Here is a 144,179-nt window from a genome sequence, read left to right on the forward strand (position 1 = left end):
AATAATGTTTCATAAAATTTTCCCAGATTAATATATTAAATAAATGTCAGTTTCAAATTGCAGTCTTTCCAGCTTCTTCAGTGTAAATCACATATTAAAATTATTAGACTAAACAAGAAAAATATCTAATATTCAACATGCATTTTTCTCAAATAATTTTGGAGGAAGTGATCACTGATCCCAAGAGATTCAACACACTTAAATGGAACTTTGAAAGGTGTCAAGAGCTGACCACATAATTGAGTCCGTCTAGGAAGTTGTAAACAATTTTCAGGTGACAGGAGTATAACAGGTTGCTAAGATTTGGAAAAAGTGCTCCAAAAAATACAGAAAATCCCTGCTGAATTCATTTTAGCATTGAGTCTTAGAACATTGGCGCAATTCCAGCATGATTGGTCTGCATGACTTTGCTTTACATGTCATGATTACATGGCTGCATTGTCATGTTATATTAAATGCTTTGTCACTAAGAGGTATTATCCATCAGTTATGGTGTTTTTTCAAGTGGTACACAGCAGAGTGGTACAATCTGTACCAATTTCCATCTGACGTGAAGAGAAACTTACAGATATGAATGAATCCAGATGGAACTGTATTTCTCATGTTTTTTTTTATAATAATGGAGTGCACAGTTTTAGAACATGGGGAAAAACTCAATCTGATCTGTACAGAGACAAGCAGAAGGAGAACACAGCAACCTGTGGGGCAATAACAGTGTTGAAAAGGATGGTTATGGGTACTTTAAAAAAGACTATGGGGAGTGATAGAAATATGTTAAAATCATGTATTTTTAGCAAGTGCATTTTTCAAAATCTGCCATGAAGCACGCAGACTTATCACTGATGACTCTTGTTGTCCTTCCAGGGTCTGGGTCTGCATGTTGATGCTCTCTGAAGCACAGGGACTTCTCACTGATGGCTCCTGTTGTCCTTCCAGGGTCTGGGTCTGCATGTTGATGCTCTCTGAAGGACACTCCCCATCTTCTCATCCACAGCCACAATCAGGAAGAACGGAGCTTTCCGTGCCCAATCTAGGGGAGCAATGCCGCTGCTTCTTTGCTTCCAGACTCTTAATTTCCTATCGTGATTTCTCACATGACCTCAAGGGCAGAGATTATAAGATGATAGCAGTGAGTTATGGGAGCAATCACTGGGTGCAGAAGGAGTTGAATTATTTTCATTGAGTTCTCTATGTAAAACAAGGGTTTCTGTATATGTAGGATGTAAAGTCAGAAAATGTGCTGCAGGCAGCCAAACCTTTACAAAAGAGATATAGACTTGTATGAAGTTCACATGACAGAGATACAACCTGAAGACTGAGAAAAAGACAGTATAGAATTTACCACCTGTAGTACCACATTATACATGCTTTCCAACAGACATAAAGCAAATATCAAAATGATTCAAATTTTAGCCCATAAAACATTATCTTGGTTTTACATATGGTTTATAATATATTATAAGTCATAACTTAACCTTGATAAATCAATCGCCCTAAAATCAAATCACGCATGTTCTCAGACTTTAGTGATATTAGGATATTATTCTTTCAAATACATAAATAAAAATATATCTGAAAAATATGAAATATTTTCAGATTTCTCAGCAAGGTTCTAAAATGTACTCTTTAAGAGACTTAGATACAATAAAAATTATTTAAAATAAAGATTAAATTTGTCACAATTTATTCAATGCAAGAGTTTATAAGAAATGAATATGAGTCTTCTCAGGTTGGTAGAAGCCTCCCACAGACCAGTTTGGGTCCTCAAGGACTGGATTGGGGGGAAGACATCCACTGGCCTTCAAGTTCCTTGTTGTGCCAGTCAGGGGGAAGTTATGATGAGCAAATGGAGAGAAATGGGAGAGAAAGAGAAGCAAAATTGTTCACTTGTGGAAAAGGGGAGAATGGAAGACATGAAGGCAATAGGGGTGGCTGATGTGTTGGTCTGCTTGCTACCCTGGGCCATGATGAAATCTGGGTCAGAGCTGCTGCCAAGGGTCACTTCTGGTTTCGTGGTCCTATTGCAGCAATGGTCTGTGTTGACAACCATGGCCTGTGTTGCCACCAGGGGCTACATGAAAGCCTGGGGTCTGTTTCATAGCCCGTGGTCTTATTGGTGTTTGAGGGCCATGCTCCTGCTGGAGTCATGCTGTTCTGAGTGGCCTGTGCCCTCACCTGGAGCCAAGGTATAGTCAGGCCCTAGCTACCACCAAGCTACCACCAAGGGCCATGCCATGGTCTCTGGCCCTACAGCAGGCAGAGTCTGAGTTGATGTTCATGGCTCCTTTGTAACCAAGGTCCCTGTAGTTGCTCAGGGCCAGTCACCTAAGGCCATGTTGGTATCCAATGTCCATGTTGCCACTGGGACTATGCCAACCTGAGTGGACAATGCTCTTACCTAGGGCAGCAGTAACCTCCAGGCCCAGCTGCTGCTAAGGACCCTGCTACTGCAGCTGGAGTCTGTGTTGAAGTTTGAGGCCTGTGTTGTAACCAAATGTCACACAAAATTCAAGAGTCTGGGCCACAACCAGTGGCATTGTTGGTGTCTGATGGTTGTGTCACCTCCAGTGTCCTGCTGATCTGAGTGGTCTGTGCTGCCATTGTGTTTTTTGGTCCCAAGCTGAGGCCAAGGGCCATGTCCTGCTCAGTGGTCCTGCTGCAGCTAGGGTCAGGATTGATGTTTGTGGCCCATGTTACCACAAGAGCCTATAGGAACCATGTGTGATAAAACCAGAAGGCCATAATCTGCCCTTCTGTAGTCCTAGGAAAGCTAACTCTGTTCCTTCATGGACACTACAGCATGAAATCTGGCCCAGACCCTCATCAAATGAGAGAGCTGCTTCCCCATACTTGGGAGAGATGGCCCACTCCTCACCATGGGCATGTGAGAACTGGCTTCAATGGCAGGGGCATAGAAGCTCTGGCTCTGCCCCTCACCTGAGGTGGAATGCCCCAGTGGCCAGGATTGACATCTTAGTTCCAATCCAGGCCCACATCCAGGATGTATTGGAGAGGAAGGAAAGCCAGAGGAATGGAAGGCTTTTTGTTTGTTTGTTTGCTTGCTTGCTTGGTTTGGTTTGATTTTAATTTTTAAAAATTTTCTTTTGGGGAAGATGCTATAAGGGTGAACGGTGGATGATATGGAAGGACAGGAAAATGAGTGGAATTTGGCTGCATGTTGAACAATTCCCCCAAGAATCAATCAATAATGAAATTATGCAAAAAAGGAAACGAGTACAATAAAACATATAAGAATCCCATTGCAAAATCAGAAGGAGGCCTGTGAGAAAGATCATCAGTCTCTTCAAAGATCATGTATATGGCTGCATGTACTTATCCATCAATGTTAATAATTTAATAACAATATTTAGGTATGATCTGCTTCTCATGTTATTTAAATTTGAACTGAATTTGGTTATTTGAGGTTGCAGTCACTTTGATTATGTTGGACAGGCGTCTCAGTATTTCTTGTCATGCATTTCATGTTACTTCGGCATGAACTGGCAGGTTGAGTGTCTGTTATTCTTCAAATCTCTCAGACTTCCCCTGGAACATTCTGACTCTATCTGGATGAAGGAGGCCCTGGGTCATTTCCTGCGAATGCTGAGTTTCAGTTATATTACGTAAGTGACATCTGTGCACTTCCTGTGCTACTTAACCTAGTCATGTGTTGACAGCATCAGGATGTGAAAATGTTCAGGTCCGTTCTGCTTACCACTGCATTTTACATTAGCAACCTTACCATCCCTCCACTCAAACCTCTGATAGTTGTCAGTGACCTCCATGTTGTCATCCGCTTTGGCCTTAGTGTAATATCTGTCATGGGCGATTGTTCCTTTTTGTGATGCTCTAAACTGTGGCATTTTTTTTCTCCCAATAGTGGTGCATGTTTCTGTTGATTTTTTCTTTTCTCATCTTTCTTGTTTCCAAGTCATAACATTCCAAGCCATCTTATCAGCTCAGTGGAGACAAGTAAGCAAAGCCATCCTAAAATCTGACCACATAGACTTGAATAAAAGTAATCAGAGGAGAAAAAATGTTCATATCATTCTAAACAAAGGGTGGATTCATCTTGAAAATATAGTGAAATAAGTACTAAACTCTAGTGCAACCAATGTCATAAAACACAATAGTAGTAGGATATTTAAATATCAAATTTTCTACAATAGATATGTCATCTGGACAAAAACAATGGAAATCTCAGAAGAGCATGTCATTGTATATCAAATGGAGATAACAGTTTCCTATAGAATATCCTATATGAACAATAAAGAATATACATTTGACACAGCAAAACATGGAAGCTTCTATGAAGGAGATACCATCCTCAGAAACTATGGCGGTTTAAACAGCAAAGCCCTCAGAGGCTAATAGATTTGAACATTTGGTCCCTAGTTAATGGAATAAGAAAATATTCAGAAATGAGTCAGGGAAACAGAAACCAAAGAAATACAGATTATAGAATGTTAAGAAGGGAATATTTTAAAAATATTTTGGAAAGTCTAAAAGAAATAGATAAATTTCTTTATTTGTTCAAACTACCAAACTTTTAAACAGAGTCATTACAAAAAAAGAGATTGAAACATTAATAAAAGCTCTCCCACTAAATAAATGTTCAGACACAAATAGATTCACAGAATTGTACCAGATTTTCCAAGAACTACAACAAACCTCTAAAACTCTTCAAAGCATATAAATAGAAGAACACTTCCAAAGTTGTTGTATGAAGCTGTTATTTCTCTTAATACTCAAACCAGGTAAACAAACATATAAAATTATTAGTCATAATAATAAAAAACTTTGATAATAATACAAAAGTTAACAAAAAACTTATAAAACTGTGTTTCTGATATATAGAGATCCAAAAATCCTTACTAACAGTAACATACTGGCAAACCAAATACATATGAAGAAGCTCATCCTTCATGTTCAAGTTGATTTTTCCTGGAAATACATAATTGGCTCAACATACGTACGTAAGTAAATGCAATAAATCTTATGAATAACAAGACAAAAATCACATGATCATCTTGATAGAGCTTTCCCTAATAATGTTATAAACGGGAATAACTATCATCCCCCTCATATAATTGCTCCTCTCTCTCTTCAGCTGGACTCTGAAAGCTTGGTCCAGTGCTTAGCTGTGGATCTCTGCATCTGCTTTCATCAGTTACTAGATGAGGTTGCATGATGAAAACTAGGGTAGTCATCAATCTGATTACAGGGAAAAGCCAGTTCAGGAACCCTCTCTACTATTTCTTGGAGTCTTAGTCATTGTTGTGGTTTCCAGGAAATTTCCATAGACCCAGGTTTCTCCCTAACCTCATAGTGGATTGTTCTATCAAGATATCTCTTTCCTTTCTCTTTCTCTCTGTCCCTCCCACAATTTCAAAAAATAAAAAAAAAATCATCCACTATGATCAATTTGAGTTCATCCTAGAGATGCAGGGATGGTTCAACATACAAAAATCTATTAATATAATCCATTATATAAATAAACTGCAAGTAAAAAATAAACATATGAGCATCTCATTAGATGCTGAAAAAGCTTTTGACAAAATCCAAATCCACTTCATGATAAAGGTCTTGGAGAAATCAGGCATACAGGAAACATATATAAACATATTAAAATCAATATACAGCAAGTCAACAGTCAAAGTCATATTAATTTGAGAGAAACTCAAAGTGATTCCTCTAAAATTAGGAACAAGATAAGGCTGTGCACTCTCTCCATATCAATTCAATATAGTACTTGAAGTTCTAACTAGAGCAATACAATAACAAAAGGAAATCAACAGGATACAAATTGGAAAGGAAAAAGTCAAACATTCATTATTTGCAGATGATACGATAGTATACATAAGTGACCCCAAAAATTCTAGCAGGGAACTCCTACAGCTGATAAACAGAAGGGTGAAGGGCAGATATGGAGGGACTGGGATATATGTGGGTTTGGGGTGCAAGGTGTGAAATTTCCAAAGAATCAATAAAACCCATGTTTAAAAAAAATTGCATAGCATGACTAGTGCTCTTTGTCCTGAAATGTAATCTGTGCTCTACCAAAGAAATATAAACATCAAAACTACTACAAATCCTTCATCTGCAGTGGTGACCTGTGTGCAAGATGTGCGAGTGCAATATTGGTACAAATCTTATGGGATAACCACTAATTAATGATTAACGTGTCACTCCATGGGATGGATCCCATCCCTGAAACTGCCTGGGTGAATAAGAATATGAAACTAGATAGACCTAGTACCCAGGGGAAACCAAATATTTTTTAACTTATTTATTTACTTACTTAATTGTCTACTTTTCTTTTTTAAACCTTATAGGTTCTTAACATATACACTTTAGCTTCATGTTTTGAGTTTTTAATCAGATTCCTGTTTGTTGAATGTTTGTGCCTCTGCATCTTAAGAGCTGCTGAGTTTTACTTTGGTATTTTTTCTCCTGCTTGTTTGTTTTCTCTGATTTCAATTTGTTTGTGTTTTATCTAATTTTAATTTATTTTAGAGCTATTCTTTAGGTACTTGTTTGTTGCTGTTTATTTTAATTCCCTAAGGAGAGATAGATATAGTTTCTGAAAAGAAAAGAGATGAGAAAGACTCTCAGATGATATGGAGGTGAAAACATAATTGTAATATATTGTATGAAAAAAAATCTATTTCCAAAAAAGAATTAAATAGAAAATAAAAAGAATCCTGAATAGTCTCTTTTCCAGGAAAGCTGTGTAGGTGATAATTGCATCTTAAATTGTTTTTATATAAGCAATATTTCTGTAGTTGTGCCTGCTCAATGGAAGAACAGGAGGAAGCAAGCAAAATGAGGGGAAAGAGCAATTAAAATATGATTGATAGAGCACTAGAAAGAAAGTTAATGACTATAATTAGTAAAATAACATGCATGAGATTGGATTTTTAAATGTGATTCAATCAAAAGAATGTAAAATCACATACTTTTTCTTTAGAAATGAAAACTGTAGAAAGGCATTTTTGCCATGATTTGAATAGAATTTAATCTTTAGGGAAAAATCAAATTAATACCTAAGAAAATGAAGCTGTCACATAAATTAAAGTTCTTGTTAAGGACAATAAAGGGAACTCTATGGTTAAAATGTCATAATCAACCTGTCACAAAACTACTAATTATGTATAAGAAAAGACCTCTACAATGCTAATTATGTACAATCATAAATTCAACCTTCTAGACTGTCTTCTCTGTCATTATGCTTTATTGATTTCTTATTTCTTCTTGGCCTTTGACTTGGCAGATACAAGGATTTTTCTACCCAGGTAAAATCATTGTATCTTATAAATTGTAGCAACTATACCTAACTAAAAAGTAGGAATTATTGCACCTCTCTAGAAAACTCTATCATAAATATTATGGGATGTTTTAGGTTTAGAATTCTTTTGGCAGATGAGTCTCTTTTCTGAAGATTTTATGTCTTTTTCTTTTTTTCACAGTGAAATTTCTTTTCAGAACACGTACTCAGAAACATGCGTGAAACCTTCACTTTCTCATATGAGAGTCACAAAACAGATCAGAACTGCCTTCTGTGTGTATTACCAAAGGCCAATTTATCACATGCCACTAAGTAGATTTTATTATCTGGGTGACATCCTCACAATTGTTCCTCATTTCTTCACCTTACTCTTTGAGCTATAGCTTCCTGGTGAATTTGGGGATGTTCTTAATGAAGACATTTGAAAATTCATTCTTTTTGTTATAAGAATTGAGAATCATAAATACAGTCTCACTCTATAAATTATCCTCACTAGGAATATACAATGAATGGCAAATGAGTTTGTTTGGAACTCTTTATAAATTAGATCTTATGAATATATAGTTCTCAAATAGTAGAACATGTACATGCCTTTATGAAAACATAAATAAAGCAACTATAGTTGTTGGAACTACATGTCACACACAGGGCATTTTGAAACACCATGTGCAGTGGTAAGTAAATGCAGTGGATCATTAGACTTCTAGTTGTTGTTTTTTAATTTTTCTGTTATTAAGTAGCATTGATATTAGTCATCAACAAATATTTATTTTATTTTAAATAAGTCAATCATTTGCTTTATGGTGTAGGAGGTCTTTCTGTCTATGTGTTGTTTACATTGGTTAATGAAGAACAGTTTTGAGCCTATGGAAGGAAAGAACAGAACTAAGTGGGGAAAGTTAGGCTGTATGCTGGGAGCAAAAGGGGCAGAGTTGGAGAAACCCATGGAGCCACCAGAGTCAGACATGTTGAAATTTTTCTGGTAAGCCACTGCCACATGGAGATATACAGATTAATAAAAATGGATTAAATTAAGATGTAAGAGTTAGCCAATAAGAAGCTAGAGCTAATGGGCCAAGCAATGTTTTAATTAATATAGTTTCTATGTGATTATTTGGGTTCTGGGCAGCCAGGACAAACAAGCAGCCCTTCTTCTAACAGCTTTATACATGGTTAGTCAAATATGTACTGAAAGAGATGCTTTTTCTCAAAAGATGGTGGTACTGGCTGGACGAGTGTGAGCTAACCTATCACACCAAATCTATTGTTTTTAGAATACAACATTCTGACAATATCTCAGGATACTTACCTACAACCAAAGAATAAATGGCAGGGAAGGAATAAGAATTGCTTGTGTATAGGGTATACCTGCTTTGGGAAAACTAATCAGAACCTCAAAAATATGAATTGTGTATTTCAACTTGCCTTTTTGTATATCATTGTGTCTTTTCTCCATTAGTGTGTGGAATGGATGTTGGGAAGCAACAGGGTCTGCAGTGAGCAACTGTTACTATCTCATGTGTACTTAATGGGTCCTTTGTGGATCATGCCTAGGAATTAGGAGAAATAATTACACCAACTTAACCAACTGTAGAAAAGGGCAGTGGTAATCAAGCCATAAAATTAAAGGAAAAATGTGTCAAAGCAAAGATACCAAAATTACATTAAAATAAAATCCAAATTATGTTATATTTTACAAAATAAAATAGATAGAGTTCATATTTTCTTATTGAGATTCTGAAAACAAAATTTATACCAACACTTTTAATTTTCTTTTCATTTGCTTGTTTGTTTTTTGTTTTCTGACAGGATTTCTCTGTATTGCTTTTGTGCTTGTTCTGGAACCACCTCTTGTGGACCAACCTTATCTCAAATGCACATACATTTTCCTGCCTCACTTTGAATTTTCAAGTGATTATCTCTCCTTCCTGTGAATAAACACCATTGCAGTAATCATGTCACAGTGTAATATTTTGTATCTAACACATTAGCCTTATATTTGAGTGTGTAATCTTTCATAAATTCTATTATTGCTAATATTTAGGTTTATTATTATGACATATGTAAAGATATGTGAATTGTTACTGTGTAATGAGATTTTTCCCTCTACTTAGGCTTCATACAAGTTCATTCAAATACTTAAGGTGAAATAATTTGGATTATATAATTTATTTTTTGTTCTTGATGGTAGTAATGTGTATTATATTATTATGTAATGTAATTGCAAATGCTGAGACATGTTTTGTAATATCCAATAAATATAAAGTACATTAATTTCAATAGAGTATGATTTTTAAAAGAGAAAAAACTAAAGCTAATATGTTATCTAATGTTATTACTGTTATGTTTGTCATAACAATCTTGGTTAAAATGATATATCATTTAGGAAGATGGATCCATTCCAATAATTTCATTACTCTGGATGCTGAATCATTAGAATTGTTGTAAGTTCTAGTCAATTTTGTAAATGGAGACTGCACATTTATTTCCCAGCCACCCTGACCTAAATAATCACAAAAGGCTATATTAATTAAAACACTGTTTGGCCAATGTCGCAGGCATATTTCTAGCTAGTTTTTATTTTTTAAATTCACCCTTTTTTGTTTAACTGTGTATCACCACGGGGCTGTGCTTTACCAGTAAGTCTCTGGCATCTTTCTTCTTTAGCAGTTATATGGCTTCTCTCTGGCTCCACCTACTTTCCTCCTCTATCTCTGCTTAGATTTCCCTCCTTGCTATATTCTGCCCTGCCATAGGTCAAAGAAGCTTCTTTATTAACCAATAATGATAAAATATATTCACAGCATACAGAGTCAATTCCACATCAAAATTTTTGATCTGGCTCAAAAAGCAGCAAGTAAAATATCCACTGAATTTTTAGTCTAAATTTCATGGTCAGAGAGGAGACTATGAGTAAAGATTCTGCATGATAAACATGAGGAGCTGATTTCTGATACCCAGCATCTGATGAAAAGCCTGGTGTAGTGGCTCCAGTGACAAACACAATGAGATCCCACTGTGACATTTCTGGAGACAAATAGTCAAGCAAGTCATCTCTGCACTAGAGCTGCTCTGAAGGTCTGTGCTGTGAACTGGGGGCCGAAGTATGCCAGCAACTCTGGTTGCTATTTAGTCCACAGTCTGTCAAGTTACATCTGTGATACATAGTAAAGCTTTCAGTGCTGCTGAGAAGACTCTAGCTATACACGTCATCATTTGGCATGGAAGAATCAAAGGTAAGAGCTCTGGAGTGTGGTCCACCAGTAACTTACAGACTGGTAATGTCCAAGTCACCTTTGTGTGAGTTAAATGCCGGTGACTATAAAACAGGATACAGCCTACTAAAGTAGAATGTATGCAAAATAACTATTTAACATTACATAATTACAATGAATTAAGTATATTTGTCAAAGAATGTTGTTACTGAAGATTTAAGACATATGTAGCACAGACATCACTTTCAAAGCTTGCCTTCGTAACATTGGTTCCACTGCTCATCCGGGCAGTGAAGAACACAGAGCAATCAGGAAATACAGAGGCCGCAGTTTACTTCCTTTTAACACTAATCCTATTAAATGCAACGAGCAATTCATTTTTCTCTCCATTTGAACTATACAGGTGTCACGCCCCACCAACACCATGTGCTTTATGATAACTGTGCACTGCAAACTCAAGGAAAACAAATGATTTGGGCAATGAACTGCAAATGATTCAGAAATTAGCATAACAGACCGATTTATGAATAACACAGGAATCACACTGTCAGATTGACCGAGATCTTCAATAAAAATTGTCAATTCTAGATTTGGACTTCAGATTCTGGTGTGAAATTTGTGTGAAGATCATTTTATATGTAAAACAACATTTAATCAGTTATATGTCACATTTGGTTATGAAGCAATAATTCGGTGTTCAGAGTCTGATAACAGAATTAACTTGTTTTATTAAAAGATCCTGAGCTTATTCTCTAATATAATCTGAATCATAACACAAATGTTACTCTGCTTATTAATGATGATAATTTAACTATCTTGTTTCATTGTAAAGTTTAACAGAAATTATTTTAATTTGAATACAAACTATTATAAATTTTAACATATAGGAATCCTGATTATTTGAAAAATCTCTTAGTCAGAAAACTAAAACAAGCTTTCCTATTTTGTTATACTAATATCTTAGCATTTTAATTTTGCAATTTTAAGTTCAGTTTGCCTAAATGTTATGGAAACTTCTTTCTTTTTCATAAAGGAAATATAGATAGACAAAATTCAAAGCACAGTTTGTGTGAAATGAACAATATTGGTAATTATTTTCAGTAATTTACCCATGGCCTTCTATTTTCTCATCCATGCACAGTCAAAGGCTGAATTCTATGAGACAGGGTCAACAACTTATTTTTCTAGTATACATCCATCAGTGTGAAGGACAAGCCGTCTCCAAAGGGAAAACTGCATAGCAGCCAATTTCCAGTGCACTGTACACCTTCCATGGGAAATGTTCAAAGGGTGGCTGTGAGAGCTGGCATACCATTTTCTCAAATGTCTTTCCTATAAACACGTGGCTGCTGCCAGAACAAAAAAAAAATAGAAATGTACAATGGAAAGAGAATTCTTACAGTGATTTATCTTAGTTACACATGGGTTGCAAAGTACAGTGGACAAAATACCAGTGCAGTACTCGTGAAAATAATGATTGTTGCCTTCTGAAACTTTAATACTTTGCATGTATTATAGTTTTTTGATGCTTTAAACATTACACATTTTCAATGAATAGAACGCTTCCTATATCCTGCAGTGTTATCTCCTGGTATGTTCTACTTGTGTAATATTGCTTTGTTTGTAGCATTTACAGGTAAGTCTCATTTATGAACCTAAAAACACATTCACATATACATATAAGATTCTCTTCCTGTACCTCAGAAAGATAGTCAGACAGAGAGACAAACATCTAACCACCCACTGACACATGTGATAAGGATTTACAAAGCAGATTTTTAGAGTAATACTTGTTGAACATACATGAGACCTGAGTTTTAGCCTCGATTCTATAACACACACACACACACATACACACACACACACACACACAGATGCTGTTGTCTACAACTAATCCATAAGCAACTTGTGGATTAATTTACAAGTTTGCTACCAGGTAATGGAAGTATATTTTATGGGTAATTAATTGTGCCTGTTTATGACTTGAGGTATTTTAATTTTTCTTACTTCTCTTGAAATCTTCTTTATTTAATAATACATTTAATGAATTTTAAAATTCACTTTAATTTTTTCCATATTGATGTTAGAACATTAATATGAAGAGGGACATCATTTTGAGTGAGGTAATACAGACCCAGAAAGACAATTATCATATGTACTTTTTCATAATTGGTTTATAAACATAAAGCAACAAAAAACCAGCCCACAAATCACAATCCAAGAGAAACTAGACAACAATAAAGACCCTAAGAGGGACATACATGGATCTAGTCTACATGGGTAGTAGAAAAATACAAGATCTCCTGAGTAAATTGGGAGCACAGGGACCTTGGGAGAGGTTTTAAGGGGAGGGTAGAGGCCGAGAGGGGAGCAGAGAAAAATGTAGAGCTCAACAAAAATCAATAAAAAAAGAAGGATCACACTGAGAAAAAATGAATTAAGAACTTTACAACACTCTATTGCTTAAGGTAATTAAAATATATAGGAATATATATTGTGCAAATACCATCAAATTACAGTAGCTTAAGGAAACACGATGTGAGATGATAAATTTCTTGCATTCTATCTGGTAGAAAGTAGAAAACTGTGTGCTAGATAATGTGCAAACTTGGTATTCCTCCCTCTCATAGCAGTAACACAAAACAGAGTGTTTTCTTAAAGTTGTTCTCTTAGGTTTTATTTGAAATTGACAGTGAACTTCTAATGTCTATAAAATGAGTTCTAGAAAACAGGAGACCATGACGCATCATCAAGGATAACAACATTAAAACAGACTGGTGAAGGTTTGTAAGTTATTAGTTTCTTCTTTTAAGAATGTAGCGAACCCGCCGGGTGGTGGTGGCGCACGCCTTTAATCCCAGCACTTGGGAGGCAGAGGCAGGCGGATCTCTGTGAGTTCGAGACCAGCCTGGTCTACAAGAGCTAGTTCCAGGACAGGCTCCAAAACCACAGAGAAACCCTGTCTCGAAAAAAAAGAAAAAAAAAAAAAAAAAAAAAAGAATGTAGCGAACCCATATGTTATGAAAATGGGTGAGGCAATGGAATTATTCAGAACATATGATGACTGAAAATCAATTTGAGGTGTTTCTAGCAGTGCTCACAAATGTTGTGTGTTACATTGTGTGATTTCATTGCAACCTTGAAACACCTTAACTCAGATTATGGATGGAGGTATATGGACTGCAATACTTTTTCTGGTAATACAATTTGTCCTCTTTTAGGAATGAAATGATTACTAAAACAAAGACATTTGATCTGTTCCTCCCACCATTCCTCAGCGTTTAATCATCCAATTAGTATATAATTAGTTTGTACTGTTTTAGGAGGTTTGATTTTTAAATATTTGCTTTCAAAATTGATAACTAGAGTTTCACACTAACTTGGCAAGTCCAAATATCTTCAAATTTCAAACACTTTACAACTTCAATATCTAAAATATCCATAGTCCATCTCTCTCTAAAATCCCCAAATATCTCTAACATATCCTGTCTCTTTGTAATTTCAAAAATTCCCTAAAACACACACACACACACACACACACAAAACAATAGTATAAAAGAGGCTATTAATTAAAAAATAAGGTGATAGGTACATGGGAGGGTCTGGAGGAAGCAAAGAGAACTGGGTAACTGATACAATTATATTTAAATTAGAATGTAAAATAAATTTAAAAATCTCAAAACAAAGCAATACGCAATTATTAAAACTTACTGTCCTTGAGACAAATCCTTTAATTTTTACCTTTATGCCTCGTGTCTTGTCTTCATCTTATTTTGATAAAACATCCTTGCGTATTATTCCATATACAAATGTTTCAATTGGCACATCTATATATTAAGTGAATACATTGGTTTTATTATTTTATTTATTTACGAATATAGGTGTTTTGGTTGCATGTATGTTTGTGTATCATGAGCCTGCAGTGCTATCTGATGCTAGAAAACAGCATCAGATCCTCCTGGGACTGGATTTACCCACAGCTGTGAGAGTGATGTGGGTTCTAGGGATGAAACAGGTTCTCTGGGTAAGAAATCAGTGCTCTAAAGCACTGAGCATCACCCCAGCTGCATTAAGGACATATTTAAATGTGATATCAATATCACTTCAGCAAGATTAACAATGGTTTCTTAATTTGTAGCCAACCTTTAAGTTTCAAACCCTGGATTTTCTTCATTCACATTAGAATATGAGAATAAATACTGTAATTGAGTTGAGATTTTTGTTTTCAAGTTTTACCTTCCTATGAGCTTTGATCAGGGAGGCTTAAGAGGCACCCGTAGCAAGTCAGTCTATGGTCATCGCTCTTGCTTACCCACCACTCTATCTATAGGTAAGGTGCTGTTCCTGAAGACGCCACACACATCATCTGCTGCACGTTGAAAAATAAAGATTGAATAAACCAGGGAGTTCCTTCCTACAGATGAGGTTTCACGGATTTGTAAAGTGCAGTTTGCTAATGGAGAAAAGAAATTAAGGTCTTACTAGTACTGGACCCTGAGCTCTGCCCATCTCTCCCTTCTGTTTCTCACTCTCTTCCTTGCTCTTCTTCCTGTTCACCTTTCACCTTCATCTCTAGTGTGAATTTTGTTTTCTATGGTCTACTATACCTTTACCTTATATTATGGTCCATGCATGGTTTTCATTAATGTTTGCACTACAAATCATTCTGAAACTTACAACCTCTTTATACCATGCTTTCGATGAGTTTCCTACAGATAGTGTGTAATTGACTTCATTATGAAAATCTGTATGCCAATACCAGTCTTTCATGATCTCTGTGTTGCCCTCATTATTGATGTTAAAAACTCACTTCTACTCCTTTCTGTTTTCTGTCTTTTATTGGTTTTAATTTTTCTCCTTTCCTGCTTTCATATGGGTTCCATGAACAAAGTGGCTGATATTAAGGCCAACACTTCCACTTTACTGTGCTCTGTTGTAGTCACGGAGCACTTTGAGTGAAATGTTGAACCGCTAGCTCATGGCCCCTTTCTGAATAGAAAGGGAGGAGTGGATGAGATAGGGAGGCAGAGGTGAGGCACAGGGGAGGAACTGGGAGGAGAGAAAATGTGCTCAGGATGTAAAATATAACAATAGGAAAAATACTTAGACTTTTATTTGACTGTACGAGTCAGCTGTTCCCATAATCCTTTTCTTCTCCCTGTCAACTTTCCCTGTTCTACTCTGGTCCCCTTGCACTATATTTTGCCTCAAACACACTGTGCAGTGTCAGAAGTCACTTGCTCTGAAATATCTATTATTTCTACAATATGCTGCATTATTCTGAAATATGTTGTGTTACTCAATGTATTTGAGTGACATATGAAACAAAAGTCATCATTGATGCAACAAGGTTCAGACTGTTCAATTATGTGGAAGTCAAAGTCCATATCCATACTCTCATGTTCATCTCTGGACAATTATAAGAGTTTGCCGGTGTCCAAAGTAACTGTATCATTTGGTGTTGTTTCTTTCAATGCTTATTTCACTGAAATAATATATAGCATTTTGAAATATGTAATCGAGGATTCATGCATTGATATGCATGTATGGAGTTCTTCACCTAAAAATAAGTAGTATGACCTCTAGAAATATAAATAACTTTAAAAATGAAATTCTAATGTATTTAATAAATATTTTGCATAACAAATTTCCAAATAATGCTTTATGTAAATAGACTCAATATTTTACTAAAAGAAAAAAATCATCCTGGTTTAGTTAGTAGCTGTTTACTGAGTTCTCAATAAATCAAAAAGAGTCAATGCAAAATAATTTAATTTCAAGATATAAATTTGTTTCAGTTTTCCAAAATCTACTACCATGATTATTGAATCTGATGAGGCAGAAGATTTACTTTCCCTGAAATTTCTCCTGTCTTTGAGAGAAGATGGTCATAAATGCTGGTGGATTTGTAAATTTCTGACAACCTGTATTGCATGTTTATGTGTTTGTGTGTATGGAGGCATTAAACTCCAAGGTATAATTGAAGATTTATAATAAATCTAAATACTCTACAATAAGAGAAAGACAATTCAGAGTTGCAGTGAGGGAGGAGTAACTACTTGAGCCATGGAAGACAGATGTTTTCATAAAGAGGCAATCTAACGCAACCAAGAGAGCCCGAGAGTGCCACAGCTGTTATAAATCTTTATTGTCGTCTTTCTTTCCTTCTCCAAAGAGAAATCTTAATAAAAATAAAAGCCTACTATGACATGAAAAAATTTAAAGATGTAACAGTACTTCATACAGCTAAGTTTTGATTTTAAGAGTTTTAAAATTCAATCTGTCATTTTTTTTTCTTTTCTGAGGCATATATTGCATTTAGGTTTCATATACAACTGAGACAGTGAATGTCTCAGGCTATGTTTTGACTGACTTGGCATGCCTCACAGGCCTTGCTGCAGCTGGTTGGTGCATGACCTCATTGTCCTGAGCTACAGTTTCTAGAACAAGGTGACTGATGCTGGCCTCCCTGAGAGAGAGCCAACTGATGGGGCAAAGGGACAGATCTTGGTAAGTTGAGTTTTGTTATGGAAGTTATTTATTAACAAAGAAAATATGAAAACCTGGAAAAAATCTATTTGAATTACCTAAGTTTATCTGAAATGATTTACATTTACTATGCAAAAATAATTCTTATAGATAGTATTTTATATAAGTATTTTAATTACACTTTTTAAAAAAGGTATTGCATTCAACAAAGAAATATATAGTGAATGAAACAAGGAAATTAGGACAAGGACAAAGGAGAACAAATAAATTTCTGCCTCAATAACAATCGCCCACCAATCAAGGCATTCATTTTATTGGTTTATCTTGTGTCAGCTCAGAGCAGTGGTATTAAATGCAGGGTCTCTGACATCTCTCATTTATTATATATCTCTTCTCTTCTCATCTGCTTCCCCTTCTTTTCCTCTTCTCTCCTTTTCTTTCCAAGAGATTATGAAAGAAACATAAAAGACAAATGAATATATGATGGTTGTAACTCTGATGATGGATTATTTCATGTATTAACTTCAATGAGTTCAAAGAGGCGAAGATACTCTAAAATAAGAGGCACCGAGTTTGCTCTGTTGAACATTATACCGGTATTTGAGCAGAGCACAAAGCAAACTGGAGGGGTGAGGTTTGGATGAAAAGGATGAAACATGTTTCGTCAGGAGCTGAAGGTTCAACGACCTATTACATACTGCACAGACAGAGAATTTGAGGATGGAGGTACAGACAGTGGGGCTGGGGACAGATAGAGAGGGGCTATAGAGGTACAAGTGATCTGACCAGGAAATCGAGAAAGGGGACTTCATCGGAAAGGTGGAGAAATTAAATGATGAAGGTGGGAAGTAGGATACACGTGATTCAATTGGAAAAAAACAAAACAAAAACAGGAGCTCTTAGAGCAGTGGGAAGCAGGTAAATACAGAAAAACCAAGTTAGTGGATAAAATAAAAATAAAAATGTCTCAGAAAGCCACAATGACTTGCAATTCATACATAGAATATCAGGGAAAGTAAAATGAATGTAATTACTATAGTATCTAATCAGAAGAACATACATACTATTTTCATTTATAAATAAGACTGATCAATCTTAATCTATCAGCATTTCAGTTTTCCAGTAAGTTTGTGTGTCATTAATATAAGTCTGAGTCTCCTTAAATTGGCAAATTTAAGGCATTTTTTAAATTTTCAATTTCTTTTTTTTTTTTAGTTTCATTTTACATTACATCCACAGTCCTCCCCTCAACTATCCTCCTGCCACTGCCCCCTGAAAACCCTCAGCACCCCCCCCCCCCATGTCAACCAGTGTTGTTGCCATGGGAAATCAACAAAGTCTAGCACATTAAGTTGAGGCAGGACCAAGTCCTTTTCCCCTGCGTTGAGGTGGAGCACAGCATCTCACCATAGAGAATGGGCTATTTAAAAAAAATGACATCATGACATTTGCAGGCAAATGGATGGAACTAGAAAAAACCATCCTGAATGAGGTAACTCAGAGTCAGAAAGACAGAGTATGTACTCATTCAAAAGTGGATATTAGATGTAAAGCAAATGATTACTAGACTACAATTCACAGCTCCAGAGAAGCTAGGTAGCAAGAAAGACCATAAGAGGGAGGGATACATAGATTATCCAGGGAATGACAATTAGATGAGATCTCTTGCGTAAACTGGGGACTGGTGGTGGGCAAGGCATTTTCAAAAGCATTAAGCTATATCCCCCTGTGTTCTTCATTTAAAAAGCAGACTGAGAGTGGTTCCTTTGTGGTCCCACACTAGATTGGGCCCCAGGACACAGAATATAGCTTCCACCATGACGTATGTGACCTTCTGTCTTTCTACACGACCTCTACTTTAGAAGGAAAATGCTGCACAAGAACATTCACCTTTGTATTAGAGATCTTCTCTAATTTGATCAAGGCAGTGGAAAACTCAGGCTGAATTTAGTTAATATTTGCCATTATAAGTTCATTTGTTTCAATGATCATTCCTAAAATAGGCCCAGACAGATGAACACCATTGCTCTAGCTGAAAGTCAGCAGCATAATTGAGCTGTGGTACATAGGTAAACACACACAGAAACGCTAATGAACTCAGATATGATAGATGTGATGTTGCATTTTCTATCTCTTTGACAGATGATCTTACTAATGGAATTTGGAAATGAATACTGCAATGATGACCACCGTGAAAATGAAGGTGACGGCCTCTTTGCGATTAGCAATTTAAATATGCAGTCTTTTCAAAACATCTGTTTCATTTTTTCATAGATAGACAGTTATGTTGGATTGCTATTCTTCCATCAGGCTGAGAAAATGATAAAGCAATGAGACTATAGCTAAAGTTTACCTCTGTGCTGGTTTAATTAAAGACTATTTGCAACGGTAGGCTAGGAACAAAAGCTTCACTTGTCTTGTGCTTAAGTGCAATATCAACTAAAGTTTGTGATTGTGTCATCTTATTAAATATAATGCCTTCAGTTTGCCGTAGTATTTTTACTACATAGTAATATAGTATAATGTACATAAAACAGCTAAAACTTTTTAAGAGTCTGACTTTTAAATTTTTATTTGGAAACAAGTAGGACTTAAATATTATACCTACTTTCTTATTGATATTTGTTTTAATGAATAATTTCCCTAAAACCTACAAAATGTTATTTTCCATATCCTACTATCTGTTGTTGTGTGGTCCAAGCCAGTATCATCTGGTTTTTCCACTAGATGCTGTAAAGCAATCATTTAAAACCGAATGTTGAACAAATGCATTTGTGACAAAATGTATATAGACTTTGAACTCAGAAGTAATTGTCACAGATAGTTTCACATTAGTAGCAAACTAGGACATAGTATTAGAAGAAAAAGTTAGTCTATTGGCTAGATGTATACTTGACAATGTAGGAGGATTTGGAATAGTTTTATGGATAAAGTTTGGAGGAATTAGCAGGAGCCGGGTAGAGAAAGCTATAGTGCTCAGATGTGGCCCAGGCATTCCCATACTAGCCTTGATAAAGCATTTTGCACTGTGCACTCTGAAATGTAACTGAAAAACTTACATCTTGTGAATCTAGAAGACCACACAAGAATGCAGCCATCAAAGGTTTAGAGACCTGGAAAATTTTTACAAACACATTCCAGGGAAGCGTTCTTTCATGGAGTATCCCTGGGATGCACAGGATAGCAAAATTACCCAGAATTCATCCACTAAGATGTTCCAAGTTTGCTGAAATTCAGGTAGGTTCAGATAAAATGTTATCAGATAATGGTATCGTTTATGTGATGCTGGGTTTTCCATCAAGTACAATGTTAGAAATATAATGTGAAGGCACCTTCTGCCCAGATTTCAAAGGGACCTTAGGGATACCAGGTAGAATGCATTCATGCAGAGTAGTAAAAATTTTACAATAAATAAATAAAAGTCAAAGTATTTCCAAACTTTCACAACTTACCATAGGTTGGTGCAAAGTAACATGAAATCAGCTATTAATTAGTGCAATTTTATCTTTACCACACATGTTATTTTGAATATTAAGTGTTTTATCTGACAGCAGAAAAGATCTATACTTATTATATAGCTTATGCACTTGAAAGATATTTTTATCAAAGTCAAACTCTATTAGTTGACAGTAAAAGTGTAAGTTCTTTGATTGGTAGTTGACAGACATATTTATACTCAGAAATACTATTTAATTAGTCTTCAGTAATCCTCCTTATTTCATTTCATTTCCAGCAGAATTAGGCTTCAGAAGGTTGCAGTAATGTAAGCATTTAAAGTGAGCATGCGTCTGCTTAGTTACTGCACCAAGATTGCTCGTTTCAGTTCAGCTAATAGAGTTAAAGAGGGAGTTTAAGTGACACTTGAATGTTCCATGCTCAAAAGTTGTATAATGACTGGTAGCATTACTTAAACTGTAACTCTTATTGAGGGCAATTTTCATAGAATTTTCCGGCATAATTTATAAAGTCTGCCTTCCTTTCAAGATTTCAAGTTTGCTTGCATTTGGAACAGCTGCTGCTGCTGGGTCTAGAACAGGAAACCTTGATCATGTATTGCTTCTTGTCATTGTTCTTCAGTACTTAAATAGGTTCTATAGCTCAAAGGAACAAATAAATACAGAATTTTAATTTAGAACTATTCATGACAGCATAGGTTTTGGAAGTCTAAACTGTGTTAATATTTGGCAACTACAAATTTGCTTATCCTTCAAGGGACTGGTTTAGCTAATTAATTCAATCTGGGACTGCAATGACCTCTAATCAAATCTAAATTCTTTCTCTCGGCAGCAAAAGAATGAGATTATTCAAATAATTGTCACAGCAATGAAAACAGAAAACCAATTAGAAGCTAATAATGAAGTATATCAATAGTAGAACAAATTAGAGAAAAGGTAAATTCTGGTTTAACAAGATTAAGAAGGTTAAACATTCAATTATTATAAATAAAGGGATGTACAAACATGCAGATGTAATATATACAAATAGCTAAAGAATTTCATTAGTCAATCATAACAACCTAGTTTCTTTCTTAAGTGATTTCTCTCAGAATCAATTTAGTCTGCTTCTTGCTACATGTTAAAGAGTTTAAACTGTTTATCTAACAGTCACCATGAGATAAATTTAAAGCAAACTAGGCCCTATATTATAATGTTGTATAGTCCTACATCCTGCCAGATGCAAAAACACACATGAAGAATAAATTAATTTCCTAAAAGTGTCTTGATTTCTTCATGATGGTATTTCTTGTTTTGTAGGGTTATTTAGTATTTTGTACCTTTGAGGAAGTGTTACTACCTCATCACATTATATAAAATAATACTGCATTAAGAAATGCAAACATGCCAGGGTGCCCATGAGTTAAGATTATGTAAAATATGAATTCAAAATAGTTAAGTTAATAATGAAAAATAAAACAAAATAGATATCACCAGTTTTAAAAATTTGTTCCAGTTAACATTTATCTATATCTTTATCTATCTGTATATACATATTTCTTAAGTTAATAACATATTTTATTAGTTTAGTTTATTCATTCTTTTCATTTGCTTTTAGTATGTAAAAACACACTAAACATGTGGGAGAAAATACTAATGTTTGTTTTCTTTTTCTTTTCCTTTCTTTTTCCCAGACAGGGTTTTTATGTAACCCTGATTGTCCTGAAGCTCACTCTCTAGACCAGGTGGGTTTCAGATTCACACACCTGCCTGTTGGGGTCCAGCCCTGACAGGTTCATATGTTCCGGGGTAGGGTTGTGCATTAGAAATATTAGGCAGAAAAAGACAGAGATGCAAAAGAAATAGACAGAGACACATAATTGAGTCAGGAGGGCACCCAGTAAATATGGAATTCACCTATGTTTATTTTCCATATGCTTTATATACTCCTATCCAAAAGGGAGGAAAGAAGGCAAAATTCTGTTTTACTACGATACAAAGAAAAAAAAACAGAGCAATTACCTTTTCAATACTTGAAACATCAAGTAACTATTTTCTGAGTTAAGTATGTTGTTGTTTAGGCAGGACATGCAGCAACCACAGCCTAGGCCAATAATCCTGTATGTAGCCACACCATGGATCAAATATCCTGACATAACGTTGAAAGAGCAAGAATAGGCCTCAACTCTCTGACCTTTGGTAAGGTCGAATGGATAGATCCACCTCCATGGCTCTGACTCATGCCTCTGCCTCCAAAGTGTTGGATTAATGGCCTATGTCACCACCACTCAGGCAGCTAAAGGTTGTTTTTACTGGTCACTAGGCTGTTGTTTTGTTAGTGAGCAATAGAGCATTCTGACATTTGGCATAGTTTAATACTGCAATTACAGATTACTTATACTGTAGCTTGTGCTTTATACTTACATTAATTAGTATCTATTGCTTACAGATTAAAATAAAACAATGTTCTAAGATAGTCACACATGTTAACAACTCACATATTCTGATCTGTTCCCGAGTTTTGTTGAAGATAAGTTGAAAAATACTTTTCTGCCCTTAGCAATGTATTATGACAATTAATTAGAGTGAAAATGTCCTGTGTCATTCAGGACTGTACAGAGAGTCCTGAGAAAGTCATGCTTCCAGATGAACTTAGCTCTCAGTCATAGTTCTTAACTTCACCAGTACTTTCTACTAGCTATGTCATTTTATTTACTTAATGCTAATCAACAAGACATAAACAGTGTATGTCTATTATAATAAGTAGAAACTTTTTCATAAGCTAAGTTAAATTCTTACAAGGAGCCATAGGGTGATAAAATAGTATTGAGAAGGCACTCAGAGAGCTCTGAATTTGGGTCATTCTAACACAAGAATATTCCAGAACCCAAGATGGCATTTGGAGCTCCAGACACCATATTTGTTTTCTATGACAGTTTCATTAAATCGGACTGAGAAATCATAAACACATTTCTAAATGTGTAAATGACCCCTTAGTTCACTGGTTTTAGAAGTTTGATGAACAAATTTTCAGGAAAGTTAAAAATTAGAGTTATAGTGGAAAGGGAGTGAAAATAACTTATTAAATTCAGTCTATGCTTCACTGGCCATCCATGAATATACTGTAGTATAATGTAGAAATGTTAATTGAGTTAAGCAGCAAATGCCTACAGGTTATTGATGTGGGATTCCCCTCTGTATGCTATGAATATGTTTTATTACTATTGGTTATTAAAGAAGCTGTTTTGGTCAATGGCTTCTTAGAGTAAAGCTGTGTGGGAAATCCTAACAGAGATATAGAGAAAAAGTAGGTGGAATTAGGGAGCCACTGTGGAGCCACCAAGTGGCTCAGAGCTTAAGATGTTTTACTGCACTTATGGAGTCATTAATTCTGTAAGCACCTGGAACTAAACTCCAGGAAATCCTAGGTCTTTTTCTGGCCTCCAGGGGCATGATACCCACATGTGTAAAAACTCAGAAAAATACACATAATCAAAGAAACTGCAATTTACACTCTGGCCATAAATGATCAAGGGTTTCTCTGTCTGCTTCCTCTCCAATATTTGATGCCAGATCTCATGAAGATAGTCATTCTGATTGTAGCAAGGTGATATCTCAAAGTCATTTCAATTGGACTTTCTCTGAGGACTAGAATGTTAAAACACAGTTATTGGCAATTCTAGCTCCTTCTGATTATGGTCTGTTCATTTCATTAGTCAATTTATTGATTGACAATATTGTTTTTTCACGCATAATTATGCAGTTGTTTGTAAATTCTGGGTGTTAGCCTCATGTATGAAATGTGTCTGGCACAGATATTCTCATTCTGTCAATGATTTTTCTCCGCTGATCGTTTCTTATGCTGTGCAGACAGGTTTTACTTTCCTATGGTGCCATCTGTTGACAATTAAGGTGAGTCACTGCTATTAGAGTCCCGTGAAGAAAATTCTTGTCTACACCAATGTCTTCATTTATACCTAACACACTCCTATAGCATCTTTAACATTTCAGCACTAATTCGTGATCCTAGAGAAGCTAAATAAGAAGGTGAACCCAAAGAAAAACATATAGTCATCCTCCTGAATATTAACCTTCATCAGGCGATGAAAGGAGACACAAACAGAGACCCACATTGGAGCACCGGACTGAAATCCCAAGGTCCAAATCAGGAACAGAAGGAGAGAGAGCAAGAGCAAGGAACTTAGGACCGCGAGGGGTGCACCCACACACTGAGACAATGGGGATGATCTATCGGGAACTCACCAAGGCCAGCTGGACTGGGTCTGAATAAGCATGGGATAAAACCGGACTCGCTGAACATAGGGGACAATGAGAACTGCTGAGAAGTCAAGAACAATGGCACTGGGTTTTGATCCTACTGCACGTACTGGCTTTGTGGGAGCCTAGGCAGTTTGGATGCTCACCTTACTAGACCTGGATGGAGGTGGGTGGTCCTTGGACTTCCCACAGGGCAGGGAACCCTGACTGATCTTCAGGCTGATGAGGGAGGGGGAGTTGATTGGGGGAAGGGGAGGGAAATGGGAGGCAGTGGCGGGGAGGAGGCAGGAATCTTTAATAAATAAAAAAAAATGTAACAAAAAATGATTGAGGAGCCTGTGATAGCCTTAAGCTCCCTCTGTGTGGCATCTGCAGGTGTCCAGGTTACACCAAAGCAAAGAGAAAGCTTTCTCTTCTTGTTAGAGTTGAGCAGAAGCCGGAGGTGGCAGTAAGTCCCCAGCTCTCTCCTTAAACATTCACAAAAGGAAAAACTGAAAATGTGAAAACCAGAAGCCCCTACCAGCCATGTCTTCCAACAACTGTTTTACAGACCAGAAAACTGGGCCAAAGGTTAATTGACCCAGGTCCAAGCTTCTCCACTCCTTGGCATCTCTCCTCCTCTCTAAATGTGACATTTAGAGACGATGTTCATCTAGGAAGGTTTTGCTGAGGGGATGAACTTGGGTCCCCTGCCACTGAGTGACAGTCGATGTGAAAATGATTTTCTGATGGCTGGTACGCCTTAGCGCAGGTCATTCAGACGGCTGTGAGGGTCCCAGGCCTCCAAGGACCTCTCGGCACATGCAGAAGAACCAGCATTCTCTAAAGACCTCTCCCTCAGCACAAGTGGCAGACACAGATGCTCTGGGCTTTAGCATTAGCTTTGTCATAACAGATACAAACAGTTACAGATAGCCTGGCTTGCTTCAAAAATTGCCACCTGCTGTCTTTTTAAATAAATTATTAGTTTTTTTTAATTAAAAAAACCTAAAAGTAGAAATAACATCTCTATAATTTTTTCAAGATTCTGAAGTCTTTGACATCTCTTTAATTGTGGGCAATTATATTTATCTTGATAATGGAATGATTTCTTAAGTTAATAACCATTCTCTGTATCTGTTATTGATAAGCTTACACTAAATTATACACAATCCCCAGACAAATTCTATCCATTTCCTTATCCATGTTTTTATTTATGTCATTTTCCACATCCTGCTTTTACCAAAGCAGCATGCATTGTGTTCAGTTTTATTGAAGAACAATTTGAGTTTGTACTCAAAGTTGTAAGAAGTAGATTTCTCCTGCCAGAGAAATAAATGCTACAATTATTAGTTTCCATTACTAGAAAGAGGAAGAAAACTTGTACATATATAAAAGATAAGTATCAGAAGGTGATTTCCACATGTCAATATGATATATTTTAAATTTAACAGCAGAAAAAAGTAGTTATCAATTGAGTGTTAGAGCAAAGTTTGTAAGGTCAGAACTTTAAAATGATAGGAAACTTTGGAAATAGCTCTTGGGAAAAAAAAAGAAAGATCGCTGATGGAGGAAATAGAAAATTGTCCTACAATATTGAGGGCAGACATGGGGTTGAGCAGTTGAATTTTACGGTGGTGACAATCTAAAGATTGTGTGATTTACTGTGTCAGCCCCTGCAGCCTTGCCCTGGGAGGAAGAATGTGCCCCTGGAGTCTCCCAAGATGAGTTTTTCCATAAAAGATTGAAAAGCAGGCACTAGGGAAGCTGGTCTGAGGTTCTGTGGATATCACTGTAGGAATGAAGAAAATAGCCACAGCTAGAAAGGTCAAAAAACAAATGAATGTGGAAAAGATGGATATGGAGCAGATACATGCAGATGAAGCACAGGACTCTTCAAGAAGCAAGACAACTTAAAAATAGATGGATGGGAAGAGAGACAAAGGGAACACAGGACATGAAGTGCGTATGTGATGGGCGTGGTCTATTGATAAATAACTAGACCAGCTCAATTCAAAAGATTTTAATAATTGAGGGAAAACTTACATGCCCAAAGATCCCACGAAAGCCAGGAGCGCAGGAAACCAAAGAGGAAGAGCAAGGGCACATGGATGTTTTTATGGGCTTTGTGTTTTTATGGAACACTATGAGCACCATGTGAGTCTTTGCATCTAAAACTGCTTTTTATGCCTTCTCTTTGGCATTTTTAAAAAACATTTGTTTGTTATGTCATATTCTGATGTGTTGGTTTTTGTTATATTATGTTGCATTATATTAGATTATGTTATTATTCCCTTGAAAGCTTGTTTGTTTTTTAATGAGAAAGAGAAGGAGGGTAGATCCAGATGGGAAAGGAGGTGGAGAGGAACTGGGAACAGTAGAGTAAGGGAAAACAATTAGCATATATTATATGAGAAAAAGATTATTTTCAGTAATATTTTAGTAAAACTAGAAAGGACAATTTCATACAAAACATGTTAAAAATACATACCCCATCTCCCAATTCCTTCTGTTAGCACACTTGGCATCCTCCCGTTGCTTCTTCTTCAATTTGAGATATTTTATTTGGTTTGGATTTCTTTTTTACCCATGTAGTCCAGTTTGTGTTGCCAAGCTTGTGTTGGAAGTGGGACTTTCCTGGGTGTGTGGTCAATCAAGGGTCACACTGTTAAAGAAAACTGAATCCCCCAAACCCAGGAACTATTAAATGCTAATAGCCTCTCAGCTAGTGGTGGAATTCCGTGCCCACCTTTCTTCTATGCTGGAGTAGTCTGGTTGAAGCTGGCAACATTCCTGTGCATGCTATCACAATTGATAAATTCTTATGTGCATCTGTATTTTGTATCTAGGCAATACAAGAGTTCTGTGTTTAAAAGCTGTTGACTTGATACATAAAACATAAGGATGAAGTTTCTTACAATGACCCCTGTGCTGAAAATATATTTGCACACATTCTCTTTTTGAATAATTTAGAAATATATTCTATATATAAAAGCAAAGACATTGTCATGAGCCACTGTTTTGTAGTAATTTCTGCTGCAATCCTAACTGTGGCAGGTTCATACATTCCAGGGTAGGGGTGTGAGGGTGAGAAATGTCAGGAAGGAGTAACAGAGATAAGAAAGAGACACAGAGACATAGGATGGCAGGGATAGGGCAACTCCACACCTCTTGTATACTGAGTTCACCCTCTGTTATTTTTCATATACTTTTATACCCCAATACAAAACGAGGGCAGAAGTTACAAAACTGCTTTAACATGACACAAAGAACCAGAACAGTTGCTTGTTTCAATACTTGAGGCATAAAGCCATTAATTTCTGATAAAAGCATTTGATATCTGGGGCAGTGAACACATGCTGGACCAAGTATCCTGAAGCAGACACTCTCTAAGTTAAACTTCCTATTTCAAAAGAGGGAGCAGAATTATGCTTGAATTCTATGACCTTTGGTCAAAGTCATCTAATCTTCCTCTATGGGCCATCTTAATGTCCAAAACAACAAGGAACCACACCCTAGGTCTGAATATCTTGTTTTGTAGCCACACCTGTTGTCAACAACTTTGGAAGAACAAAAATAAACTCAAACTCTCTGACATTCACACAAAATGGAATAGGCTCAGGTAAAAACTTGGAATCCTTATCACATACTTCTAATATAAAGAGCAGAGAATGATGGAGAATCCCCAGACAGTGCAAACTTGCTAGTCTAGGTGATGTGGTTAGTTAGTTTCAGGTTCAGAGAGAGTTTTTCTCAATCAACAGGCTGAGACCCATTGAGGAAGTAGCCTAACTTCAACCATTGAGATGCAATCGTGCTTGCCATGAGTGTCAAATTTTGACAATCTATGAATTGTTAAACTGCATTTACTAATTTTTTGATCAGTGGAATATGATATCTTTAAAATATTGAACACATAATTGAGTAGATTTTATATTTATTTTGTAAATTTTAAATTTATAAAACACAAATATAAGTTCTTATATTTTCATTTTAAGCACATATATAAGTTTTATATTTGCGTTTTAAACACATACAAGCATCAGTATATATGTTAAGTTATAGAATTGCAATAATCTACTAAGCAAAATAATATTTTGAAAATAGTATGAATAAAAGCATTTTGTTGTTGTCTTGGATATATTTTATCTAAACATGGCAAAATAAATGTCTAAAAATATCCTTCAGTTGGTAACAAATAACACCTGCCAAGTATTAATGACATTGTCTCCCTTCAGTAAGCAAGTTTCATTAATTTACTTTAAATTTGGCAGAATGTTTTCTACTGGGAATATGATGGCAGACAGGTAATTCTAAGTCCATCTGCTACTCATAAGTGCTTCTTGAATCCATCTTTGTAAAAATCCATTCATTTGCTTTTGTAAGATTTTGTGGCAGGCAAAATCAACTATTCACATATACGTACACACAATCCCAAATAAAAATTAATTAGAGCCATAAACTACTAATGCCCAAGGGGGCTTAGAAGATTTATGCCAAGGAGCAAGCCTGCTTCTACTTTCATGAAAGAGACATAAATTCAGTGTACAGCAATAATTTTTAGAGTTATATAGACATCTGTCCATTATGGTTCACACTGTACATGGCTCTGCCCTAAATATACATTTCAAACCAGATAGTACATTATTACCACAAAGACACACAGTCTTTATTTCTGTTAATTTTTTGGCATATAATTGATTTTTAATTATAGAAACCTAGCAATTGTTTTAGTAAAAAAAATTGGAATAATCTGTAGCTTTATAATTTAAAGACATTAGTGTTTTCACATTGTTGGATGTAAAACTAGCCATAATCAGGGGCAATATATTTATAATCTTCACTTTAATCAGTTGTTTTTACATTTTTATTGGACATTTTTTCACATAATACAGTCTTGTCGTGGTTTCCCCTCCCCCAAAGTCCTACCGACTGAAATATAAAACTACTGTCTACTTCTCAACTAAAGAAAGATGTTTATATACAGGCAGGTATATAACATACCCATATGCACATGTACTACACACACACACAAGTGCGTACATACACACATTTACATACACATACAACACACACAAATGCTTATAATATTTTTTTATTAACAAGCTGAAACTGATTAGTATTTGTGGACATGATATTTTGCACACCGATATCCCCAAGCCTCTTTCGTATTCATTCAGGTTCCATGTTAAATTGCGCCACCACAATTTCTCATGGTAGTATTTGAAATTATGCTTCTTGATACAGGAACTGGAATAACTGGCCATGCCTGGAACCCATTGCTCTTTGCTTCCACCAAGGAAAAACTTGCTACGGTACAGTTTTACAGCCTTGCTTCTTTCTCTGGATCTTTGCTCTGTTAAAATGGGATCTGTAAGTTCAATGTATTAATATTGAAAACCATTTATATGTGCTGTAACAAACAACTAAATATTTTGTGAATGACAACAGTAAAATTTCTTACAGTTTTAAAAGGGAGAAAACTAATATGCCTTTTCATGACTAAATGTCAAATGAAATTTATATATTGAAAACTGTTTCCTGTCTTCTTTTAGCCAGAAAAGTCCAACATCCTCTCTGCCAAGACAATGACTTTGTATCTTCGCACTGTGTTCATCACTACCACATTTCCTCTGTTTAAGCAGATCCTGGTGAATGCCTTAGGTTCTACTCTCCTACCACTGCTACAGTAACATAGCAACACGACTCCTAATGCCGTTCAGCTACACTCATAGGTCAGTGCCTTGCTTGCCCGTGAATAGAAAAGATTCTTCCTGCAGCACATGGCAACAAACATAGGGACCACAGATAGACAATGTGCAGAGAGTGAGAGACCTTAGAAAACTCAGTCCAAAATGAGATGTCCCCACCAAATCCCTCCCCTTTTTGGGAACAGTGAGACCCCAGATCCTGAATTTCTTGTTTTCCCCTGATCTGAGTGCCTACAGCTGCTCTGAGCACGAGACCTTCAGGAGTTCCTGATGGCAGGAGAGTGGTTTCTGGTGGGTTTGGCTGGGGCGTGGTTATCTCTATATAATCTGCCCCTGAACACAATAAAGGGGGCATTCTTGGGGAATTCAAGGATGACCCATGTCGCTGTCTCTCTGTCTCTCTGTGTGTCTGTGTATTTTAACCTCCAGCCACTTGCCCGAAGCTCAGTAACTGGGTGCCAGGGCACAGAACGCAAACACGGGGGTGCCGTGTGCCCGGCATCCCCTCATGGCTCAGGGAACCAGAATAGGTCAGTGCCATATGGAGCTCCAGCACTGAGAAAAGTAGACAAAAGCACTCATCCCTTACCTAGAAGCTACTTTCAACTGATAACCACTCTCAAATAAAAATTTAGGTTTCACCAACAGAGTCACTGTTAAGGGCAGGACCCATGTCCAGCAGCAGACGGTCAACACAAAACAATCTCAATAGCATTTTTGAGGTTCTCTGTCCCATGATTGTCTTCCCCTGACTGTTGATTGTGGATATACATCTAATTCTCCCAGGACTTCAGAGTTGATCTGAAAAGAGCTCTGCATTTCGCTAGAATTAGCAGTTTTATCCACAATGCTTTATTTCCCCAAATGCAGAGACTCATATGTCCTCTTCCCATCCATGAAAAGAGAGAAAGAAAGAGAGAAAGAAAGAAAGAGAGAGAGAGAGAGAGAGAGAGAGAGAGAGAGAGAGAGAGAGGAAGAGAGAGAGGGAAGGAGGGAGGGAGGGAGGAAGGAAGGAAGGAAGGAAGGAAGGAAGAAGAAAATGAATGAAAAAGACATCAGTTGAAGGTGAAAGAGCATGTATTGCAGTTACCTAGCTATGAGCATCCCTATCATGATGTTCATGGACTCTGTCCCTCTGGAACAGCAAGATTCAAATAAACACTTTTATAACAGACCTTGATTTATCTTAACAGAGCAATATGAATATAACTATCTGTCAGAAATATAGCAAGCTACAACACAACTAATATTGTATTAGAAAAACTGAGGACAATTCAAACATCAGACCGTTTTTCCTGAAATACAAAAGGAGAGTGAAGTCCAAGGCTTAAGTGGGCACATTATGGCAGAAATCATAAATGTTTGCTGAAAAAGCTCTTTGGCCAGATGTTAAAAATCTGTCATATCTTTACTTTCAAGTGTTCATTGCAGTAAGTCACTGGTAGTTCCAGAGAGGGAAGGTGAAGGATATCTCTTCCTTGCCATCACCACGTGGCAGATGAGGGTAAGATCTGTTCTCCCTCCCTCTAGTTTTTGGTACAATGTCAAGGACCAGCCTTGACAAAATCACCTCTTACCAGGGTAGGGGCATGGGAATTTTAGAAATACAAGTAAAAAATATGAAGACACATAAAAATTATAAGACAGAAAACAGAATAATACTGGGAGGGTATTCCAGTGATCACTGAAATCCTAAAATTACCCCATTTTTTTTCCCACAGCTTTTATACCCAATACAAATGGGGGAGCGGAGAGTAACAAAAAAGCTTTATTAACACGATGCAAAGATTAACTCACACAGTCAATCACGTTTTACTCTGAGACTTTAATTCATTAGCATTGTGTTGCCTTGGTAGTGAAGCTTCTCTAGGTCACATATTCTAAAGACCACCCTTCCTCTGGTGACCTCATAGTTGCAAAAGAAGGAGCAGAAGTTGATTTGCATGACCTCCTGTCAGGATGGTGTGGTGCCATCTCAATTTCAAAAGAACCAAGCAATGACATCCTGAGATGGGATGTGCAACTATGCTTTTCAATCTCAGCTCTCTGACAGTCAGAGAAGGAGGAAATGGGTCGGCATTTTTCGGCCTCCACAGTACAGGATCAAAGTTCCCACCCCACCTGTCCAATTCCATCAACATGGTCGCCTCTGCTGTGCTGCCCAGGTGAGGGACAGGGCCTGTTTCTCAAGTGTGGTAGCTCGTGTGGAGCAGAGCCAGCTCTATTGTCTGCTACATGCCACCACATGGTGTGTGTGTGTGTGTGTTTGTGGGGAGAAGGGTCAATTCTGACACTCTCGCATCCTCAGAGACAGCTCACAGACCCTGCAAACAGGGTCAGCTCTACTGTGCTGCCCAGAGGAGATTCGGATCCTGCTTTCCTGAGCTTTGCAGCCAGTGAGGAACAGAGTCAGCACGCCTCAATGCTTTAGCTATTGAGGGTAGGGCCCTCTGCTGGTAACAGGAGCCAGAAACTTCAAAACAGAAAGAGGCTGCAACAGGGCCAAAGACCCATCATGGCCGCTGGTTGAAAGCAGGCAACCATTTCAGTCCGCTCCTCAACACCTTTGCATCTTCATATCTGTGTCTCTCTGAATGGCATAAAACATTCTGCCTCTTTCCAAACTCTACCAGATATTTGCTCAAAGTAATGCTGTCAGATTGCCTGGTACTGCAAGGCACGGTGGGTGGGGCATGGTTTCTAGTATCAGCCCAGATCAGGCAAGCATGTAGATCTCCTTCACTTGTCTGGTTCTAATCTGAATTCTCCACGCCTTGTAGTATTCAATCATAAAAAAAAAAATGCTTTCTGTGAAATAATTTTATTGGATTAAATGTTATTTATAATGCATTAAAAAGTAGTTATCGTACTTCACTATTAAAATCTGAAAAACATAAATTGTCATTATTTTAGAAAATATAGAGGCATTTTTTTCTGTACACAATAAAGGCAATTCTTCAAATTAATAAGAAGATAAATTTAAATCTGGAAATAAAACATAATATCAAGTACGCTAAGTTGAGTTAAGAACTATATAGTGACAGCTAATCAATATAACTAAATGAATATTGATATTTAAAACTTTAAAAATACTTTATTTATGGTTCCCTTGAAGCAAGCTAGACATTTAATTTAAAGGATCAATATACTGTTGTGGAAATTGTATGGTTAATGTTTTATACTTTAAATTCTTACTGTAGTGAATACTCATTTATTTATTGCTTGATGAAGTCATTTATTAGTTTGCAAAACTCTTCCACTTTAAAAAATGGGCAATCTTAAATTATTGATTCCCTTTATGGTAGGGCGTACAGACATTTTTCAGTGTAGAAAAGGAAATCTAGGATAATCTAGGAAAAGATCTAGTGAAGCAAATACTTAGCTTATATCGAACATTCTGAACCAATGTGACAAAAAAAAAAGATTAGAACATGGCAAGCCTGCTGTTCAATGTTTTTTCCTTGCTTTTTATTCTAATATATTGTGCCCTTTGGTATTATAACTTATTTGTCAATAACAACTGTCATTCTTTCAGCCTTTAGAGAGCTTCATATTTTATTCCATTCTGCTCAGCATTATAATAGAGATTATTTACTTTCTTTACAGTTTTTAAATATGTTGACAGCGATTGAAAGGAACCATTGTGTGGATGTTTTCTTACTATGCATAGAAATAAAAGTCTAGAGCATCTAAGTCATTATAATGAATGAGATGCTAATTTTCTCAATCAAATAAAGGGAAGGGAGTGAAAAGGAACAGCTGAGGGTTCCTCAGAGACATTGGAATCCATAGTGAGAATCTGAGGGGCACAGGGCTTGCCAGTGAGTAATCCTTTGCATTCAGTTCTTAGGGTGTTATATAAACAGCCTGGGATTGTTGCCATACAATTTTAGCTCTCAGTTTGCAGAAGAATCATGATTTGGACAAATAAGGACATGCTTATGTTTCCTACTCATGTTATGGTAGCTGATCTTTCATTTGAAAACAAAAATATTTTTTTTTTTTTTTGTTTTCTCGAGACAGGGTTTCTCTGTGGTTTTGGAGCCTGTCCTGGAACTAGCTCTTGTAGACCAGGCTGGTCACAAACTCACAGAGATCCGCCTGCCTCTGCCTCCCGAGTGCTGGGATTAATGGCGTGCGCCACCACCGCCCGGCAAAAATAATTTTTTAAAAAAGTCTTTAAATGATAGCATAAAAATGAATCTTCATAATAATAATTTATTTCTGGTTTTCTTTTCTTTGATGATTTGTTAATAAGTCATCTTTATAAAGTTTTATCTATAAAACACCCGTTTTATTTTTCAAATTTTTATTCATTAAAAGAAAAGAGAAAAATTAAACCCTATTCCACTAAGGTACATGCTTCGGTTCTTGCCTTTGAGTGCCCTGTTTGAATTTCTGCTCTGCCTTCATCTAATGATGGACTGTAAAATGTAAGAGTAAATACATCTTTGCTCCCTGATTGCTTTACATGCTCTTGTTTGCTACAAAAGTAGAGAACGAAGTAGGAAAAAGAGCGGTACCAGAGATCGTGCTAGTGCTATGACAGAACCAAGCAGGTCTGGGGGAGGGGTGTAGAAGTATTTGGAACTCTGTGCTGGAGAAGCTATTAGTATGCAGAGTTGTCCCGTGGTGACTTAGAAAGTAAGTGTGTTGAGAGACATGCAAAAGATGAAGAACTGGCTTGTGAAGTTTGAATAGGAATAGGTGAGACTGGGCCATTCCTATGATATTTTGAACTGAGTCTTTGGTTTCTGGTAAAGGAGAGCTGAAAAATCAGTTACAATTAATAAGAGACCATAAACCACAGAGTGAATGCCTTACTTTATATCCAATTGTTTACTGGGTCAATCAATGCTGGTTAGCTCTGAAAACTTACCTGTGATTAGTATCAGAAAACATCGCTGAGGCAAGGTTTTTAGGGACATGTTTCAGGATCATCACACACCAGGGCTCTACACACTGAGTCTATGCTGGGTCTCAAGCTCCCAGGTCTTCTTGGTGATTTTAAAGAAGTTCTGCACCCTGACTTCTCTGTATAATGAGTATTACCTGTAGTAAAACAAAACCTGTCTTTCTCTATGCTGTTTTTATTTTTCAGGGTTCTGTCATATCAACAGAAATCTGACATCATCTAATTCTGTTTTTTGGGGTTTTTTTTTGTTTTTCGAGACAGGGTTTCTCTGTGGCTTTGGAGCCTGTCCTGGAACTAGCTCTCTAGACCAGGCTGGTCTCGAACTCACAGAGATCTGCCTGCCTCTGCCTCCCGAGTGCTGGGATTAAAGGCATGCGCCACCATCGCCCGGCTTTTTTTTTTGTTTGTTTGTTTTTTTGTTTCATCATCTAATTCTGGTAGGCAACCAGGAAGAATGACAATAGCCTGTACTATTTTGCAGAGCCCTAACAGTTGATTTCTTTTAAACTTATCACCAAGGCTTATGTTTAGTGTCCTATTGCATTTATGGCTTGAATTACATAGCTATATAAGTTATGAGCCTTCAAACCTACCTCACTGCTTTTTAATGAGTTATAAAAAGATAAATTTCCCTGTGACTTCATTCTTTTTTATTTTGGCTAACCTTTCTGCCCCCATTGTCTCCCATTTCAATATTCCAATCTTACAATTATTAAATTTTTGCATAATTAACTCTGTAAAGAAATTTCTGTGCCAACCACATGTTGTGAGTCCAGAAACCACAGGCAAAATAAATAATACCCCTACACCATTGTCTATGTTTGGGTTCCAAATGACAGTTTGGTGTGGGTGTCTCAAGTAGCTTTCTTACAACCACACCTAATTGCTGTGGTTCCCTGCAATGAGGTAATTCACCAGAAATACACAAAAAATCAGAAACTCATGCACTTATGATTAAAATGGTGTTATAAAATGTGTAAATCATGTGTATATGAAATGAAACAATAACTGCTGAATGTTCTGTTTAAAATAAGGGTCCCTTTGCCCTCTTCTCATAGAGGAGAGATAGATCTTGAATTTGAGAGGAAACAAAGTTCACAGCGGGTTCAAACCTTTGACCCCTTTCTTCCCTCTTAGCCTGCATAACACCATTGGTATATGGGCAAATGACTGATTCTGTGTAAAATTCATTTTAAAGTAGCTATGTCTTTTTTCATTATCTATAGACATTTTATTTTGCAATACAACAACTACCAATGAAACTATTTCAATTTGTTTTTCATGGATTTTTATTGAGCTCTTAATATTTCTCTGCTCCCCTTCCTGCCTTTTCAACCCTCTCCCTCACCTTCAACCCTCTCCCAAGGTCCCCATGCTCCCAAGGTCCCCATGTTCAGGAGATCTTGTCTTTTTCTACTTCCCATGTAGATTAGATTTATGTATGCTTATCTTAGGGTCATCATTGTTGTCTAGGTTCTCTGGGATTGTGGTTTGGAGAATGGTTTTCTATGCTTTATGCTTAATAACCACTTATTAGTGAATACATGTGATAATGTCTTTCTGGGTCTGGGTTACCACACCCAAAATAATGTCAAATGAAATTCTCAAAGAGCTAACAAAATAATTTGAAAAAAATATATCAGAAGAATATTTTTGTATTTTATATAATAATAATATTTCAGTTAGCTACCGAAAAGACAAAAACAAAAAGCAATCCATCCACCTAAACAACCCCAGAGGATTAAATATATCAAAAGTTCAAAATGTATACTTTCCTGAGGGAAATGCAACACACTTGCTTACTCACACTAGAAAGGGAGCTCAGGACAGATCACCCATAAAAAATAAAATAAAAAATAGACTATTGCTGTTGCTTTTGTGTGCCTTCCAGAAATTGCAGGGAAGTCCTTATTGTTTAAAACATCACAGACTTCCAATGTGTACCTTCAAGGAATCAATATGTAACTGACTTGGAAGCCTCTACCCTGAGGAATAGCTCTCCTGATATCCATTGTTGATATACAAGTTTTTAAAGGGAGAAAAGCAGTCACTAATTCTACCCAGATGTATTACTTGCAAACCACAACAACAACTAGTGTAGGGGAGACCCAGCCAATCACCTTGCTAGCAGGGGTTGGGGTTCCCTGAGGATATTTTTTACATATAAAGATTGTGGGCGTGCTCCCAGCCATCCCTTCTTCTGCTTTCCTGTTCTCCCTTCTCCGCTGGAACTTCGGTTCTGTGAGTCTTTTCCTAATTAAGGCTAAATATTTTATTATAATTTCCGTCTGCCTTTCATTTACGCTGGTACACCTGGCGCCCAACATGGGACTTTTTTGCGCAGTCCAAGCAGCTCGGGACATAGTCTTAAATTTTAGTTTGAGAGAGCTACACACCCCAATCTCGTAGCCCTCTGCCTGGGTTCTAAAATCACAGCACATCCCTGTCCCGCTACCAGATGTCCCGCTGTTTTTCAGTTCGTGACTCGGGCCCCATCTGTGAAGATATGTTTAAGGTACAATAGAGACACATATTAGGATTAAAAAGAATAAAATGAAAAGTTCTTTATGTCCCTTCTTCTAGATGTTTACTTTTCCTACATTTTTTACTGTATGTCATTACATTAAACATCAAATGAGTATGTATTGTCATGTAGGAGATGTAGAATGAACTGTCCAAAGGTATGCATGTGTCAAGATATAGACTCTTGGATAAAGCGTCTTGAGTCTGAGGTTGGATTCTAGGACAGGGAAGTTTTAAGAATGTTTAGAAATGTGATACAGGATTTTGGTGTTATTGTAGTTGCTGTTGATTTCTATGATTTGAGCAATGTTTCACCTCTCCAACCCAGCTTTTCAATAATGACATCACATTCTTCTAATAGTTGGAAATAACTACTTCATGACTTGCTCACTGCTTATTATAGAAAATCTTCTGTGATTTGTTCTCCTCAAGATTAGATGTTTGAATTTTTGGTCCTTGGAAGGTGGTACTGGTTGGGGAGGTGGTGCATCCTTGCTGGAGAAAACTTGTCACTGGATTTGGATATTTAGCGTTTATAATCTCACCCTACTTTCAGATTACTGTTGAAGATATGATCTATCATGTGTCTGTTCTGGGTGCTCTTCCTCATGCCCCTCAGAGTATTATGGAACACCTCCCTTTGAAAACATGAGACTAAATAAATGCTTTTTTTCTATAAGGTGTATTGTTCATGATATATTATCATTGCAGGAGAGAAGTAATTAGTACATATAATACATAATATTATGGGAAATGTATAGCTTTAGAGGAAGTAAAATTATCAGTGTTTATCAAGGGTTTGTGGGAGTTAACAAGGAGAGAGATTGAGGAGAATATTCAAAGGCATGGTAAGAAATACACTGGGGACACTCTGTGAAACGATGGTGATTGTGTGTTATACCATACAGAAACAAGGAGTTATGTATGGCATTTTTCAGTGAGATCAATAGATACTTTCATGACTAGAGCAGATCCTCCTATAAATTAAGGATGGTAAATATTATGATACATCAGTTGTGGATCAATTATAACATACATACTATGGGTGTACAATAATTTAGAACAGTGAAATCCTAGGAAAGACAGTGGAGGATTGTATGAATTCTTTCTACTTGGGGATCCTTTTCTCTACCAACTCAATGTCACTCAAGAAAGAGGCTGGAGAGATGGATCAGTGGTTTAAAGTACTTGTTATGCAATCATGATGATTGGAGCCCCCATCCCAGCAGTCACGTAATAAACAGAGGCATTCTGGAAATGCCTATAACTCCAGCTATAAGAGATTCGGTATTCTATTTTGCCTACACATGGAGAGACAGTGTACATTCACAAACACGTAATAAATAAATAAACAACTTTTAAAAAAACTGCAATGAAAATAAAGTTGAATTACGAAAAGGTAGGTTTCACCTATATTTACCTTATTTACAGGTAAATCACAGGAAAGCATTATTTTACTTGCCAACATTAGCCACAACATCTATCATTCATTTAATTGGTCTTCTTAAAGTATTTGTGTCCCTGCTTATTTCAGAATCAGCAGACAAATAATGAAATCCTGTAAGAAACGTTGTCATTTCCTTGTTAAACATTGTAAAATGGAACAGTATGCTGGGCTGTAGTCTTGGCAAATCACTGCAGTGGACAGATGGTATCTCATGATCTGCTACACTGAAATACAAGGCTGGCGACTTGTTTGTTATGGATGCTTACTCATCTGTAAGACAGTAATGTCTGAGCGCTTGGCCAGAGCACACCATAAATCTTCCCATCCATCTGGGCCAGCATCCGCCTAAAGCAACATGTTAGTATTTTTTTTTTTTTTGCTGGGAAGGCACGTTCTATTATAAGCCTTTTCAAAGGCAAATTATAGAAGAAAGCAGTGGGATATTTATTAGGATATGAAGGGTCACATATGTAACGATGTTTATTTTTAAGGCAGACAATATTTGTGGTACTTACTTTGTTTTGCTGATGTATATTTCTAGTGCTTATCTTGAAAGAACAATTTTGCTTTGAAGCAGATTCTTATTTGTAGAAATCAAAGCATCTTTATAGTTATGTTAATATGTTTTGTGAAAAGAAAAATCTTTATCAATACCGTTTCAAATTACAGATACATAAAAAGATACCTGGGCTCATTGCATATAAGCTTAATAAATATATTTTGATGTCAATTAATAACAATGTTACATTTAAATAAATTAATATTCAAATAACATTTAGAATTTTTATTTCTTAAGAAATGAACATCCATTACAGTTGAATATTTTCAATTTCTTTTGTTTTTCTTTTGAAGCTATTTTCCTTATTTTGATAGCAATTAATTATAAAAACGACATGTACATATATTAAAATATTGAAGTAGTTTTAATTATTTAACCACAGTGTCTTCTGTTCCTTCCGAAACCAGATAGATTTATTTCTTTAGTTGTGTATTAATTGTGCTGCTTTTTTTTTGAGATGGTAATATTCTCTGCTTGAAGTCAGATGCAGAGCAGAGGCGATTCCCTTTATTTATACTCACATCCTTTTTTTGGCAATTAAAAATGTACCAAATCACTCAGAAAAATGCTGTGGGTTTGTTACTCAGTGTTCTTAGGAGTTCATGCATAAATAAGTGACATTTTAAAGATCTCATTTAAAACGTTTACACAGTTTTTTTTTTTAATCTCCTAGTTTGCCTGACTTTGCCATTGCAAATGAACTATTCATATCCAAATTATATAATTACTAGGGCAACAGCGACAAGGACACAAGCGAGGTCAGTGAAGTTTTAATTAACTCTTATCAGAAAGTAGCCAAGAGCCTTTCAACTGTGGCGTCCTTACGTTATCATTTAATTCCCGTGGAAATGAAGAGAGTGGGCAAACTCACACTTGTCCAAGTCTAAAAAACGCTTTCAGTAATTTTCACACTGCAAAGTCATAAAATTTTACTCAAGGGTAATATTTCAAATGATTAAGAAGGGTGACCCTACCCATGGATGACTTTTGGTGTCATTGAAACCAAAGGCTACTAAGAAGTTGTTCAGACAGCCAACACAGATAACCCCTTCAAGTAAGAGTTATACCTATTATATTTTGTGTCATAATGAAATTAATTTAATCGCTCAAAAGATTTGAGGGAATCCTAAGTATGATGGAGAATGAAAGAGAATGCAAATCTAAAGGATGGGAGAGTGTCTAAGTGTTGTTCTTATTGGTTAATTAATAAATGTTTTGCTTAAAGCATAGTCATAAAAATTTTCATAATGAATGATGTCAACCCTAACACATGAGTTTAGTCAGTCTAAACTATACTCCATTTGTGTGAGTGGTCTCCTGAAGCCTGACTCTGTAGCTAGGCTGTCATACTACTGGAATTCACATTTATCAACCTAAAAATGAGAAAGAAAAACACAACTATACCCAATACCCACTCTCTCCCCATAGTTTCAGAGGTCTTGACTCTCTTTATTTATGAAAGAATCTTCTCCACCATTTATGTTTCCTACCATGTGGGCATACTTCCTATAAGACCCTTCAGGGCCTCATCACCTGTACAGTTCTCCTTACTAAGATACTTTCTCTTTAGCTATTTTCTCCTCTACATGATCTAACCAATTGCCTCTCCCTTTATACTGGGTAAGTAAGTAAATGTCACTATGGAGTTCCTCACTTTGTTTACTTTTCCTATGCTTCAGAGTTGTAACACCTACAGAGAAAGCCTGACTTCCACCAGTCAGGACACCTTTCCTTTCAAATATACAGGTGCAGCCTGGGTTCTGAAAGCCAGGGTACCTTTCCCTCCAGAACTGTAACACGGGTATAGCTTGGCTTCTGACACTCAGCTTATCTTTCCCTTAAGAGCTATAACACTTCCAAGTACAGCTTGGCTTCTGACAACCAGGCTACCTTCAGAGCGGTAGATACACTTTCACTTCTGATGGCTAGGAAATCCTTCCTTCCAGAGCTCTAACACTGACATTTTGGTGCCAAAAACCCAGGACTGACTACTTCCCTATTTATTTACCATTGGTTTTCTTCTGAGTTCCTCCAAGATCTTCAGTGGTTGGCCAAGACCATTCTTACCCCGTGGGACCAAATAGACTCACTAGGCCACCATAAGTGCTACAAAATTGGTGTGAATTTTCACTGACAGCAGAAAAAAACTAGTCTTTGTCTCTTTCTCAGGGTGGAATGTTGCTTCTATGACAACCAGTCAGATATAATAAAAGACAAGATCTGACAACTCCTGGCTCTCCAAATATATAAGACACAACTCAATGCCTCTGTCTAGTGGCTCACTGAAAAACTAATGAAATTGGCTACTACTCTTCTTAATTCCATTTCCCCTGCTTTTCACATTCCTACTAGTTGCATCCTGCCTTATAAACTTCTTGTTTAGATTTCTTCAACAACTGATTCAAAAGATCTCTAATTAGACTTTTAATCAGTTGCTACTGTTGGATTGCTGGCACCTAGCTGTAGAACCAGAGGCCAGAAACTCCTGACTATACCCTTGGTGTTGGAAGTTTTTCTGTATATGTGTTGCTTTTATTGGTTAATGAATAAAGAAGCTGCCTTAGCCTGTGATAGGGCAGAGCAGAGCTGGGCAGGGAAACCTAAATTGAATGATGGGAGAAAGAAGGTGGAGTCCAGAGAAGCCATGTAGTCCTGCAGGAGACAGATGCTGGATGAAACTGTACATGGTAAACCACAGACAAGTTGTGATACACGTATTAATAGAAATTGGTTAGTTTAGGATATAAGAGTAAGCCAGAAATATGTTTAACTGATTGGCCAAACAGTATTACAAATAATATACTTTCTGAGTTATTATTTTGGGTCTGATCATCCACAAAACAAATGTGTTGCCTCCCCCAACATAACCCTAATGGTGAAGATCAAGTTCCTCTAACTTATCAATGATCTGATTAAACAGGAAGTATCCTAATGATAACATTACCCTTGTTTCTTTGCTGTCTGTTTATAAGAAACAAAAAGGGGGCAATGTAAGCCCCTTGAGACACAGAAGTTGTTAGAGCCCATCCATGAGGACCTCTAATTGCCTGGTTCTACCCACAGAATACTCTAACTGCCCTAATTGCAGGAACCTGCTTCCCACCCTATAGAGTAGAAAATCCAATTTCTGTACATGAAATCCCACCAATCAACACCCTGGAAAGCTCTACCTTGAAAAATTCTACCCCTTTCTTAGAGACTGTGTATAAGCCTTGTATCCTGTTCAGTTTACTGCCGTTTCTCACCCAAGAAGAGGCAGCCACTCTACTGTTTTCCCCCTCCCAATAAATCTCTTACCTGAGTTTTGTTGTGCATTGTGACTTTGTGGTATTTCTTGGCTACTGACAGTCACGATATTTTTCCATCCAAGCTATAATGCTTACAGCGTGTGTGTTCACTCAAGTAAACTTACCTTAATCACTCAAGTGTTTGTTTTTTAATCATCTACATTATTTTTAATTTTATTGAATGTTGTAATAAGAGCGGCAGGGCTGCGTCCCGGCACCCGGCCGCCCGCATGGCTAGCTTATGCCCCGAAATAATTACACGGAAACTGTATTCTTTTAAACACTGCTTGGCCCATTAGTTCCAGCCTCTTATTGGCTAGCTCTTACATATTGATCTAACCCATTTCTAGTATTCTGTGTAGCACCATGAGCTGGCTTACCAGGAAAGATCTTAACCTGTGTCTGTCTGGAGTGGGAGAATCATGGCGACTCCCTGACTCGGCTTTTTTCTCCCAGCATTCTCTCTGTTTACTCCACCCACCTAAGGGCTGGCCTATAAATGGGCCAAGGCAGTTTCTTTATTAAATGAAAGTAACTCCTCCATCAATTGAAAATAGATTCTTTTTCTATTATTATAATTTATCTTATACAATAATCTGACCGCACTTTTCCCTCCCTCTCTTCTATATCTCCTCTCCCTCAGATTGATCCCCTTTCCCTCTGGTTTCCTCTTCAGAAAAGTGCAGTCCTCCAAGAGCTGACAGCCATACAGGACGAAAAATAAAATAAAATAAAATAAAATAAAATAAAATATACCGTAAGGCAAGGCAAAAGTCATCATGTGGAGTGGAGCTGCACAAGGCAACTCAATAGAAAGAAAACAGTTCTGAGAACAGGCAAAAGAGTCAGAGATAAGTTCCTGCTCTTACAAGATCCACAAAATGAATCATGTTTTGAGTTGAATTTCCATGTGTATTCTTAAATTCATGTTCAATTTCTAATTTCACCCTCCGCAGCAAGCTTTCTTGTCAGACTATCTTTGATTCCCAACCCTCAAATAATGACATGGAAACTTATTATAAATCATTAAAGCTTTACCTTTAGCTTAGCTTGTCTCAACTTAAACCACTTATATTAATCTACATGCTGTCATGGGGTATCACCTCACTTCCATCTTGCACCTCCTGATCCTCTCCATGTTTCACTTGTGACTCTGCCTTTCTTCTTCCCAGAGTTATTTCTCTGGTGGAAGTTCTGCCTGTATCTCCTACCCAGATATTGGCCATTCAGCTTTTTTATAACACCAATCACAGCAATACATCTTTACACAGTGTACAAATAACCAACAACAACCCTCTGCATTGCACACTGGGGTCCTTGATATCTAGTTTAACAAGTTTCTTGAGTTTATGTGCAGTCAGTGGACTCAATGGTCATAACTATTTTTACAACTATCTATATTCACTGGTGATCACATCATAGTTCTATATCCATCAATTGTCATAGTGTGTCACTCATTCTTGGATTTTTCAGTCTCCTTAAACAACCACTGACACATATATCTGGAGCATCTGCCCTTCAAAAGATAGCTCACATAACCCCACTTCTCAACCAGCCTCTAGTCCCTTTCCCTATGGAATAAATCTGAAGCTGAGGTCAGGCTTTCTTCTACTCGTCTAAGATCTTTTTCTAATACAACACCAGAATACTTCATTAAATATGTACTTATAGCAAATTAATTAAAAGCTAACAGGGAGTTATGTTGCAGAATGAAAAATCAATGATTACTGAATATAAATATTAAGTATATCTGTAGTCTGCACTAAGGTATGAAAGAGAAATCTCAAGGAAGCTTCTTGTGGAGGGAGAACTGAGGGCAGAGATTGAGGTAGAAGTCTAAAGCCCTTTCTCTAATTAAGCACTGATTTTTAATAAACTCTGTCTTTGGTTTCCATGTGGCAAAGATACAGAGTTGTTCCTACAATAAGGAAAAATATTTAAGTTAGCATTTGATTAAGGTGCCGAAGGATTTATCAATATGGTAAAATTCAAGGCATCTGGATCCATACTTGTGCTGTAAGAGTTTGTTGCTATACACATGTGAAATTTCTGCTGGAAAGCTTTCAGTATGTCAAGATCTTAGAATTTCTATTATGACAATGAGGTATGAAGATATTCCAAGCTTTAAGATTAGCATAACATGCTATCAAGTCAACATATTTTGTAAATACATATTTTTTTGACTTGGGGTTAATTCTTCCCCTCTTATTCTATCACTGACTAAGGTTTACACTGATGCTAATCTGTAAAAAAGAAAAACTGGTTGTTTTTGTTCCATACCTATAATCCTAACACTCAGGAGATTATCACAGGGAGGAACAAGAGTCCATTATCAGTTTGTACTCAATAGGAAAGTCCTGTGTCTAAAATGAACACAAAGAAACAAGAAACAATCCCCTACAATGAGTGCCTGGGTTTGTGTAATTAAATATGTCCAAAGGAATAACTGTGAGAAATGAGTTTTATACAGATATAAAGTATCTTAATTTTGGTTTTCTTAAACTTAGAATTAAGCCCGTCAGTGTATGTGAGAAAGGTTTGGAGAACAGGTGAATGTTGTTTAATCTCATGCATGTTTCCTCACTTTCCTGCAGTTACTACAAGATACTGCCTACACACTTCCATGACTTTTCAAAGTCATTTTCTCTGGGCACACTGGTCCCACTGTTGACCTTAGATTGTCAGAGCATTCCTGAATTCTTCTGGTTGATGCTTTTGTTACTATATTTTCAGACAACTTCGTATGTGAATATATATATATATATATATATATATATATATATATATATATATGAACAGTAGGTATTTAAGCAAGAAAGGGTTCATGATCCTGAAAGTGACCATCTTGTGTTCAGGGTGGGTACATCACTGCTAATAGAAAAATGTGAAATGATTCTTTGACATGGGTGCAAAGGTGTGACTGGTTTTTAGACCATCTTTCCAAAATCAGGGGCTACCCACTTGTAAAAGTATACAGCAGTCTTTTTTTTTTAAAATAAATAAGTAGAAAACACTTGCACTTCATTAACTTACTTCAGAAAAAATAGCTTTACCTACTTTTTTTCATGGAAATTACGTTTTCAGGTGGAAAAACACAGGAAAACCTTACATTATTTCTCCATTTTAAAAAAAATTATTGCATGAGGAACTGTTACTATGCAACAGGGCTACATTCAGTAATTGATTGTTGTGAATTAAATGTATGAAATAAGATTGCATGATTTATTTGTTTATGATTATTTAAATATATAGCTGGATAGTGAAATCTTCAAGACTTCAGGGTTGAAATCTTGAACTCAAGCAATTTTTCCTAAGACTTCCCTGATATTTTACTTGAAGTGGGATTGTTGTGTCTTTCTGGTTAGGGCAGAGCCACAGTTGATAAACTTGTTCATCACGCCAGGAGGCAAAAATAATGAAGCATCAGAAAATAGTCTTGCACAGTAGAATCATTGGGAATACATGTCCTTATCATTTCAATCTTTGTAGCATGAAAATAATTGGGAGCAGTACCGATGATGCTTGATCTAATGACTGACAAAGGTTTTCAATGATGAGGGCTGAGTTTTCAGAGTCTAGACATAGTGACCCACACTATGATCTGGGTGAGCATGGGCTAAGAAATCACATTCACACTCCACCTCTAACCAAGAGAAGTGTTACCTTGGGATCTCTGACATCTGTTTTTCAAGACTTGGTGTGAAATGTTGAGCTTTGCTTTGCCAAGTCACTCAGCCAAGTACCCAGAGCCACACACCAACCATGACTATGATGGAAGACCAAAGTAACACTTGAAGGCCTTGTAATGTGTGCATGTTACCAAATCATTATTGCTGCCTTGAGTCTAGCCTCCAATAGTGCAGGTCTCTAAGGGAATCCACTGAGTTGGTGAGCTACAGTTTTCTATCTGTGGGATTCAGGGAAAAAGACACTCATATTCTCTCTTGATGGTTTCTTTATTTTCTTGTATTCTTTTACTGTGTACTTTTTCTCTACAGCTTATACACTTAGAGAAATTTTCTCAAGCAATGTAGGAATTACAATAAAGTTACATCCTAATTTTCAAGTGAATGATTATAATGAATATAAGCAAGAAGAGGGTAATTTTTCTCAGCCAGTTATTTTTTGGCTGTCTGCATATTGTGGTTACATAGAAAGACTCAATCACTTTATTATTTATTTTGAAAGGTAAGGATTATTAGGATTCTTAAAGGAATCACAAATCTAAACTTTCATACATAAAAAAAATCAATCAGCCATCTCTACCTTAAATCTTCAAGGTGCACACCCACTCATCAATAGTTTTTAATAATAAGGGATTGAGGGCAGGAATGGGTACAGGGAAGTAATCATCACCTTTGATCATCAACCAATCCTACCAAGGAAAGTATGTCAGCTAGCGACAATTGGGCTGCTCTGAATTTTTTTACCTCAGTTAAGTGTCCTGTGGACTTTAGAATGTTTTCTGGGGTTTTTAATCTCAAAACTATTATCAAAACATCTGATCTAACCTGAAATTGTTTTAAAGCTTTGTTTCAACTCTGTTAGACCCTGAATCCTGTGACTGAATCTTTTAACATTAAGAGAATTAGAGCCAACCTGACTCCTGGGGCTCAGTTGTTCTACCTATTCATTAGCTTGAGCTGCGATCTATGCAGCTACTTACTGAAACTGATAGGTCCAACTGTGTAGCATTTACTTGTGTTGCTTTTATTTTTCAAAACTTTACATAAAACTAAACTGTTATTACCAATTGGACTGTACAGGTTAGTAAGGAATCATCTTCTAATAATCCACAGGTAAAAATGTGCAGTAGAACAGGATGTTTCCATGAGATAAACACACTATATTACACAGGCAGAGAGGATTTCCCCACACCCATTTTTACCATGCCAGATACTGGAGAAAGATATCAGCAGCAAACATGTAAAGACAGCAGAAGCAAAAGACCTTGCAGCATCTGTATCTCAAGACCTTGCCTATATCTGAGATTCGCCTATCCAGGATTCTTCAATTTCCAATTGCTTCCTGCTGCTCCTCTGACATGGCCACCAGCAAGTCATCTTTATTATTATTTATTGCAACAAAGAATTTTACTGTCTAGTAAAACAGTGAAAATATAGTTTATTATTATTGTTATGAATTTCTGTCCAGATAAAATTTAAGTAAGAATTCAAGAAAACTGCCCAATATACATTTATATTGTATCTTAAATGCCCTCCATTCAAAACAGAGTATGTGACAAAATATGAGGTTTAAATTTATCATGATCAAGTAACTTCTATTCCTGTCTGTATACATACGTGGATCTTAAAAGAAAATTAGATTTTAACTCAAGGTAACTTGGAAGTAACCTTTCAAAGTTTGACATGGGGCCCAGAAAAATACCCTCATTCCATTCAGATGGTATCAACCCCAACGTGGCACAATGGGGACCTAAACTTCTAACTCATGAGACCATCGGACAAAATCACATCTGATAATAGATCTAGAATAATTATATTGATAAAAATAAGGTGAGGACATCCTCACTACTCCAAAGATCTTACTATTCGTGTACAGTCACAGCCATTGACCATTGACGGTGAGCACCCTTTTAGTATCCATCACGTACTTATTCATTCTCCATTTATCTAGCACCGCCTTTTCAAAAACATGGTATATTCAGTAACATATGACAGACTCAGCCATCTCACTTTCTTTCTTTTAGCCAGCATAATTGTCATCACACATCATTGCTGCTCCATTATAGTGTTGCCTATACCGCATGACCGTGTAACATATTCTCCTATACTGTTCTTTGTTTAACAGTTTCACAAATGGATTTTTTGTTGCTGCAGTTAGGTGATAACAAATGCAGTTATTAAGATAATTTGTGTAGATCATTTTTATCTTTCAAATGTCATTAGATATAATTGTATTATTTATTGTGAACTTTATCCCACTGCAGATGATCAGTATGCACATGACTTTGGATTTTCCTTTATGTATATGTATTAATATTTCCTGTTCTTGTAAGCAGATTGGTTTCAGTAGAACTAAGCATGTTAAAGAAAATATCTGAAATGAAGACGGATCGTAACAGAAGTTTTCAGGATCATAAAAGACATGGTACCTCTTCTCCATTGCCTCCCTGCTATCGTTTTCCCTAAAGCAGTGGTTCTGAACGTTCCTATTGCTGGGTCCCTTTAATACAGTTTTTCAGGTTGTGATGACCCCCAACTATAAAATTATTTTCATTGCTGCCTCATATTGTAATTTTGCTAGTATTTTTAATCATAATGGAGATGTCTGTATTTTCTAAGGATCATAGTTGACCCCTGTGAAAGGGCCATTGGTCCCAAGGTTGAGAATCACTGTCCTAGAGTCACTAAGACAGTACTTTAAATGAGGATCCCATTTAAATGAGGAATCCCTCAGGCTCCCAAGAGGACTCAGGTCCTTCCCTAGCACAGACCTATGCACCTCAGGGATAAACACATCTTCACTCTTGCTGCATTGCCTGCCTCCACAGCTGATTTTTGTTGTAGCCTACATTAGTGCACAGAGCAAGACTCCCAATTGCCTCCTAAGATTGGTTTCCTATCACCTTTGAGTACTTATTTGAATATGTGTCATTCAGTGCCCATTAGACTTTATATGCCTGCCAATTATCATCAGTGTTTCTCTGGAATCAATAGCCCCGAGTAAAATAGCTGGTTTGTGAGGGGTTTTCTAAGACTTTGCCTTTTATTACTTTCATTTATTATTAAAGATGCAGTCAACATTTCTGAGAAGTTACTGTTTCCTAAAAAGTTTTCTATTCATATTTCTAAAAAATAAAATAAATTTCATTTCAGGGTCTTTTTCTGTATTGTAGTTCTTATTTCCCCTTTACCTTTCCTGAAGTCTTAAGAGTACACACTTGACTTGGATTGAAATCTAAGATTTTGCCTACACCTATTTCAATACCCTTCCTAATGGTACAGAATCCCTTTTCTTCCTGTTGGTGAACATCTCTACATCTTTGAGTGTAGAGCTTCAACAAGTCCTTGGGAATGAGTTCTCATATCAGCACTCACTGGACCCTTTACCAAATACTGTAATCTGTCTAGCACTGAGGTGATTATAAACTTCTATCTATAGTCATAGTCAATATACAAATAGATTGCAGAAAAATGTTTACAATGATATAACCAAGATAATAATGAAATGATCCTATTAAGCCACTCCAAGATTTATTTTTTTTGCTTGTATGTTCTTCTCTTTTATAAAAACCTCAATTTCAGAAAGACCACTGCCTTGTCTCATTTACTGATAGCTTGTACTCAGAACTGTGAACTTTAATAGGGGCCAAGCTTGTAATTCTTTTATTAAAGACCAGGGTACATTTATTTCCTAAATTTTGAGGCTAAAGGAGTTAATATGCATAAATATCCAATAATGGTGCTGAATTTTGATGTGTAATAAAGTTATTGCAATTAGAAGTAAATTTACAATATAAATTAGAAACAATTTTGCAAGTCTTTGTAAAGTTGGGGAGCAGAGACTAGAACCAATAGAACCTGATAAGAGTAGAGGGAAGGCAAAAATGAGCTGCTCAAGTACATAAGCCTAACAGTGTAGGCAATATGGCTGACAAAATGTGGTTTTTGTTCCTTGATATGTGAAGTATTTTTGAATGGAAATTGTGCTGTTACAATGGGTTTATTTAAAAAGGAAGCATCCAGTACAAAAGTATGTTTTCTATATTAATGCATTCTATCTCTGCTTGTATCTCTGCCACATCAATATTCAAAGAACACCCAACAAAGACAAGAGCACATGTCTACAAAAATACACACCAAAAATCATGACTCCAAATACCTAAATTCCAGCACAAAACACAAACATGAACAGCCAAGACAATGTGCCTCTCCCACAGCCAGCAACCCCATTACCATTAAATTGTTGATCAAAGCAATTTAACTGAACCCAAGACAAACAATTAGGAATATGCCCATGAATAATAAAGAGGATATGAGTAAAGGCATTAAGAAAGAGGGTAACAATGCAAACAGGTGAATGAAATAGTGAAAAAAAAAGATATAAAAGTAGAATTTAGTAAAGAGATATGATAAGTAAAGAAGACAGAAGCTGAAATATAACTAGGAAGAAAAAATATTTTGTCAAAAAAATCCTTCAAAGTTAAGCTCCACCAACAGATTAAAAGATAGGGAAGTGAGAATTCCAGGTATTGACAACAAGATAAAGGATATATAGCTCAATCAAAGAAAATATTAAAACTAAATAATAATCTAGGCCCTAACCAACCAGTGAATCTAGAATACTATAAAAAGACCAACTCTATAAATAATAGAACTAGATGAAGGAAGAGAAACCCAGGTCATAGGCACATATTGTGTTTTAGTTTCTAAAAAATCATTTAAGAAAAGTTCCCCAAAGTAAAGAGAGAGATTCCTATCAAAGTACAAGAAGCATACAAAACACCAACTAGACAGGACTAGAAAATAAATTCTCCCAAACATAACAGAACATCAAATATACAATACAAAGAAATAATATTGACAGTATAAAGGGGAAAAGGTCAAGCACCATTTAAATGCAGGACTATTAGAATAATACTTGACTTCTGAATAGAGTCTTTAATGCCAGAAGGCTCTGGAATGATGTTTAAAACTCCAGAAGATCACAGATGTCATGCCAGATTATATACACAGAAACTATCAGTTTCATTAAACAGGAAAAAAAAATCACATTCTACAAACCCACAGTTATAAGCAGTTTCTCTCTACCTCTCCAGATCTGAAGGTACTAGAAGAAAAATTTCAGTCTGAAGAAGCTAGTCACTCTCAAAGATATACCCATAATCAATAATATCAGAAGAGTAAATAAAAAGTGAAAGCATACTACAACAACAATGCTCATTAATAACTCAAGACTGATGTTCTCAATTCCTAAAGCATGAAACAGACTAAAGGACTGGATTAAAAAATTATGATACCTCTTTCTCCTGATCCAAGGAAATACACCTCAACATCAACAGAAGACATCACCTTAGGGTAAAGATGAAAAAAGTTATTCCAAACAAACAAGCCCAGAAACTAGCAGGTTGAGTACTATTTTAATAACTGTCAAATTTATTTTTAAAAAATGAGCACTATTTTAATAACTGTCAAATTGACTTTAAAAAAAGAGAAGAAAAAAGTAGTTCAAAAAATTGGGAAGAACACTAAATACTCATTGAAGGAAAAAAAATCCACCAAGAAGATAATACACTTTTACTTATTTTTACACCCAAAACAAAGGCACACACCAACATGAAAATAATACAATTTTACTTATTTTTTGCACCCAAAACAAAAGCACCTAAATTCATAAAGGAAATACTTCTATATCTGAATCAAAATTTCACTATTATACAGTGATTGTTGGTGACTTAATACCCCACTATTCCTATTGAAAAGGTGCTTTAGACAAAACTTAAACAAAAAAATGCTAAATGTGAATAAACATCGTAAATTAAATGGATCGAAGAGACACATAAAGAACATTCCACACAAACACTCAAGAACACATGTTCTCAGCAGATCATAGATTTTTTTCCAAAAATTACCCACATATTAGGACAAGTCTCAATGTATAAATAAAAACTGAAATACCACCTTAATTACTATCTGATCACCAGGAATTAAAAGTGGATATTAATAACAACAGAAACAGTAGAAAGTATACAAACTCACAGAAACTGAACAGCTTACTATTGAATGAAAATTGGGTGAAGACAGAAATCAAAAAGGAACTTAACAACTCTTTTTATAATTCAATAAATTTTAAAACACAGCGCAAGCTGGATGGTGGTGGCACATGCCTTTAATCCCAGCACTTGGGAGGCAGAGGCAGGCGGATCTCTGTGAGTTCAAGACCAGCCTGGTCTACAAGAGCTAGTTCCAGGACAGGCTCCAAAACCACAGAGAAACCCTGTCTTGAAAATCCAAAATAAATAAATAAATAAATAAATAAATAAATAAATAAATAAATAGTAAAATAAAACACAGCGCAACAAACCTATAGAACAAAATGAAAGTGGACATTGTCTAGCAGTAAGTCCCTACCTCAAAAACTATAGACATATTAGCAATTTAATGAAATTTTCGAAGCTCTACAACAACAGAAAAATAATACCCTTAAAGAGTTAATGGGAGGAAACAAACTCTGAACTGAAATCAATGAAATAGTGATCTGACGCCCACTTCTAGGCTATGTAGACACATACACTCATATGTGCCCATAACTACTCCCATACAGACACACAGAAATAAACATAATTTAAAATAAATTAAAAATTAATCATCACTGAAAATATAATGTAAATTTTCCTCATCCTCTTTGTCTTAATTTATAGTTCTGATCCTCTGTATTTGCAATTACTAACACTGGGATAATAACATGACTCGTTAGGATCAAAGCCTGCCGAATGGGCTCTGTATTCTCTTTCTCTTTCAGATTTTCAAGCTTTCCTTTCTTTACTTCTGAGATTGCTGCTTTTCTCTGCCGCCTACTTGTTTGGTTGACTGGACGCAGTTCTCCCAATGACCATCACAGTATTTGCATGACATTATTTTCTATGTTCCAAAAAGGTCACTTAATTAGGATAGGCAAAGTTAGAGTATAAGTCCATGAAATCAAGAATATATTGTGTCCAATTTATAAATACCAAAGGATTGTCTTGTTAAATCAATATTAATTCATGGAACAAATATTGAATCAAACAATTAGTTGATTGGTAGATACATTGTTTAAAACAAGTGGAATTTAGGAGCAACATAAATAAAGGAAATGATTAATTTGGGAATTTGCCATAATAAAGAGTGGAAGTGAAAACTATATAGTTATAATTTTATAATTTTAATTATATTATAAAATAACTGTAATTTTAATAACTACTACATTTTAATAAAAACATAAATATAGTTATTAAAGGTAAAGTCACTATCTTTATGCAAATAAATAGAAAATTGACTCAAAAACAAACACTCTATTCAATTTAAGAAGTATCCCTAAATGCAATTGGTAAACTGTATTTCAGGGGCTTTATGAACATTTTAAAATAACATTTACAAACAAGACACAGACTTAAAAATCACAAAATAAAATGTAAAATAAGCAAACACAAGAAAACCATATGCATTCTGCCTCACCGTGCTGAGAAATAGCGTACTGTCAATGTCAGCTAGGAACCTAACACAAGAGAACTCAGTAAAAGGCTGCTGTTGTGTATATTTTCCTGCTGCAGACTGGAAATCTTCAGAAATCAAGTAAAATGAAGCAACACATGAAGATTCCTGTTGGAGACTGAGAAAAGGAATGGAGACAGAGTGGAGATACAACGTTGGCCCCAGTCACTCAGAGAATCTTACACATTCATCTTATCTATAACAACGGAGGATACTTGTTGTAAGGGCACCATCTGCTGGAAGACGCATAACAAGGCAGTTCTGATCATAGTAATCTCTTCACAAGTGCAGTGACAATTATTTTCCATTTTATCTATGCTTCAGGCTACTGAAAATACAATTAAATATTTAACAGTCCTATGAGGAAGCAATAATAACATGAAAGTTAATTGTGTGATTAGGCATAATAAAAACTCTTAAGTAATTAGATTAAGCATCTTATTAAATGCAAATTTGCACATGGCATTTGTGAAGAATATGTCTTATATACAAAATAAAGATGCATGAACAATACTGATTATATCGTACCTATTTGCATCTCATTAGATAGAATTGGTCCTTTATATAAACTTTGATGTGAAAATTTATATTTTGGTAATATTGGAATTATCTAAAATTTATGTCATAAATTTTATGATGTGAATATATATCTTTTAAATACTGACTATATAACTATTTCTTGAGTTGACTTATAGACATTTATAGCATCTATTCTCAGTCTCATTGCCATACATATAGCTACACTTTTTCACCTTTTTTTATTTGGAAATTAACTACTTAGGATTTGGTTTTTTTTTTTTTTAAATTGCTTTTGTAAACAGATATTGTTCTACTATTTTATTTTAAATGCTGATTACAGACGTTGTTTCTTAGTTTTGATCCTTGTTCATTCTCCACCACCTTCTGTGTCTCCCTGGAATTTATCATCTTTCCTTCACATTCTTACAATATTTTTTGTATTATTCTCTGGGTGAACTTATTCTTTATCTTTACAAAAAGTACCTAACAACATGAGTATTTTAGAAGAGAAACCCCAAAAACATGTATAGTAAAATGTGGTATGATCATGCTATATGGCAATTAGATGCTACAGTTTGTAGTATGATTGACAGCAGATTCCCCAATGTGAGTTTTTGAATATACATTGTAATGTAAACCAGGCCAGAACTATTGTTTAAGATGCTGCTGATAGGACCCTGTCCTGAAAACTGCAGTGCAATGTTACTAAAGGCACATATAAGAACCAATATTAGATTCCCTCGATTGTAGAGTGGCTTATGTAATGGTCTACTGCCTTCAGGTGAAACATCTGAATTACTTAGCTGACGTTATAAATCATGTTATTATTTGGAGGGAACCATAGAAATGTTATTTGTTTTTCTACTCCTTTTCATTAATTCTTTGAGAATTTAATACGATACATTTTGATCAAACTCACCACCCTATTTCTCTCACCATACCCCCTCTCCTAACAGCCCAAATTTGTGTCCTGTTTTTCTTTATACCCAATAAGTACAATATGTGCTGGCAATATACACTCTTGAATTGTGGCATTCATTTGTGAGTGGTTACACCCTGAAAACAACAACAAACCAAAACCAAAAAAACAAACCGAAACAAAAAGCAACTAATTCTCCATCTCCCAGAAGCTATCAGCTACCCATAGTTTTCTAGCTAGGGGTTGAATATTTTTGCCTACCTCACTCATAAACTGGAACAAATTATTTCCTTCCCATCTGCAGGCCTTGTGAATACTGTCTCAACTGCAGTGAATTTATAAATGCAAGTGACATGCTGCTCCAGAAAACAGTTTTCCTATGAACAACCTGCTGCCTCAATCTCTTCCCATGTGACACTCATTATAATCCCAGAGATTCAGGGAGGGGGAATGTAATATTGATTCCTGCTGTGGGGCTCAGCATTCCACAGTCTCTTCTGTACCTCAGTCGGTTTTGAGTCTCTGTGTTAATCTACATCTACGGCAAAAAGACACTTCTGTGATAAGAGTTGAGAGAAGCGCCAATGCATGCATGTAACAGTAAGTCATTAGGAATTGACCCAATATTTTGCCCATTTGGTGAAATCACAGTTGTAGATTCCACCCTGGGGCCACTATCCAGGGCTTTTGGCTATGATAACAGTGCAGTTACACATTTCACTTTATGGAGCAGATTTAAATCCAATTAGGAAATGGTCAGTTAACCCAATGACATCTGTGCCACTGTTGTACACGTGGGCACATTTTTCCAGGACAGTCGCTATCGTACATTTCAGGTTCACAGCCAGGAGATTTGGTGATTTCTTTAGTTGGATTGTTTTAGGGCACAGAGAGAGAAAGCACAGCCATTCATTTCTTTGTAATAAAGGGTAAGCACCTTGTGCATTCAATAAAATGAGAGTTTAAAGATACACTGCAAGTCCTAGCTCAAAGTCATTTCATTTAATCCATTTTAGATACATTCTTTTCAAATTTAATACATTCAATTTATCTTACAAAAGTTAAAATATGCTATTATATGACATATAAGGAAGTAAAATTTTACAAACCCTATATCAATACTCATTTTATATCTAGTTGTTAAAATTTGCTATTTAACTTTTCAGAGATTTTTAATCCCACAACAATGTATGTGCCTAACACAGATAACCGTTAATCATTCATTTACACAAATAAACTTGGTCAGTTCAGTAGGTACAGCAGTAGCTATGGATTATACTGGTATGAGCATCAAAACAAACTGATTCTAATTTAAAATAATTATAAATATAATCCTTAAACAGATAAAGTATACTAAATATGTAAAATTAGCATATAATCATTGATAGTGGGAGACAGAACATATTCTATGAAGGGTCAAAACCAGACAAAGCTTTCAGATTAAGTGAATAATTTTATAAAATCATTTCTCAAGGAACTAAAATTAGATTAAGATTTGATGTGGCAGAATATTTCCAAAGATTGTGATGCAATTTCTCTATGTAAGACCTTCATATTGTGACTTCCCCACTAATTTTTCTGAAACCTATGGTTTATTTCCATTCATTAATGTAGAGAAATGAGCTAAGAATTACCTAAGTAACATAGGGGACATATTTCAAGATAACCAAATCGAGACTTAATCTGGGGCATATACAAAGCTTTTTCTCCCCAGGACTTTAACAGAACTCTGATCCATAATGACAAGAGAGATCTGCGCCAAACAGGGAGCCATTCAAGAAGTTCTTGAGAAATACACAAAATAAAACAACACAAAACTGCACCATTTAACAGTTAAGCGGTAGAAAATATTAACGGTACAATTCTTAAACAAAATAGCCTAAAACTCCACTGTAAATCTCAGATACTTCAGTCTTATTAAAGATATATCATGTTTAACTTTCAACAATAAATAATTTTTATGCAAATTAGAAAACAAAAATAAAAAGAATAAAGTGTGAAGAAACAAAGCATGCATCAGTTCAAATTCAGACATGACCTAGAGAGCCCCCCAAAAGTAACATATTATAGTAGAAAAATATGCAACCTTTCCTGGTCACCACAAGTGTCACCACTGACACTTCTATAACCAAAGGTAGGTTGGACAGTAGAAAAGTAAAATAGATTAATTTAATCAAAATTTGTGTAGCAGATGAACCAGTATAAATCAAGAGCCAAAGACACTGGGGAAAACTGCCCACTTTTGTGTAGACAGAAGTTTATGTCCTGTCCATTCCTTTACACATTCAGTCCCCAAGAAACACACAGAGGCTTTTGAAAATTTTGAACAGCTCAGGCTTATTATTAACTAGCTCTTAAAAGTTAAATTAACTCACAATTCTTATATATGCTTAGTTATATGACTTGGTACCTTTTCTCAGTGAGGCATTTTCATCTTGCTTCCTCTGTATCTGACTGGTAACTGCATCACTGCATTTACTGTTCCCAGAATTCTCCTAGTTAACCCCACCTGTACTTTCTGCCTGGCTCCTGGTCAATGAGCATTTTATTAATCCAGTACCAGTGACAAATCTTTACAGTGTTCAAGACCATTATCCCACAGCACTTTCATGCTAAGCTTTGAAGCAGCTGAGCAATGTTAGGAATTAAGGTTAGACAATAAAGGGCACACTTTAGGGTCTGGGGGAACAGCTAAGGTTGCCTACTCTGATTATTCCTGGTATGCCTCTGGAGAACCTCCTCTTGAGTATGGCCTACTTCTGGAAAGAGACTTTTGTTAATATTTGTGACAAGAGAGCTCAGAAAAGTTCTTTATTACCTGCAGATACAAAGAGAAATAGGAAATATAAGGTTAGTATAACATTCCTAGGTTTCATGGCTGGTTTTGAGTGACAGAGCTCTGATTTCTCTCCTGATCTTTATGGAATAATTTTTAAGTTTTGACTATGGTAATGAAAAAAGGAATCCAGAGAAAAAAATTGGTTTGTGGGAGTCCTCAATTTCCTTCTATTCAAATAACCCAGCATGTCTAGACAACATACCTGGTGACCTTAGTTTAGGGTACTAGGGCTCTAATTGAAATATAAGAAAAATATAATACAGAGAGTATAATATGAGTACTTAGATGGAAATTTTGAGAAAGAGTCAAAACTCAACGACTGGAAGTCAAGGTTCCTGAAATAGCAACAGGTAATGCCTTTGATGAGCCTGCTTCTCAAGTGACTGCATGAAGCTCAGATTTGGTCAGATGACGAGGAAAGTTGCCCAAGCAAAATCAGAGGGGAACAAAACTCTAACTGTGAGGTACAATAAAACTGATAAATGAACAAAATTTTAAATATAAGAAATGAAAACAGCAGTGATCATTATGTATCCTGATTACACTAAAAGTATTTGAAGTGTTGTTTAAGAATTACAGGCCAACATGTTCAGAAACAAATCATTTGTTGTTTTTTTAGAGACTGGGTCTTATTTCTTGCTTATCTTGAAGTAGTTATGTTGCTAAGAGTGAACCAAAACTGCTGAACCTACTCCCTCGATTTCCCAAGTGATGAGATTTCAGGCGTAAGTTATCATGCCTGATAGTTCAAAAAAAAAAATGTGACAAATCCAATACCTATTGATGATTAAAGCTGTCACTTTCCAGGAGATTTTCATTTAGCGTGAAGGTGAGCAAACCTGTGGGGACAGTAATCAGATCTGTGCAGATACGGTCTCTAAGAGTTTAGAGGGAGAAATGAAGGTGAAATGACCCTGTGATACAGCAGTGGTCTAGATACAGCATCCTGTACTGCCAAACACAAGCCTGAAAGACACTAAGAATTAAGCTCCATTTAATAATGGGATTGCCTTAATAATTTGTCAATGTGTGTTTGTTAGTAGTAAATAAAACATAACACTAGCTTAAAACATTACCTTGGGGAATTACATAAGAGGCAGAAAAAGTGTATGAATACTTTCAACACCATAGGGTCTATTTTTCTATAAACCAGGAACAAGTCTAGAAGACATTTTTTAATTTATAATAACATTAACAGGGATTCCACTGTCATTTGCACTAAGACAATAAGTTCATTTTCATTAATCTAGATTGTGAGTCATTGTTTAATTTATTTTATCAGTTATACAGATTAAACCTGAGGAAGCATTACATATTATATAAATAAGGAGTCTCTTGCTCCTTATTTCTCTCTCACTCACATACACACACACACACACACACACGCATGCACGCACGCACATACACACTCATATACACACATATACACACAGTGAACAGATAGCAGGAATATTAATTTATTCTAAGTTACATAAATATGAATATATACAGAGTCCTATTAATATTGTTTGTAACTATTTTATATGCCTCCTGTGGACGAAAGATGACCCTAGTGTTTGTACTGCAACTGATGCTAGCAAAAATATTTTAAGCGCCTTTCTATGTAGTATTTCATTAGAAGGCAGAAACAAATATATTTATTCACATATGCTAGGGCACAGGTAACAGAGCAGAGAAACAAGCCCATCTAAGTCTCATTTAGTGAGACAGTGACTATAGTGGCATTACTTACACTAACATAAGTGAAAGGAGACTCACAAGGCCCCTTACAAAATGGCCCCATATTAGTATTCATGATGACTCACGAAAATGTCATTCTTGGAATTCCCTGCCCAGTTTGGAGGCAGCTAGGCCAGCTAGCCTTCTCTCTCCAGCAGTGTTATCACTTATTTAACCTGGTAACCTTGGGACTCTTGCAACTTTCAGAGACTGGTAAGTTTCTTAAGTTTTCTGACAGAAGAGGGTTCTTCTTCACTCAATGAGAGAGTATTTTGTCTTAGAGGAAACAGCCATGTAGTAGGCCATCTGAACGGATGCTCAGTCAGAAAACAGAACCTCAGGGTTTGACTGACTTGCTGAGAATGTACTATACAACAGCATTGTGTTCATAAGGTGCAAATGTTAATATTTGGAAAAACAGAACTGTATAATACTCTGAGAGGGCCTGCTTCCAATTAATCAGATTTATAAGAAAATTATACAAAGACCAATTCCTGTTTTCCTTAGCAAATATGCTCAGACTTTTCAATTAATTAGAATTAATAGGGCTGGTTATGTTGCTTAGGAAATGCATGTTTTCTAATAGAATCTAAGATGAATCTTATTGTCTGCAAAGAGTTACAGATAGGGTTATAGTCTGTTTAAATCTTTAATTAATTTTAATTTTGCAAATTAAAATCTAGTTTAATACTTGAGAATAATTTTATACCACCTCATAAATTTGATTCATATAAATAAATAGCTACACATAAAAATTACATATATAAATAATTTTTTAACTAAAAATATTTTAAGTTTCCAAATCTTTCCACTTAAATAATATCATCATTATATCTTTCTTTCACACTAATGCTGATAATTTTTAAGTTTATCATTTAGGGCTTCCTTGACAGTATATTACTATAGAAATATTTTTGGTGTTCAGAGAACTTGTCTATCATTCTTCTCTCTCTTTGAGATATATCTTAAAATATTGAGAGCATATCTACTGATATTATGCTATGTTGAGGCCACAATACAGTTACATATATATAAGGAGCAAGAGTAATTTTCTGTCAAAATAGAATTGCCTCTAACCAGCTGGGCGATGGTGGCGCATGCCGTTAATCCCAGCACTCGGGAGGCAGAGGCAGGCGGATCTCTGTGAGTTCGAGACCAGCCTGGTCTACAAGAGCTAGTTCCAGTACAGGCTCCAAAACCACAGAGAAACCCTGTCTCGAAAAACAAAAAAACAAAAAAAACAAAAAAAAAAAAAATTGCCTCTAACCCTCAACAGGTGCATTTGGCAGACCACGCTCAACAATGACCACTTCTGAATCTGATTATCATATTCATACTCTGCTCATACTCTGCTCAGTCATTTGTGTGGTAAATAAGTTCTTACTATTTGATTCTGAAGATTTTTTTTTTAATTTGGTTTTTCAAGATTGGGTTTCTCTGTGATATCTGCCTGCCTAAGCTAGATGGGTCTAAATGCATGCCACCACAACCTGGAGAACTCCAAAGATCTAATTTGGGATGGTTGTAATATTTTCAACAATGCTGGAGGTAGTGGCTTATGCCTGTGGCCTCACTACTGGGAAGTCAAAAGCAGCAAACCATCCTTGCTACTCAGAGAGGTCAAAGCCAGCATGGGTTATATAAAATCACTAGGAAAGAAAGGAAGGGAGGGAGAGATGGAGGGAGGGAGGGAGAGACGGAGGGAGGGAGGCAGGGAGGGAGGGAGGGAGGGAGGAAGAAAACCAGGGAAAAAAAGAGCATCATTGTATTGGAGTTGGATTCCCCATTAGTTCCCTTCATTGTTTCCAGTATTGTTTTTCTCTTACGGTCTCCATTTGGTGCAAAAAGAGACTTCTTTGATGAGGGGTGGAAACTGCACTTACCTGTGGTTGTAAGGGTAAAATTATAATGTAGTTAAGAATTGTGCTCGTCTAGCAAAGAGGCAGTATAGATATTCTCCTAAGGTCCACGACCTCACTCGCTTCAGGAAACTGGCTAGATTTACAAGCTAGTCTAACTTCTCACTTTTTAAAGAGGGCTTTATAAAGTCCATGTAGACAGCTCCTGCGTCTATGGCTTAAGAAAAATTGCTAAAGAAGAGAGGAAATGTGTGGTAAGAGAGAGACTACTTAGAAGTCTGCTGAGAAATAGACTCCCTTAGTCTCTCTTGGCTGCATAACCAAGATCAGACAAAGGCAAGATAAATGGACTTGCTAACATGGAAGGGGGGAATTCCCTGGGTCCACCTATAGACAAGGAACCACAAACAACTAATGACTGCTGAGAAAAGGAGAAGTAATGTCTCCTAGGCAAGAGCCTCGTGTAGTTTGTCCAATGAAGAGTGGTCAGCCTTGAAACAATTTACACAAACAATAACAAATGGACTCAGCAGGGTCTATGTAGAACTTGAGAGTGGGTGAACATGAGAGGGGGTCAAGCCAGTGTAGTATGGATGTGCTGGAAGAAGAAGAGAGAGCAGTAAAGCTATATAATTATATTTCAGTTCTTGATAACATAAATTAGTATACTACAAAATAAAAATTACTAAATTAAAAATAGCTCACATTTCAATATGAGTTGTCCCTGTTCACACCTGCTTGTTCCTCCATTCCTTCCCTGTTGTGTTTTTCCTGCTCTATCTTGCTTTTCTTTCACATCATTATCACCCCGCCAGAACTCTGGCTTTCAAACTGTCTATTTGTATCGACATTCAATTAAGTCATGAACAATGGAGTGTGACTTGTTTAATCAGGTGGCAACTGGGTTTAGGGATTGATTTATCTCTGGTAATGTAGATCCATATCAGGAAGGAGGTGAGACATCGAGAGTCTCAGAAAAATATGCCTCTATTGTTAGGACGTTCACTTCCTGATGTTGAAGAATTTTTCAGAGGAGGGGCCGTTCTGCACTTTTCAGTCAGTAGAGCTTTTAAAACTTGAACAGTGCATACAAGGACAATTGAACTGTCTGGTTATTATTAAGCTGCAGCAGTGCCCTCAGCGGGATAATGAAAAACTGAAGGCAATTAAGAAACAATGAAAATTAAGTATGAAGGGCAGAGGAACATTTTGATTGATAACAAACAGTGCTTGAGCAAGATAATTGGATGCTAAACTCAAGAATTAATGGAGTTATAACGTTTCAAAGGAGCTATCAGCTGAGGAGATCTGTTTTGCCCACGGATAAAAACGTATGTAGAGATTATTACAAATGTTTTGAGTACCTGAGCTCACCTGAGCCAAGAGCCTGGACCCGAGGGATTGGAGCCTGCTCTAGAGGAACTGCATTTTGCTCTAGAGAGATGGGTGGAGCATTCTTATTGAGAGGGACATCAAGTTAAGCTTTTGTCTTTTCCACATGCACTGTTCTCCCATGAGAGGACTTAGCAAATTCCACCTCAGCTTGTACTAAGATTTGTGTTTTCTCATATTCCTTAAAAATATTGTTATTTGTTGGTGTTCCTGTAGGCTTTTCACAGAAGTTAATTATTTAGTCATTACCAATTCAGCACTGACTTCTCAAATAGTCTCAAATGAGGAATGCTGGTAACATCTGTCAACTAATTCATCAGAAGCCAGAAAAACCATTGGAAATATTCCTTGTTTTTCAGTTTGCAGTAGAAGTTCATCTTGCTGTTTCCACTGTCTAAAATCACTGTTTTAACTAAAAACTAATAGCTTTAAAAGTTCGTTTTCTTTGCATACACTTTTCTCTATTTCTGCAAACCTGATTGAATTTGGTAACTAGCCTTCAAGACTTGGCTAACAAGAGTACCATTTGGAAACTGACTTCTGTCTCATCCTCAACTCTTTGTAAACCAATGTAAGGAAATTGTACTGTGATCACATTATATTTTTCATTTTCTATTCTTTTAAAAATCTGCAAGTTTCAAAGGTTGTGATAAAATTTACTAACAAATCCATTATTAAATGCTTTATTATATAATTGATTAACAAATAATGCATTTTCAGTTTGCTCAAAGAACACATGAGCTTAAAGTCTGCATTGTTTCCATTTTGACATGAGAGAATTTACTATTAATAAATACATGCATTGTTTTATAACAAGATGTAATACTCTTGGAAAGTTGTGCTATAGTTACAGCTACATCTTGGTCGTTTTTCTGAGTCCAGTAGGAGTGAGAAGCACAAAGACTGAAAATGATCGCAGAAACAGCAATTTAATAATTGCGACAGAAGGATCAGGTCAAAATCACACACTGACAAATATGCAAACGAAACTGGTTGACTGGTTTCTAATTAAAAATTATCTTAGTAATTGTTTATAGACATTGAAATTTAAATCCAATACAATTTGCATTGTATTAAAATTATCTTATGCTCACCAAACATGTGTAAAACTGTGTAATTTGTCGTTAATACATAAACACAAACCTGTAGACAGGAGTTTCAGTTGCCCAGTCCAAAAGCTATTCAGTCCCAAATAAACACATAGAAAATTTTATTAACTATAAACTGTTTGAACTGTTTCTCAGGGTTATTGCTAACTAGCTCATATAACTTCAGTTCAGAGATATGTTTTTGTCTGTGTTTAGCCACATGACTTGGTACCTGTTCTCAGTAAGACATTCTCATCTGCTTCCTCTTTGTTTAGCTTGTGACTGACCTTCTGCCTTTTCTCTTCCTAGAATTTTCCTAGTCTGATTGTCCCACCTAATCTTCCTGCTTGGCTACTGACCAATCAAAGTTTTGCTAAACCAATATGAGTGACAAACTTTAGTGTACAAGTGTATTATCCCACAGCATAAACCATCCATCTTCATTTTATAAACAAGCAAGCAAGATCAGGCTTGCAAGCATTTATAAAGAGATGCAAATAACTAAACAACCAGAAAAAAAAGTTTTCAAAGAAAAACTGCCATTTGTAAAATCTTAGAGCAACAAGAGAAAAAATAGTGGAAAATTAGTAAGCAAAATAAAGAGTCAAGACAGGGAATCAGGTAGGTTATCAATAAGCTTGCTATGCAATCCTGAGTACCAGAGTTTGGTTCCTGAAGCATCCGTGTAAAAGAGTTCGCCATATTCAACCATGTCTGGAACTTCAGGACTGTGGACACCATGACAGGAAGATGATTGAGACTTGTTGGCCAGTCATTAAAGCCAAATCAGCGAGTTTCAGTTTTAATGAGAGACCCATAAGAAAAAAAAAAAAAAACGGTGAGAAGATATTGAGAAAGACACCTGACTTTTACCTCTGGTCTCCACACATATGTACACACACACACTTGTACATACACATGAACATACACATATATACTCTTACACAGACATACGTTGACACACACATGAACACACACACAATAATTTTAAGAGGTAGGATATGTAGTAAGCCAGACTTTGATAAATGGATAATAAATCATGAGTCAAATAAATGAACCAAGAAAATAATGATCAAAATTCATCATAGGTAATGTTTCCAGTTTGAGGTAGCCCAGTGCATGTTTACTTTTATACAATAAGTACTTAATATCTCCATCAAGAAATTTAGAAAATACCAAAAGAAATCTAAAGCCTTCAGTGACCAAATAGCAGAATGATAAGAGAACCAAGAACATAAATAAAAGTAATGCATTTATTTGTAAACTGTTGCAACTTATGATGCTGCTACAAACCTTTACAAGAACAAAATGAGAAAATGCAGGAGGTCAACACTTTATAACTGGATGACAAAGTTTCCAAAAAGGAAATCCATTAAAGAACTTTATAATATGCAAGTTTTTAATGATTTAAAGGTTGTTATGTGTTTTTTAAGTCTTTATGAAGTGAGATGGAAACATTGCTCACAAAAAGATTAGTTAAAGAAAAAATAGAAACTTGGATTATGTTTTTCACAACATGACATACCTAAATAATGCATGCAAATAAAAAAAATAAGACGACAAAGACTGAATAAAATATATAGCTATATAGGACTTGGAAAATTATTGAAAGAAATAGTTATAATATTTAAATATTTTAGCATGCTCTCCTATAGACAATGAGATATCTAGGAACTTTTGAATTTCCTCTCTTCAATAATCAGCATCTCTTTGAAATTGTTACACAGATTTTCCAGGCTGTCACACCAACAAGCTGAGCATTTCATCATGGCAGAGGCAAAGAAGTCGGTCATACTGTAGCATGTCTCACCACGGAATCACTGAATCACTGTTTAATTCCATCCCCATCCTATAAATAATGCTGAGGAGCTTGAGGTTGTAATGACCAAGACGCTCCAATCCAACTCTAACGTACCTGTAAAGTACAGTTTATCTTTCTGATTTAGCCATCTTGAGATAGTGTGGCTCTTCTGATACAGAAATTTCCACAGGCACATTTACATAAGATCTTCATTATAACACCAGTCAGAAATACCTTAACAGGTACAAGATAGTATGTTACACATATTCACTATGGCTTTGCAAAGAACAAAACAAAAAATAATCATATCGATAACAGAGTCCTTTTAAAATCATATTGGATTCATGTTTAAAATTCCATATGACTATTAGAATTTCTGTGGTAGACTATTATTTCAAATTAAAAAAATTATAAAAGAAAAGAAAAGCAACATTTAAATTAAAGGTAGGTAGATGGCACTGTAGGTCTATTTTACTTCTCTTCTGTGAAGAAACTTTTCCCTTAACTTCCTAATGTTGCATGTGGTGTTGAAGGTAATTTCCTTCTCAATATCTAGACATTATATTATTGAATAATTTTATTCTGTTTATTCTTGAGGTAAGAAAAGATAGGTGTACTAATTCAGAAGTCTGGAAAGTGTGAGTAAGCTTCCATATTTCTTTTCTCATACATATGTGCTCTAGAACCTGGTAAGGAGTAACATTACTGTTGGAGCTAGCATCTCTTGTCTTTAGCTATGGACTTCCCTAAAGCAGCTGGACATCTGGACCTCCTTAAAGAACATCTTTCTATCAACACTAGAGTATCTCTTACCAAAATCAAGTGGATGGTTAGGTTCGATAAAATGTTGGCTTTTCATTTTACAATTGTAGCAGTAGAATGTATGGGGGATGTAGGATATCATAGTTCATGTGTGAAAGACACTGAAAATATTTCCCACATGGGTTGCACATGAAGGTCAGAACATGTTATGTAAGAAAGCTTAATATTACAAATTCAGGAAAAGTTGGGTCCTATGTAAATGATTCAGAGAAAGAACAGACTTTCCTGGTCATGACCTTTGATCTTATAATCAGTCCAGCTCTATGCCTCATTTCTAAACTTAATAAATTGTCTCTATTTCTACCACTGTCTATGTGTCTCTGGCTCAATTTTGTGTTCTGTGACAAAGATTTTGGAAATCTCAGCGGGTGACCTCCAGAACAGGATCCATACCTACAACATTTGTATTGATCATGGAAAAGACACAACTGCATTTTCAGTCCATTTTATTTAAAATAGAATATGAGATTATGGCCCTGTACAACTAAATCCTTGTGACTGCATAAAATCTACATACTAGAAACCAAGGCCACTGCAGACCCCCACCTTTGAAAACTTCCTACCAACCTGCATGTGTCTGTAGATGAGAAATAGTGCTAGCAAGAATACTAGATTCTCAACATCAGAGCTCTAAGGAACAGAGTTCTTCCAGCTGCTTCAGTTTGGAGCAGATTGTGAACTCAAATTAGAAGTCAACTCAGCCATTTCTGTGATGCATGTCTGCCCCGCACAGAATAGAGATCCTAACTAACTCCCTCCTATACTTTTGACCCATTGAAATCATGAAATAATAAGCCTTTAACATGTGAAAATGTGTCATGTTTCTTTAGCAGAATAATAATATTAGGTTTTCCTTGAGGCCTGTAAGGGGATCGTTCTCGCCTCAGATCCTTGGCCAATTTAACAGTGTCAGTTACAGTTTCCATCTCATGGAATGGGTATGAAGTCCAACAAAACAGTAGTTGGCTTTGGATAACATTTGTCCCACTGTTGAGGGCAGGTCACTGATCTAGGTCACAGGTTTTTGGGTGGGTCATGCTGATAGTAACTTTTCTCTTTGATAGCATGCAGAGTCTAACTTTCATCTTTCAGTAATGAGTTAACAAGAGAGTAAAAGTATTAAAGTAGATTAAATATGTTGTGAGTATATTATTCCATCCATTCAATTGCCAAAGAGTCAGTCAGATATTAGTCAATTAAAATTGCTCATTGATAAAACCATGAGTATTGCCAATGAGTTATTCCCAGGCCAAATAAAGCTATACATAAAAATGTACCTACTAAATTTCTTTATAATGTTTCTCAAAGACAATTTGAATCATTTAAAAATTCATTTTTTTTCCAACATAAATGCTCAAATACTTGGCATAGCTTTGAAAAATTAGTCAGTTAATTTAAAAACACATCATGTTTGTTTTCTGTAGCATCAAATAATAACTATTCCACTGAGTTGGGATATTATTTCACTCTGACATCTGTAGTTTCAGGTACTGACATTTCCACTGTGCCAGTATTAGCTAAAATCTTAAATCCCAAAGGTGTTTGTCATGTTTACACTTGTAGACTTTGATAATCATGTTTTATTTACATTGACTTAGTAGTCTGTTCTTTCTGCATAAAAATGACTATCTGTAATGGTGTATTTGTACACCATTTATTAAAATACCAATTTACTTAGAAAGAGAGATCCAAGAAATATTTAAAAAGTCAAATGAATTCTATGACAACTACCAAAACATTTAGGTCTAAATTGTATAAATCTTTCACCCTTTTTTTGGGGGGGGGATGTTAGTTTCAGATATGTAATTTTCTTTGAGTCTATTGTAAAAGTGAATGTTACCATGATCTCTTTCTCAATGTGCTAACTGTGGCCTTTAAAAATGCCAGAACCATTAGCTACCTTCAAAATCATAAATGAAGGCAGGTGACATGACATGAACAGGTGGCTGCAATGTGTCATGCTGTAAAAAGTAATCTGGACTACATGTTAATTATAAAACCTGCTATTGCATTTTGCAATGAAAACACAGGATCTGTGTGAATTAAAAGTGAGAGCACCATAAATTAATGAAATTTAAATTACTAAGGTTAAAATTAAATTAAATCCTCACACATGCCCTGCTTAGACTTCCTCCTTTCCTCTAAAAACTTATTTGTGCCTTCAAAAACCTGAGATTTACTTTCACAGATAATTGTTAATCCTTGCTAAACTACTTCTCATCTAAACTACTTCTCATGGCTACAGTTACGGTTTCTCCTTACCTTGATGATTCCATGGATGCAATCAGACTGAGCCACCTGCAAATGTTCAACTTAGAATGAAAGAGAGGCCAGGATTCCAAATAAACTTGAACAAATGCAACCTGTTAGCACGGGTAGTTGCTTCGAACTCCGAAGATCACTGAAGCACTGCAGTCCACTGTTACATATAGTCACCACAGTTGTCCTACATTCGGACGCCTTTTCCTTTCCCAAGCTTCACTGTCTCCCCTTTCAAAAATTTCCTTCATATGCATTCTTTAAATTAAATAGTCTTTTTTCTTAGAAGACAACCTTCTGTCACAACCGCATCAACAGAAGTTCTGCACAAACAACCGTCACAATTATTTCCCTCATTTTTTCACCTTTAAAATTTAACTTGAAATCTGTAAGATCTAAGCACTGTTTCAGCCTATCTGAAATTTATGGTTTATGTGTTGTATCCTTAGCAGCTAGTTTTTATTTTAACCAGATGATACTACACTTAGGCATTAGGAACCTAAGGGTATTCCCAAGCATTTAAAGTAGGTGTCTTTTAAAGGCAAAACCACGTGCTGGCATCTTAATCGGCAGCTGCAGGGGGAGGTTTGTGTAAGCAAGAAGAAAAATAGAAGCTAAGGTAAGTGGTTGGTTGAAGGGGGAGGTTTACACTGTAGACAGTTTAATAGAAGCTAAGGTAAGTTAGCCAGAGCATTTTGACCATGGGTTCTCATTCAGTTTGTAAAGCTCAGCTTTAGATTATATTACAAGAAGTTATATTTGTGAAACATATTATCCTAGAGTAAGGAATACAAATCAAGCCAAATAGTATGTGTCCACAGAAGGAGAGTCTAAAGTCAAGTACCAATCATGAACCAGATGCTGATCACTTCGAGTGTAATAATGTCTTGCATGTGGCTTGAAACGAGGAACCATAAAAACAAGGTTGTTATTGGAGAACTATAGAACAGTAAAACGTAAAAATCGGGAGCATCAGCAAACAATACTTCCATGCTTTTCCTTTTATGATATCAAGTGGAGCTGGGGAGATGATTTACTGTGTATTAGCAAATGCAAAGATGGAAGGAGAAAACAGCCTCCATGAGAGTTGTCCTCTTATCTCTATATGGTCAATGCTGCAGGGTATACACATGCGCACACATACGCACACATACACACACACACAGGAGAAATAATGTAGCCATAGTATATTTTACAAACATTAATTAACATATTATAAAAAGGATTTACAAATTAATTGGATAAGTATAAAATTGATTTAAATTTTTTAAAATTCCCTTCTTTGTTCAGTTATCCCAAAATTTCTTGATGTAATCACAACCTATGTAGCAGTTCAAAAGTTTTGCAGCAAACATTATTGTTGAGTGCATGTCAACCTTGAATTTAAACATGTATTTTTTATTGTATCACCCAGAGCTACAGTTTTAATTGAATTTATATTTTATCTTTCTGAATGGATATACTGTGTGTACACATATGAACATGTGTGCTTGTATATGTGCTCATACCTATGAGTGTATTTATGTGAATCCATGCAAAGGCACACGTGCATATATGTGTATGTGTATGCATATGTGTGTGTGTCTACATCAAATGACAACCTAAATCTGTCACATATTGTTAGTCCACATATTGTTAGTATATGTTAAATCTGTTGACTGTAAAATTGAACAGGTAAAATATACAATAATAATTTGTTGATATTGTTTATCTTATCAACATTGGCATTTTAATTCAGTGACAATGTTTCTTTGGTCCACTACTTAAAAATAAAATAAAATTGTATGTGCAACATTACAGGTATTCTAGAAAAATTATATTGTGGAAAAACTGCACTTCCATGTTACTGGATATGTACTCTATAAAAGAAATCAGATTAAAGATGCTAAGGGAAATCATAAAATAAAAAAAATATAGAAATCAACATATTTATTCATTTCTCTAATCACATTGCTTGTAGCAATTTTAAATTACAACTATATTACACTATGTGCAATTCCATCATTTTACTAAGTTTTCTTTTCTGTCATTTTATACAGATATGATCTCATGATGTGTTCTATGCTGATCTTGAATTTCTTCTACATCTAAGGATGACTTGAACTCTTGGTCCTCCTGCCTCCGGTTTTCCAAGTATTGGTATTATTGACTTGTGATGTCATGTCTTACTCAAGGGTCTTAAACTTTCAAGTAACATTAGCAGTAGTAAGTATATGATTAGTTATATTTGTGTCATATATTTAACAATAAGCTACTTACATCAGAGATACCAAGGAGGTGGAAAAAGTTTTCTAACTAAAAATCACTTAAATAATTTATCATATTTATACTTAAAAAGATTTAATAAATATATTTTACATTGATAAGGATTCTATAAATGTTGTATAAGATTTTCTGATTGAATCTATTGTGTGGGATTTTAACTCAGCTGACTTATTTACATATTTTCTCAAGTAGAAGTTTTATTAAAACCGAAAATACTTGAAGAATTCAAACAACTTACTAGTAACAAATTAAGTAGCCTAATTAAAAATGGGTAAGGTTTCAGGTTAAGTAGTCACTAAGCAAATGTAAAATGACCAATGAATAGCTGAACAAAGTATTCAATATCTATAATGATCAGAGAATGCATGAAAAAAATCTACAGAGTTATTCATAAGTGATTTTTAAAGCCCAAAAGGGAAAATACTTCACAGAATTCATTTTATAAAGCTGTGACTCCAACTTCTGTTAGGTAAGACTGGTAAAATCAGCAAAACTATTTTTCTATTTTCTTGATGACCATAAAAACAAAATTTCTAAATTAAATAATTCAATGCAAATGTAATGTTTAAGACATTTACACAGCATGACTAGTGGTCATGGTACTAGAATGTACTCTTGATGCTACCAGAGGAGAAAGGTAAACACCAACTCAGCTTGAAATCCTATAAATCACCGACCAGAGATAAACGATGATGGCTTCTTTGCAAGGTGTGTCAGTGTAAGAGTGAATCACAGCATGTGACACACACTTACCAATATCTGGCCGGATTTAAAGCATATTCCATTAGATGGAACCCAATACACAGCTCTGCTCAGATGGGTAAGAACCTGAGGCTAGATAAGCCAGAAACCTAGAGAAAAACAGAATGCTACTGTTGCTGTAAAGTAACGTAGTATTAACATGACTCCTAGGAGAATTTTGTTGTACTCACAGAACAGTGTCTTGCTTAGTCATCATCAAAGATGTTTCCTCCAGCAGTAGATGAGAACAAATACAAAGACTATGGAGAGAGACAGAGAGAGAGAGAGAGAGAGAGAGAGAGAGAGAGGGAGGGAGGGAGAGAGAGAGAGAGAGATGCTGGTATATGCCGATGTAGCAGTCATAAATAAGTCTAAACATGTGGCAAAATCAAACACTTGCATTATCGTTCTTTTAAGGCAGTAAATTTATGAATTCTAGAAAATGCCATGGGTCATGCAGGCCTTCCTTCATTTTGAGTTTCATAAGCATTTGTAGCAGTGGCTTGCATTCCCTGCAGGGAAGGTGTACTGAATCAATAGGGGACTACTCTCTTTGATCCGCTTGGGTTCATCCTCCATCTGAGTTCTCACTAACATATAGTTTCTGCAGTATTTTTTCTCCCTACTGTCACCTCACTAATCAGCAAAGGGATGAAAGCACCCTTAGATCAAGTACAGTAAATAATAAATCTCTTTTGAGTTCCCACCACGTGTTATAAATTACCCTATAACTTTATATACACCTTTTCCAGCTTTCTCTCTGAAATATAGCACAGGGAATGTCATAAACTATTATATTAATCTTAATTGCCAAATGCTATTATCAGTGCTACATATTGCAATATAATGGGTGTTTAATTGCATGTCAATAGAAAAGTTGAAGAATACAGAGATATTAGATATCAATATTTTAGTTATTTCTCATATTTTATGAGAAACTTTGCTATTGTCCATCTACTATTATATCTTACTCAAACAAGACATCAGAAATTACTCAATATTTCTATTGATTAGAAAGATGAGCGGGTTGAGAATGTTTAAATAATTTCCTTTGGAAAGCCAGAGAATGAGTTATATATAAGGAAAGACAGTGGACAATCAGAAAATGAGTTCCAACTATGCTAGCCATTCAGATCTCTGTTTTCTCTATATATTTTAAGAGATTTAGGTTAAAATAGATTTAATGTTTGCCATATTATTTCCCTCTGGAAGAATAAATAAGTGGATATAGCAGCCTTGAAAGTGATTTTAATAAAGTATATAAAACCCATAATGAAAATAAGTCCAATGGAACATTAAGTAAATGAAAGCAAACAAACAAAGTCATTACATGAAACATGTTTTTAACCCCAAAGGTAGTGCCCTAGTAAGGGCAGCAAGAATGTACAGTTAGACATAAATTTATGATCTATAATACATTATTATGTTTTATGATTTTTTTAAAGGAAAAACAAATTTTTAGAAATGCTGAATTTACACATTTAGAATGAGGTTAAAAAATATCAAGAGGGGCAGAGGCTAAAGTTTAGCTGGTAAAGTGCTTACTTACCTTAGATGCAGGAAGCCCTAGGTTCAATCCCAATTACTGCATAAAAACTGGGTTTGCTGGTACAATCCTGCAATCCTAATCCTTAGCAGGTAAAGGCAGGGGTATCAGATGTTCAAAATCCTCTTTGCCTACATTATAAGTTTTAGGTCAGCCTGGGCTACAGAAGATGGTGCTCAAAACACAAAGCCTAAAACAATTGAGGACTCAATTTTGACAGCTTTGGCACAGCACTTATGTTAGTTCTGGATAGAAACTTTGCTTCTCCGCATCTCTTGTATAAACTAGGGTCACCATTGCTGTTAATTTAAAGTGTTTTTGTATTAATTAAGCATTTGACTGGTTGTTAATAAACTCTTTTAAAGAATGTTAGAAATATATTTTATAGTAATTAAAAACATATCATAATATTATTTGCGCACACACATATATTCAACTCCCCCCCAAACTGTGTTTAGTAGGAAATGAAAGATAAACATGTCTTAATGTGGAATGCTTATAAAATAGAGAATGATTTAATTCATTACACAAGTTCATTTTATTCTCTTGACAAAGTACCTGTGTTTGTCTTGGAACTCATTAAACTGATAGAGTATTGAGTAAAATGTAATTTAACCTTTAATTAAAAGATCATTATTAGAACTTAGCATTTTAATGAGACAGCCAAAATGAATTAATTGAAATAGAAAAAAATATGGTTGAACTACTGTAGTGTATGATAGATTAAAATTAGGAAATTATGTCAAATATTATATGTAAACGGAAATTATGTTATTCAAAACTTAACCTGAAGTAATTTCTTAATATATAGCAAGATTATAGTAAAATGAAGTAGTTATTATGTCTTACTAAAGATATTAAAATAATATTTTAATAGTTTCTATCAATGGAATTAGTACTTATAAGATACAAAATGTATTAAAGAAAGGATCTTAGCTTAGAAAATAAAAGTAGTTAATATAATGTTATAAACTATTTAATTAATTACATATACTATTTATAAGTTAAATTCAAACATTAGTCTTATGTACTGTCACATGTTACTTTATTTCTTCAAAAATTCCTGGCTCAAACATGTTAAACTATATAAATGTGTGTGCAAAATAATACTATCAACAAAGAATAAGTGATTTTATCTGATATAAAGAAGCCAAAGATAACAATATTTCTCCAATTTGTGGCATAAAGGTTTGAAGAGTGCTTTGTATAAATTGTCAGATACTCAATAATGCAATACTTAAAAGCAAAGTGCATGATGTCAAGGAGAGTGGTCATGCCTTGCTCAGACAGCCTATTTTATCTTTCAGTTTTTCAGTGATCTTAATGTTGATCATGATGTTTATGGCTGAATTCACTTATTAATATGTTTTTCAAATATCTAATAGATAGTTGATAATTTATTTGCATGAGTTATATAAGTGATGTATATTTAGGTGAGTTTAGAGTTAAAGAAATGAACTTAATTATGTAATAATAATGTGGAGTTAGAAACGGTTGTTGCTACTGAAACGTAATTTTGGCTCAGCTTGAAAAGATATCTCTGCACTGAATCTTCACTATGAAGAGGAGTTTATAGTTCTTCCGCAAGCCTTGTCATACTCGATCCTAAAACTATCAACAATGATTGAGCTGATTTCGCTTTTTGGTAAAGATGTAATAGCTTGCATTAGGGATTTGGTCAATCTAGCCTGAAATAGAGGATAAGATAAAGCATGTTCAATACTTTGACGAAACATGGGAGTAAACCTTATGGGAGATAGAAAACATTGAGTTCAAACCCGAGTTGTCTAGACTCTGTATGGACAGAGTGCCCAGCCCATACAGCAGAACATAGCATTGAAATGTCTGGATAAAGGAAATGACAAAGCTGACAACAGAAGAGGAAGGAAGAGAAGAGACAGAAGGAGAGGTAGAAAGGGAAAAGGATAAAATGGTGAGTTTGCAAATGATTCCTGCTATGTTTGGTTGAGGGTTACTAAATTTATTCATTTGAGGGAAGTATTCAAAGTTGCATAAAACCCAAAGAAACAAATTTAATAATTCCAAAGTTCACTCAGAAAGAGATTTATATCTATTTTCCTACAATAAACATGAAAACCAAGACAATCCGTGGGGGAAAAGATTTGAGGGGATCTAAAATACCTGCACAATAAAAGGAAGCAGGTTTTATAAGGCAATTTAATTCACAGAACAAAATGTTCAAGATTTTTCCTTATAATACAAACAAAACAACAACAACAAATCCATCACTATGAAAAGTGAACTTTAGAGGCCGGCAAGATGCCAAAGGTCCCTGACTCCAACCCTATGACTTAAGTTCAGTCTCAGAACAATGAGACCAATGACTGCCTTAAATTATCCGCTGATATCCACTGGCAGTTTAAGCCATGGCTGTACCACACATATACATCAACACACACACACACACACACACACACACACACACACAGCAAACATGCATAAAACAAAACAATGAAATAACAAAAGCACCCTTTATAACAATTATCAGTAAACAGCACTCGGGAGGCAGAGGCAGGCGGATCTCTGTGAGTTAGAGACCAGCCTGGTCTACAGAGCAAGTTCCAGGACAGGCTCCAAAGCCACAGAGAAACCCTGTCTCAAAAAAACCAAAAAAAAAAAAAAAAAAAAAAAAAAAAAAAAAAAAAAAAAAAAAAAAAACCAATTATCAGTAAAAAATGTCAGTTGTGGTGGTTTAAATAAGATATGCCTCCCATAAACTTAGGAATTTAAACACTTGAGTCAGAGTTAGTGATAATGTTTTTGGTAAGCTTCAGACACGTGGCCTTGCAGAAAGAAACCCGTTCAAGCTTTTACAGTTCGTAACCTCATGCCAATTCCATGGCTACTTCATTCTTTTGGTAAAACATAGGGTATTTTGTTGTTGTGATTTGGTTTGGTTTAGTTTTTCGAGACAAGGTTTCACTGTAGTTTTAGAGCCTGTCCTGGAACTAGTTCTTGTAGACCAGGCTGGCCTCGAACTCACAGAGATCCTCCTGCCTCTGCCTCCCAAGTGCTGGGATTAAAGGCATGCACCACCACCGACCAGCTTCGTAAAAGATGTGATCTGTCAGTTCCCGCTCCTGTGCATTGCCTGCTGCTTCCTGCATATTTCCTAGCCTTCAAAGCATCTTATCACTCTGGGACCTTAAGTCAAACACAAAAGCTCCTTCTTCCATAGATTACTTTTGGTTTTGGTGCTTTATCACAGAACCAGAAAACAATTAAGACACTAGGAGTCAGCTGTTGCTTTGAAGAAATAAGTCGTGGTGCTGAAAGAGAACTGGGGAAGAATTTGGGATGTTTGACTAGAATTTGGTTGAATACTGAGAGCAGAGATTAAAGGGCCGTGCTAATAGCTACCTAAATGGCAACAGTTTTGAGGACAAAGCCAACAGTAAGGGTCAATTAAAGGGGTTTTCGAGAAAAGAAATGCATTTAACAACTAGGATATAAGCCATTCCTATTCTATTTTGGCAAATGATCTGTCTGTTGTTTTATCTTGTTCTAAGAACTTGTCTGAGGCTTAATTAGAAGTAATGGATTCACTTCTTTGGTGGAGGATTTTTTTAAGACTTCATAAGGTTGAATGTGTAGTACCATTACTTATAATGCTTATAATGAAAACAAAAAGTAGGTCAAAAGGAAACAAAAAAGTGCAGTTTTATGAGGAAAAATAAACAAACAACTACAAACCCAGGAAGCTATGGTTTGTCCTGAAAGAGAGGCTACTATCGTTATGAGATTAGTACCATTAAGAAGAGGCCTGCTCTGCCACAGAACAAAGAGAAGGGTACACTCAGAGCCCCATCCAGGTAAACTTCCAATTTATGAAAGAGGAAAGGACAAGAGTTCTCTGTTTCTTAAAAGCAAATAATTTTTGTAAATCCAGCATCAAATTAATATTAATATATAAGCAAAAATTGGGCCTTGAAAGAGACCTGCATTCACTCACATGTAATATATTTATTTGAATCACAGTGTTTGCAGGAATCTGCTGAGGGTATATGCTCTTGATGTGCTCTTTTAGATGCCATGGTGCTCTGAAAATCAAAATATATAAATCAATGCATTAGTTTTATAATATTGGGAATGCTACATTATGTTTTGAATCATAATTTCTTTAGAAACAAAGTAAGGAAAATCCCACACCACAAAATTTATACAAATTATAAAGTCATTTTCGTAGCATATAAATAGAAGATATTCTATTGTGTAAGTATAATGAATAGCTATATTATATAAAGAATTATAATTAATCAGTTAGTACTCCAGTTATTTTACTGAATGTCAGACTTGTTTTCCTATCTGAAAGTAATGGCACTGAAAACATTGGAAAACAATTTGATCAACATTAACTCTTAGACAGAGCTATTGAGTGGGATAAATTTGATTCATATAGTATTCACAATACATTCTGATAGAAAGAACTTCTGATATAGTGTGTTCTGGTTTTATAAAGAAATACTTTCCTTCACAATAACAATTATCTATTTTATTCTATCTGTGTAAACAGCAGTAAAACCTTTATTCAGTTTCTTTTAATATTAAAATACATAGTTTTATAATTCTCATGAACATCTTTCATTTAAATTTAAACTGGCTATACATGGGCAAGCTCACAATGTAATTAATTTTGCTTTGTATTTAACCTAAAATCTTTTTATATGATTTTTAAATTTTAAGGTGATTTTTGTAAAATATAGATATAACTTTACATGTATATATAAATATAGATATTAATATGCATATAGACATATATTATACTTTTACTCATTTGTGACCATCTTACATAAAGCAATATTTGGAGCAGTAAAATTTCTGCTATTCTCTCTTCACATCTACTGGCCAATGTGATTTTTAAAATCCTATTTAATTTTGTAAGTATTGTAATAGAATGATTACAATGACCTGACTGCCTCTGTCAAAACACCAACATTTATTCATTTGGAGTAGCGCCTTATTCTTATATAACTCTGTACATCAGCTTGACAGCGTGTTCTCCAGTGAAATAACATTTTTTGCCTCTTTAATTATGTGGCCTTTCAGAAGTCTTGTTAAAGACTCCTTCATTCTGAAAGTCATTAGAACCACCTGAATTCACAACAGTAAAAAATAGACAAATGACACTTGATCACTGAGTTTAATTATCCCAAGATGTGTGGTCTTTTTGTATATGATAAGAATACCACTGCCTTGTTTTTAAACTGAAATTTGAAACATGGATATTATTCCTTTTAAAATGATAAAATATTCCCAATTTATAATTCTGATATTAAAATAAAATAGTTTATCTTTAAAATTATTTAATTCAATGCACACAACCATATTTAATTGATTTTATTATTTTATATTTTATTCTTTTATAATTTACTAACATCAATGTTTAGTACAGATACAAATGCTGCTTATTGGATATGTCCTTTGTTGTTTGAGGGGCTGATGTCAACTGACACCTCCACTTGCGTCACATATTTGGAGAGTGTTGTGCAAGATTCTTGTATTAGGTTCTAGATAGCATAACAGAAGTGAAAAAGTCAGAGAATCGATAATCACTGAGTACGATACAGATAACCACTAACAAAATCTTGTCTATAGCTATAGAAATATGGCTCAGAATTTAAGAGGACGTATTGCTCTTACAGAGGACCCCAGTGTGGTTCCTAGTAACCATGTCAGATGATTTACAACCAAGTGCTCCTGAAGCTCCATGGAGACTCAGTGCCTATGGCTTCCACAAGGGTGTGCACTCACTTGTCAATACCTGTATGGCAATGCCCATGACAATTACACATGCACAGTAAAATAATAATAATAAATCTTAAAGAGATGAAAATTCCCAATACCTGGCAATAGTGTTCACTCCTTGGTAGCTAAGAAATAGTAGATGAAGGCAAATAAACTATGTGTTGTGCATGTTTTTGAATCAATAACAACAATTGTGTGTCTTTGTCAATGTTTTGATTAATAACTTTCAAACTCTACATTTTTATACTATTAACAAATTGAAAATACAAAATCATTTTTTACTGATTCTCTCACCTATTACATTCTGACCACACTTTTTTCTCCCTCTTCTCTTCCCAGTCTTTAACCCCCATCCCCATCCACTCCTGTTCTGTTTCCCTTTTCTTAAGAAAAGGGCAGACCTCCCGGAGATATAAACCAAACGTGGCATATCAAGTTGAAATAGGAATAGGCTCCTACCTTTATTGCAAGGCTGGTTGAGGCAATACACAGTAGGAAGCAAAGGGTCCCAAAAGCAGGCAAAAGAATCAGAAGCTCCACTGTTCTCTGTTTGGTGTCTCTCAAAAATATCAAGGTATGACAGCGTAGGTCAGTTGCACGTGGGACTCGCTGGTTGTTGCTGCATTCTTAGTGAGCCCCTGAGTCCAGGTTTTTCTTGTGGTGTCTTTGACCCCTGTGGCTCCTATAATTCTTTTCTCCCCTTTTGCACGATTCACTGAGGTCCACCTAATGTTTGGCTGAGACTCTGCATCTGTTGCTATTAGTTAATAGATACAGCCTTTCTGATATTGATTATTCCAGTCTCCTGTCTACAATTATAGTGGAGTAGCAGTAGGAATCATTTCATTTACTTATTTTATTTGTTTGTTTGTTTTTGGTTTGGCATGTTTGGTTCTATCCTAGGTCGCTATCCTGGGCCATCAGATCTCTGGTTTCTGGTCCTTCAGGTCGTGGCAGGTATGTGTTGCATGGGTCTTAAGCTTGATCGTTCATTCATTGGTCACTCCCACAATGTCTGCATTACCTTTACCACAGAAAATCTTGCTGGCAGAATAAATTACTGGTGAAAGTTTTTGTGCTGGGTTGGTTGTCCAATCCCTTCATTGCAAGTCTTGTCTGGTTATACCATATGGCCAGTTCAAGCTCTGTATCCCTCATTACTAGGAGTCTTAGCTAGTCAACCTGATTTATTGCTGGGAGTTTCCATAGCACTAGGTTTCTACCTTGTCACCGAATTGACCAGAATTCCAGTTTTCTCCCCCAGTACTCTCCTTTTCCAAACTTCCCCCGCCTGATCCCTCCTATTCCCATTCAGCTGGACATCCACCCACAATATCTATTCTTCCAAGAGAGTCATATATCCCACTGCCCCCCGCCACTGAGAAGTCCTTGTTACTTAGCCTCCCTAGTTCTGTGGATTGTAGCATGATTATTCTTCTACTTAACAGTTAATAACCATTTATAAGTGAGTACATACCATGTTTGTCTTTCTGGGTCTAGATTGACTCAATCAATATGATTTTATCTATTTTCAATCATTTGCCTCCAAGGATCACAGCGCAATATTTTTTAACAACCAAGTAATACTCTGCTGTGTAAAGAGGGACATTTGAATTGTTTCCAGATTCTATTACCAATAAAGCTGCTATGAACTTAGTTGAGCATTGTGATTGTGGTAGGAAGGAACATCTTTCAGGTATACCCCCAGGAGTTGTATACTGGGTCTTGAGGTAGATTTATTTCCAGTTTTCTAGGAAACCTTTGTATTAATTTCCAAAGTGGCTGTACATGTGTGCACTTCCACCAGCAATGAACAAGTGTTCTCCGTGATCCACATTTACTCCACCATGAGGGGTCACTTGCTCTTATGATCTTTGCCATTCTCATAGGTGAGATGGGATAAGTGGAAATCTCAGAGTCACTTTAATTTGCATTTTCCTGGTGCTTAAGGATGCCGGACATTTTTGAAAGTGCTTCTCTGCCATTTGAGATTATTTTGTTGTGAATTGACTGTTTTAATATGTATCCATTTTTAATTTGATTACTTGGTTTGTTGATATATAGTTTTTGAGTTCTTTGTATATTTTTGTAATCAGTCTTCTGTCAGATGTGGATTTGGTGAAGATGTTTTCCCATTCTGAAGACTGCAATTTTGTTTTATTAAAGGTGAACTTGGTCTTATAGAAACTTTTCAGTTTCATGAGGTCTCCTTTATTAATTATTGATTTTTATGCCTGCACTGATGGTTTCTGTTCAGGAAGTTGTTTCCTATATGCTCAAGGCTATTCCTCTCTTTCTCTTCTATCAGGTTCACTGTATCTGGTTTTATGTTGAGTTCTTTGATCCACTTTGGCATGAGTTTTGTGAGAGTGTTAGATATGAATCGATTTGTATTATTCTACACCAGCACCTTTGTTGAAGTTTTCTTTTTTTCATTGTGTAATTTTGGCTTCTTTGTCAAAAATCAGGTGTCCATAGGAGTGTGGATTTGTGCCTGCATCTTTTGCTTGATTCTTTTGATCCAACTGCCTGTCTTTATGCTAAAATCATACTGTTTTTATTACTATGCTCTGTAGTAGAGTTTGAAATCAGGGTTGGTGATACCTCCAAAAGTTCTTTTGTTGTACAGGATTGTTGTAGCTATTCTGATTTTTTTGTTGTTTTTCCATAGGAAGTTTAATCTTATTATTTCAAAGTCTGTAAAGAACTGTCTTGGAATTTTGATGGGATTGCCTTGAGTCTGTAGACTGATTTTGGTACAACAGCATTTTTTTTACTATGTCAATTCTATAGATCCATTACCATGAGAGATCTTTCCATTTTCTGATATCCTTTTCAATTTCCTTCTTCAAAGACATGAAGATTTTATATCATTGGCCTTGCTTGCTTGGTTAGAGTTACCCCCAAGATAATATATATATATTTTGGCTATTGTGAAAGATGTTGATTCTGTGATTTCTTTCTCGGCCAAATTTTAATTTGTATATAGGAGAACTACTGAATTTCCTAGTTGACCTGTATCTATCCAATTCTTTGGAGGTATTTTATCAATTATAGAAATTCAGTAGAAGAATTTTTGATGTCAATAATGTATACTAACATATCATCTGTGAATAGCAATACTTTGACTACTTCCTTTCCAGTATGTATCCCATTAATCTTTAGCGGTCATATTGCACTAGCTAGAAATTCAAGTACAATATTTAATAGATATGTAGAGAATAAACAGGTTTATCTTGTTCCTGATGATAGTGAAATTGCTTTAAGTTTCTTTTCATTTAATTTCTTGCTTAGCTATAGGCTATATTGCCTTTATTTTTTTAGGTATGCCCCTTGTATCCATGATCTCTCCAAGACTTTTCTCATTATATTATTGATAAAAATAGTATATATAATCAATAGTATAATAATTATATGTAATCAATAATATAATTATTTTATATATCATCAATAATATAATGATTTTAAATATTTATTATCCATATATTATTGTGGATTTTGTCTAAGATTTTTTCGGCATCTAAATAGACAATTTTATATTATTTTATTTCTTTCAGTTTGTTTATATGATGGATTACTTTGAGAGATTTTTATATGTTACAATATTCCTTAATCTCTGGAATGAAGCCTACTTGATCATGGTGGATGATGTATATCTTTATAAAGTATTCTTGGATTCTGTGTGTAAGTATTTTATTGAATATTTTCATCATTGTTCATGAAGGAAATTGGTCTATAGTTCTCTTTCTTTATTGAGTCTTCTTATGTTTTGGGCATCAATGTGACTGTGGCCTAATAAAATGAATTTGGCAATGTTCCTTCTGTGTCTATTTTGTGGAATAATTTAGGAGTATTGATATTAGTTCTTCTTTGAAAGTCTGATAGATTTATGCCTTAAATCAGTCTAGGCCTTTTTTTTAAGGGGGGAGTGACTTTGACTGATTGCTTCTGTTTCCTTAGGGATTTCCTTAGGGATGTTTATCCCATCTTGATTTAACAGATCAAACATTTATCTCTTTCTTTTAGATTTTCTAATTTTATGGAGTACAGGGTTTTGATGTCTGACATAATGAGCCTTTGGATTTCCTCAGAGTCTGTTGTTATGTCCCCCTTTCCTTTCCTCTTTTGCTAATTTTGATATTCTCTGTCTTTAGTTGGTTTGGACAAGCACTTGCTTATCTGGTTGATTTTTTCATAGAATCAACTCTTTGTTTTATTGACTCTTTGCATTGTTTTTCTTTTTCCTGTTTTCTTGATTTCAGACCTCAGCTGATTATTTCCTGTTGTCTACCTCTCTTGGATGTGCTTGCTTCCTTTTGTCCTAGAGCTTGCTACTATGAGATGTCTGTAATTTCTTTATGAAGGCACTTAGTACTGAGAATTTTCCTCTGAGCTCTGCTTTCCTTGTGTCCCATAGGTCATTGTATGTTATGCCTTCATTTTCATGGAATTCTAAGTAGTCTTTTGTTTCTTTCTTATTTCTGACTCAGCCCAGTATCCAGTCAGTTGAGAGATGTTCAAGTACCATGAGTTTGTAAGCTTTCTCTTGTTTCTGACATTGTTGAAAGCCAGTTTTAGTGTGTGGTACTCTGATAGAATATAGGGAATTATCTAAATTTTCTTGTATCTATAGAGGCTAGCTTTGTGAGCAGGTATATGGCCAATTTTGGAGAATGTTCTTGAGGTGCTGAGATAAAGGTATATTCTTTCTTGTTTGTATGAAATGAAATGTCCTGTATATATCTGCTAGGTTCATTTGAGTCATACCATCTGCTAGCTCCATTATTTCTCTGTTTAGTTTTTGTTTGGGTTACCTGTCTATTGTTGGGAGTAGGGTATTGAAGTCTCCCACTATTAATGTATGGGGTTTAATGTATGATTTAAGCTTTAGTAATGTTTCTTTTACAGTTATGGGTGCCTTGCATTTGGGCATAGATGTTTAGAACTGAGACATTATCTTGGTAATTTTTCCTTTGATGAGTGTGCCATATCCTTCCCCATCTTTTTCATATTGTTTTGGTTGGAAGTCTATTTTGTTAGATTTTAGAATGGTTATACCAGTTGCTTCTTGGATCTATTTTCATGGAACATGTTTTTACAACTCGTAATTTTGAGATGATGTCTATCTTTGATGTTGAGCTTTTTCTTCTATGAAGAAGAAGAATGGATCTTGGTTTTATATTTATTTTGCTAGCCTGTGTCTTTTTACTGGGGAACTGAATCATTGATATTGAAAGATATCATTGACCAATGATTGCTAGTTCCTGGGGTTTTTTGTTGTTGTTGTTGATCATGGTGGTAAATGTGTGTGTGTGTGTGTGTGTGTGTGCATGTGCCCACATGATATTTCCTTTTTTTTGGTTTTGCTGGAGTGCAATTATTTATTGCATTGTTTTCTTGAATGGAATTAAATTTCTTGAGTTGGAGTTTTCCTCCTAGTTACCTTCTGTAGGGCTGGATTTGTAGATAGATATTGTTTAAATGTGGCTATGTCATGGAATATCTTGTTTTCTCCTTCCATGGTGATTGAAAGTTTTAGTGGGAATAGTGGTCTGTGCTGGAATCTGTGATCTCATAGACTCTTCAGAATGTATCTCCAGGCCTTTCAGTGTTTTAGAGTCATCCTTGAGAATCAAGTACAATTCTAATAGGTCTGTCTTTATATGTTACTTGATTTTCTTCCCTTGCAGCTTTTAGTATTCTTTCTTTGCTCTGAATATTTAGTGCTTGGAGGCGATGGAATTTTCTTTCCTAGTTCCATCTGTTTGATGTTCTGTACATTTATTATACTTTTATATTCATCTCATTCTTTAGGTTAGGAAATTTTTTTCTATGATTTTGTTGAAAATATTTCCTTGATCTTTGAGTGGGGAATTTTCTCCTTTTATTTATATTATTCTTAGGCTTGATCTTTCCATGGTATTCATGATTTCCTTGATGTTTTGTGTCAGGAACTTTTTAGATTCAACATTTTCTTTGACCAATATATCTATTTTTTCTTCAAAGTCTGAGATTCTGTCTTGCATCTCTTGTATTCTCTTGCTTGTATCTGTGGTTTCTGTTTTCATACCTTGAATCTTCATTTCCAAGACACCCTCAGTTTGTTCTTTCTTTCTTTCTTTCTTTCTTTCTTTCTTTCTTTCTTTCTTTCTTTCTTTCTTTCTTATAAATTAGTTTGCCTATTATCTCAGGCTTCTTATTAACTTTTACATCTTAAATTAACCCATAATCCTTGTCTGTGTTAGCCACATGGCTTACTACCTCTTATCAGTGAGGCAATCTCAACTTGCTATCTCTGTGTCTGGGTGATGACTGCAGACTGAACCTTTTCTCTTCCCAAAATTCTCCTGTTCTGATTGTTCCACCTATACTTCCTGCCTAGCTACTGGCCAATCAGTATTTTAATAAATAAGTACAAGTGGCAAATATTTACAGGGTACAAGATCATTGTCCCACAGCACAACATAGCTGCTGGACACATTTTACATACAGAATGATTTATGTTGCTCAAAGTTTCACAGGCTTTATTCTATTGCTACTTGGCCCTGAGCATGTGAAAAGGGAATCATGATGGACTGTGTGGCAGAAAACAGATGTACTGCAGATTGGATGCAGAGACTGACATGAATAATATTGTCTCTCAGGCCCTGCCTCCACTACTGTATTTTTTCCAGATAGGCCCCAACAGAACAAGAATCCCAAACCTAAACCTGCAGGGATATTGCATATTCCAGCCATAACAGTGCTCTTAAATATTAACCAAAAACCCAGAATATTTTAACTAAATATTCTGTATCTAATGTTTATGGGTTCTTTTCTGTGTTTTTCTGAATAGGTTTGTGTCTTGAGAAGAGTCTTCTATAAGTTTATACCAGAACTATATGCCAGCATCAATTTTTGTGCAAATTATCTTCTGGAAGATAATCAGATTTCATAATGAAGACTGATTTACTTCTAAGATACTGTAAAAAGTGTTGGAAAGTAAAATATTGCGTCTATTTCCAGTTTCATGTCTGGAACAGTTTTATTCATTTCCTTCAACTGTTTTTTGTTTGTTTGTTTACTTATTTGACTTTCCTTAAGGGATTTATTCATTTCCGCTAATTGTTTGTTTGTGTTTTCCAGAATTGTCTTAAGTTAATTGTCTTAATTAATTTCCTCCTTAAAGAACTCAATAATCTTTACTAAGTTGATTCTGAGGTCTTTTTCTTATGCTTCTGTTGTGTTGGAATATTCAAGGCTTGCTGTAGGAGGATAGCCAAGTTCTGGTGGTAGCATATTGCCTTGACTATTGTTTCTTGTGTTCTTATGCTGGCCTCTAGATGTGTAGGTTTGGGATATTTAAAGGTCTAGGTTGTTTTTTTTTTTTTTTTGTTAGAAGTTTGTTTTGTTCCTTGGTTTCTTGGTCTTCTAGTCTACCTTGCCTGGGTTTTTCCCAGTCTTTATGGTCTCTGGTAGACAGAGAAGTCTCTGCCCCAGGGAGAAGCTGGGGAATGGAAACTAGGAAGACATAGAACTGGTGATTGGTTTGGGGAGATGACAAGATAGTGAGAGACTGGGGAAATTTGTCAGACAGGTAGCCTGCCTGTACATTTAGTAGTATGTTTTGTCTCTGGTAGAGTGAAGAGTCTTTACCTCAGTTAGAGACTTGCATATGGCAACTAGGATGGTGTGGAACTTGGGAAAGGATGAGCAACAGCTGATAGAGTTGGGCAATTTGGCTAGCTAGCAGCCTGCCAGGTACTTTTCCAGTGTGCTTGATCTCTGGTAGAGTGTGGAATCCCTGCTCCAGTTAAAGCAAGTAGAGGGGCATGGGACTTGGGATAGTGTTGGGGAAACTCTGAGACAGTGAGAGTATGTGGAAGTTTGGGGAGCAGGAAGACTTCCTAAAATTCTCCCAGTCTGTGAGGTCTATAGTAGAGTAGAACTAAAAGGATAAAAGCATTTTTCCAAATATTATTACTTTTTAAATAATACTAGGATAAAGGAATATATATATGTGTGTGTGTGTGTGTGTGTGTGTATGTGTGTGTACATATATATGCTATTTTGATACTAAGAGGAAAATATTTTCTATTTTCAGACTGAGAAACATAGAAAATTAATTGATTCAATTAACAGCCCAGATGAATATATTTGAGGAGGTTTTATTCTTCAGTAATCCCATACATGTTTTAATTATTTGACTTGGAGTACTGTGAGAATTTTTTATTTTAAATTTTTTATTCATTACATACCAACCATAGTTCCCCCTCCCTCCTTTTCTCCCATTCCTCCCACCTCCCTCCCAACATACCCCTATCCACTCCTCAGAAAGAGTAAGGTTTCCTATGGAAATCAACAAAGCCTGAACATTAAGTCAAAGCAGGACCAAGCCCCACCCTACTCTATTAAGATTGAGCAAGGCCTCTCACCATAGGAAATGGGTTCCAAAAAACCAACACATGCACCCGAGATAGATCCTTGTACCACTGCCAGAGTCCCCTCAAACAGACCAAGCTTCACAACTGTTGCCCACATGCACAGGGCCTGTTGGATGATCCTATGCAGGTTTGCCAGCTGTCAGTCTAGAGTCTGTGAGTTCCCAGGAGCTAGCTCAGCTAGCTATGGGGTTTCCCTATCATGGCTTTGAATCCCCTCTTGCTCATATAATCCCTCCTCCCTTTCTTAAAATGTTCTCTGCGAGCTCTGCCTGGGAGTTATTTTCTCTGTGCTTTTACAAAATTTACTTCATAGTACAATGATATGAATTACATAGAAAATAGATTTAAAAAAAACTAGCAAACTATTTTTAGGAAGTGTGCATCTAAGTATTCTAAAAGGACACTTTTCAAGCAAAATAAAATTATAACCGACACATCAAAGACTACTGCTTCATCAAAGATCTATTTATAAAACTGTGAAACAAAAAAATTTGATGTCTAACTAGCCAAATTAAGTTACAAAAATATATTTAGAATTTAGAAAGAATATGTAGATGTAGGCATTACAAAGACTGAGAAGCTAATTAGTCATTAAAATTGACAATTTCATAGTTTAAAAAATAAAATGGCATAATGCTATATAAAAGAAAGGCTTTAACTCTGTTTTCCCCCCTCCACATGCTTACCTTTAATACTGAATATATTTGCATCTCTAAGAACTGATACCAGTACTTCACAGTCATACAAAATGTGGCCACAAGTTTTATCTCTCCCACATTTATTTTCACATATTTTGAATTATTTTGCCATAAATATATACAACGACTTTTTCAAGATAGATTTACAAGTCATCATTATGAAGAAACACTATTTTTGCTCTCGTAATTCACTAAAAATTTATTACATTTGAGTAATTTTTAATACTCACCTTTTCTGAAAATTCACTAGGCCATATTCAATACTATGTATTATAAAACATTGTTATTCATTTCAATTACCAAATAAATCATTAATTACAATGGCAGGTTTTTTTTTATTAGAATAGAGGGTTTAGGCAACTGAAATTTATGAGCATTTATTTTTGCAAAGAATTAATTCATGATATGAGCAGCATCTTGAAAACTGAGGGTATAACTGGTTCCACATGACAATATAGGCAGGTGTGATTTATCTACAAAGGAAGGGTCACAATTAGGTAGGCTGTTTTCAGTTGTTTGACTTATTTGAACATATCGGAGTAGTTTTGTTGTGATTATCTAAAAGTTAAGCTGTGTTGATTTCCTTAGACTGTTTATAATAATAATTGGAGAACTTGATTAGGAGGAGGTATGACTCAGTCAGCAAAGGGCTCACCTAAATCCGACTGTGGTTAACAGGACTCATGTAAAAATATAGGTAAGGTGGTGTGCTTATAATCTCAGTCAGGGATGCTGAAGAGTGATGGGGAGCTATGAATGAAAGGAGCAGATTAGCAGGACAGCAGGGCAGGACAGGAACACAATGATGAGCATGGTACGATAGCACCAAAAGGACCATAACATCACCATCTATATATCTCAAGACAAAAGAGGCCAGCTGAGAAGGACCAGGAGGAGGATTTTGTACATGGAAGGAGCTGAAGTAAGAACAGGAAAAAATGATAGAAATACAGATATATAAATGAAGAAAAAAGAGGTAAGGTTGTTCTGTGGCCTCAATGTGTATAGGTACACTCTTGTACACAAACATACTTCATCTTCATGTACAGGAAACACACAGAGACATAGATTTTCAAAAAGAGGAAACAAAGAGTGAAATAACTTCAAGATGGATTGTAGTTTACATAAGAAGTGTGATTACACATTATTGTAGGGATGAGTGTTTTGTTAACTCTGTCAGCTGAACTCCAATTTGTGCTTGGTCTGTAGTCCAAGAGTCAGAAAGATTTATACTGTCTGGGGTCACTGTTAGAGGGTGTGTCTCCTGCTTTGTCTTTCTCCTTCAGTCCGTATCTTCTAGCTTTGGATGTTTGATATTAGTTACTTTCTTTCAACCCTAGTAAGAATATGGCTTGAATGGTCTCATCATTATTTGCTCACTGGAGGGCTCTGAATCTGGAACACTGTCTCTTGGGACAGAAGTGTTCTGAGTAACCTGCAACCATCTGCCCTTCTAAAAGAGCATACATTATATTTCCTTTTTGTTTCATTTTTTATTTTAGTAATTAATTAATTATTCTTTTCCATCCTGATCACATTTTCCCATCCTTTCCTTTTCCCCTCCTAGCCCCATTCCCCAAAATTCCCTTTCCCTATCCACTACTTTCTCTTAAGAAAAGGGCAGGCCTTTCATGTATATCAGCCAGCCATATTAAGCAGCAGTGACTAGGCATCTCCTTTCCTATCAAGACTGAACAAGGCAACCCAGTAGCAGGAAAGGGTCCCAAAAGCAGGTCACAGAGTCAGAGGCAGCCCTGTCCCCACTGTTTGGAGTTCCATAGACGACCAAGCCACACAACTGTAACAGATGTGCAGACAAACTTGGAAATGTTAGAAATGTTCCAGTAATGCCAAGATTCTTTACATCAAACACACTCATAGCTTTTTCCTCTGTGTTTGGCAAAATCGTTCCCAACAAGAAGCAGAGCATCTGTGATGATCCTCAGAAGAACCACATGATATTAAATTATTTATTAACATTCCCTGAAGGAGATAATACAGGAGATTTCCAGATTCCAAAGGCTCATAGGACCATCAGGTGACTCACAAAAGGCTCACAAATTGGATAAACTTTTCTGAGTCCTTCCCAACCCCTAAGCCTCAGGTGGTAAATTGAAGGTCACAAGTGGTACATGTCTGGGAGAATAAAAGAAATGGAACTTTCTTGATGGACCCAATCCAGATAATAGAAAACATGTGGTAAATAGTGACTGGAGGTAGAGACTAACCAGCCAAACTGCAGAACAAGAAAATAAAAAGGTAATTCAAAATGTCGAGCTACCTAGAGAGATCCAGTATTACAATTTTCAGAGGTCAATGCCTGTGTGGGGGTGGGCTTTCTGATGATGCAACTGCTTTTGAGTTATCCTTCCACTTATACATAACCCTTCATCATGCTTCTATTAGTAACCCCTATTAAAAATCTCACTGGCTACCAAATCAGATATTGATACAAGTATTACTTTTACCTTTTGTGGACTCTTTTTCTTGGGTAATAAACATGTATCTGTATGTTGTGGCTCCCTAAGAAAAGTCTGCCATGCAACATGATCCAACATATATTTTTGTATGTTAAAGTTTTGATATATAGCTGCAGGATCCTTAATTGAATTTCCACTAATATATGGGAACTTTTCCCTTGAATCTCTGTAAGGCTTCTGTCTGTTTCAACTACTAAATGCAAAGTAAATGACATTACATGACCTTTGAAGCTAGACATAAATATTCATCTTTTCTACCTTGTTCCTTCATATTATTACTCTGTGACCCCCATGTTTGTCAAGAAAAAGAAAACAGAAATTTGATCACCTATGTTGTACAAGACAAAGTAAATCTTACTGGGACAGAATGACAGACTGAGTATAGGTCTTAAATCACATCTGTCAGCTAATGGACTCACAAAGGGTCAAAACCATGTATCATAGACTCCAGTATCTGGTCACAGAAATAGGAAGCATAACTAATGTACACATCTCAAAAGAAATGAGGAAGAAACCTGATGTGGGTAGAATGAGATTATTTGTAACTTTTGCTAACTAGAAGTGATATGAGATTCCCCTCTGTATGCTGTAAGTATGTTTTATTACCATCGGTTAATAAAGATGTTGCCTTAGCCTATGACAGGGCAGAATAAAATTAGGCAGAAAATACAAATGAGATATATAGAGAGAGTTAGCAGAGTCAAGAAGACTTCATGTAACTGTCAAAGGAGAAAGACGCAGGAAAACCTTACCAGTAGGCCACACCCTCATGGCAATACACAGATTAGTAGAAATGGGTTGCTTTAAGACACAAGAGTTAGTTAATAAGAAGCCTGGGCTAATAGGTCAAGCAGTGTTATAATTAATATAGTTTCCATGTGATTATTTGGGTCTGGTGGCCAGGAACAAATGAGCAATCTCATTTTTACCTAGAGAAACCAGAATCTTTAGTAGTCTTGACTTTTCGATAAACCTGGTAAACAAAGGCTAGAGCTATGTTAAATTACCTTTGAGAGAGTCTACTTAATAATTTTCTAGGAGAACAGAAAAGCCTCAACCTTTCTCCCAGACTGATTTTCATATGAGTCAAGGCATAGGAAAAAAATGACATCTAAAAGATTCCCTATTTTGAAATTCACTGGATTTGTAGAATATTGGGTTTTAGCTGATTCTGCCGAAGAGAGTTCTTTGTAACTCCATTTCCCTCACAGAAGAAAAGTGGGGCTATTTTTGAAGCTTTATTTGGAAGTCCGTTTCAAGGTCCACTTTTCTACGTTTCTATTCAAAGTATGGTGACAACCAAAGGAAGGGATGAAAGTGTGGAGTCCTCACTTTTCTGGCCAAGGAGTCTGAAAGATAAATTGGTGTGGAGGTGTCTTGCCCCTCTGCTCCCTCTCCTGACCATACTACCCTCCCTTCTGGAGTTCATTTCTTTGGCCTTTGCTTTTCCCTTCCAGGGGAAGATAGGCTGACTCTGAAGATTGCATTTGCAACACTTATGTAATGACTACATTATCTACTCAATTTACCTGGGATTTAATGAAGATAAGAAAACCTAAGAAATCATTATAGCATGGTATTTTCTATATCCAGTTAATGCTGCTCTGTGAATGCACATATTTTCAAAATTAACTATTTCCAGAAAGTTGTATGTTGTTCTTTCCATATAATTCTAAAAATAGATATAAGATGTAATTTCCCATTCATTAGAAATATATCTAAAAATCACTCTAGTAGATAAAAATAAATCAATCTAAAATTTGAAATGAGTCCTATAGAATCTGTTATTATAAAAATATATCATAGATATTACATTCAAAGTAAGAGCATGTTTCTATATGTGACTGCTTTACTACTGTAGTTAAATGTTCATCCTACTTAAGAAACTATTCATGACACATTTATATTGATGGCTCTGTAAATATAACAATAAAAATATGCCTTAGTGGTTCTTCACTGTCATTGTCAATGGCTTGATGTCTGTCTCAGTCTCAGGCTGTCCTTGAATTACTAACTGGTACAGATAACGTTGACAGGGCTCATCTGTGTTGGCTAGGTTTTTGTCAATTTGACAAAAGTTCAAGTAAGCTCAGAAGATGGGACATCAAGCTGAGAAATTACTTCACTAGATCCTCCTATAAGCAAGTTTATGGGGATATATATTTTTCTCTTTGAATAATGATTGAGCAGGTGGCCGTGGTAAACCGAGGAAACCATACAGAGGAAGACAACAATCACTGTTGCTACCAGGACTTCCTTCGCCGACTTCCATGACTGATCGGCTGTTAGGTGGAAACGTAAGCTGAAATGTAATTTTTCCTTACCCAGGTGCTTTTTGCCCATGTTTTATCACAGCAATAGAAAACAAACTAGGGCTTTCTTTATGACATATTATTGTAAAATCACTAAAAACTCAGGTAAAAGGAATGGTAGTGAAAGTTGCAAGATAAAAGGGTCAATTAATCTATAAGGACAGTCTCATTAGAAAAACACCCACAGTTCCACAGAAAGAAAGTCAGAAAGGGCTGGAGAGATAACTCTTCATCTACGTGAACCTCTGTTACAATCACAATAGTCAGGTAAAGAAAACAACCTAGAATTAGCCAGGTTTTGGAACCTAGATGTCCATCAATAGAACAACACGTGGTGCATTTACAACTAAAAAGAGGAAATGACAACGTGAAATTCATGTGGACATGCATAAAACTTGGGAAGAATCATCAGGGGATTAAGTAATCCTGACCCAGAAATACAAAAGCTACTCTTCCCTTCCATATGTGGATACAAGCTTTGAATCTTTAGGTATGGCTGTTTAAATTAGAAATCCAGAGAAGGCACGACACAAATAGGAACAATGAAGGGTTTCAAGGAAAAGACAATAAAGTAATTAAAAGAAGTAGAGATGAATAATGGGGCAATAAAACATAAACGGAATTGAAGATGAGAGGTAAGTAAGATGAAAGAGTATGGGGATGTATAAAACTAAACTATGAACCTGTCATGAAAATCTACATTGTATGAGCTCCCTAAAATATATACATATACAATAAGAATTTAAAAAGAGTTACCATATAATATAGGAGCAAGCATTCTCTGAGGAATTGTCTATGAAATAAAGACATTTCTCTGTTTTGGTTACTCTTTTGAGATTTGTGTCAGTGAACTCCCATATCCTCCACAACCTATTTTCCTTGCCTACCCTTCAGAACTTGATAAGACCATATTCCTCAAGATACCACACACCTGCGACAGTACATAGGTCATCATCATTCATACCCAGATAATATCTGGACCTTCAAATGATGTTCACTAATTTACTATTTGGAGGTATATTGCTTGTAATCATAGTCTCTCAAAAGGATGTTTCTCATAAATCTTAATTTGGTCAGAAGACCTTTTATGTATCTAATACTGTCTTTTTGACTATGAGTCTGTCTATATGTTGAATTTCATTTATTGATTTACATGTGTTTAATCATCACTACATCTTTGAGATGAAGCCAATTTGATCATGGCAGATACTTTTTTATGTATTTTAGGATTTGTTTTTAAAATTATTTTATTGAGAATTTTTGCATTTATATTTATTAGGAGTACTAGTTTCTTTTTTTCTGTTGGATATTTTTGTGGTTTTGGTATCAGGGTAACAAAGAAATCATAAAAATAATTAATGTTCTTTCCGTTTTTATTTTGTGTAACAATTAGTACAAATTGGTGTTAGCTCTTTGAAGATCTGGAAGAATTTTGTTCTGAATCTATATGACTCTGGCCTATTTTAGGTTATGATATTTTAATTGTACCTGACACCATAATCTGGTTAAATATTGATAGCTGGGGAGGCCACAGCATCTAGATTAGAACCTGCTATTTATTGTTATTTTGCTAAAACGTCATTCTGTCAAATTGCCTTTTAAATATTCATATTTATGCCACTCATTGGGATATACTCATCATTTGAGTGCTTTCTTTGGAGTAGGCAGAGTCAGTGCAGAAACTCATAATTGTCAAAGTGATGAGAATAGGAGAATACAAGTGTTCATCCTAAATGTGACATCTTAAGCAATTCCCCACTCCCTCTCACAGTTACAAAAAATCCAGAAGAAATATGAGGTGAAGGATGAGGAAGAGTGTTTTTTTTTTTTTTTTGAACTCACAGAAACTGTGTTTACCTTAACAGGACCTGTAAAAAATCTAACCAACTCAACTATAGGTATGACTAGATAGGAACTCTCCAGAACCCATTCTTTACTGGAGAGATATTGACAGTTGATAGGTCCTGAAAGTGAAGTGTAGGCAGAAACTGCTTGTCCATTTCCCAGCTTCCCAGACGCGAAATAATTACAGCACTACTTGGCCAATGACTTAGATGTATTCCTGGCTAACTCTTATATATTAAATTAACCATTTCTATTAATCTATGTATTGACACAAGCTTGGGGCTTTCTGGTAAGGATCTAGGGTATCTGTCTCCTTTGGCAGCTACATGGTATCCCTCTAACTCTGCCTACTTTTTCCTCTATCTCTGTTTGGAATCCTCACCTTGCTCTATTCTTTCCAGTAGTAGGCTGGAAAGCAGCTTTATTCATTAACCAATGACAACAAAACATATTCATAGCATACAAAGGGGAATCCCACATCAGTAGAGGTAATAACCACCAGTTGAGGGTATATTCATTTTATTTAGTCTGCTTCATAGATAAAGTTTTTATTTGAATTAATTATAGTAGCTTTTATCAAATTATGATATTAACAAATAATCCAATTTATATTTATGCATACTAGTTTTTATTTTACAATTTAAATTAACTTATGCTACATATTTTATCCTATTATTTGTGTACTGCTTTTGAGATGTGACTTGGCAAACTTCTGTCCTTTTAGGAAACATACACACAAAAACACACATACACAAGAAATAATTAAATAGATCCTCAAAATAATAACATTTATTAAAAACTGATGATATTCTACATGAAAATTTGAAAGAATGCAGAAAAAGGAAAAGTAATAAATGTTAAAAAATTTATTTTTCATTTTATGAATATTATAAGGTATTTGCAAAATGTGTTTAGAATTTTAAAAAGACAAAATATTTAGCAAGCCACCATTAAATTCTATTTTGTTTATTGATGACTTAAAATAGAAGAACTCAGAAGTCAGTAAAAAGGTTAATGAAAAGACAATGACTTTGTCTAGAGGGAACAAAAAGGCACAAAACCAATATAGGTTTTAAGTGAGATTCCCTATTATCACTGAAAAGAAAAAGTCATCCAAATAGTGGGATGTATATTTTATTGTATGCAAATTAGCTAGGAAGGACTACTGAACTGAGGAAAAACATCTGTTAATTGATTTTATGGCTCAGTTCACACAGCTTAGGAGCCTTGATAATTTGGGGCACATATTTAGTTTTCATGTAATTCAGGAAACGCTGGATGTACTTTTATGTCTAAATAACTTAAAAATTGCCGTTGGTAGAAATGGTTCCTAGTTCGTTTCAGATACGAAGAAATAAAAATTTGTGGTTGTGTCTATGGATTATTTCACATTTAAGACACTTCATTGAGATGATTTGTATACAGTTTTGTATGTCAATCATGTTTAATGTGTACGTGCAACTCTCAATTGAATGTAGTTATAACCCAAGAACCAATCTCCTCAATCTAAACCCATTCATCACTTCCAAAACTGAAAAATAAAACCAAAAAACCCGAATAAACATCAAGGATCTGATATTCCCTCAGAAAAATATTCAATAGACATTATCAGCAGATGCTCAAAATTACTAATCAAGCAGAAATTGCAAATAAAAAAATAGATGCCATCTGAAGCCTGACAGAATTCATGTATTCAAAATTGCACAATTTTAAAGTAGTGTTTCTTTTTGTGTTTATATTCTACCAAGCATTGGATACTATGACACACATCTTATTTCTTATGATATGTCCTGGTATTGACTAGAAAGATACATGCAGCCTTAGGAGGTCTCTAATACTGCACTCCACTGTCATGCATGAAGGCACTTAATTCTTTTTATACATAATCACATCGAATAATGTGTGTGAAAGTTAAATAAAATGCACAATTTATAAAAACTAAGTCAGAAAGCAAAGTAAAAGTAAATTCTGACTTTCATCTCACAGAAACTTGAATCCAAACAGCAAATGTGATTCTGTTTGCTAGAACACTGTGGGTGGTTAGGCAGAGGCAGATGTAAAAATAAACTGCTATTTATTTTCATTTCAGAATATTTCAAGATCTAAGAAAAAGTACACATGATTAGGAGAACAAACAAATCAGAAATAATGATATATAATGAAATTTAAAATATAAGATAAATGATCTAAATTTTGAAAACCTTGATACAGTGAGAGAGAGAAACCAGGGTATTGAAAGTGTGAATACAATGAAGCTAATCGTCCACCAAAGGAGAATGAAAGAAATATAAAAGCACCTGCAAGCTTTCACGCCAGATTATCTTAGCATGAATGAGTCCAGAATTAATAAACACATTGCCACATCTTCATTAAGCAAAATATTCCAGGGAGTAACATAAAAGATAATTGTAATGCATTGAATAAGATTAACAACATTATGATTAAAGGGTTGACTAATTCAGAAAATTTAAAAAATTCATTTTTTGCAATTCTCTTGTGAATCAATACAGAAATAAAATATGTAATTAGAAATTAAAATGCTATTGTCATAGGACATTATAGGATGTGGTTAGTTAATCACTTAGTATTAGAAATGGTAAGAACATTAAGAGGCTGAAAATTACTCAAATAATATGGATCTTTACTGGAGTACCTAGTATGATACAAGATGTGATTTTTAAAACTGAAAATACTTAACATGAAAAATATGGTGTTTCTCTGAGAGAGGGTTTTATTAATTTTAGTCCAGGATGATCTTGAACCTGAAAAACATATGTCATGACTAGGTCCAGATTTACCAAGAAACACAAAAATTAGGTATCTAATTCTTCCAAGCAATGTAAAACTAATTTTTACAGACATTTTTATGAAAATTCTTAAGAACAATCAACATATCCATGTAAGTTTTAATTGATAATGGAAAAATATTGAAATCACATCTGAAATTTGGAACATCTAAGAAACTTATAAATCTTAGGATGAAAATAAAGAGAAACAGTGACATAAAGGGTAACAAAATAACTATCAATAGGAGGAAACATCTTAATAGAGAGATAAGGGTAGAGTCATTGTATTGAAAATGACATCTTGCTGCCTACCCCCATCCTCCACTACCAGATTTTACAGTGCCATTCTAGCTTTTTGGCTACCATCTGGCCAAAGACATCAGAAGCTTTCCAGGACATTGAGCTTACTGCCTCTTCTCAGTCTGTTTTCCAGTGACATTTTCTTGAATATGACTCTTTTAAATTTATGATATATTTGAGTACTCTAATAATCTTAATTAATATTGAAGATATGATTATTAGTGTGTCAACCTCTTCTCTGTTTGTTAATATTTATGTGCAACATTATATTTTTTTCTATTTGATTTAAGGCTTTTTTTTTATTGAATCTGTATATTGTACCATAATCTGCTTTTCTTCCAGAATGTGATCCTATTCCCTATAGCATGGTATCCTTCTAACATTTATCTAAGCACAATACTAAATGTTTTTTTTTTTTTTGCATTTTTCTCTGCTCCCCTTCCTGCCTCTCCCCTCCCTTCTTCAACCCTCTCCCAAGGTCCCCATGATCCCAATTTACTCAGGAGATCTTGTCTTTTTCCATTTCCTATGTAGATTAGATCTATGTAAGTCTTTTTAGTGTTCTCTATTATTTAAGTTCTCTGGAATTGTGGTTTGGAGGCTGGTTTTCTTTGCTTTATGTTTAAAACCACCTATGAGTGAGTACATCTGATAACTGTCTTTCTGTGTCTGGGGTTACCTCACTCGAAATAATGTTTTCTAGCTCTATCCATTTTCCTGCAAAATTCAAGATGTCATTATTTAAATGCAGTACTTTAGAAGTCAATATTTTCATCTTCATTTCTTCTAAGCTTTTGACCGTGAATCATATAAATGGGTCACAACCATCAAACTAACCTGATAGAATCCTGCAAGGTGAAAAGGAACATTTCACCAACAAACCTACAATAATATGCTTTGTAGAACCTATAACATGACCAGGAACATACCTTGATGAAAAAGAGCAGGGAGAAGGGAAGTGGCAGGGTACTCTATGGCTGCATAAGGAAGAGTGCCTTGATCTGGAGACATTTCTCATTATCCACATCCTGGCAACCTAGCACAATCCCCATGCCAGCCATAACAAGAGTTTAACAGCTGGCTTGCCAGAGTTGGGAGTTCCTGGTGATTCATTATACATTATAATGATAGTTTTGATTTTTCCTGAATTTATCAAATAATTAAAAACTCCAGCACTGCCATGCCAGAATGAGTTTTCTGAGTGAAACTCAACAAAGCAAAAAAGTGAAGAGTTTCTGAGGTGTTGCATTTACTCAGATAATTGTCAAACAGGTGGGAACAGCCATCTCTGAGACTCTGGGTGTTATTTTCTATGTGTCATGGCTGATATAGGCAAATACTATCAATAGAGCTCCTTACTATGTGAATAAATGAGGGGATCTTATGAACTGAATTCACTGAGTTACAAAATATATGTGTTTTATGTAAAAAAAGCGACAATCTAGTGGGAGTTGAGGAAGAGAGGCATACACAGTTGTATCATCACCACTAATGAACCATGCTCTTCTTTCACAATGTAGTGAATAAAACACAAAACCACCCCCCCCACAAACCAAACTAACAAACATAAGTTATGATTTTGTTCATATTCAGGAAAGCAAATGTGAACAGCAGATAGGTATGGAAGCTACTGGTCAACCTTTCTGTGACATTCTTGACCTATCCTAGGCTCAGAGAAAATAGAAAATAGCAAAGCCTGTATCAAGAAGAAATCTGCAAGTCATTATCCAGCTCGTATTCAAAGGCAAATAAATTATTTTGCAATGCTGAAGTCTACCTTCTGAAATTTCTTTTGAGGTTGCTGAATAACTGGTTTTATCTGGCACTGGATACTGGATTGGAATGGGACATAGATAAGAAATGCAGTTCAGGCCCTAAAGGACATGCAGAAGGTCAACTTGCTCCACAGATACATAAGCTATCAACTTCTTATTCTCTGATAGAAAGTAGAAAATAATAGGTATGTATTCGATCCTCAGATCCTCACATGTGCTTTTTATTTATATAGCCAGCACAAGCTACTTAAATATGCCATTTTAGCAGAAAAACATTTTTAAAAGGTAATGTACTCTCTACACCAACAGACCAAAAATACAGTTAAAGAAATTTGTGTTACATAATGAAAAAACATTGATGTTTCTTATCTTACAGTTAATTCTGTGGTTCCTAGAGAAAAAAAAATGGCATATCTTAATAGAAATGAACAGATACATGGAAAACTGATAAATGATACATGATTGATAGGTATTAGATGATACACACATGGATAAGCAAAACTTTATATCCTATTTTGCTATAGCTTTATACTTGGCCAGTCTCTCCCTGTTCTCATCTCTCAGGCCTACTCTCTACAGTTTCCGTGACCTGCCATTGTTTATTCTTTTATGGGAACAGCATTTTTGAAAATACAATTGCACATAATTATTATGTGTCAAACTGGATAAAATTTAAGAAAAATAATAGTTCTCAAAATCATAGTTTCATTCTTTTATTCTCATAAAATGTGTAAAAATTATCTAACAGGTACAAATCAACAGGTTACCTTTGATCCTATCAAAGCACCATCCCAGGATCCATTATAGAAGCATATTAAAATCATTCTTTTTGCATGTATAAATTTATCTCACCAAAACTTGTTTTATGAATCTCATAATGATATATTTCAAGTGAAATCAAAATATTTGTGATAAAAGGATACAGAAATGTATTATCTAAATTTACATATTCCAAAGAACTGGAACATCTTTGTCTAATAGATTGAGTGCTTTGGATCTTTAAAACCTAGTTCAAAAGACTAAGAATTTTCAAATGAAAAATGTCCTTAGGGAGGGGGACAAATGAGAAGTTCACCAAGTAAAATCTGTTTATTTTCAGTGGTGGTGTGAAGAAAAACAAGCAACAAGATGAGCCGACAATGCATGTTGTGATAGAAATTGTCCTGGCCAAAACTCAGTGCCATTGTCCTTGGCTTCTCAGCAGCCCTCATTGTCCACCATATTCAGAGAGTCCGGTTTTATCTTATGCTTATTCAATCCCAGTCCAGTGAGCTCCCAATAGATCAGCCCCACCGTCTACTGCATGTACTGGCTTTGTGGGAGCCTAGCCTGTTTGGATGCTCACCTTCGTAGACCTGGATGGAGGGGGGAGGACCTTGGACTGCCCACAGGGCAGGGAACCCTGACTGCTCTTTGGACTGGAGAGGGAGGGGGAGGGAAGTGGGGAATTGGGGAGGGGGAGGGAAAATGGAGGCGGGGAGGAGGAGGAAATTTTTAATTAAAAAGATTTTAATAAAAAAAAGAAATTGCCCTGGCATATCAGTAACCATAAAACTTAAAACAGAATAAATGAAGAACATAAAACACAGGTACCTTAAAATTTAATGAAAATTCAGAAAAAGCATTGCATACGAAGTGTTTTTAAAATGAGTATGATTGGCAGAAATGAGAAACAGTGCCCCAGTAGCAAATTCCTATGAAAAGTCCAAAGGGGAAAGTGTAGAGTTGGCCGATAGATTTAGAGGTTTAAGTAAAGATCACTTGATGTAGACAAGTAACACAGTTAAAACCATTACCTCAGGGCAAATGGAGAAAATTAACAAAAGAAGCTGTCAGTCTCTTGTAGTAGCATTTCACTTGTATTTTTAATAAATAAAACTTGTCTGAGGATCAGAAAAGTAAAACACACTGCTCAGCCTTACAGACCAGGCAGCAATATCACACACCTGTCATCCCAGTAGCCAACTAGCTTGCCGTAGAAACCAGGAGCTAGTGGTGCTTGCCTTTACTTTCAGAACTAGAGAGGATTATAAAACAGTAGGAGATAGTTCTCAGACAGGGTCTCATTTTGAGATTCCTGGAGGCAAGATCACCAGTTTCAGACTGAGGTCGAAGTAAGAGCCAGTGGCTAGCTATTTTGCTTTTCTAACCTTCAAATTGAACCTCATTTCCTCTCTCTGAGATTTATTAATTATGCATCAGTTTCTCATATTCCCATAAGTGTACAACCAAGAGGCCTGAGTTACCTCCACTAGAGGTCATCTCCTCAAAATTCTACCTCCTTCTCATAGTTACATAGATGAGGGACAGAGTTCCTGACACAAAACACAACTTTCACTTCAAAGAAGATAAAATATAGTTTATTCTGGAGTTAAATATAAATGACCATAACCTCAGGAACACAAATTTACATTACCACAAACTACATGTTCCAAAATGGGAACAGTCTCATAAAATTTTGATAGAAACAAAACAAAGAAAATCATTAATCTAGAAACTTTTAAAATATATTTTTGAGGCATAATGTAGGCAGATTAGAGCAAAGTTGATGAAGCTCTCATTGTTTACAGCCTCAGATACAATCTGTCAACAAACTTAGCTTTTGATTAGTTGAAAAGCCAGCGTTTTGGATTTGCCTAATGTCCAGAAAGTTGTTAGGTCAGATGAAGAGGAGCAGAACAATCGTTATTTGAATGGCTAACGACTGCCCCTTTACTATATGAGAGTGATTCTAGTTGAGTCTTCCACCAATGTGGGGACAGGAGATACAGAGTCCAAATTGGCCATCTTTTATAACCAGGAAAGGTTCTGAGGAGTGGCACTAGAGCATCAACCCAACAACAAAAATCTCTGACTTACAATCTGTCCTGCCGACAAGATGTGCAGGGGCAATGGTGGCATAGAACTCATGGGAGTGACCAACCCATGACTGGTCCAAATTGAAGCTCACTTCAGGATAGATTCATGCCTGACTGCCTGGAGGGCCAGGACCAGAGGTTGAACACCTCAGAGACCTGGGATAGAACCAAACAGACTGTCAAAAATAATAAACCAGTGAAATGATTCTTGATGATATTCTGTTATCCTCATACATCTGTGATCAATTAAATCAGAGAAGTGTCATCCATCAAGTGACAGAAGCAGATGCAGATACTACAGTCAAACACTAGGCAGAGCCAGGGGAACCTCACTGAAGGGAGAGGATTTGTATACATTATACAGTGTATATAAGCTTCAGAAAATACATTGTAAACAATAATTCAAGTTTTATGTGCCAACTAGTTGTTGAAGTTATACAAATAAAACAAACTCAAAATGGAAATGTTCATATTTTCTAGATAAGTGAAGATGAATTAGATTCAATAAATTTGACATATCAGACATATTTGTGCAGTGATATTTTTTAAATATTGAGGCCAATATAAATTTACTTTCAGTAACTTTTCTTCCTCAATAAAAACATATAATTATTGATTTTTCTATGAAATTTCTTTTCTTAATCTTTTGTACATATATATTTATTTAATTTGTTATTCTTTCATACATTATATAATTTAGTTTTCTAAGATATAACCAAGCATGACTAGCCAAAGGAAAAGAGTCAATGAAATAATTCCTAAGGATCTTTTGTTATAATCATAGATCAGAACCTAGCTATCAGAGCAGCTTCAGCTAACAACTGATGGAAGCAGATGCAGAGACCCAATGGCCAAACATTAGGCAGAGCTTACGGAACTCCACTGAAGAAGGCAAGGAAGGATTGTAGGATCCAGAGAGATGGAAGACACAAGGAGTCTACAGAATAAACTAAATAGTTCTCATAGGGCCTCACAGAAACAAGTGATAAACACTGACACTTTATGGGTCTGAACTAGGTCCTTTACATAGATAGACCACACAGTAGTATAGCTTGGTGTTCTTCTTTGACCTTTTTTCTCCTGCTGGGTTGCCATGTCTAGCTGTGAAATGAGGTTGTGCCCAGTCTTTTTTTCTTTTGAAGGGATACAGAGGAGGAATTTATCTGGTAGAGAGGGGAGGTTGGAGAGGGTCTGGGAGATTGGGGTGTGATATATAAAAGTTAAAAAAAATAAATAAATTGAGGAGCTTATTTAACAGGATATTATAGGATTATAGTTATTTTTTTACATCACTGTATCTTAAATACATCAATTATAAAGCATTACATAAAGTCAAAACTTCACAGTAAAAATGTCTGTTATGATGACCAGGCACCCTAAATTGACCAAGAGTTGAAAATTATAGATGATCTCAGTCAAAGGAAGATGAATTGGTCATGGAAGTTATTTTTAAATAGAATTTTAGGATTTTAAATACCATGTTTTTTATTTATTTTACACACCAACCACTTACTCCTCCCTCCTCTCCATCCCTTCCCTTTTCCCACTTATGTGTCGTCCCCCTCCATCTCTATTCAGAAGGGGCAGGCATTCCATGGGCTGGCAAAAAGTATGAAACATCAAATTGAGACAGGACCCAGGCCAGGTAATCCAGCATGGGGAACAGTTACCAAAAACCAGCTAAGTGCAAGGAAGAGGTACTGTTCCCAGTGTAAGAAGCCATACTAAGAGACCAAGCTACATGGGACTTCTTAATTGACCTGTTCTGAAATTTGGGTTCCTATGGGTTTTCCGTCAAAGCTATGGTAAAAGTTACACACATACCAGACAACTTTCTGAGATTAAGATTGTGAAGCCATTTATTTCTCACTAACTCTGCCATACCTGCTGGATAGGACAGTCACATGTGGTTTGAAAACCTCATCAATTTGCCATTCTGGTGCCTGAAGAAGTTGGAAAATGCAATCTATAAATATAAGTAATATCCAAATAATTGAAATAAAGGAATTGCCAAGTGTGTCAGAACTTGAAATGCTTGGTGTTTTCAAATACCTGACAAACTTGCTGATCATTAATTGGAAGGACAATTCTGTTTCTTAAGTTTGAGGCAGTGGATTCTACTCTGGAGATCAATGAGAGAAAATGGGCTTTGATGAACAAAATTTACCAAATTAGACTCAAGCTAATCACTAGAAACCTTATTTTAAGCAACGGGTGTAGATATATCCATGGAGTCAATATAACTGTGTTAGAAAGGATTAAAAGTTAAAACACACACACAAGCGCGCGCGCGCGCACACACACACACACACACACACACACACTACAAGATCTCCCCTCCCCAGTGGGCCCTGTGCTTGAAACTTGTCAAACTCTCTGCAATTACTCATGTTCTAATCATGTAATCACTCTTACTGGGCTCACTTGACAATTTTTTCCAGGAACTTTCTATAACAAAGTCTTCAATGAACAGGCAGAAAAGAGACAAAACTAAGCAACTCATGTAAGAGAAACAACAAACAAAAAGAAAGACCAAGATGTTCATTTAAGATTTTAAGAGACAATTTGGGGATCATTTTGGTTGGTTTACCATATTCAAGCATCATTTCACAAGAAAGACACAATAACTTTAAGTATACTGGTAACTGACAGCAGAGTGACTTTATTCAACTCCAGGGAAGACATAACTTTTTCAAGCAACTTAAAAAATAAATAATCCAATTTATGTTAAAATGCAAGGTCAATTTCTCTAAATATAAACAGAAGATTGAAAATATATCTAAAAGGGAACGACTTTAATACTGTTTAGTTAAGTCTTTTTGAGATGGCAACCTAGGATACATTCAAGTGACTAATGCGGAAGAAAATCATAGAGTGTAAGTTCTTTTGAACAGCAATGAAGCATGCTTAAACGAGTGAATAAATGGTGCATAAGTACATAAATACTATAAGTTCACAAATAAAAAAGTACTGAGAATTTGTCCATATTGCAATTCAAGTAACCAGAGAATCATGGCTGATCATTGATGAGAGATTTACATCATGTAAGCAGAATTAAGCATACATATGCTTACCCACACATTAAAAACAAATGGTATAAACACATAAATAGACAGAGAGTTGAAAATTAAAGAAGAGCAGATAGCTTATTCTGAATAAACATGTAAGAGTCCATGCTGCTCAGATGCATAATGACTTTGAAGTGACAAGCTTCACTAGAAACAAAAAATTCTGAAAATTAAACCTAAAATGACATAACGTTTTATTCTCATAAAATTCGTCAAAACTTAATTTTGTAATCATTAAGGCAAAATTTACCAAAAATGAGTGAATATGCAATGTGTATATTATTATTCATAAATTAAATAAAATGTCATCTTCAATTACATACCCAAAATATCTTGCATCCATGTAAGAGCAGGGACACATAGGACTTTGCTATGCTGTTTCTAAAGAGAATTATAGCTTCTAATTTAGACTTTTTCTCCACATTATATCTGTCTGTGGGTCTCTGCATCAGCTCTTATCTGCTGCTTGGAGAAGCCTCTCTGATAATGACTGAACAAAGCCCTGATTAATGACTACAGCAGAATACCATTAGGAATCAATTTAAGGACTGTTTTTCTTTGACAATCATGTTTGCTTCTACCCTAGGTCACTGGGTTATCCAGTCTCCAGTCCCTGGCTATCTAAGCAGTGTCTGGCATGGACTCTCTCTCCTGGCATGACCTCAAGTTAAAACAGACATTGGCTAACCACTCCTACAAGTCCTATGCCACAGCTGTCCCAGCACATCTTACAGGAAGCTACAGGTCAAGGTTTTGTTGCTAGGTGGGTGTCCATGCTTCTTTTTAGGCAGACTGCATATTACCCTCCTGCACCAAAAAGTCTAGAAGGTAGGGAGTAAAGACTCCATATAGGCAGCAGCTCAACCTCTTCATGTTCAATGAGCTGTCAATGAATTGTGTGGCTGTTGTCCTAGAATGTTAAATTCAATCATCTCTCCATGTACTCTCTCCCTCCATTCCGTTCCTCCCTCCACCTAAGAAAGAAATACAGCAAAGCCGCCTGTGCTTCTACATTGGATTTAATGGGAAATTGCTGTGTAAGTATATTTTTTAGGAGTTTGGGTTAAATCTTGGGGATATTCTTTAATAATGGGCCTATTATTCTTTTTTTGCTATCTCTAAGAATCTAGTTACATATATATCAGAACTTGTGACACAGAACTTGTGACTTATTTATGTATCAGTTGCTTAGTTACATTCTTAATTAATTAACTTATTTGTTTTTCGAGACAGGGTTTCTCTGTGTAGCCTTGGCTATCCTGGAACTTGCTCGGTAGTCCAGGCTGGCTGTTTTTCCAGCAGATAGCGTTGAAGCAGAGCCGGTCCCACCAATGATCTCTCCCAGCGTCTGAGCAGGATGGTGAGTGTCAACTATCCAGACCTCCCCACTGGCCACCTGGGAGATCAACCCTGAGCTGGAAGTCTGTAGAAGCAGGGTCTTGTTTAATTGTATTAGGCAGGAACTTATATAGGGTGGTGATAGGTGGTGGGATAGAGTAAGGAATAAGGGCCAATAATCTCCTGACACAGTGGCCGGACAGAGGAGGGTTTAGGTCAGGCTGTGCTGAGTCACTCATGTGTGGAAGTCATGGTCAAAGACAGGTCTCTAAACTCAAGCTAGGCTCAGAAAGTTACACTGGGCCTCACACCTGATCGTCATGAGGCAAAACACAGGCTGGCCTCAGTTTCAGTGATCTGCCTGCCTCTGCCTCCCAGGTGCCCAAGTCATGTGACATTTTAAAATTATAACTATTTCTAGTTTTTTTTTTTTGCCTTTTTCTTATCTTCAACCTATTTAACTATTTTTCTGATAGTCTCAAGCAATCTTGCAAGTCCATTTAGCATTTTCTTTCATTTCAATATCAATACTCTAAGTTCTGCTATAGAAATTATCAATAATATTTATTACTCTCACTAGAATTTCCTTGTATGACTGTGTCTTTTTCTTTTCCTTTAATTGCTGAACATATTAAAAAGAAATATGTTCACTTTCTAATTCCAAATGCTACATGCATATAAACAAATGTGGTGGTTCCTTTTATTTCCCTGGCATTCATGAAAATGGATAACAATTCTCTCTTCTTCTGTCTTGCCATTTTATATTATTAGTATAAGATGTACATAATAGGGTATGGAACTTTACAAAGCACTTTTTCACTTTTATACACTATATTAATGTTTCATTAGAGCATCAAGAAATCATGCCATACATCTCCTTTTATTATTCACTATGCAAAATACATGTTCCCACATTTAATAACAGTAATTGCGAGGTTTGTGGGAATACAAACTACATCGATAATATGAATATTCACCAGATAATGCAAACACTAATTGTTTTATCCCTATCATTCCTTTGTAGATATAATTTAATGAATTATTTTCATCGCAACTAGGATGCTGTTAATACATGCAATGGAAAAGAAAGTCAGTATTTTAAAATTTAATTCTACTTAATTTTTTAGTAAAATGAATAAGACATCTTACCGAGCTACTCTCTGAGAGTGCCACTGCGGCAACCCAACAGTTAACATTTGCTTTCACCTTTCCAATTAACAAAAGTAACTAGATTTCACTTCATCAAAGTCTGTAAAGTTGATGAAACATTTCAATTTTTCCCTTTCTAATTTCCTCTGTAGAAAGAATCTTATGTAGATGTGAAATAATTTCATAAATTTTTAATAAAATAACCTTAATCCCCTACCATGCCTCAGTTTTTCCATTTGCATTTTCATAAGTGTGTATTAACTTGTTGTACATTAATGATCGTATTTTGGAATTCGATTAATCAAATTTAAACTCGGTGTCCCAGAGAACACGAAACTAGTTACTTGGTTGCACCTGTTCACATAATTGATTCCTGTTTTCATGGGATGCGGATGAAGTAACTGCTTGGACGGTTATTCAGATAGGTCCACGACCTCTGTGGCTCTGTTCATTTCCGTGCTCCTCAAACTGTGAAAAAAAATGAAGTGAAGCTGCTCTGTTCTGCCTGGGACTCCATTGTATAGGGAAAGCAAGGGACATAATACACCATGCAAGTTTAGACAATGAAAGAGTTGATTTATTTTCAAGAAAGCTGGGAAAGAATAGTAAGAAAACAATGTTACCTAATATCGTGGAAATTATAAAAACAAGTGTTTCTGATTGTTTCTCTTTTTTTTCTTTTTTATTCTTTTTTTTTTTTTTGGTTTTTTTCGAGACAGGGTTTCCCTGTGTGTTTCTGATTGTTAAATTGCAAACATTTCCAAAAGTCCCTTTAACAAACACTTTTAAAATTTGTCACATTATAGATAGACAATAGCAATTACAGGGCTAGTTATTTCTCACAGTATAAGATTATAGCCTAAACCTGCACATATTTGAAAAATAGGCCAAATGAATATTGCAGTTCCATTGTGGCAGAAATGTAACCTTAAATAACCATTAGAATAGTATCTGCACAATGTATTGAAATTATCTATGCTGTGCTACCTTCTTTACTATCTAATATCTTTGCATATTTTAAATCTTCTGGTAAACCAATGTTCATCCTTAAAGCTAACTGTCGGTAAGATCACTCAATACTGAAAAACATATTATATATAATATATATTTTATATATTTGGAAATAAATTATATTTTAACCGTCAGCACAAAAAACTGAAAATAAATAATTAAAAAATAGAAAGAGTTTGATTTGGAAAATTGAGTGTGAGTAGTTTATGGAAGGACTAGAGGGAGGAGTTGGAAATGACATAATAATATACTCATAAAGTAAAAAATACCTCCTATTGTCTTCAGAGAGGTTTCTCTGTGTGGTACTCTAAAGAATACTGGCACTATATGTATGAAGTTCAGGACTTACGTCCATGTAGAGATCCTGAAGTTTAGTTTAGAATGTCAGGGTATTACAACTGAAGAAAAAGAGAGGAGAAGGTTAAAGAGATATACAGATAAACTCTGAGTAGTGGGATGTAACGTACTAATGAGAAAATTCTGAATGAGGCAATGTGACTGAAAGGCATTGGTGTCTTTCTTCAAATACTCTAGAGTTTCTCAGTAATATGGTGATGGTGACAAGGGCTGTAACTCCGTCAATTCTATGCTTTGCTTTGGCTGTTGATGGACAAACATCTTAAAATAGAGTTTACCTGCTGGCATATTTTATCTGTGCTTATACTTTTATGTCACAGTACATCCTGAAAAGACATAGGGCAGGAAATCAAAGCAAAATCCTGGAGGTAGGAACTAAAACAGAGACATGAGGAAGTGTTGCTTAGTGGCTTTTTCTTTATGGTCCCATCATCCTGCTTTCTTTACCTAGGACCTTGACCAGCCCAGGGTGGTACCATCTACAGGGTTCCCTCACTATTAATCTTCAGTCAAGAAAGTCCATCACAGGCTTGCATGTAGGCAAATCTTTTTTTTTTTTTTTTTGGTTTTTCGAGACAGGGTTTCTCTGTAGTTTTGGAGCCTGTCCTGGAACTAACTCTTGTAGACCAGGCTGGTCTCGAACTCACAGAGATCCGCCTGCCTCTGCCTCCCAAGTGCTGGGATTAAAGGCATGCACCACCACCGCCTGGTTTAGCTGCCATTTTCTCAAGACTGGAGATAGAATAAGTTCAGGTTCCTTGGGTTTGACCTACATGTACAGGGCCCACAATGGTGAATTCTGATTTAGATCTGTAAGGGAAAAGATGAAAATATGAAGCTCTTACTTCTTGGTCTCTTCCCACTAAGGCAATCTCTAAATTCATCTGGACTCAATAACTTCCTATTTATTGAACTGATAAAACTACTAGACAACAAACAAAAATCTTTCTACTATTCAGAGGCGGTGTAGTGCCCGTTAGAGCATTCTGCTAACAACTATTGTCATCCCCCCAGTACTATGCCTAAAACCACTGACTTCATTGTTTAGAATCATGCACTGATGCTACCTTGCTAGGAAGTGAATGGGGAATGCAACAACTCACACATATCACCCATTATCTCATACTCATCAATGATGGGATTACCTATTAAAGATGCAGGAACAGAATATGCTAGATTTCTGTCATTGTAATAAAATGCCAGAGACAACCATTTTGAAAGGGAGAATTGTCTATTTTTGCTCATAATGTATGAGTTTTTCAAGTCATGCCACTTGACTTTGTTGCTCTCTAGCCTGTGACAGCTGAAGCACACAGGAATTTTATCATCTTTTGTCTTCATGTGGAGATGGAGAAAAGCATAGACTCCCAACATCCTATTCAAAAATGTGTTTATGATAACCGTATCTTCTCTCACTATACCCATATCTTCTCCATATAGGGACCAGCAGAGGACCAAGCCTTTACAGGTGTTTGGGGGAATATTCAAGATTCAAATACTAGCACTGGAAATCAATGTTATCTAAGAAAAAACTTGTGCAACCACTTTGGAAATCAGTGTGGCGATTTCTCAGGAAATTTGGGATCAACCTACCCCAAGATCCAGTAATACCACTATTGGGAATATACCCAAGAGATGCCACATCAAATGACAAAAGTATCTGTTCAACTATGTTCATAGCAGCATTGTTTGTAATAGCCAAAACCTGGAAACAACCTAGATGCCCTTCAATGGAGGAATGGATGAAGAAAGTGTGGAATATATACATATTAGAGTACTACTCAGCAGTAAAAAACAATGACTTCTCGAATTTTGCGTGCAAATGGATGGAAATAGAAAACACTATCCTGAGTGAGGTATCCCAGACTCAAAAAGAGGAACATGGGATGTACTCACTCATAATCGGTTTCTAGCCATAAAATAAAAGACATTAAGCATATAATGTGTGATCCTATAGAAGCTAAATAAGAAAGTGAACCCAAAGAAAATCATATAGTCATCCGCATGGAGAGGGGGAAGTAGACAAGATTCCAGGGCAAAAACTGGGAACTTGCGGGTGAGGTGGCATGGGGCAAAGGGGAAATGGGATGAGAAATATGAGAAGGGGAGGATGGGAGGAGCTCGGAGGTTTGGGATGGTTGGGATATAGGAAGGATGGATACGGGAGCAGCGAAGTATATATCCTATCTAAGGGAGCCATCTTAAGGTTGGCAAGAGACTTGACTCTTGAGGGGTTCGCAGGTGTCCAGGAATATGTCCCCAGCTGGTACCTTGGGCAACTAAGGAGAGGGAACCTGAAATGACCCTATCCTATACTGATGAATATCTTGCATATCACCTTAGAACCTTCATCTGGCGATGGATCGAGGTAGAGACAGTCTCAATTTGGAGCAACGGTCTGAGCTCTTAAGGTCCAAATGAGGAGCAGAAGGAGGGAGAACATGAGCAAAAAATCAGGACCACGAGGGATGCACCCACCCACTGTGACAGTGGAACTGATTTATTGGGAGCCCACCAAGGCCAGCTGGTCTGGGACTGAATAAGCATGGGTTGATTCCGGACTCTCTGAGCATGGCGGTCAATGAAGACTGATGAGAAGCCAAGGACAATGGCACTAGGTTTCGATTCTAATACATGAACTGGCTTTGTGGGAGCTTAGCCTGTTTGGACGCTCACCTTTCTGGACGTAGATAGAAGGACCTTGGTCTTCCCGCAGGGCAGGGAATTTGGACTGCTCTTCAGTATCGAGAGGGAGGGGGAATGGAGTGGGGGGAGGAGAAGAGGAGTGGGGATAGGGGGAGGGAAGTGGGGGGAGGGCAATATTTGGGAGGAGGGGAGGGAAATGGGAAATGGGGAGCAGGTGGAAATTTTAATTAAAAAAGAATAAAAATAAATAAATAAGTAAAAAAAAAAAAAAAGAAAATTCTGGCTACCACAAAATCTCTGAGGTAGAACAAACATGTCTGAGTACAAAGCAGTTTCAAGGAAGAAATGGCATGTTGCTGTATCCTTTATAGATGCCTTTATATTTGTGTCTTATTTGATAATGTTTGGTACACCATCAGGTTAGAAAACTTGATTAGTAAATAGGAGAACTACGACTAGTGGACTAAGCAATGCTTTCAAGGAACTGAAAATTAAGAATTCAATTCAGCAGCTTTGAATCCCATACTAAACCATTGTATACTGCAAAAGACATGATATCATAGTTTTTATGTTCTAGAGTAAATTCTTAAGAAGGCTAACTTATGATGGAAACAATCCATCTTTGTTTAGATCAGCATCACAAGAGAAAACCCAAAAGACTGCTCTGTTTTAACAAATAACCGTGTCTCCAAAAGGATTGCCTGTGAGAACCTCATTACTCTGTGAGCTCCCACACACCTCAAGGATCAGAGGATCTACCTGCCCCACAGCTCTGATATGAGAAACAAACCTGTTTTCTTATGGATTATTGAAGTTCCTGTGAAAGAAATTTTTAAAATGCCTTTGCATATCTGCCTGCAGCATTTTGGATTTCCCAGAAACTAGTGTGACATGGGAGTGTGCATAAAATTATAGTGAAGTGTTCCCAAGAAACTGTGGTATGAGAGAAGAAAATTGAGACAAATACAGAAAAGAAGCAATTCCAGGTCCCTTATTAAGCCAGTTTGATGAGCACAGGAAGGTAAGTTCTGCCTGGGATCCTGGGACCTCCTTTAGAGCACTCAGTACGGAGACATCACACTTGGAAGCCAGGGACCTGCAGTGCAACCACATTAACTCCCATCAATCACTGGATGAGAGATGCTCCCCGGGGCATGTTAGTTCACAGGCATCGCCGTGTGGTGTGGGTCCATCAGGCGGCAGAGGGCAGAGAACACCTGCAGAGAGTCTCAGGGGCTGACAGTTGCAAGTTAGTCTGGTATGAACAAAAATGTTAAATACTGACAGGACACCGGCAATGTGCCAAAGACACAGACAAAATTGACTCCTTTATTAATAAAAACACCTTCTTTATAGAGTCCTGATTTGGATAAAAATAACTCTTTTGGTTCTTGTCTTTCTGCAAATATTTTTGCTGTAATTCTTAATTTTGATGATGTGAGGATAAAAATGAGTTCCTCGAATTTTCTAATATGAAGGTTTTGATCTTATATCAACAGCAAGATTTTTGTATCACATTAAATAAGGTCAATGAGATAATTACATGAGAAAGTGCAATGGAATGCTTAAGTACTATAGTGATTTCAGTTAATTAATTCCATAAATCTGACATTTAGAGATTAAATGGTGTTAAATATCTTACCCAAGAACTAGAAAATTAAAGGACACATGGGTTCATTTTCCTATATAAAGCTATAGAACTATCCGTTGAGTAAACCCATCTATAAAATGCAGAAATATTTCAAATTATATTAAGTCATTTAAGTTATATTTTGTATTAGAGATTAAATTGTATTGTAGTTAAACATAAGGCTGCTGTATAGAAAAAATTAAAAAATGCTTCCTACTTTCTTCAATAATCTTCTCTATGAACTAAGTTGAGGAAATGGAATATTAGAAGACATTGAGAACAAATGTTGTCTTAAAATGTCTTTAGTTAGTGAAAACAACAGTAAATGGTTGGAAAGTGTGGACATTATATTATACATTATCTAAAGACAGATTTAAAAGAGCTTATTAACAGTAACTGAACCTGGTAAACTATGCACGCAATTGATTGTGTTTTGTGTTGTGTGCAATGAGATATACGGTCTGTAAATGCTTTCTTTCTCAATAAAATTTTCTTTTATTTCTGTTGTTTTAGCTTCTATTAAAGTAAAATTTAGTATTAATTATACGTATTGAAACTTTTTAGTATGTGAAGTGTATTTAATCTATAGAATTCAGTGACTACAGTGTATGTATAATTAAAAAAAAATTTAAAAATGACGATTGTTTGTGAATTAGTAGTACTGTTCTGAATTGAATAATTATTGTCTTACTGATGCAACATTTCGCTTTCTAAAATTGAAATTTCTGATACAGATTCAAGGAAGCTGCTGTAGAAAACGAGATTTCTTTCTTTGTGGCTACATGATTTTAACTATGCGTATTCATATTAAATTAACATTTATACATGTACACTTATGTAAATATGGTGAGGCCCAGCACAGTAATTCATACCTATTTTATCTATAGAATGTACTTGTGTAGTACTGGGGTATCATTATTCTTTTTTCAGTTGATAAACAAAGAGACTGAAATCTTGGTAAGTGTGAATACTGTTTAATGAAACTGGGTCCAGGTATCTCTTAGCAGGCTGATTTCACTGTCTTTGCATAGATAACAAGAAACCAAGTTGCTGGATTGTGTGGTGAAGTACATTTCAGGTTTCTGAGATATCACGAGTTTGTTTTCTGTAACAATGACACTAAATTGCATTCCTAACAACAGTGGATAAAGATTCTGTTTGATTTCTTTTGCCAATATTTGTCCTTTTGCATTTTCCTTGCAGGTGTTCCAGAAAGTGGAAGGTAGCATATCAAATCTCTTCAACATGATTTCCTGATGAATAATGTCTGAACATCTTTCTGAGTACATGTTCGCCAACTGTCTTCTCTAGAGACGTGTATTCTTGCTTGACTTATTCAGGTACATGCCTGCCAAGAAGTTTCTCCCAATCTCTGCATCATCTTTCTTTTGCCTCCACTGATGTCTTTGATGTGTTGAGTTGCTTTTGATCACATTGATTGTATGAAAATAGAAGGTACAATTTTCTTTATATATATATTTTTGGCCACTGTTTCCTATGCTTTGGTAAAATTTCTGTTTAAATCATTGCTCAAAACAATCACAAGAAAAAAATCTAATTTAGTTGTAGTTGCTTCTATTTCAGGACATTTGCTTCATTCAGTACTATTAGTCATCTAGAAATTACTTTGTACATCACGTGAGACGTGACTCTTCCTTAATAGTATGTTATCTCAGAAACATAAAATAACCAATGCATACACCACGCTAGAAATATAAAGACTTTAGAAAATTAAAAGTTTATTCATGATATTTTATACAATTCATTTGTTATACTTCAACTAAATGTGTTTTTAAAACCAAAAGTCACTAAATATTAAGATAAATGTGTTCATATGCTTACTGATTTTATTTTTAGGTATTATGAGAAGGTTATACATATACATACCCAAATATGTAATAATTATAAAATATATAACAGATATTGAGATCTATTTATGGTGCGGCAATTGAGTTTTATTTTTATACTTAGTTTTATTCTTATTTTTATACTTTAGTTTTATTCTTATAAATTGAAATGATAATGTTTTCACAGCTCTCTATCTACTATAAGATAGAAAATATTTTTGTGACTTTTATCTAAGCTTTATGTTTTATAGCAGAGGTAAATTATTTAGTCAAAAATTTAATAAAGTTACAATGTTAATTTCAAAATTTTTAATGTTATAAAATATTTAAAGTCCAAAAATCACAAAACATATGAAATACTTATTTGAAAGGGGTATCAAAATAAAAATATATGTTAGCTGCTAAAAGTTAAGCAATACTATATCAGAATTTTCTGTTATTAGAATTCAAAAACACATTAGTTGGATTTAATTTGAACTGCACATTCTTACCAATAATAATTTCAATAAAATAAAAATATTTACCATGGAATTAGAAAATAAATAAATATATCTACATTTATATGTAGCTACATACATATATACAGCATTTTTTTCAATTAAAATATATAAAGTAAAGAAGCACCTAAGTAACTAATATCTATTATATTTATGAAATCAGTAGTTTCAAATAAATTATTATCTACAAGAAAGAATTGCAAATGTTAGATGTCAGACATTTGTTTGACTCAAATGTATCTAGTTTCAGAAAATGTAATTTGTATTTATTCCTATAAGTAGAATGATGGTAATAAGGTAATATAAGCCATTTGTAAGCCATGCTTAAACTAAAATTTTCTCTCTTTCATTAGAGAAAATATGATAATAAATGCATTGTTTTATACTCTAATTTTTTTTTTTTTTGCAAAACTGTTCTACAGTGCTCAGGAACCTGAATTTGTGGTGCCATATATGTGTTTGTGTCCACGCGTGTATTTGTGAACATATGTGTATCTTATATAAGACTCTAAAATTAGAATAATGCAATATGAATCTTTGAGATAAAAGTGTCAGATTATTTAATTATTTTACATTCATGGGACAACTGATTTAATGTCCAAGAATATTTTTTCTTATATTTTAACATAAGACTAATCTTTCTAGCCGGGCAGTGGTGGCGCACGCCTTTAATCCCAGCACTTGGGAGGCAGAGGCAGGTGGATCTCTGTGAGTTCGAGACCAGTCTGGTCTACAAGAGCTAGTTCCAGGACAGGAACCAAAACCACAGAGAAACCCTGTCTCGAAAAAACCAAAACCAAAAAAAAAAAAAAAAAAAAAGACTAATCTTTCTATATTTCTATTAATTTTATGTAGCAAAATATGACATAATTTCATGAATTCTGTCTCAATATTGAGGTGATAAATAAAATAGTCTATTATGAATTTTAAAATTAATTAATTAATTAATTTTTATGCTTGTTTTGTTTGTATGAATATGTGCTCCTGGTGACTCAGTATTTTAGAAAAATGTATGAAATCCACTGGGAAGTTACTCTTGAGCTATTAAATGAATGCTGTGAATTGAAATCAAGTCATCTGCAAGAATAGCTAGTTTTCTATGCCATTGATAATTCATTTATCTTTCAATAATTGTCCTTTTAGGCAGTAAATATATTTCTAACTTAGAAACGACCAGAAAGTAAACCTGTTATTAATGAAGACAACCATCTCATGGGACACATTGTAATTGTTATCTGCATCAATAACACTATCTTTACTAGTCAAAGTTTTCTAATTGTGTGACACCTACATCATAGGTTTATTTAGTTTGCTTTTGAAATCTAGATCAACTCTTATGTCCTCTTCTTCTCAGCACTGAATTTATCAATTTACTTCATGGGCTTGTTAAACTTAATAATCAGTTTCATTAATTGAGAAGGAATACTCTCTTTAAATTATGCGTTGGTCTACCAAATACTGTAGTACCTGGGTTTTTCTTAAAGCATAAAACATACTTACAAGTAAGATTATTCAGACAAACAGGTTATTTATTTAATATATACATATACATATATGTATGCATAAAATCACATCTAGTAAATAAAAGAGACCATGGATTTGAAAAAAAAAAAAGCAGGAAGGAGTATATGGGAGTGGTTGGAGGGAGAATAGAGAAATGCAATTAAATTAAAATCTCAAAAAATGTGCAGCTAAGCAAAGAACACCACCATTCAAGTGAAACATCGGCCCACAAAATTAGAAAAAATATTTTACTAGCAAAGTGTGTGATAGACAGTTAACATCTAGACTACACACAGAATCCAAAGAACTAAGGTTTAATAAACAAATAATACAACTATACAACTAAGCTGAAAATTCTCAATAAATGAAACAAATGGTTTGAAACATTTTCTCTTAAATGTTCAATATCTATAACCATCAGGGACATTCAACTTAAAAATACTTTCAGATTTCATATCACCCTAACAAGAACAACCAAGATGCAATAAATACAAAACAAAGAAATGGTTTTGATGTCATCATGGATGTGGAGAAAGAACATTTATTCACTGTAGCTGGGAGTTCAGGCTGGTGGTACCACAGTGGAAATCTCTGTATAGGTCCTTCCGAAAGCTAAAACTAGATCTATCACAAGATCTGCTACACAAGTCTTAGACAAATGCCCAGTTTTTAGGATAGTGGTAGTTTTCAGGTAATACTTACAATTTTCCAATGTTGATATATTTTCAATATTTTATTTATTAAGTGAGAATAAATATAGATAAACTAGCATTTTGTAAAGAATCAGTATGCTCTATCTCTGTACATTTTTTTTCTTTGAGCTTTTTATAGCCTTCTGTTTAAACATTTACTTTGATTTGGTTGGTGTTTTTCCTGTATGTTTGTCTGTACACTATGAATTGGGTAATGAATTTGGATCTTGAGTTAGAGATGTTTGTGGGCTGCCATGTGGGTGCTGGAAGTTAAACTTGGGTTTTCTATAAGAACAGCCAATAATCTTAACCACGTAATCATCCGGAACAATATATCTGGCTTGCTTTAGTGTTAATATAACTATTTTCCTCTAGAAAATTTAAAAGAATATTTCTAATTCCTTTTTCTGGAGTACAGACCTATTCTCTCACTATAGCCAAGGAAGGAACAGAATTTAATGTGTAGCCCAGATATCCACATTTTTTTTCATCTTCTTGCTTCAGTCTACCAAGTATTGGGTTGTAAAAATCTGACTCGGTTATTACTTATTTTTGAAATAACTTTCTATAGTTTGTATTATATTATATATGGTTATATTGGAATTGCAGCATGCACCAGTTACTATAACAGTATAATAAAGAATAACTACCATCACGATTTCTCTTTCAAGCCATAGTGCACACATGAGCTGGGGAGACGGTTCGGCAGGGAGCACTACCATGTGCTCTTGAGATCAAATACCCAGTACCCACATAAAAATCATAAAAATCCAGGTGTGATCACACACACTTGTTACTATGGCACTGTGGTAGGTGTGATCACACACACTTGTTACCATAGCACTGTGGTAGGTGTGATCACACACACACTTGTTACTATAGCACAATGGTAGGTGTGGCCCCACACACTTGTTACTATAGCACTGCGGTAGGTGTGATCACACACACACTTGTTACTATAGCACTGTGGAAGGTGTGGCCCCATAAATTTGATTCTTTCGCACTGTGGTAGAGAAAGTACAGGGACATCTCTGGAGGCGAAGTCTAGATTTAGTGATAAAGACTCTGTTTCAACAGAAAATAAAGAAGGAAAATAATAGAACAATAAACATGAAGTCCTCCTGTTTTAGCCTCTGTAAGCACATGGGGAGGTGCACATGCCTCAGCATTCACAAAAGTGGAATGCATGTACATGTGCATGTGTGTGCACTTGTTTGTGCGTGTATGCACATGCATGAACGTGCACACAAAGTGGGGCATAAAATGCATTAAATTGGAATCCTGCCCTTCTTTTTTTCGATATTTTACTGCTCTACATTTTTCTCTGCTCCCATCCTTGCCCTTCTTTACTGCATTTTCTTTTATCCTTTGGGTATTATTCTATTTTTTCTTTCAAAATTTCTTTTCAGTATTTATTACTCTGGGATTGTGTAGAACTTTCAGTATTCCTTTGTTTGACATAATCACTTTGCATTTAAAAGTAAACAGAAATGTTTTATGAAGCATTTTGAGGAGATTCATGGCCATTATTTAAGTCACCAACATCTCTCTTTTCATTTTATCTGTCGACTTGATCACTCCTATTTAGAATGTCTGTACATTGCTGCTTCAACCAATGTACTACGCCCCTGCCTCTGGATAAATAGTGCTAAATAGTTTAGGAGGGGCAAGCTAGGTGTGAGCTATTACCTTCTACATTCCTATGGGGTCTGGGTTAAGGGATTGAAAACCTACTATTCAGGGCTGATTGCTCTGAAGTCCCTGACTTCAGACCTTGCATGGTCACTCCGAGGCTGTATTCTATCCATGATGTTCTTCAGTTTAGGAAAGATAAAACCTAACTTTTAAAAAACTTCTCCTCCTAGAACAACATCCACTCCATCTGTAATGTGCTACAATACATAGGGAGTAGTTTTGCAGACCCAAATCTACAGGATTTCCATAACACAGGGCAACAACAGATAACCAGGAGGAGTTCCAGTGAGGGCCCAGCATCAATAGTGTAGCAGAACTCAGATGCCTCAAAACAGACCAATGGCTCCTTGCACAGAACATGTGCAAGTAAAACTATATAGATAAAAGTGGGGGAGGGAAGAACTCTCTGTCTAGTTCTCTTTCTCCTGTATAGTCTCTACTTATTTCCTGGTATATTAATCTTGAGCACTTTAAACCAGATTTGTCCAAAACAGCATCAATAGCAAATACTGTGCCACTCCTTTGATTTTTTTTTTTATAGTTCTTGCTTCTCTGGAACTTCAGGTTTTCTGTTTCTCACAGTTCCCAAACTCCAGACAGCTTTAAGAATATTCTACCTTTTAAACAAATGTTCATATTGAATTGTTTTATTGTGTCTAGATACATGAAAGTCATATTTTTCCTTTAAGTTGTTTATTGGTACTTACTCAATACACATTCTTGAATACATAAATATCTTTAGGCAGGTCAATGTTTAATAAAAGCTATGCTATCTATGTTCAGCATCTGAAGCTGAAAGACTGAACAGTTGCCCTAAAACTTATTCTACTTGGAATTCCATGTCAACTAAGATAAATTATATCCATGAGAATATTGTGATGATAAAATAATGAATTTGATTTTAATCACATTAAACTATTGTGACAAAAATTATCTTCTGAAAGAAAAACAATATTTCTGTCTCCTTTAAAGTATTTCAAAAAATATTTTTATTAAATTGAAAACTCAGATATGTTAAATTATGTCAAAGACACTAGTTGAATTCCTATACTTTTTTTGTGTGTGAGATCTTTGAATCTTCATTAATGGAAAAAAATCAGCTCCCACATGTTGTTCTCTGAAATATATATGAACTAGTAGGAGCACATAAATTCTGGACTAATAGCATGGGATCCTGCCTGGGACTGAACTAGGCCCTCTGAATATGGGTGGCAGTTGTATGGCTTGATCTGATTTGGGGACCCTTGACAGTGGGACTAGGATTTATCCCTGGTGTATGAACCCAGGACCTTTTTGGAGTCCATTCCCTATTGTGGATGTCCTTGCCCAACCTCGATTCAGGGGAGAGGGACTTGGTCCTAACCTCAACTCAATATACCAGGTGTAGGTGACTCCCCATGGGAGTCCTTACTCTCTCTGAGGAATAGTTGGGGGTGGGTGGAGGTGGAGAGGAGGTGGGGAGGGCCGGGGGGATGATGGGGCAAGGGACTGTGGTTGGTATATAAAAATAATAAAAATAAAATAGTATTATCATAGACATGCACACAGGTGCACTAAGCAAACCTGCAGTAGTCATGAATCAGGCACAAGCACAATAATTAAAAAAAAAATCATAGATGTTTTAATTTTTGCTTCATCTTGTTTTGCTTAAAAAAGTAAGCTAGCTTTCATTTCTGAGTCATTTTATATGATTATCATTGTTTAATTTTGCCTTTTTCGCTGCTGAGGATAAAAATCCGGACTTTTCACAAGCTAGAGAAGCACCCTCAGCCCCAGAACTCTTTCTCAGCTAATAGAATAAAACGGGGTCTTTAGTTTTAGTATGAAAGCTTCTCACCAATAACCATGCAGGAATGTACTGGTGTTGGAACTACCATGAGTCTTACAAGAGCTCTGAACTAGACTCACGAAGGCCCAATGATTGAGACACTGCTTAAAAGCTTGATGCCTCCAAACTCACCTGCATATTTAAAATAGCCTGTCACTATCAATTAACTCTTTCGGTATCTGGGATGCACTGCATTCCCCAAGATATTAAGATATCAGGGGAGAGCAAATTCAGAAAATGCTGGGGTTCAGTATGTGCTGGTAGTGAGGACATTGGAGATAGTCACAAGAATACAGGGCATCGCAGGAAACCTTGAAGGAGATAAGTGATGGTGGGAAGTGGAGAAAATGAGAAGAGAGAGGTGTTAGCTGAGCCAGTTAGAAGAAAAATTGGTTTTGACAGGACGTTAAACAGCTTTCTAAAATGATGACTTCAGGAAAGAAAGTCATTAGTGTCTTCTCCAAAATAGCTTAAGAAGGGTGTCAGCATGTTGAGAACTTTCCCTCCCAATTTCCTTGATCTCATGTTCCATAAGATTCTCATATATGTAATAACTTTGGTTCCCAAAGGACACCTATCCAAATATAATCTCTGAAAAAAGAAGTTCCTATCATTGGTACAATTTTGAACCTTAAAATTTTTAGGTTGAATTCATTGACTATTAACTATAATTGAAGCAAAGCCAATTATCAGGTGGACCTTGCTCTGAGGAGAAGACCTTAAATCCAGGTGTAGCAGCATTTCAATTGTATTTTAGTAAATAAAGTTTGCCTGAAGATCTGCGAGTGAAACAGTCCCACCTGTCAGTGTTAGAGGCCAGGTAGTGGTAACACACCTTTAATCCCAGTAGCCACAATAGTTTGCCTTACAGATCAGGTGGTACGTTACATTAATCTCAGGCCTAGAGAGGTTTATAAAATGAGAGAATTATAAAAACAACTCTCAACACAGTCTCATTATGAGATTACTGGAGCCAGGATTGCCATGTCGGACTGAGGTCAAAGTAAAAACAAGTGACTGGCTGCTTTGCTTTTCAGGTCTTCAGGGTGAACCAATATTGCTCTCTGTTTTTTTTTTTTTTATTAATTATGCTTTATCCAGGGACATAATGTCAGTAAGAGTCAATGGAGAAAAAAAAAACCTTACAAATTCATACTGGGCAGGATGAGTAAATAGACATGCATTTTATTTAAAAATCTATTGCCAGAATTGTAGAAATAAAAACACATTGGCTGAGTGAGGACACAACCACACTTTAGAAAAGGCAGAAGCTTCTTTAAGGCTGAACTGAAGGAATCTGGGTCGATTGTGTTCCCTATTTCTTTTCATTTAAGTCCTTATCCTGTTGCTTCCTAGGAGGAAATGGCTCACAACCTGGAACACGAGACTTGAAGTCAAGTCTTGTAAAAATAAGAGCACTACCTTCCATGACTGTCCAACATCAGAGCAGTGGCTCTCTGGTGTGAGGAAGCCCTGTGATGGAGTTTTTATAAGATTATCATCTTAATTGATAGTAAAAACACAATTAATCACTTGTTTCCTAAATTAAGAACTTTCTGTAATTTTAATCTACACACATACCAACACACACACAGCACACACTGAAATTATATCATGTTGGCTGGCGATACCTCTTGACAAGAGAAATCAACTGTCAAAAACTCAATCAGCACGGTTTAGGATACTGATCTTCAAGGTATTGGTGCAGGGAGTCTAAAAAAGTCCCCAAATAAAATAGCATATTGCTGCTTTCTTTTGTTGCTTCCAAGAATTTGAAGGGAAGAACTTATTACTGTATACACCACACTCTTAGGACATAAAACTTAGAGGAATACAGTTTGGATTGTTCTGGAAGCTTCCTCCCTGGTAATAACATTCATAGACTCCAATGACACCATGCAAACTGCCCCTAGAGAAAAGCTCTCAATAGTCCTTCTGAGATGTGAAGCTTATAAGACACAATAAGGACCAGCAGAGCAGGTATCCCACGAGGTGAAACAGTGGCACTCATATCTTGTAGGTAACCAACAGCTTTCTGATTAAACTTACAACTTAATCGATCGGCAGGAATTTAAACCTGGTCCTATAAACCTATTCAGTCTGATGAGAGTATGGATACTAGAGGGGACCTTGCTGTGGATTTCTACAAAGAACGTAATTTCTAATTGTATTCTACATACTTCCCCTTATATGTACAGATAAGAGTAGCTCTCACCCTCCTTAAAAGTTCCTTATTAAGCATATAAAGACTCTTAAAGAAATCTACAACTATTCAAAATGCAGAGAACAAAGAGCACTTTTCTGGATATGCCTTCAATTCAATTTTTACCTAAAGCTCAGGGAACATTTTGAAAAGTGGAAGTAAAAATATTTTAAGAGCCACAAGACCAAGACACCTATTTCAAGACTTAATATAGGACAGGAAACAACACCTATAGATAACCTTAAAAATACAGTTACCTGAGAAAGACTTGAAATATGAAAATAATAGTTGATGAGAAACATGGATGTGGGTAATTTCACAATGTCTCACACTCAAATGAAGAGCTGCTAATAGTGGCTGTTTGAAGAAGAAGAATCTGTCTGCTCCAGAGATAAGTCCATTGCTAGAATAGTTGGTTATTTTATACATTTATTTCCAGTCCTGAAAAACTTTGAATAAACAAAGACACAAGCATCTTACAATGTAGTAGTGTAGTTCACAGCCTGTGACTTTATTTTATCCAAGAGTTAAAACCAGAGACATAAGGAAAGTAATTGTCTTTACAAAGTTAAGAATACATACTTTGTGACACACTGATCGGCCTAGAAAAACTCATGTTGACATTGCACATAATGCTCATTATGATTCTGTTCAGTGTGAAAGTTTAGATAAACAGCTTGCAGATAAACTCACAATGTTTCTTTTCTTTTTTTAAATTTATTTTTTTTTTACCAAACAGTTTCTCATCTGTTATTCAGAATGACTCTTCGCTGGCAGGATACCTATCACTATTGAGGGATAAGTTGAGAAAACAGACCACAGATACATTTGCCATTGGGAAGCAAAGCCTAGAATGATGTCATTCACATCTTCTCTACAAGCCCCCACCCCATTTCAAAGAATATTAGGATGTAAGCCTCATTTTACAGAGAGAAGTCGTAGGAAACTGAAAACCCCTAATGAACCTCCTCAAATGAGCATTTACGTCACTCTGCCCTCTGCCCTCCTCACATGACTGTCACGGCGTCATGCTTCCAAGGTTACCATAACATTTCTGGTGATAGTTTATACAAATGACTTCAGGTCTTCAAATATTGTATTATTTTATATACCTTAGTATTAATCAAGGTTATTTCTCTAACACATTTTTATTTTTTGATTTAATTTTAAAAATTAAATTTTTATGTATATGAAAACAGAATGTTGAGACAAAACCTAAGCCTTATGATCCAAATTTGAACGGAGAACAGAAACCTTATCCAGCAACCAGAAAGAGCAGACACATGCCGAGCTAGTGTGGAATTTCTTTTAAGCGTCCTTCCACTCATTGTGAAGATTCTTAATGAATATTTTAATATAAATAATAAAGATAATGGATAAACTGCTGTACTGTTCATAGAACCTGAACTAGGTTGTACTTAAAACATTAGTTCCCTACCGTAAAGGACAGGTGATAAGTGCACATTTAATACTTTCCCCTCAGAGATATATTCATGCAATATAAGGAGTTATTTCAAACCTGAAAATACAGGGTTTGCAGCTCCTGCTCCTGAGAACTCTTCCAACTACAGCCAGGTGAATGCCAGGAGCAATGTTTTGCTTCCACAGAGGTTGCTCTACTGCCAAACTGCCTGGTTGTGTGGGGGATGCACTATTTGATTTTTCTTTTTAATCAACTTTAAAGGATCTTTATCACGTTGTTTGTTCCACATGCTTTCAGGTTAGAGCTCTGAGCGTGGTTATTGCAGTATTATCCTTTACTAGGAAATGGAAGGTTTTCTTCCAATAACTTACAACTCAACTTTTCAATAAAAAAGAATTGGAATTTCAACTTTAAAGCCTGTGTAAAGTTCTTGTGAATTAGGATAATTTATTTTAAGAATTATATTTTTTAAAGTTATTTTATTTTTTTAAAAATTCTAATATAATTATGTCGCATTTCCCTCTTATCATTTTTCCTTCCAAACACTTCCACATACCCTTCTGTACTCCTTTCAAATTCATGGCCTTTTTTAGTTCATTAATTGTTGTTATATGCACATAGTTTCGCCTGAATAAGCACACAACAACTGGTTATCTAATAATAAATTGTCAAACCTGAAAACATGAAAATTTTAACATTACCAAACAGAATATACATATGCAAATAAGAACATATATATAACCAATTATGATATTCTGGCTTTGCTTTCAGTTTAATCTCTGCCTTGTGATTTCCCTTGATGATTCAATCTCTCAGTTTTTTGCCACCGCTGCCATGCTTTCTACGACAATAGACTCTATCTCTCTGGAGCCATGAGCCCAAATAAAGCCTTCCTCTACAAATGTTATCACAGCAACAGAAGGGCAACTCCTACAAAAACAAGACTGAAATGATTTTCAATATTTCATCTAATAATTCTTCACTGAAATCAGCAACTATGTATTATTATACCTAATTTTATATGTCAAGATGAGGTTTCAATGCATACTTCTATAGTCCTAGTAGTCCTGAGATCAAGACAAAAGGGTCATGAGTCTGCAATCAGCCAGGTCTTGGATAAATCCTTAGAGAAAAGGAAGGGGATGGAAATTAGAAATTAGGACTATGCCAAGATCTAGCTTTGGATGTCTCTCACCCATGCACACAAGAGGCACACTTGTACTATGAAATGACCTATGAAAAAACTTGAAAGCTCGCTGACATTACACACCAGACATTTGTTGGTACAGTATTTTCTTCTGAATTCCAAAGTGTATTAAATAGTGCTGAGAGAGCTGACTGTTGGCGACGATATTTTGATACCACAAACCCTTTCCCACGACAAAGAAACAAATAAAATTGCACTGTTTTACTTATTAAATATTTACTAATTTTTCTGTTTTATTTACTAATATTTTCATTAGGGCTACCCTAATTTATAATGTTGGCTGGAGTCTTTATTTTATCAGCAAATGTATTAAGGGGAATGGTAGTAACATCCTTCAATGAACATGATGCAAACATCCTGCTAATGTCTTATTACATGTGTTTCTGTTTTCCCAAGTGATTCTGCTAATGACATACAGCTGGTTAGGTACTCCTTTAATAGCATCCCTGATCAAATTGATGAATGGTGAAAGTTTGTTGATTATTTACATTCTTATATATATTCTTCACCACTAGAATGTAGTCTATTTTAATCTTATAACTCTTTTTTCCTGGCCTTAAATTCATTTGGAAATCCCCTGGGGACTCTTTATAAAGTCAATTTAAAACTTTAAAGAGCTTAAGTATTGACTTCTTACTCCTGGATTTAGCTTTGTTAAGAGAAGGAAAATTGAAAACAAGGCTAAAGAGTACAGGCAAGCAAGTTAGGCCCACACCAGTCAACCCTGAGTAAAAGGATACTCTCTCCAGAGTCCCATCAGATATGTGCTTCGGGGATGTTGAATGTAGGATAATTGATATTTGCAACCTACCTTCCCTGCAGTGATGGAGACATTTAAGATGCTATAGAGTCTCTAAGGTCCTCTAGTGGGTGAGAAAATATACATCCACCTCTAATGTAAGACATGGGAAGTAGTACATCTTCCATATAATAAGGTTGAAAGAAGAGATGTGCTGTAAATTAAAAGATTGTTCAAGAAGGACATATGATCTAAAAGAAAGTAAAGCAGAGGAGAGACCCAATATGAAATTTCCAAGAAACAAAGTTTCATTTTGCAATGATGCACTAAGATATAGAATGAACACGACATTTTATGTGCGGATAGACCCATACCCATCTAGAGCTGTTTCAGTTCCAAGCGAAGTTATGAGAGATATTTAATTATAATTTATTCAAAGAAAAAGTTAATCACAACTAAGAATGAGGAGTTCTCTATCTTTCAGAAGACATTTTTCTTTCTGTTTGGAAAAGTATATACCCCTCACACACCTGTTTAGCAAAGGTGGATATCCCCATACAGTTATAACTCATGTGTTGTATTTCACACACAGCTGGAGGTTCCCAGTTACTCCCTTTCTGGGAGGATTGATATAAGTAAAAATCTATTTCTGGTGACTCCATGGTCTCTCTGATCACAAGAACAGACAAGTGATCAGAGTGTCCCTATTATACTCTGGAGACTTCGCTGGTCTCAGAGGGCAATACCCACATCCTATACACCTAAATACTCCTAATTGGTAATACCACACTCCTGGTACACACCCTTAAGAACATGAAAAGAGAATGTTAACAGTCTTGTAATTTAAACATTGTATAACATGTAAATAGGCTTAGACAAAAAAACTCAATCATTTTTAAAAAAATATATTGTTTTATTTATCTTTTATTAGACAATTACACAAGGTAGCTCAAGTTTAACATAATTAGTAAAACCTTAATCGATTATTCTTTTTAGGTGTACATATATAAGATAGCTTTAGTTACCATAAACAGAACATTATAATGCTATGAATTGTAAAAACTTTAATCACTAAGCATGTATCATCAAGCTCATTACTCCCTAAACCTTGTTTAAATCTCTCAGATCTTCTGTGACTTCCAGCCTTTATGGTTTTGTCCTCATTACTTGTTTTTCACGCCTAGAACAAAGTCGTATGTTTTTCATGCAGAATCTATCCTTCTCAAAAATATTCTTTAAAAAAATCTTTCAAAAACTATAAGCACATACTTATATTGTTTCCAAGAAATTTTCATGCACATTACTGTCTCTTTCTTAATTTCCATATATAAAAGTCAAATCAAATTCCACATACGATATATTGCAGCATGAGATTACCTACAAACATATTTTCAAATTCACAGAATATCTCATTAAAATTTTGTTCACTTGCATATTTGTATACTAATTATTTGTTTCTAACTTAAGCTGAAACAATACGTAAAACATTGGTTGAATATTTAAAATCACTATGAGGATTAGTAATTAATATAATAATATTCACCTGAATCACTTAATACATCCAACATATTTTATTAGAATTATGCAAGTGCAGAAATTATTTTATAATCTGTACTTTTGTGTAAAATAAATTTGAAGAAATTATATGAAAATATTTAAATTAAATTTTATTTAATTTATAAATTTTTATTTTATTTAATTAAATAAATTAAGATATATTTAAAGAGCTGACATTAGAAATAATTCATAATGACTCCCATAAGGATGTGAAATGAAGATTCTCCAGCCAGCATGGGCTACAAACTCTGTTTGATACTCTATAGAGCTTCTATATAAGATCCACTCCCTGGTACAGTAGCAGCATGATTATTGTGGAGCAGCCAACTACATTATAATTGAATATGAAGTCTCTCCACAGGAAGGAATTCATGTCTTAGCATATTCAAAACCCATGAACGAGGAGATTTTAGGCTCCATGGGGTTATATACTGCTATAGTTTTGGTATACAGACAAGCTGTACCTATCAAACTGACCATAGTTTATTGTTGCACACAGCTGAAGAAAGCAATAACACTCTCTTACTGTGGGCTAAAATTACTCCGAAAGCTTACAGCTGGTTAGATTATTGAAGTGTTAGTATAATAATGAATAATGGAGCATCTATATCGCCCCTTCTAGAACTGAAAGGATATCATGAAAGGAGGTGGAAGGAATGTAGCAGTTGAAAGATGAATGATGAACACTGCATCCCTGGAACGATGGCCTAGTTGTATTCACAAACTCACAGCAGCTCTGCTGATCTGCTTACAACCTGATCAGGATTGGGATTTCACCATTCTGTTATGAATTTGTAGAGTTGCACAAGGCCTCACTGCCCTTTGAAGATCTATTGGTAGTCATTATTTGCAGTGTTAGGAAGCTCAGCCTTCCTTCAGTGATGCAGCCACTGGTAAGTAGCCCTTGTACCTGTAAACAATTTAACATTACTTGTTCTGGTGTATCGAATGTATTTGACCCCCATAAACTCATATAGAGTGACACTATTAGGAAATGCGGCTTGGTTGGAATAGATATGAACTTCTTGGAGGAAGTGTGTCACTGTAGAGGTGGACTTTAAGAACTTATATTTGCTCCAGCCATTCCCAGTGCTCAGATCACTTCCTCTTGCCTGTGGGTCAGGGTGTAAGGACACTCACCTGCTTCTCCAGCACCGTGTCTGCCTGCATGCTACCTTGCTTCTTGCCGTATCAGTATTGGAATAAACCAATGAAGTATATTTGCACCACTCCAATTAAATCCTTTCCTTTAAAACTCTTTAGTTTTCATGGTTATGTTGTCTCTTCACAGCAATAGAAACCATAACTAAGAAGTTTCAATCCAGGAGTGAGGTATTGCAGTGATAGGCCATATTATGGTTTTGTTTGATGTTATATGGATTGGAAATTTGGGCTAAGAAAGCAGTGGAATGCTTTAAGTGCTGCTTAATGGAGCAAACTGGTAAAAATATGAAAGGCAGCGGTGCTAATAGTTATTTAAATCTTAAGGTTGAAAGTAAAATTCATTACTCAGAACCTTCTTCATCTTAAATAATCCCTTTCTTTATGAAACATGGTCTCAGCCTAGCCTGGCCTTGATCTTACCCTGTAGTCCATCATATCCTTGAGGTCTCAATTATCCTCCCCATTCCAAAGTGCTAAGATGCAGGAACATCACCACATCTGGCTCTGATCAATTTCTATTTGTCTGTTTTGAGTTTTTATTACTTCCCTTTGTCCTTCACAGAATCAGGGTCTTGCTATATAGTGGTCATTGGCCTAGAATGTACTATGTTTCCTAGACTGACTTTCAACTTGAGACCATCTTCCTGTTTCAATTGCCCAGGTTCAAACATTTCAGGTTTAAGTCATCAAGCCTGACTTCTAATATTACAGTTTTTAACAACTCAAGATGGCATGAAAAGGAGAAAGAACAGGAATATATATATATATATATGTATATATATACATATATATGCATATGTATATGTATGTATGTATGTATATCCAGAAATAATCCTGCATTTTATATGGCTGCCCTACTTAGTTTTAACTGTCAACTTGGCATCCCCTAGAGTCATCTAAGGAAAGAATTCCAAAGATCAAGTTGGCCCAAGATAAATTGCCATGTTAATTTATTTAGGTGGGTGCCTTGCACCTACAACACTATTCTTTTCACTGTTGGTGTTAGAAAGTAAGCTCAGCATGGCTCTATTCTTCATCAGCAAACAACATTATTCACAGTTTCTATGGGACTTCCTTTATTGTGACTGAGCTTCTTGATGTAAAAAATACTGTGTGGAAAGGTATGTGTTAATGACATCAAGTCTACTCCCCACCTGGCTTTCCTCAATGATAGATCATAATCTATAAACAAAATAAGTTCATTTATTTTATAAATGATGTTTTGTCATGGTATTTGTCACAGAAAATGACAAAATTGAATATGATATAACAAGTTATGAGCTGAAAACAAATACTTTTTCTCAGTTATCACTAGAAAGAAATACAGAATTGAAGTCTTTATATGGGAAATTATCTTAAAAATGTAGAGTACACAAACTAAAGATTAATGAGCCAAAAAGACAAAAATAACTAGCATGCAACTTAGACATCTAATTATTTTTTTAAATGTCATTTCCTACTTTGGAAGATGAGTGTGACATTCCAGGTTTTGGAATTTGTAACCCACTGTATTCCTCTTCTTGTTATAAAAATAAACCACCTTCATGTAAAAATGAAATTTACTTCATGCTTGTGATGGATATTATTTTTCTAATTGGATGGAATTCTTTTTATAATTTTTTTGCCATTTAAACATTCATCTTCTGACTATATATTCAAGTTAGACATTGAAAGTAAGATTAATCTGGCAGTTTTTCTTCAGTTTTTTTTTTTAGCTATGGGAATCAAGTTAAAATAATAAATCAAATAATTAAACAAAGATTTATTATTCTTCATATGAAATATATTATAGTTGTGATCATCTTTTGAAATATTGAATAGTGTAGATAGTATGCATGTTTTCTGAAGAATTAATGTGTCAAATGACTAAACTCCAAGGCACGTTTGAAATATATTCTAGTGCTCAGCCACTAGTATTTTTTAACAGAAACAAAATATGTAATTGTCATCTTTAAAAATGTTTACAGGTAACATTAAAATATTTATTAGAAATATAAGTGTTCTGCTTTGTCATTGGAACATAAGAAGGATCATATTTGCCTTAACAAAAACTTCAGATTTCTTTCTTCACTATTGTTATAATTATAATTATGCTAGCCTGCCCTGTCATCTGGGTACCCTGTCTTTTTAAGAGACAAGCTGTGCCCACTCTGAATCTCCTTCTTCCTGCTGAGACAAGCTGATCTTGAACCTCCTCTCTTTCTATCTCTCTCTCTATGTCTCTGTCTCTCTCTCTCTTTCCCCCTTACCTTTATACCCTCCCCAATACCCACTAAATAAACTCTATGCCAAAACTCTCTCCTCGTGGGGTATCTGTTTGTCTCCCATCCCTTGCAGTCTCTCACCCACTATAGGTCCTGGCAGGGTCACCCGCCCCATAAATCATAACAGCTAGTCTTTCTTCTTAAAGCTCAATTCTACTGCAGATGATTATCAATTTAGAAATTTCAATGTCTTTCTTTGCTTAAAAGTTATTTAATTATTGATGGTGAAGGTACAAGCCAGTAGAACCACTATGAGAATTGGTGTGAAGATTCTTTAGAAATTTACAGATCTGTCTACAAGGAGGTCCAGCTATACACACTTGATCACATATTCAAAGGAATCTCTACTGACTATAGAGATAACTACTAACCCATGTTCTTAGCTGTCTTCTTTTAACAACCAGAAGATAGGAAACCTCTCAGATGTGCATCATCTGCTGAACACATAATAAAAATATTCTATAATACTGAACATTAATCAACTGTTAACAGACATGAAATTCACAGGTAATTGAATGGAACTGGAAACAATCATTCTGAGTAAGAAATAATACAGATTCAAAAATAAAAAGGTCAGATGTTTTCTCACGTTTATAGATGTTATCTGTGACTCTTTGGGTGCTTTTGTTTCACTTGAAATGCCCATAGAAATCTGGAATTTCATACTGTGGGGAGCTCAAGGGAAAGATGTAGAAAGCAATCATTTAAAAGCTTAAAGGAGATTAATGTAACAGGGAGGGTAAAGTTATGGTGGGGTATGGGAGTGCATGGTAGAGTAGAACATATGGGGATGGATAAATAAATAGAAAGACCTTTCAAAAAATCATATGGAAACTTGCTATGGAAGAATTTACAGTAGTAACTTTGTTTACACCTGACTATTTGTATTCTCTCTCTCTCTCTCTCTCTCTCTCTCTCTCTCTCTCTGTGTGTGTGTGTGTGTGTGTGTGTGTGTGTGCACTTTAAAGAACGTTTATAAAGTTTCTTTATGAAGGAACAAAAACACTCCTACTAGCCACAACAGGTTAACCAATTAAAAGTCTCTAGGAGGCCAAGTACACTCTCCCATTGTGGAGTTTCTGACCAGTGAGGTTTGTCGAACACAAATCTTACCAGCTATTGACAATGCCCTTGGTTTGCCTCCAATAAATTACAGTAAGAAACTATTGCTGAAGATGCCAAATACTTGAGTCAGAACATGGAGAAAGCAACTGGTATTGATGTGGAATGCTTATCCCCCAAACTGGTTAGTTTTCATAATGCTGGACGGTGCTGTGAATCTTATGGCAAAAGAAAAGTAATCATCAACTTGAATCCATCTATAAACATTGTGAGCTATAGTAATTATGCTAAGCCCTTCCAACTGGTATAATAGTGGAATAAACATTACGGAAGTAATCATCCACTCTCTGATTGCTTCTAAATCCTGCTCCACAAGATAAATTATACTGAATTCACTAAGGAAACTGTGGCTATGCCAGGTGGTGGCACGCAACTTTAATCCTAGTCCTAGGGAGGCAGAGGCAGGAGGATCTCTGTGAGTTCAAGGACAGTCTGTTCTACAGCCCGGTCAGCCAGGACTTTTACATAGAGAAACTCTGTCTCGAAAAAACAAAACCAAAACAAAACAAAAAACAAAGAAACTGTTGTTAGACAAGTAAGAGGTCCTATAGGAGACTTCTATTACTCTGTTAAATGAACACAGTATTAAAATGAATCTTAATTGTTTATTGCCTTACCCAGAGATGAATGCACCTCTAAACCCTGATCCAAGATGCTTCTTTTGCAGCAGATAGTAAATTAACAAAGAGGGTCACAAAAAGTGATGGTGTAGATAAGAAGAGCCTTAAGAATGCTTGGCCCTAAATGGAGCATCTCTACCTATAATACACTCTCCCCTCAGCAGGCTTATTGTGGAAGAGAGACTTAAGGAGTATAAGAGCCAGGGGCAGTAAAAGGAAAATAGGAAACAATGTTCTCTCGACAAAACGGGGGGTGCGAACATTTGTACTAACAGTGCTTATGACAGAATGCACAATCCCCGTGGAAGCCTCTGCCAGATAAAATCGCAGCATGGAGAGCAGAGCTGAACATGAAACCCCACCACTTACTGTCTAGCAATCGATAACAGCTAGGGTACACAGTCAACTTTTTAAAGCATGTTTCCTCTGGTAGGTCCATCATTTCCAGTGAAAGCCATGCATCTGTGAACATACAGGCAGCAAAAATTTAATCGATAGGTTTGGTTTATCTTTCTATGAGTACGCTTAGAATAAGTACATTTTATTATCTGACTTCAAGATATATGTTGTCCAGTGAAGGTTAAGGGCTTATTTTTTTTTTTTTAAATTTCAGCCAGTTTGACCTTTAATTTTGACATTCAGCCATCTGCTACTGAAGAAATCCGGTTGTGAAGATTGCAGTACTAAGGACATGCCTCATAGATTTCCAGATCTCCTTTAAGGCGACATTATTCTCTGTTCAATCATTTCATATCTGTTAAATGTATTGGCCTAGTTCCTTAGATTGTCATTAAAATACTTTAAAGTGCCTCATTACTGCAGTGTCTTCACATTGCCCCATGTAGATAAACATTAAGCAACCATTACATTAAGATTTGCCTATTAGATGAATGGAAAGTATGTTTCAAAGGCATAATTTATCTGCTCAACAGAGCTAAAGAATATCCTTGCTTTAACTTTGGTATTTGTTTTATCTACTTAGTGCTAGCTGCAGAATCATTTATCTCTTATCAGTGACATTTCTTACTCAATGATGAAAATAGGTGATATAGATTGATAATGAACCTCTCTGCTTTTAAATACTTTAAAAAATGACCATGGTAATAAATATGTTTTCACTTCCAAAAGACCTTTTCACTTGGCAAGGTCATTCAATAAATATCGCTCTGTTGATTATCTAAAAATAAATGACCCAAAAATAAACATTATTTTTTCTTTAAAATTATCCCAGTATTCTTAGCTTTATAACATGTATAACCCAGAAATACTTTACTTCTAATTAGCAAAACTCATTTATATTTATATTTATGTATCATTTAGCATAAACTTACCTTCCCCTCTCAATGATAGTATGCACATGTGTACAGTAAAAAATAATCAAGCCAGCTCCCTTGCTGTTCTCAACCTTGGTAATGTTCAGAAAATGTCTTCTTCTTCATGACACCTGATTTCCATTTCTCAGAGCATTTGCTTCAGAAAACAAATCATGTATATCATTTTCATGTATGATCAGTTAATATCCTTGCAAACTTTGATTATCCAGGAAGTGTTTCCAAAAGGTCTCAATATTAGATACTTGCCCACATGTTAGATACATGTTCATTGATGCTTCATCTGTCTTTCCACTCTATTGACAGTTCCCCTTGCTGTGTAGAAGTGTCTCTATTCACATATAAGCCCGTTTTCCTATTCTTAACATCATTTCCTGTACTTTTTTAGTCCTCTGGAGAAAGCCTATGTTTAGATAATTGTTCCTAGATTTGCATTCTATATTAAAACATTTAATCCACTTTGAATTGTGTTTTGAGAAAACATAGATAGGGGTATAATTTTATTATTATTCACATGAACATTCATTTTTCCCAGAACCATTTATTGAAAAAGCTAGCCAGGTGGTGGTGGTGCACGCCTTTAATCCCAGCACTCGGGAGGCAGAAGCCGGTGGATCTCTGTGAGTTTGAGGTCAGCCTGGCCTTCAAGAGCTAGTTCCAGGACAGGCTCCAAAGCTGCAGAGAAACCCTGTCTTGAAAACAAACAAACAAACAAACAAACAAAAAAACAAAAGCAAAACAAAACAGAACAAAAAAAAGAAGGAAAAGCTATCTTTTTCCAATGCCAAAATTAGTACCTCTATCTCACAGAGAAGAATAGCACAAAGACTATATTTAAAAATATGAGTTAGACAGTAAAACCCCATATATGGCAATCAATTCCTGAGTTATCAGACTGAATGGACACTCAGAAAAGAAACACAAATGTCCAATAGACATCATAAAGGGTGATGTGCACCCTTAGCCACCAGAGACACATAAATTAAAAGTATATTGAGAGTGAACAGCACCCTGTTCAGAACACTATTAGATTAATGGATGACACAAAATGCTTGAAAAATTAATGAAAAGAGAAGTGCTTACTGTCAGTGGAAGTCAAAATTGGTATAGCCATTTTGACAATAAGTATGGGGGTTTCTCTAAAAGCTGAAAACTGAACTACCCTATGACCCAAATATTCTACTACTGTAGATACTGAGTTCCCACACAGAGATACGTGAACATACCCACTTGTTGCTGAACTATTCACAATAGCTGAGAATTGAACCTAATTATTCACCAACAGAAAAATGAATAGTCTTTCTCATATGTAGATTCCAGTTTATAATTTTATACAAACAGACACATGAACACATAAACACACACACGCACACATGTGTATGAATATTTATGTATGGGTCATAGACCATGAAACTGGAGAGGAAACCACTGGCCTATAAGTAGGTCTTAACAGCCCCGTTGGAAAAAGTAAAAGTAAAACAGTAACATAAGGCATGAAAGCAGAAACGTGGCTGCTGCAGGATGAAAGGGAAGCAGCAGAATGAGGGAAGGGAGCTACAGAAGGGCAGAAGGAAGAGGATCAATATAAGAACTGTGTATGCAACTCTGGTAATTAATCCCAATACTCTTTAGAAAATTGACTATTTCTAATGCTATAAGCATTGCTCAGCTGTCTGTAGCTCTTTCTGTAGGGTTTAAATCTCCCACCCATGTTTTCATGTCTACCAGTGTTCTCTTTTGTCAGCTCCTGTTTAGGCAGTCGTGTTGGTGAGAATCTATGGGTGTACCTTCTAACATTACTAGGAGACACAGTCTCAAGGCAAACTCCATATCTGCTGCCTTTTACAATCTTTCTGCCCTTCTCTTGGAATTATCTCGTCTCCCCAAGCAAAATTACATTTTTATCTTTATATGTTCGTGTATTTGTATGTATCGTATATGCATAATTGTCAGCTACCTCATTGGCACAAAACGAACACAAGACATTGATAATAAATTGATACTAAGGGGCAAATCTTTCAGTTTCTAATAAATGTAATCCTAGACTTCCAGCATTGTTAATGGCAAAGGCTCACCTTAAGTCCTTTCCGTTGGCCAATGACAAAAAGAACAGGGTTTGGACACCGAGAGCCTTGCGGATGCCATGGGGCTGTCTTCAGATGGAGCCTGAGGCTTTGGTTCTCCAAGTCTTCTGACCTTCACAGCAACCCCACACAGGTTGGTGAGGTTAAGGCATCAACCTTTCTCCAGGAGAAATTACCAGCTTTAAAGGGGTATATCTTATAAATGTGTACAAATAGAATGTTCTAGTTAAAATCAGATATATTCTAAAATTGAAATAAAATGTAAGATATATCAGCTTCCTTAGGAATGCATTTACTGAAAAATAGTTATCTTCGCCTTGTCTCTTACCAAATGTGTTTAAAACTTACCGCAGTCTCTAATTTAAGCTATTTATATACAAATGCTCTTTATTTAAATACTATATTAATTAGGCAAGGCATTGGCAATTGAATAGTTTGTTATAAAATACACATATACAGCACATATCTTGCAAAGAAATTTTCACATTATCTGTAAATAAAACAAACAAAATAATAATATTCTACCAATTAAGTTGAAGTAACTATAGTCCTGTGGCTCCCATCCAGCCAGGGACAGAAGGAAACAGCTGGAAGGTTTGGTTCCTTAGTTTCATTGAAGCATCCAGAAGGATATTTCTCTGAAATAAAAATATATCAAGTAACTCACTCTGAATTGCATGAAAATCATTATATATAAAATAAAAGCTTTCTAGAGAATTAATAGACCATTACCAAGGTCTGAGAATATGTAGCACAACAAGAAATTGAAGTGATTTCAAGCTCTGAAAATAAAAACAAAAGAATAAATTCTAAAAAAAAAAAAAGAATGTATTTATAGGCTTCTGGAGAGGCAGACATTGATGAAAGAGTAGATGAAATGTCTGTTAGGAATTAATATTTGCTTCAAACTAATGAATTAATTAGAGGAAAACTAGGCAGCAGAAATAGTGATCAATTTGTATAAATGAAAAAAGTTAAAACAAGGTCAAAAAACTTAAAACTAACTAGAGGAAAAACAGTTTTGCTTCAAAAAGTATTACATACTTGCAGCAGAAATAAATTCATTGGACAGACACACTGTTTTTCAGAGTAAAATGTTCTGTTGTTGCTGTCTGAGTTATCATAGACTTGTTTAAACAACGCAAATCACTTACCTTCTTGTTCTTGTGTCTTTCTGTCTGGAGACTCAGAACCAGAGCAGCCACCTCTACTTTTGGTCTCTGGAAAAGCTGTTGTATCTAAAGCTCTGTCCAGTGTCTAACTATGTTATCATCCAGCAGTAGGGGCAAACAAAGGCAATTTTCACATAATTCAAGAAATAAAATTTAGCCGGGCGGTGGTGGCACAGGCCTTTAATCCCAGCACTCGGGAGGCAGAGGCAGGCGGATCTCTAGGAGTTCGAGGCCAGCCTAGTCTACAAGAGCTAGTTCCGGGACAGGCTCCAAAGCTACAGAGAAACACTGTCTCGAAAAACCAAAAATAAATAAATAAATAAATAAATAAATAAATAAATAAATAAAATTTATAATCATCAACGTCATTTATATAATGAAATAAATGGATATATTACAGAAGAAATGTAAACTCTACAAGAAAATGTAAAATAATAAAAATCAAAATTTTGAACAATTAAGTATCAATGTTGTGTGATACTTTGGACGTGTTTTAAAGACTAATGCAAGTAAATAAATTTAATCTTACATTTGAAGACATTTTAAACAGGCTATTTAAGCTCAAAGTTAAATTTTGTTCCAGACACATATTCCAATATTCAAGTCTTAAATCCCAATGTCTTAAATCACAGTAAATAATAGGCCTTGTTTGACAATATAGCAATTGAAGATTAAATTAAGTATTATGATGGGTGTGCACTGCACATAGTAGAAATCATCTAATTGTCAGGAGGGAATAAATGAAAACCTATATGATTTACTCATTTCATCCTCAGCTAAACTTCTTTAAAGCAATGAAAACAAATATTAGCTTTAAAAGTCAGAAAAAAATAAACAAAATTCTTGTAATGTTTGAAATGGGTAAAATTTCATAGTACCTAGGACAATTCAGAATTTTTATGAACAGAATAGCCAGTAGAACACCACAATACATAAAGTCAAGCAATAAATAAGAGGTTTAGTTTTGAGCAATTTATTTGAAGAAGGTATAGCAAATTAATTTTAATATGCTAAAATGTTACCTAATGACTTGTTTTTCCATGTGCCAATATTTCATCAGTAATAATTTTAAAGCACATATAATATTAAACACAGTATTGTTTAGTTAATAGAGAGGGAAATGAATCTATTAATGTCAATTTTTCATTATGTTGATATTATACCTTCAGGAATAATTAGCATTATATCTATTTATTTTCTAAATCACATCAATAATGCTAACAGTGACTAATCCTATGATGGTTCTAAACTAAAAACAACAAATTATTTTCATGTGAATACCCAAAAGTGTGAGACTATTCCACCTTGACCAAACGCAGAGTTGGAACTTACCTCTGATCCTTCAAGGTTATTGTGTTTCTAACTCAAACAAAGGTCCCACCTAAATTTAAATCAGAGAGTTCTGTTCTCCCAAGATTATTGTCAACAGGCATTGCTAATATCCAGACCTTGAATTTCAGGAATAGAAAAGTAGATTGTTCCTACCTCAAACAGAAGTCTAAGGATCCAACTAAGGTTAGCCCGTGACCTTCAACTGGTCTGTTCCTTTCCTTGTATCCTGTTAATGCAGATTTTGTTTTTGTTTGTTTGGTTTTTTTTTTTTTTTTGATCTTATTCCTACTTCTTAAGGTCAGGGTATTTTAAGCAATTGGAAATTAAACACCTGTGATTTCAGTACTCATTGGAATTCCCTCCTGTTACTATTCTATGTTTTCTGTCTTATTATTTTTCATACATCTTCATATTCTTTACTTATATTTCTAATCTTCATGATCCTATTCTGGCCAGTGATACTTTTGTCCAGTCTGGTCCCTGGCATTTTCACAAATATTTTTTTTTCATAGATGAACAAAGCAAATACATTCATCTTTGTCATTTGTACGGAAACTAACTGTAAAAGTAGCCGGGAACACATCTCTATTTGTAGGATCCACTGGCATCCGGATGATCAGAAAAGACCTTGTGTATAAGGAAAATGGTTTCTGGTAACTTTTATGAAATTTCTTGGTTATAGTTTTATTTCTAATCTAACAGAAATACAAACCACGTGCACTATGGCATGTCTCCATGAAAAGCAGTCCTGTTTCACATGAAGATAATTGATGTTTAGGCTCCTGCCTAGCATCCTCCTCAACTTTAGAGAAGACAGGTATATCATCTTCACCTTTTAAAAAGGAAGAAGCTGAACTGGAGCAAAGGTTCCTACAACATTTTCACACCTGTGTTGTATGGCTAAAACCTGCTGGCGAGATATTCAAGTACACCATGAACCCAAGTTTGGATTTGGCAATAAGCCAAAGAAATTATAAACAAATGTACTACTTGTTCTTTGCATAACCAAACTTCATTACCTGCAGAAAGTAACCCAAAAGATACTCAATGAAATGAAATTTGGGAAATGGATGTGTTTCATTTGGCAGAGTGTGGGAAATTAAAGTTTGTGTACCATACCATAGATATATATTTAGGATATGAACAGGCAACTGCTTTAAGTTTTGAAAAGTCTGATTCTATAATTACACATTTATTCAAAGTCATGGCCTTTATGGAAATTAATATGGAAAAATTAAGACTGACCATAGTCTAGGCTATGTCTCTAGTAAAATCAAGTTTTTTTTTCCCATGTTAAAACACAAAGAGAATTACAGATATGCCACATAATCCTATAACACAAGTAGTTATAGAAAAATCTTATCACACCCGGGCAGGGAACCCTGACTGCTCTTCGGGCTGATGAGGGAGGGGGACTCTATTGTGGGAGGGGGAGGGAAATGGGAGGCGGTGGCGGGGAGGAGGCAGAAATCTTTAATAATTAAATAAATAAATAAAAATAAAAAAACCAGAAAGGGTTAATAACTAGCCCCAGAGACAGATTACACAGCGCTTCATGAACTTTAAATTTTTAAATTCTTGTGAGCAAGAAACAATGACTGAGGAGAATACTACATATAATTAATATATATCATTGGGAAGAAATGAATTAAATAAAACAAATAAATTAATGTGAATTAAAATTAGTTAAACAATTGTGTGTTCTAAATTTGGCATTACTGAATGTATTCTTGATCATTAAATTTAAATATGAGTTTAATAAAGTCAAGGTTATCTCATATTTTCCAAAGCAAAACTACTATTTCCTAAAATTTAGTGTATACCATATTTTGGGTTTCATTTTCTGCATATTGATCATTTGTGAGTTTCTGTGTTAGTCTCATTACCAAAAATGCTTTTCAGATGAGGAAGGATGAGAGCTGTACTAATTGTAGGGTATAAATAAGTCATTAGAAGTCAATTAAATACTATTTACATTAACATAAAATAGGATTAGGTTCCCTCATAGGGCTTATGACTTGTCTAGCCATAGATTCTTAGCCTAGATAATGGTACCAGGTGCCAGGTATGGGTGACATCTATAGCTGCAAAGCTATTAGCAATCAACTAGCTGCCTGGAGAGGGAGTTGCTTTTCTTCATGGATATGGCCCTGATACATCAACTGAACACTAGTGGGTGATCCCAGATCCATGAGTACGTGGGAAGAACAAATTAGATTTGATGTTGCTTTATTTCTTAAAGAGGACACAAAATTGGATTAGTGATTAAAGCAAGAAAGGATTGGATCTGAGAGAAGTTAGTGGATCACATTGAAAATGATCAAAATAAATGGTATAAAATTACCAAGCCACTAATAAAATTATTGTATAAATTTTGTAATATGTACCTAATAACTCCATTTGCTCATCTCAGTCCCCACCACCCACATAGACTCTCTCCTCCAAATCCACCCCTATGTTCTTCTTTAGAAAACAGCAGGCCTCCAAGTGATATCAACTATACACAGCAGAAGAAGTAACAATAAAACTAGATACAAATCCTAATATCAAGTCTGGACAAAGAAACCCATAAGGAGGAAAAGAGTTCCAAGAGCAGAAAAAAGTCAGAGATACACTTATTCACACTGCTATGAGTCCCCCCAAAATACCAAGGTTCTCTACTGTATGTGTATGCACAGACCCATACAAGATTCACGACTAACATGTTAGTCTCTGTCTCTATGAGCCCCTAGGACAACTGCTTATTTGATTGTGTGGGTCTTATTCTCTAAGTGTCCTTGATTCCTTTGGCTTCTATAATTTTTTTTTCTCTCTTCTGTGAGTTCCCTGAGTTCCTCCTATGTTTGGCTTTGGTTCTTGCATCTGCTCACATCAGTTGTTGGATGAACTCTGATGGATAGGCTCTGATCTATGAATATACCAGAATATCATTAGGAATCATTTCATGGTGCTGAAGTCAGTGATCCATGTTACCACAGAAGGCCAAGTGGATGTCTGTAGTCTGTGCTGTGGCCAGAAGCCATGTAGAAGTTCATGGTCTATGCTGTCACTGACTGTAAAGGACAAGGAAGCTTTCTTTGCAGTGGTATTGTTGTATTGATGACTGCAGACTCACAACTGAGAAAGAGAAACAGAAATGTTCTATGGCAACCTCTTCTCACGCAAACACCCAAGAAACAGTCTAGATGGGAAGCCATGGAAGTGAACTCTTACAAATTGTGATAGAGATGCTAAAGTGCAACTCAACTTCACAGTTTATGGCTACTGGTATAGGTAGGAGTAGGGAAGAACTCAGTTTTCTTAAGGAACTGGCACTGAGAGTTTGACCATTTTCCAGTGAGTATATA

Source organism: Chionomys nivalis, chromosome 18, assembly GCF_950005125.1.
Source record: "Chionomys nivalis chromosome 18, mChiNiv1.1, whole genome shotgun sequence".
NCBI classification, from domain to species: Eukaryota; Metazoa; Chordata; class Mammalia; order Rodentia; family Cricetidae; genus Chionomys; species Chionomys nivalis.